This window comes from Rhinoderma darwinii, chromosome 1 (genome assembly GCF_050947455.1).
Source record: "Rhinoderma darwinii isolate aRhiDar2 chromosome 1, aRhiDar2.hap1, whole genome shotgun sequence".
NCBI lineage: Eukaryota > Metazoa > Chordata > Amphibia > Anura > Rhinodermatidae > Rhinoderma > Rhinoderma darwinii.
In genome coordinates, this window is record NC_134687.1 from 387,587,754 (window position 1) to 387,731,932 (window position 144,179).

Below are 144,179 nucleotides of genomic sequence, written 5' to 3' on the forward strand. Positions count from 1 at the left end.
CTCAGTCGGAACGGAGCCCTAACGCAGATGTGAACGAAGCCTTAGGGCTCATTCAGATGAGCGTAAAACTCGTCTGAGCTGCTATTGGCTGCAGACTGCCTCAGTCTGCCAGGCCAGGCGACGCCCGAGCGAGTAACTCTCGATGTCCTGGAGACCGAGTGACCTTGTTAGCTGCACACACTGAGCAGGAGGAAACAAAGTCCAAAATATCCTTGGGCAGAGTGGGTTACAGAAATGACAGGCAATCAGATCTCGGGTCTTACGGGTCCCCGCGTGGCCTGCAAGTCTAGAGGAGTGTCCTCAGCAGAGGATTCTCCCTCGGTCAGGCAGGCGCACAAAAGTCCTCCCTGGAGGAATGTCCCCAACTTGCAGGGGATTGACAGAGACAATGCAAGACGGATCAATAATGTTCTGTGGTATCTCCATGGTGTCCTCTGTCTCGAAAGACCTGGACAAGGCATTGGCCCTCACATTCTTGTCGGCCAGGCGATAATGGAGCTCAAACTGGAACCTGGTAAAGAACAGCGACCACCTGGCCTGATGAGGATTCAGCTGTTGGGCCGTTTGGAGATAGGTGAGGTTCTTGTGGTCTGTAAAAATCAGGATGGGATGAGCTGCGCCCTCTAGTAGATGTCTCCACTCATCCAGGGCCAACTTGATGGCCAGTAACTCCCGATCCCCAATCAAGTAGTTGCGTTCTGTGGAAGAGAAGAGCTTAGGGAAATATCCACATACCATAGACTTGCCCTTGGAACCTCTCTGGAACAGGAGTGCAAAAGCAACGACAGAGGATGTGTCCACCTACAGCGAGAACTGTAGAGAAATGTCGGGATGATAGAAGCTGATGTGAAGGCACTCTTCAGGCTATTGAATGCAGACTCTGCCTCAGGAGTCCACACCTTGGCGATCATGCCCTTCTTAGTGGGGTGAGAGATAGGAGAAGTCAGTGAGGAGAAGTTTGGAATAAACTGTCTGTAAAAATTGGCGAATCCCAGAAAGCGCTGTATGGCCCTCAAGCCTTGAGGGCGTGGCCATTCCAGAATGGACTTTACCTTTTCAGGAGCCATCCTGAGACCTCTACTCGAGACAATGTAGCCGAGGAAGGGCAGAGCATCCTATTCAAACACGCACATCTCCAACTTAGCGTACAGACGATTCTCTCTTAACCGCAGCAAAACTTGACGGACATGTCTCTGATGAGTCACAGGATCTGGAGAAAAAAATCAAGATGTCATCAAGATAGACCACAACACAAAGATAGAGGAGGTCACGTAAAATGTCATTAACATACTCCTGGAAGACCGCGGGAGCATTATACAGGCCGAAAGGCATTACTAGATACTCATAGTGTCCATCACGGGTGTTAAATGCAGTCTTCCATTCGTCACCCTGGCGAATTCGGATTAGGTTGTAAGCCCCACGCAGGTCTAGTTTGGAAAAAATTTTGGCGTTTGGTATACGATAAAATAATTCAGAGATCAGCGGCAACGGATATTTAGTCTTCACCGTGATTTGGTTGAGACCCCGGTAGTCAATACAAGGACGCAGGGAGCCATCCTTTTTCTTGACGAAGAAGAACCCGGCTCCTGCCGGGGAGGAAGCCTTCCGTATGAAGGCCCTCTCCAATTTCTCCTTAACATAGGTGGACATGGACAGAGTCTCTGGCAAGGAGCGAGGATATATCCTACCACGGGGAAGGGATGAACCAGGGATCAGCTCGATAGGACAGTCATACACCCGGTGTGGGGGCAGTGTCTCTGCCTCCCTTTTGCTGAAAACGTCCGAAAATGCAGCATAATGACAAGGCAATCCTGCCAATGATCGAGGAAGGAGAGGCTGGACCGAACAAATCTGCACCAGGCATCGGCTGTGATACTCGTGGCCCCACTGGAGAACCTCTCCAGAGTTCCAGTCCAGGGCTGGGGCATGTAGTCAGAGCCAAGGCAGACCCAGCAGCACAGGGTTAATGGCCTTGGACAGGACATAGAATGGCAGAAGTTCGGAGTGGAGAGCCCCTACTTGGAGCCTCAGCGGCTTGGTCACAGCTATAACTGGGTCTGGCAGAGGTTGTCCATTTACTGATGCAACCATCAACGGTCTCTCCAGAGGGGTAGTAGGTAATTGGAGAAGGTCCACCAGGTCTCTACAAATGAAATTAGCAGCGGATCCAGAGTCCAGATACGCAGAGACCTGATGACTTTTCTCACCGGACACTATGGTAACGGGTATGAACAACTTAGACGGGAGTCCTTCTTTACCCAAGGTTGTCTCTCTTACCAACTCTAGGCTTTGGAACTTTTGGGGACACAGACGCACAAGATGGCCTCCGAGGCCGCAATAAAGACAGATTCCCAAAGTGCGTCTGCATTGTCTCTCCTGGGTAGATAGCTTACATTGGTCCATCCTCACAGACTCCTGAGGAGGATCGGTATCTGAGGACGGCAGGGGTTGCTGCAAGGTAGGGGCCAGACTAGGAAGGCCTTCCTTCCGACGAACCTCTTGGAACCGTTCCCGGAGCCTTCTATCAATCCAGGCAGCCAGGAGGATGAGGTCATCCAGGGTAGACGGCAGGTCTCATTCGTCTTTAATCTTAGGAGACAGTCCAAGCCAGAATGTAGCCACCAGGGCCTCATTACAGTATAATAATAATATAATGTATTACAACCCCTTCAAGGACGCAGTATTTTGTCCTCTAATTGTGGCTACAGTATTATGCCCCCCTGTAGTACCCCTACAGAGTATAATGTCTGCTTAGTGGCCCACACACAGTGCAGTGCCCCCTGTAGATTTTGGCATACAGCCTCCCTTTAGACAGTGCCATAATCCCCCACCTCCTCCTTGTAGACCGTGCCATACAGCCCCCCATCTCCCCCTTGTAGACAGTGCCCCCAAACAAAAACAAAAATTGTACTCACCTAGGCCCGGTTCCCACGATGAACTGAGCTGCTCCACGACGGGATCCTTGCATAGGCCAGCGTGATCCTGTGGCCTAGTACAGAGTTTCCCAACCTCTTTCGGACTCGAGGCACCACTGGAAAAACACAATTTCTTCAGGGCACCCCTACCAATTTTTTTTTGAGAAAGACAGGAAAAGGCTAAAAACAAGCACTACACTCGTAGGGTAGGTTCACACAGCGTTTCTTGTAAGGCAAAAAAAATCTGTCTCAAAATTCCTTCAGGAATTGGCAGCGTTGTTTCACCTTTTTTTTTGGCTTTTTTTCTTAAGCCGTTGAAGTGAATGCAAAAGGCGCAGGCAAAAAATAACCAGATGGGCGACGCAGGTATTTTCTACCTCCTATTAATTTCAATTGGAGCTCAGAGGTGGAAACCACTTGAAGACCATCAGCCCCCCACTCACAGTAAAATGACCATCAGCCCCCCATTCACAGTAAAATGACCATCAGTCCACCACTCACAGATTCCCCCTGTAGACAGTGCCACACTGCCCCTTGTAGATAGTGCCACACAGCCCCTTGTAGGTAGTGCCACACAGCCCTTTGTATGTAGTGCCACACAGCCCCTTGTAGATAGTGCCACACAGCCCCTTGTAGGTAGTGCCATACAGCCCCCTTGTAGGTAGTGCCATACAGCCCCCTTGTAGACAGTGCCACACAGCCCCCTTGTAGATAGTGCCACACAGCCCCCTGTTGAGAGGGCCACACAGCACCCTGTAGGTAGTGCCACACAGCCCCCTGTAGGTAGTGCCACACAGCCCCCTGTATGTAGTGAATTTTACATGGCACCCTGGTTGGTAGTGCCACACACCACCCTGGTAGTAGACTGAAGAAAGTAAGGCAGAACTACCAAATTTGTGAAAAAAATGATTATTTTATTCCACGTGCTTGAGAAAGGCTCACACTGAGCTGAAACGTCGCACACACGTGGAATAAAAGGATAATTTTTTTCACAAATTCTTCTGTCTATATTGAAGGGTCATTGGACTGTGACCCAAGGTGGCGTGCACCCAACTACATTTTTTGTCCAGTGCTGCTGATCTATACTTGCACCCTGGTAGTAAGTGCCACACAGCCCCCTGGTAGGTAGTGCCACTTAGCCTCCTGGTAGGTAGTGCCACACAGCCCCCTTGTAGATAGTGCCACACAGCCCCCTTGTTGGTAGTGCTATACAGCCCACAGCCCCCTTGTAGGTAGTGCCACACAGCCCACAGCCCCCTTGTAGATAGCACCCCCCATTCCTGTAGATAGCGCCACTGTAGCTCCCTGAAAGAGCGGAATCCCTGTGTGGCCAAGGATTCCGCTCCTGGAGCGCTCCGCTTTATGTCTCTGTCCATATATGGGGAATCCCCATTCACAGGGTTGCCGACGCTGTGACCGGGGATTCCACTGCAGGAGGAGCTCCTGTCAGCTATGTCCATTTATGCCATTTTAGTGCACAATATGTTGTTCCCAGTTTGTGCTACTGAAGACAAATACCTCATAAACTGTTAAGTGGGTTCTCCCGGGTATGGTGATGCCATATATTTGGAAGTAAACTGATGTTTGGGAACACTGTAGCGTTCAGAAGGGAGGGAGCGCCATTTGGAGCGCAGATTTTGCTTGGTAGTAGTTCTGTTTGGGGTTTTGCTGGTATTTCAGTTTATAATGTGGGGGCATATGTAAGATGTGTGGAGTACAGCAGGTTATAAGAGGGTATAATAATGCAGTAAATAAATAATAATCCACAGATGTATGCCCAGTGTCGCACTGATAAATGGTGCCCAATCTTATCCGCTTTTGAAACACATTGTGTCATTTTCATTTGTCATGGTGTCATTTTCTGAGAGCCAGAACTTCCCTATGCAAACGCAGCTTCGTCCTATTAGCATTGTAAAAATGTTGTAACCTAAAAAAATCCCAACGTCTCAGTATCTATCTTTCCAACTCTGGCAAAATGAGATCCAAAGGCTTAAGGCCCTGGGGCGTCAAAACCTGGTGGAAGGTCAACGGTGAAGTTCTAGATGAGGAAGACAAGAAATTGTGACTTAGCCCCGGAGGGTAATCAGAATTGTTGGAGATCGACACCAATGGGCCATCCGGAGGTAATACCACACCCAACCCCCCAAACCTTTTAAACGTGAGAACTACTTGTCCTGCCACAAAATGAAGATCTGCATTTTTAGTAGCTGGATAAAAACGCAATCTGAACCATGGGATAGTGACTAGGGGAATCGGCGCCAAAGAGTCCTCCAAAATCACCCATAACTTAGAGGATTTATGATGGAACCAATCCAATATTCTCGCACTCACCTCAGCAAAGTAATAGGATTGACAGTAGGGGAGACCCAAGCCCCCACATCGCTTTCTCCTAACCAGAGTAGCCTTAGCAATCCTGGGGGGTCTAGAACACCAAAAAAACCTGTTCAGAGCCTTACCCAACAACCGAAAAAACTGTCTAGGAAGTGCACACGGAATCGTCTGAAATAAGTACATCAAACGAGGCAAAACATTCATCTTAACTACACTAATGCGTCCCAACCACGAAAAATCCTTATTCTCCCATTTGGCCAAATCAACTCGAAGGGCTTGAAGAAGAGGTAAGAAGTTGATAGAGTAGGAATCCGCAAGATCCACCGGAATCTTTACCCCCAAATATTTCAAAGAACCCTCCTTACATGAGAAGGAATAGTTACTGCGCAACTGTCTAAGGTCCTCCGCCGGCAGAGAGATGTTCATAGCCTCAATGTTAGAGAGATTAATCTTATAATTACTAAAGTAACTATATGTTCGGATGGTTTTCAACAGGGACAGCAAAGATAAATGTGGCTGCGTGATATAGAACAACAAATCATCTGCAAAGGCAGACACTTTAAATTGCAGCTCGACCCACTTGGATGCCACGTATGTCACTATTGTTCCTCACCGCAACCAATAAATGCTCCATAACCACGGCGAACAACAAGGGTGAGAGTGGGCATTCCTGCCTAGTGCCATTCCCTATGCTAAACGGAGCCGACAGAGACCCATTGATCCTAATGAGTGCCTGAGGATGCGTATAAAGAGACAGTATGTGTGTCATCATCAACCGACCCACCCCCATCTGACGCATAGCCGCCTCCAAGAATCCCCAGTCCACCCGATCAAAGGCCTTCTCAGCATCCAATGACTAAAGCATACAAGGGATGCTATTCTGTTTGACATGGTGCATCAATTAGAAGGTCTTGAGCGTATTATCACGTGCATCATGCTTTGGTACAAAACCCACTTGATCAGGATGGACCAGCGACCCCAAGAACACGCCCAGTCTATTTGCTATCAGCTTAGCGTACATTTTAGCATCAGTATTTATGAGAGAGATCGGTGGATAATTAGCACAGTGTTGCGGATCCCTACCCTCCTTCGGAATGACCGTGATATGAGCCTGTAAAAATGAAGACGGGAATTTAGTGTGCTCAGAAATTGAATTAAACGACTTTATCAACGGTGGCACCAGCTCCTCCACTAATGGCTTATAAAAACCCGCCGTATACCCATCAGGCCCAGGGCTCTTTCCGGCTGGTAGGGCCTTAATAACCTGAGACAACTCCTCTTTAGTAAAAGGCGCATCCAACGCCATAGCGTCATCGCTGGACAGGGTAGGAAGGGCAGTATCCTGTATATAGTCGGACAAAGAGAACAAAGGCTCTGGGGGTGCATTACCGGTAGTTGGCGAGGGTAAATTGTATAACGTGGAATAATAAGGGCAAAAGGATGACGCTATGTCGTACATGCGGTTTTTTAATAATTTTTTATTCAATTTTTTGGGCAAGCAAGGTGACCAAAAACCATCAATTCTGATAATGTTTACTATTCTTTTTTTTTTTTACAGTGTTTACTATGGGCTATAAATGACAATTTTACTTTATTCTGCGGGTTGATACGATTACGGCGATACCATATGTATATAGTTATGTTTTGCAGCATTTACGCAATAAAACCACATTTAAAAAAATATATATAATTATTTTTTGTGTCACCATATTCTGAGAGCCATAACTTTTTTATTTTTTAGTCAAAAAAGCTGTGGAAGAGCTTGTTTTTTGCAGGACGGGTTGTAGTTTGTATTTGTACTATTTTGGGGTACATGCGACTTTGTGATAATTTTTTATTTTATGTTTTGGGAGGGGTGGTGACCAAAAAATAGCGATTCTGGCATTGTCTTTTATTTTTATTTTTTTTCGGTGTTCACCGTGCCGGAAAAATAACATTATAGTTTTATAGTTTGTGTCGTTACGAACGCGGTGATACCAAATATGTGAACTTTTCTTAAAATTTGCATTTTTTTTCTATAGTAAAAGTCTTATTATAAGAAACAGGCAGTTTTTTTTTTTTTGTCCCACTAGGGGACTTGAAGGCCTGCACCTCTGATCTTTATTCTAATACATTGCACTACCCACGTAGTGCAATGCATTAGAGCTGTCAGTCATACACTGACAGCAAGCCTACTAGGCTCCGCCTCCAAGTGGGGCCTAGTGGGCTTCCGTATGTGGCAGAGCAGGAGGCCATTGTTAGGCCTCCGGTTGCCATAGCAACCATCGGCACCCCCACGTTGGCGATGCCGATTGGCTACAAATCACGAAGGTGCCGAAATCACTTTTGATCGCAGCATCTAAGGGGTTAATGGCAGGGATCGGAGCTAGCTCTGTTCCCTGATGTTACAGCAGGGCTTCTGACCCTGCGTCATCTTCTTTTCACGACAGGGAGCCTTTTACACCCCGCCTCCAGAGCAGCTATCGGTAACCCTGCGATCGCATTGCGGGGTGCAGATCTACTAGTAATCCCATAGATGCAGCGCTCGCTTTTGAGCGCTGCATCTAAGGGTTTAATCGGCCAGATAGTAGGCTAGTAATATACAACTGACACCCGCTGGTGATGGCGCGGGCTCAGCTTATAAGCCCGCACTATCACCACAACGTACAGTTACGTTGGGCTGCGGAAAGTCATTTCCCACAGCGACGTAACTGTACATCGGATGTCGTTGAAAAGTTAAGTATTGTAAATAATGATTTTATATTTTGCCTTTTTACCATACTGACTTTCATGCACAACCATCCACTCCAAACCAGAGTTTTCAAAAGAATATTCTGTAGTTCCTTTTATGCTCTTCTTTATATAGAACAAAAGGTTAAAAAAAAATGTTTTTATTGCACCCTCCATTTGTACATTAGTGTTTCAGTGAAGTGCTTCTTTAAGGCTTTGTTTACATCTGTGTTCAGGGTTTTCGGGTGACCCGGATCCGTTGTTTGGCATATTATTGAGTAACGTCACATTATTATTCACTTAGCTATTTGTATAACATTTGTATTTTGCAATATCTTCCAATCTGTTTCGTTAAACATTTGGTGGTAGCGGTGGGATATTGCCTAATAAAAATGTTTGCTAGACACCTCTATGTTGACTAAGCATAGAAAAGGGGGAGAGAGTCCCTGGGTGGGTGTCTAGTTTGGGACCCTGCACCACCATAACAGAGGAATGTAATAAGTATATAGATGGACAGCAGCTGGCAAACCCCTGGCAAGCAGTTGACAATTTTATCTCTCAATGTATGTTTCTTCAGAACGAATGGCTGCTGCAGCCGCGGGATGGGTCTGTATGCAGGCACTTCAAAGCCAGCAAGAGGAAATTGACACTCTACGTTTAGAACTACAGGCAGCTGTAGAGCAACGAGTTGTATTACAAACAGCCTCGAGAGATCAAATCAAACATGAGGAATATATGCAAGATAATTTTGAAGCATATGTTGTAAAAAATGTGAACAGGAGGAGGCACAAGAAAAAGCAAAAGCCTGTGTTAGACTCGCATTATTAAGTCAGGACTCTGATTACATCTGAGAAGTGGCTAGATCTGTTGGACTGGAGGGTTCTGACACTGAGCTAGAGATAGAGGAGAAGAATGCACAAGTCAAACCAATTGTCACAGCAAAGACTAGGAGAGAAGTAACACAGTGTACTGGAGACAGGATTGAGGCAGGGCAGGCAGCCGCTATGACTGAGGAAACTCGCGGTTACACAAAGCTCCATTATTCACTTTGTTTAATTGCGCTCATGGTAAATTCCACCAGTTTACCCTGCATGCAATCTTATATTCGAACTTGGGGCTCTAGAGAAAACAATGTTGTCTAAGAATGGAACAGTAGAGAAAAACGCTGAAAAAGAGTAAAAAGGGAATGATACCCACATTAAAAAAATAAATATATGGAACTCTTTCCGTCTCTAGTGCCTTGGGGGCCTTGTCTCCCTCTTCTCTTCCTTTTTTTCTTCTAGTTTTTTGTACATTCGCCTCTTTCTATTTACCTAAGGGTATGTTCACACGTAGTCAACAAAAACGTCTGAAAATCCAGAGCTGTTTTCAAGGGAAAACAGACCCTGCTTTTCAGACGTTTTTTTACCAACTCGCATTTTTCGCGGCGTTTTTCGCGGCGTTTTCGCGGCGTTTTTTACGTCCGTTTTTGGAGCTGTTTTCATTGGAGTCTATGAGAAAACAGCTCCAAAAACGTCCAAAGAAGTGTCCTGCACTTCTTTTGACGAGGCTGTATTTTTACGCGTCGTCGTTTGACAGCTGTCAAACGACGACGCGTAAATAACAGGTCGTCTGCACAGTACGTCGGCAAACCCATTCAAATGAATGGGCAGATGTTTGCCGACGTATTGGAGCCGTATTTTCAGACGTAAAACGAGGCATAATACGCCTCGTATACGTCTGAAATTTGGCCGTGTGAACATACCCTAACTCAGGGCAAGGCTCTGCACTTGCTGGTTTCCTGGAAGCCTTGGAGGATTTTGAAAAAGGAATGTGGATCCTGGGGGGAGATGTTAATGTTGCCCTTAACCCGCTCCTAGACACCTCAACAAGCTCATCTAGTGTCTCTCACTCTAAGCTTCGATATTTGAAATGTACATTACATAAACATTGCCTGGTGGATACTTGGTGCTGGCTATATCTAGCGGTACCCTAAACTAGACATGTACTGTAGATTATTTTTTTTATAACACATCATTCGCTTCACACATTATGCTCCTCTTCAATTACATGAATCGTTTTTTCGGATCATGCTCTCATTACGTTGCCAATTTCTCTTTTACATCTCATTTCCTCTCAGTGGAAATGGAAGTTGAACGCCTCTTTGCTTAGAGACTGGGCGGTTTATGGGATTGTTAGTCAAGCTGCTATGAATTATTTCTCCACAAATGACACTATTGATATAAATCCTTGCACCTTATGGGAGGCGCTTAAATGTGTAATTCGTGGTGTGCTAATCCAACAGGGTTGCAGAATTAAACATGAACGCACTGAAGTGATTACTATTTTAGTCTCCCAAATTCAAAATTTGGAAATATCACATAAATCTTCCTTTGATGAGGAGCTGCAAATTAACCTCCTGCAAAAATGAACGGTTAAGAGGGAGCACAACTCTTCTGACTAGGTGCAGGCGTAATTTTTATGAATTTGGCAATAAATATCTGGCTAGGTCCCTGAGAATAAAACCGGCTTCCACCTACGTGCCAGCCGTTATTACTAATTCGTCCTCTCGGGTCCATCTTCCCAGAGACATCGCAGCAGCCTTTCGGAATTACTATGCCTCTCTATACTGTACACGATAGATAGTACTAATCCTTATATTTCCAAGCCAGACTTTAGAGATCGTGTTAGAGAATACACTGTGAGTTCTGACCTCCCAACTTTAGCTGACTCTGATTTAGAGACCTTGGAGGCTCCAATTAAAGCGGAGGAAATGAATGATGCATTTAAAAACTCGCAATCTGGAAAAGCTTTGGGTCCAGATGGGTTTTCTCTTGAATACTATAAGATAATGCAGGATGTTACTGGATAATTTTTTCTGCGGTTTCTTAATGCTTTCCGCCATTCCAACCCCTCAATATGCGACTCATTGAGGGCTAACATAGTGGTGATTCCTAAAGCTGATAAAGACCCGTTAAAATGCCCCAGTTACCGGCCAGTCTCGTAGCTTAATGTGGACAATGGTTTACTTTCTTTTTTATTTTTTTTATTTTTTATTATTTAAATTTTTTATTAAATTTTTCAACAATACAAAGGATATACATCTGCACAAATAAGCAATACATTACATGCCATATTTTAAGTACTTTACAGACCATAAAAGGGGAGGGGGAACATGAAAGAGGAAATTGAACCGGGTAGTAACCCAAAGGGGGGGGGGGGGAAAGAAGGGAAGTCATTGGTACATCAGTGACCAGCATTACATTTCACTTACAAAAGTATAACTTTAACCCCTTACTTCACACTAAATCCTGTCACACAAAATTACGGAACTTTCTCCATGGTTGCCATATCTTGAGAAATTTATCTCTCGAATGTGAGTTCCAATGAGTCAACTCCTCAAACCTATAGATCTGATCTACCCTCGCAATCCAATGATCTAAGGATGGAACTGTATCTGTTAGCCAGTGTAGGGGTATTAAGAGCCTAGCCGCCACTATCAGTAATTTGAATAGAGCAGATGGGACTACCGGGACTGTGGGATCTGCCCCAGAGAGTAATGCAATTTCCGGTGATACCGGGATTGTTCCCTTACACACTGAGTTACATATTGAGAAAATTTTCCCCCACCATTCTTTCAGCGGGGCACATTCCCACCACACATGATAAAAAGTGCCTCTGTCCCTCTTGCAACGCCAGCACGTATCTGGATGCGTGGAACTATACATGCAGGTCTTATCTGGAGTCCTGTACCAACGGGATAGTATTTTATAACTGTTCTCCTGAATCTTAATGCATCTGGATGCTTTGTGTGGGGCTATCAATATTCGGGATATTTCGGCCTCAGAAAATTTCCTTCCCAGATCTCTTTCCCACAATCCTATATAGTATGGAGGTCTAGTTGCAAGAGGGACAGAAATCCTCCTATAAATCTGAGAAATACTCTTCACCGGCGTGCGTTTCTGGGAACATAATGTTTCAAACCAGTTAACTTCTCTGTGAAACGAGGTGGACCTACAACATGTAAGAGTAACAGACTTTATATATGCAAGAAGTAAAAATTTCCCCTCGTTAATCGATAATTTAGACAGCAGAGCCGAATGGGAAATTAGACATCCCTCATCATCTAATAGCTGAGCCAGTGGCATCTGAGAGCTGCTAACATGTAACGGAGCACTATCCCTTACTGCTTTTGTGGCTGCCCCTATAATATCTCTTACCTCTATCAGAGGAGATGGTAGCTGTATTCCCCCTGAGCTAGCTACAAACCCTTTCCAGACTGAAAGTGTTGCCCGTGTGAAGGGATTCGAGGGCCCGCAAGCCGAAAGCATAGATGGGTCTATAAATACTAGAGTCCTGAGCGGTGACGAGGAGAGTGCGTTTTCCAACGGCACCCACAATTTGTGTCTAGGTGCACGCACCCAATCAAGCACCCTAGCTAAATGAATTGCTCTATAATATTGTTCTGGGTCTGGGAAACCAATACCCCCTTTTCTTTTTTGGCGAGTCAGAATGACTCTCGCGATACGTGCCCTTTTCCCCTTCCAGATAAACTTAGCAAACAGTCTGCTAATACGAGAGAAATATAGCCGAGGAATAGCTACTGGCAATGTTTGCATCAGATAAGTAAGCTTAGGCAGGACATAGGACATAACAATATTCTTTCTACCAAACCAAGATAGATAAGGCAAGTCTAATCGTTGAAACATGTCTGGTAAAGAGGACAGGAGTGGTAAAAAGTTCAAGGAGAACAATTCGTCACAGTTTGCGCATATCTTTATCCCTAGATAAGTTATATGGGGTGACGACCAGTCAAAGTCCGAATTAGCCTTCAGTTTTTCTCTACACTCTGGCGATACCGCAATCCCCATCGCTTTTGATTTACTTGCGTTAATCAAGAAATTGGAAATGTACCCAAAGGAGTCCAATACTTCTTTAACTTTTGGGAGTGCAATAATAGGGTTCGTGACAATCAGTAGCAAGTCGTCTGCGTAAGCTGCTACTTTATGTTCCACCCCCCCTACCCACATGCCCGCTATATCTGACTTTAACCGTATAGACTGCATCAAAGTCTCCATCACCATGACAAACAGCAGGGGGGAAAGAGGACACCCCTGCCGGGTGCCATTGCTAATTCCAAAAGGGGAGGACAAGGCCCCGTTCACAGTAATAACTGCCGAGGGGGATGCATACATTGAAAAAACCGCATTAATGAATGGTGTAGGGAGGTGGAATGCCCTCATAGTCTGTCTCATAAAATTCCAACTAACCCTATCAAAGGCCTTCTCCGCATCCGTGCTGAGAAGGACTGTGGGAACCCTGTTTTTTTGTGCGTGATGTAATAAGTGTAGTACTCTCGTGGAGTTGTCCTTTCCCTCTCTTTGCATTACAAATCCAACCTGATCTGGTGAAATAATGTCTGGGAGGATCAGTTTTAAACGAGATGCTAGCATCTTTGCTATCAGCTTCAGATCTGTATTCAAAAGTGAGATAGGTCTGAAGTTAGCACAGATCGTATGGTCCTTCCCCTCTTTGGGTATGAGGGAGATATATGCCCTTGACATATCTACAGATAGAGGTACTCCTTCGGTGGTAAGATTTGCAATGCAAAGTAAGCGAGGGAGGAGAATCTCTCCGAAGGATCTATAATATTCTATAGATAAACCATCTGGCCCCGGGCACTTTCCTGCTGGGGACTGCTTTACTGCTGTCTCCAGTTCAGCCAAAGTAAATGGTTCTGCTAACACTTCCCCCTGCGTCTCGGAGATGACCGGAAGAGAGAGAGAGTCTAAAAAAGAGGATATGAGCCCAGGTCTCTCTGCCAGACACTCCGAGGGCAGTGATTCCTCCAAATTATAAAGATTATGATAAAAGTCTCTGAACAAAGAAGCTATTTTAGGAGCTGAGTAAGTCAAACTGCCATCAGGTGATTTTAACATATGGACATGGTTGTTAACCTGCCGCTGTTTGACCCTTTTAGATATGAATTTAGAGGCTTTGTTACCATGAGCGTAAAAATTTTGTCGGGACTTCTCAAAATATTTACAATGGTTTACTTTCTAAAGATTTTGAAATTCGTATTGGTATGCGACAGGGATGCCCACTACCCCCACTTATTTTTATTCTTACTTTAGAGCCTTTCCTTCGGAAATTGAGAGCCCATCGACATATCTCAGGTATGTCTCTTCACGGCTCTGAATACAAAATAGCTGCCTATGCAGATGACCTTCCGTTTTTTATTACTAAACCATTTGTCCTTCTCCCAAATTTAATGCATGAATTTAAACTGTATTCAGAACGCTCCAACTTTAAAATCAATGTCTCCAAAATCAGAAGCGATGGATATTACTCTGACCCCTGATTTGACATAATCCCTCAATCAATCTTTTGTCTTTCGGTGGAGTGTTACTTTGCTGATATATTTGGGAGTCAATATTACTTCAAATTCAGCCGACCTTTATCAGTCAAATTTTCGCTTGCTTATACGTACCATACATGAAGATTGTATGAACTGGCCTAAGGAGAACTTCAGCTGGCTAGATCAATGTTTAACCTTTTCGGGACCAGGCTCATTTTGGCCTTTAGGACCAGCCCCATTTTTTCAAATCTGACGTGTCATTTTATGTGGTAATAACTCGAAAATGATTTTGCCTATCCAAGTGATTATGAGATTGTTTTTTCATGACATATTGTACTTTATGTTAGTGGAAAAATTTGGTCAATAAATTCATTGCTTATTTGTAAAAAACACCAAAATTTAAAGAAAACTTGCAAAAATTATGATTTTTTCTAATTTTAAATGTATCTGCTTGTAAAACAGATAGTAATACCACACAAAATAGTTACTATTTCACATATTCCATGTCTACTTTATATTTGCGTCATTTTTTGAACATTATTTTATTTTTCTAGTTCGTTACAAGGCTTAGAACTTTAGCAGCAATTTCTCACATTTTCAAGAAAATTTCAAAAGGCTATTTTTCAAGGACCAGTTCAGTTCTGAAGTGGCTTTGAGGGCCTTATGTACTAGATAGACCCCATAAGTCACCACATTTTAAAAACTGCACCCTCAAAGTATTCAAAACAGCATTTAGAAAGTTTCTTTAACCTTTAGGCGTTTCACAGGAATTAAAGCAATGTAGAGGGGAAATGTACAATTTTTTTTGTTTTTTTGCCGAAATTCATTTGTAATACATTTTTTTCTGTAACACAGAAGGTTTTACCAGAGAAACACAACTCAATACTAATTGCCCAGATTCTTCAGTTCTTAGAAATATCCCACATGTGGCTCTAGTGTAGTAATGGACAGAAACACAGGCCTTAGAAGCAAGGGAGCACCTAGAAGATTTTGGGGCCTCCTTTTTTGGAATATATTTTAGACACCATGTCAGGTTTGAAGTGGTCTTGTGGTGCCAAAACAGTGGAAACTCCACAAAAGTGATACGGTTTTGGAAACTACACACCTCAATGAATTTATCTAGGGGTATAGTTAGCGTTTTGACCCCACAGGCCTTTTGCTATATTTATTGGAGTTTGTCTGTGAAAATGAAAATCTAAATTTTTTCTGAATAAATATTTAAAAAAAAAATAATTTTTACAAGGAATAAAGAATAAAAAGCACCACAAAACTTGTAAAGCTATTTCTCCTGATTATGGCAATACCCCATACATGGTAATAAACTGCTGTTTGGACCCACAGCAGAGCTCATAAGGGAAAGAGCGCCATTTGGATTTTTGGAGCGCAGATTTTGCTGTATTGGCTTTCAGTGCCAGGTTGCGTTTGCAACACCCTGGAGGGACCAAAACAGTGGAAACCCCCCAAATGTGACCCATTTTGCAAACGACATTCCTTAAGGAATCTATCTAGGGGTATAGTGAGCATTTAGACCCCATAAGTATTTTGCAGAATTTATTAGAATTAAGCCGTGAAAATGAATATCAACTTTTTTTTCCACAAAAATTTATAATTTTTTGATTTTCACAAAGGATAAAGGAGAAAAAGCCGCCCAACATTTGTAAAGCAATTTCTCCCAAGTAGGGCAATACCCCACGTGGTCATAAATGGTTTTTCATTAGAAATTAATGAATCCTTTTAGGACTGATCCATTTTTTGCTTTTTCATTTTAGTTTTTCCCTCCCCGCTTTCCAAGAGCCATAACTTTTGCGGTAAAAACGACAACTTAAATGTTTTCTGAGACTTAATACGATTAAGGTGATACCAACTTTGTACAGTTTTTTAAAATATTTTACTACTTTTACAAAGTAAAAACTATTTGTTAAAAAAACCAAAAACTTTTTGTTCATCTCTCCTCCTATGTAACTCTGGTCAATATCCCAATTTGAGTAATCCTCGTTTCTCTCCAGGAGTAGACGATCCAATCTTTCGCCTTTGGGTAACATCGGGTAAATTCAGAGTAATTAATCTACAAATGGACAATCAATGGCCTTTTTCAGATCTTCTAATGGGACTGTCGGGCCCTAACCCATTGCGGCCCTGGAGATCAATGCAATTGAGGCATTTTTTTAATGTCCCTCCCTCCACCGAAGTCTTATACACAAGATAAAACCCCATTTCAGACTATGTGTCTGAGGGCGGTCCTGACTAGGCATACATTGTCTCTGATTTATGCCTTTCTCCAGAATCCTCCCGGACAAATACCTCCATCCTTTATGCTTCAATGGAAAGCGGACCTTAATATATTACTTACTCCTGATCAGAGATTTTTACTCTGACACATAAATCCTCTCTTAGCTCTCGCTTTCAGGAAGCCAGCTATAAATTACTCTCCAGATGGTATAGCGTGCCATCAGACCTCAATCCTTTTAGCTCAACTGCTGACCCAAATTGTTGGAGATGTAAACTGGCACACTGTTCCATACGCTTTGGTCATGTATATTGCGGTTTCCCTTTTGGGGGGAAATAAGAGAGACTATGAGTGGAGTCCGTGGAGTTGGATTAGACCTGAATCCTGCATTGGGACAAGGAAAGTAGTTCTTTCTCACTGCGAAACTCCAGTTATCTCTTTTAAACATCCGCTGCTATATTTTTTTAATCATGGCAGCAAGAATGTGTATTCCATTAATATGGAAGAAAACCGTAGCTCCCTTGCTTTCCCTATTTGTATCCAAAGTTAACAACATTATACAAATAGAAACTTAACTTCCTCTATGAATGACGTATATGATAGTTTTTTATAAGATATGATGCCCTTGGATGGAATTTCAGAAATCGGATGAGTATCGTACCCTTCTGCAAGGCTCTTAAGAAGTTCGGTAGAATCAACGATTTCAGAAGTGGTGGAGGTATATTGAGTTGTAGTGATATTTTTTTCATTACTTTTCCTTCTCTTTTCTCCCCGTATTTATTAATTTTTTTTTCAATTCTGATTGTCTGGATTTGGCCTTTATGGTCATATGTAATTGACAAATAAAATTATAAAATAAATTATTTTTTTTAAATTAAATTAAATAAACACCAATTTGCAAGTGCCCTAAGAGTATATGGTTCTGCACCAAATTGCTCTAAATATACGATCTATATCATAAGGCAGCAATTGCAGACTCTTTGAGGGACTGACTGGCGGTCTTCAGACTCCACGCATAGATGGGTACAAATAGAAGAAACTTTTATTAAACAGAAATCCCTTAGAAGACTTTTGGAATCCAAATATATTAAACTGTTGAAAAGTCGATTTCCCTTATCCTCCATGATAGCTACCTTGTCAGTATGGACTTTGTTTACCTCGGGGGGAAAAAATAAAATAAAATTATAGTTTTCCCTCTTTGCTATATCTCAGTGAGGTCCCCGGAATCATATTCCTGGACTAAACCTCAAACCATGGGAATCTGCTGGAATTGGACACTTGGGACCTTTATATAAAGATGGTACACTGCTCCCCTTTTACCACATTATCTGTAATAAAGTGTTTTACCAATACCTCCAAATGAGATGTTTTTTTTAAGTTCCTGTTCTATATCTTATGGCAGTTCACCCTTTTCTCAAATTCAGAACTTCATACTGCAAAAAAAGGAGTTTGAGAAAGCAATTTAAGCATAGCAATAATATACAAACAAACTGTATGGCGCTATCTACAGAGGGGACTATATGGCGTTCTCTACAGGGGGATGTATGGCGCTATCTACAGAGGGGGCTGTATGGCGTTATCTACAGAGGGGGCTGTATGGCGTTATCTACAGAGGGGGCTGTATGGCGTTATCTACAGAGGAGGCTGTATGGCGTTATCTACAGAGGGGGCTGTATGGCGTTATCTACAGAGGGGGCTGTATAGCGTTATCTACAGAGGGGGCTGTATGGCGTTATCTACAGGGGGGACTGTATGGCGTTATCTACAGAGGGGGCTGTATGGCGTTCTCTACAGAGGGGGCTGTATGGCGTTATCTACAGAGGGGGCTGTATGGCGCTCTCTACAGAGGGGGCTGTATGGCGCTCTCTACAGAGGGGGCTGTATGGCGCTCTCTACAGAGGGGGCTGTATGGCGCTCTCTACAGAGGGGGCTGTATGGCGCTCTCTACAGAGGGGGCTGTATGGCGTTATCTACAGGGGGATGTATGGCGCTATCTACAGAGGGGGCTGTATGGCGTTATCTACGGGGGGGCTGTATGGCGTTATCTACAGGGGGGCTGTAAAAAAAAGGCACTATCTACAAGGGGGGGGTTGTGTGACACCCAGGGGAGAGGGGGCCCCAGTCAAAAGTTTGCTATGGGGCCCAGTCTTTCCTAGTTATGCCCCTGGGCATATTGTCTTTATTGGACCACTTCCACTGGGAAAAGGTTAAGTACGGTATTGTGCTACAGCAGTGGACACATATTCAGTAGTACTGGTCACTTGCCCTACTAAACATGCAGACCAATAGACTACCTTAAAGTTACTACAATACCTGAATGTGTCTTATGGACTACCACAAGAAGTACAATCTGATAATGGCTCTCATTTCACAGTTCAAAGTCCTAAACTGGGCCCAAGAAAATGATATGCACTGGATCTACCACATTCCCCATCACCCTCAAGCAGCAGGCCTTGCTAAAGGAACAGATACGCAAGCTTACAGCCACACACAGAAAGAGAGGGTGGGACAGGGTACTTGTTGATGCAATCTTCCTTTTGAACAATAGGGTAATACAAGAACATACCCCATACCAGAGGATGAGAGGATTGCATGCAGACACTAAAGGCAAAGCTTTGCCTTTACAATATCATGGCTATGGGGTATGTGGACCCACTGGGCCACTACACCAAAACGGAGTAGCAGCTGGCCAAACGAATGTCAATAACAGTCACTAGGACAAAAGTACCTGGATAGCGGATTTGTTCTGGCTTATCGGAAGCTGGCTTGTGCTGGATAATCGGACATGTCTCGGATACGGGACACGGATACAGAAGTCGACACGGACACTGGACGTGACATGGATACCGGACACGGATATTGAAGTCGTCACGGACACCAGACACGGATACTGACGTTTTCACGGGCCCTGGATACAGGAAGAAGCTATGGAACCATTGCAGACTAAAACAGGGCTAGACACAACAATGGTCAGGTACTGAGGAAGTGGGCAGAGTTCCTTTTAAAGTCCATGGTGTGCTGGGATTGGTTTGGAGCAATATTCCTGGTGCGCGAGCTGGCCCTTTAAGACCGGGGACGAGCGCATGCGTGCACACCCTATGGGCACAGGTCGGGGGAGAGAGCAGAACGTGCTGGCGTCCCTGGGGAAGGAGATGCCGATGAGGATCCAGAGTCCTGCGGTCACGGCTGCCAGTAAGTGCCGACGGTCAGCGACCGCGGGCATTAGACACAAGTATTTATTAGAACAAAAATAGTTCTCAAACAGGGGATTCCAGTGTAAATCTCGGAGAATAAGGTATAAGGAATAGTCTTGACAAGTGCTCAGTTAGTATCTTGCTGTCAGTTTGAGGACTCCACAAGAGTAGATAACTTAGGAGAACATTATGTCAGGGTTGATCCCCTTTGCAATGGGATCATTACTGAGGGACAGGAAATTTGTCAGATACTGCCGAAAGGTAGTTGAGATTTGACCATCTTAGAAAAATTCAATAAAGCGAGGATGAGGCCAAATGCTGAGAATTCTAGAAAGAAGTTGAGGCACAGGGAAATTGAAGTCGGAAGGAGAGATTAAACCGGTTTATTTTCCTTCTCACTGGATAAATCCAGTGCTGTAAAGATTTCCATCTATGATGAGTGGTTTGGTCCAGCATGAAATGGGTTGCCATATTTTGAGCCATGGTCCTGGGAGATTGATGTGGCTAATTTTAAGGCTGTCAATTAGGACATGCTAACAACAACACACGTTTGAAGAAAGACTTGGCTCAAAGCCATCTAACCATTCATAAACCCCACTTATTCAAACCAGTAAAAAGTTGCCATCTGCCTACTTTGATGCCAGCTCATATGGCCAAAACCACTTTGGGCCAGCCTGGACTTGACTGAATTTGATGTAGGACAGCTCTATCTATGTGTTGGCAGTGTGAGATCAGTGGCCCAAAGTCTTTTCACCCTTTGTATGCACCAGTTACTTATTTAAATCGGTAATCAGTGTTAGACTGGCCACTTTGATGCCAGCTTTTATGCCCTGAACCACTTTGATCAAGTATGAACTGGACTAAATTTGATGTGGGGCATCCCTATCTGTGTTGGCAGTGTTAGATTAGTGGCCCAAAGTCTTTTAACCTTTTGAAAACACCAGTTACTTATTTGAGTCAGTAAAAAGTGCCTGTCTGGCCACTTTGATGCAAGCATTTTATGGCCAGAACCACTTTGGGCCAGCCTGAATTCAACTTAATTTGATACGGGGCATCAATATCTGTGTGTTGGCAGTGTTAAATTCATGGCAAAAACTTTTATAGTCTTTAAAAATGCCAGTTACATATTCAAATTAGTAAAAAGTGTCCGTCTGCCCAATTTGATGCCAGCTTTTATGCCCAGAACCGCTTTAGGTCAGCCTGAATTCAACTGAATTGCTGTGGGGTATCCCCATCTATGTGTTGGCAGTGTTAAATTAGAGGCGAAAAATATTTTAACCCTTTGAAAACACTCATTACTTATTCAAATCAGTAAAAAATTTTCATCTGGCCATCTTGATGCCAGCATTTATGCCCAGAACAACTTCGGGCCAGCCTTATCTCGACTGAATTTGATGCGGTTCATCTCTATCTGTGTGTTGGTAGTGTTAAATAAGTGGCCCAAAGTATTTTAACACTAAGAAAATACCAGTTACTTATTCAAATCTGTAAATCATGTTCATCTGCGCACTTTGATGCCAGCTTTTATGCCCAGAACAACTTTGGGCTAGCTTGAACTCAACTGAATTTGTGGCAGGGAATCAATCAATATCTGTGTGTCGGCAATGTGAAGTTAGTTGCCCAAAGTAACTTATACCTTTAAATCACACTCTTTGTTGCCTACTTTGATGCCCATTTTTGTGCCAATTATTCCTGTTTTCGGGCTGCTTTCAACTTTATTCTCTTCAGGGCACCCGGGTCATTGTAATTTATCAATAAAATAAGTTCTCCATAGTCAGTGAACCAGTAAAAAATAAAAATACTTTCCACTTGAATAAGAAACTGATAAATAAGAAATAAACCCCAGCCGTGAATAAGGAACTGGATGAATAAAAATACATCTTCCGCCTCGTTCACCATCCTGTTACCCTTTATCTTTCCAAAGGACAGACCAGTGTTTACACAGAACACGCACCTATGACAAAGGCCACGTTCACACAGCAGCAGTTTGGTCAGTGTTTATTATCAGTATTTGGTAGCCAAAACCATAGCATTGTTTTTTTTAAATAAAGTAGCCATGCTTTTATAATCCTGGAAAACCCCTTTAACCCTTCAATGATCAGGCCATTTTTCGTGTTTTTATTTTTGTTTTTCTTTCCTCCGCTTCCAAGAGTCATAACTTTTTTATTTTTCCTTGACATGGCCATATGAGGGCATTTTTTGCAGGACTAGTTGTAATTTTTTTGCCACCATTTAATGTACCGGAAAACTTTTAAAAATTATTTTGGAGAAGTGGAATAATAACAAAATAGCAATATCCCCATCGTTTTTTTATTTAGTTTTAACCTTGTGGTAAAAATGAAATGTTAATTTTATTCTGCGGGTCAACACGATTACGGTGATACCAAATTTGTATAGTTATTTTTATGTTTTACTACTTTTTTTTATTTAAAAAGAAACTTTGTTTAAAATAAATAGTTTTGTGTGAACATATTCTGAGATCCAGAACTTTTTTTAATTTTTCTGTCAATGGAGTGGTTTAAGGGGTTGTTTTTTTTCGGGGCAAGCTGTAGTATTTATTGATGCTACTCTGGGGTACATTTTGATCACTTCTGTATTCCATTTTTGGTGGGAGACAAGGTGACCAAAAAACAGCAATATTCACATTTCAAATTTTTTTTTACGCCGTTTAAAGTGCGGATTAAAATATTGTTATATTGTAACAGTTCAGACTTTCATGAACACAGTGATAAAAATTATGTTTGTTTTTTTTTTACAGATCTTTTGGGAAAAATTGGAAAAGGTTTTTTTTTTTTAACGTTTAATATTTTTTGGGTATAGAAAATATTCGTTCCCCCTAGGAGACTTTAACTAGCCACTACTATTGTCAGCAACATCTAAGTGGTTAAACAGATGGGATAGCAGTTATCTCCAATCCCGGCAGTTAGATCAGCGTATGGAGTGGGCGCAGCTTGTGAGCCCGCTCCATACAACCCCCTCTCCCTATGACGTACATGTATCACGGTTGGTCTTGAAAAGGTTAAATGTGAAATCATGTGCTTCACAATACAGGCTTAGGGTCGTTTTACACAGGCCAATTTTGGCCATAACGAGCGGCAAGCAACGAGGCAGCTCTTTGATCGGCGCTCATTTGCTCCTTTCACAATGAGCTATGTATGGGGACAAGCGCTCTTTACTACGATCGCTCCTCCCCATACATTTCTATCGCGTCGGAAGCACGTCTCCCTGTTTACACAGGATGATTTCCTGCCGATAAAGGTAATATTTCCTGCTGCAGAAGCGATGCGTGTTCTGTGGCTGATAATTGCCCTGTTTACACAGGGCAATGATAGGGAACGATTATTCTGTGAACGCTCGTTGGCCGGATAATTGGCCAGTGTAAAAAGGCGCTTAGGTTTGGCAGATATTTCAAAAGATGGCGACTAGAGATAAGAAAAAAAATCGGTGAAAATTCACCATCAGTATTTTGCTGGTTGTTAAATTTACTACTACGAAGCGTTACTTTACAGTCTATAGTGAAATATTGAAAAGTCTATATACCGTAAGCAGCGGTATATAGATTCAGTGGCTTTCTTTTCTAAACGCAGGATGCTCTAGGTATAGCATGTTTCATTTAAAAAAACGTTGTAGTTTCTAAATGCATGCCTTTCATGTAGTTTACATAGTTTATAAGGCTGGAAAAAGACACAGGGCCTTCAAGTACAACCTATAATCCTACCGTGTTGATTCAGAGCTAGGCAAAACCCCCATGAGGTGAATTCCAATTTTTTCATTAGGGGAAAAATTTCTCCCAGACTCCAAATCAGAATAAATCCCTGGATCAATGTCCCATCTCTAGAATCTAGTACACATAACCTGTAATATTATATTTTTCAAGAAAGGCATCAAGGCCCTTCTTGATTTTGTTCAATGAATCAACCATCACAACATCCTGTGGCAGAGAATTTAATAGTCTCACTGTTCTCACAGTAAAGAATCCCTGTCTGTGATGATGGTGCAACCTTTTTTCCGCTAGACGTGAAGGATGCCCCCTTGTCACGGTTACAGGCCTAGATGTAAAAAGATCATTAGAAAGATCTCTGTATTGTCCGATTATATATTTGTTCATTGGAATTAGATCGTCCCTAAGCCGTCTTTTTTTCTAAACGAAATAGCCCCAAGTTTGATAACCTTACTTTGTATTGCAATGCACCCATTCCCTTAATTACGTTAGTTGCCGTCCTTTGCACCTGCCTTAGTTCAGTTATGTCCTTCTTATACACAGGTGTCCAAAATTGTAAACAATATTCCATGTGTGGCCTAACAAGCGATTTGTATAGAGGCAAAACTATGTTCTATGCCTATTTTGATCCATCCCATGATTTTATTTGCCTTGGCAGCAGCTGTCTGGCACTGGTTCTAAAGTTAAATTTACTGTCCACCTATATCCCCAAGTCTTAATCATTAGCAGTTTAACCCAGTGTTTTACCAGTTTAAAACTTAAGACAAAAGTTTGGTGTGAAGGAGGCCTAAGACTTATGTCCCAAGTGGAGCTTTGCAGGAGGATAAGAAATGCCAGGGTAGTACCACATACCAAAAAATGCTAAATGTTTAGGGTATTTGGTATGGTAAAATTCATCAAAATAAAGGGGTTGTCTCATCAGCCCCCCAGTGTAAGTCTAGGTTGATACTGCATTTTTGTCCTTTGTTTTGTATGTACGCTGGGAAAATCTGATGTATACGTTAAATGGAAGCTGTGATGGATGCATAACAGATGCTGTTGTCCAAATACTGGTGGAAATATTGTAGTCGATCGGCTGGGGTTTATCTCATATATGACGACGTGGCACCATCCCAAATACCGGGACCTGTGCTATTTCACCTCCCTGTTTTTTCTTTGGATGCCCAACAGTTGCATTCGTCACCCATAGACTAATATGGGATTCATTTGATGGATATATTGTCAGCTTCTCAATAGCTTTTTCATGAAGTCACCCATTAAAGCCTAAGGGTGATGGATGCCACTGTTAAGCATCGATTTCACATATCCGTCACCCATAGGCTATAATGTCATCTGTTAAACATACACAAAATGAAGCCAGTCTGAGAGACAGTCTTTCCAGCATTTCTCCACTCCACCCTGGGTTTACCCAGCTATTCCTTCTTCATGGTCCGAGTAAAACAAGTCAAGAAATGGATGTGCCATTCTGGATTTTTTTTTTTTTGCTTAGAAGAAATAATAAATATCATGGTATATCATTATGATTTGGTACAGTATAATTTATAAATATACAGTGGTGAAGGTAGTGTCAGCTAGAGTGCTGATGTTTGGTGAATTAGTTCTGAAAAATGTCTGGTCTGTATAGTGAGACAAGTGCTACTTTTAATATCTACCCCAAACGCTCTAAAATTTAAAGTCTGATGGTTTTCGTGTTACTTCAATGGAGTCAGCAAGACTGGAACTAACACTGGAATGTCGCGTTGAAAGCTCCGACACAGAGATCTGCCGCACTTCTCGGCGGGACAGTTTCACTGGATTGACCACAAGTGCTGGTTTATTAGCCTCTAATTTTGTTAGTTGGGACACAGATTGGCTTTGAAGCTTTAAAGTTTGTGATTCATCAGTATCTTCGGTGTCATCTCCACTAGAAAAGTGCCTTCTGAATTGTCTGCGAGATTCTGACATGTGACCACCAGTTCCTGTATTATCCCCGACAATTCTAAAAGTGTTCTGCTGGAATCCAGAGTTTGTAGGGTCTTTTAACTTTCTATTGGGTTTGCTATTTTCAATCTTTGATGCCCATTTCTTCTCTTTAGATGTAACTGGTCCTAATTCATCCTCGATCTGTGGTGCATCTCCAGAGCCACCATCTAAAGGAAAACACTCAAAACATTACTTTTTTAAATGAGTACTTAACAATTTCTCTTAACTTTATTATGGATTTGCTTTAGTATACATGTACACAGAAAAAGGCAGAATATTTTGAAGTATACACATCTCCTAACTGTCTCCATGCTTACAAACTACATGTCCGCTCGATAGGTTAGCAGGAACTAGGGGACAGATGAAAAGGAGGATGACTGCAGAATCAGAGTCATTCACTGTAAAATTGATAAGGAATGTCGTTCCAATATATTCAATTAGATTCACCGCCTGAAAGAACGATTAAGAAATTGTTTATTAGTTGTATTAGTTAAAAATGTGGCTCAACCAGCCACTAATTCCAGAACCAGGCATAAGCAAGTGATTTGCGACAAGAAAAGCGTTCAGAGTGAATGATGTCTCTCTCACACCCAAAGACCCACTTTCCCTGCTTGTAATATAATATTTCGCTATATCCTTGCCATTAAATTACAATCTATCCAGATCCTACGCGTTTCAGCATCACACCCAAAGTGACACAATGGGATTCTATTGCGGTTTCTTCGCGATTTATATAGCGGGCTATATGTCCTCTCGTTGACCCTGCATATTCCCTTTAATATGACATCGGTAGTGTTACCCCGTACAATATGGGACGAGATTTTCAATGTGGGACTGCTTTGGTATAGGCGCTTAGCTCAGCCTGGAGCCCTTTCCTCACTGCCGTATGTGGTAGGGGGCAGGGACGGGACATGATTTTAGTTGTATCCCGGTCCTTGTTCCCCTGTACCCTATATTTAGTAAACCTCATCTGCGATGTTTAGGGCAATGCCCCTACCTATCTGTGACCCCTGGCTGACTTAGTGACGGGACGTAGGGATACTACATGTGTGATGGCCGGGAGTGAGTCTCTGACTGAGACGGCTCTCGTGACAGTCTACACCTCCCTCTGTCTCCACACGGCCCTGCTTGTCACAGTGCTTTGTGTGACAGTAGGGATACTCGATCACTATCCATATTGCTGTTTGATGTCGAGTGACAGTGCAGGAGCCGCGTCTAGCGTCCTCTAGTTACTATAGACACGTTGGTCGTCCAGGAACCCTCATTGGTTGCTAGGACCGAGGGGCGCCGCCTCCGGCACGTCACAGGGTGTCGTGTGCAATGCGGATTGGCGGTTCGCACCGGTGACGACTTTTGGAGGGCGGGCTCTCAACCTCTTAAGCCTGTAGTTTCTCCGGCGCGTGTACGGCCAGTGCATCAGAGCCGTGCACACGTCTGGAGGCTATAATCGGCACATGAACAGTGCTATCCAGTGTTCAAACATTTTAACAATTTAAGAATCTATATCTAGGAATCCCTGAGCAGGCATCACTTTGGGTGTGATGCTGAAACGCGTAGGATCTGGATAGATTGTAATTTAATGGCAAGGATATAGCGAAATATTATATTACAAGCAGGGAAAGTGTGTCTTTGGGTTTGAGAGAGACATCATTCACTCTGGACGCTTTTCTTGTCGCAAATCACTTGCTTATGCCTGGTTCTGGAATTAGTGGCTGGTTGAGCCACATTTTTAACTAATACAACTAATAAACAATTTCTTAATCGTTCTTTCAGGCGGTGAACAGAATCAGAGTCAATAGCATCCGTGGCATCTATGCCGTTAGAAAGAGGAGACAGTTCCCTCAGTTAGGCCATTGGTTCCCTGCGACACGATCAGGGGGAGCTAATGGTTATCAATACTGCCTGGGGACCTAATTAAGATCCCCAGGTCTCTAATCCTATTAACCCCTTAAAGAAGACAGCCTGTTTTCACCTAACTGACCAGGCCATTTTTTTCAAATCTGACATGTGTCATTTTATGTGGTAATAACTTTGAAATGCTTTTATTTTTTCAAGCGAATCTGAGATTGTTTTCTCGTGACACATTGGACTTTAAGTTAGTGGTAAAATTTGGTCGAAACATTCAGTGTTTGTGAAAAACACAAAAATTCTGAGAAAATGTGCAAAAATTAGCATTTTTCTACATTTAAATGTTTTTGCTTGTAAGACAAATAGTAATACCACACAAAATACTTACTAGTTAACATTTACCATATGTCTACTTTATGTTGGCATCATTTTATGAACATTCTTATTTTTCTAGGACATTACAATGCTTAGAACTTTAGCAGCAATTTCTCACATTTTCACGAATATTTCCAAATTCTATTTTTTTAGGGACCAGTTCAGTTTTTAACTGGCTTTGAGGGCCCTATATTTTACAAAACTCCCCATAAATTACCCCATTTTAAAAACGGCAGCCCTCAAAGTATTCAAAACAGCATGTAGAAAGTTTATTTTAACCCTTTAGGTGCTTCATAGAATTACAGCAAAGTGGAGGTGAGATTTACAAATAAAATTTATTTTGCAGAAAATCGGTTTTAGTCCATTTTTTTCTGTAACACAGATGGTTTTACCAGAGACGCAACTCAATATTTATTGCCCAGATACTGCAGTTTTTAGAAATATGTGGCCCTAAAAACAGACCACTTCATTTATTAACTATCTGGAGTACTGCCTCTATTTTTTTTAGATAGATAGATAGATAATATCTTTATATATCAGAATTGCGATTGGTGTGTGCGTCATACAAATAAACATTATTATTATTTCGATCTACATCTTTCATATCATATATATTGATGTATTGTATAGTTTTAGACTGGATAAAGATCATGCACAAAGATTGCTTTGGAATCAGCTTTGGAAAATTTGCTCTCCAAAAGCCAGTTTGTGCACCATTCATTACAAGCTCCGCCTCCAGCGTGTAAAATGCCCACATATTTGGTATCGCTTAAGTCGTCAGTTGAAGAAAATGTGTTAAGGTGTGATTATCCAGTGACATGCACAAGATGTCAAAAAAGAATTCACATATTTGGAAAAAAAATGGCAGTTTTAATTTTTTCATTAAAGGGGTTTTACCACGACTAGACAGCTGATGACCTATCCACAGGATAGGTCATCAGTATATGATCAGTGCGGGTCCGACACCCGGACCCCGCACTGATCAGCCGCCACATGTTTTGAATGTTATGCAGTAGTTGGAGCCGGAAGCTGATGGCTCCGACAACTGCATAGCGGCCGTTCTGCTCCTATTCACTTGAATAGGAGCAGAGCTGCTGTACTGAAGCTCGGCCGCTATTCCATGACTGGAGCCATCTGCTCCAACTACTGCATGTTGTTCAAAATCTCTGGCGCCCGGAGGCAGCCTGAGCGGCTGATCGGTGCGGGGTCCGGGTGTCGGACCCCCACCGATCACATACTGATGACCTATCCCGTGTATAAGTCATCAGTTGTCCGGTCATGGAAAGCCCCTTTCAAGTCAATGAATCGTCTGGGAAAAAATAGAGGGCTAAAATCCGTTATATGTCATTAAACGAATACCTTGGGGGGCCTAATTTTCTAAGAAGAGTCATTTTGGGGGTGTTGACAGTGTTTTGCTACTTCTGTAATGGTCGTATCTGGTCAGCTAATTTGCCCAGTTTGCGCACCATTCATTGTAAGCTCCGCCTTGCGCCCAGTGGGTAAGAAATGCCCACATATTTGGTATGGTTGCAGTCAGCAGAAGTTGCCAAATATATATTCAGGTGTTTACCCAGGGTCATGCACCAGATGTAAAAAAAAAATAAAAAAATCATCTAAAATTACATAGTCACATTTTGTTTACAAAAATTTTCCTTTTACATTTCTAAGTAAAATATATCACTTTTTTTTTCTTTTATACACAATATGGAAGCCCAACATGTTCAGAGAAAAATAAGACTAAATACATGTCGGTTGGAAGAGCAATAAAATAACAAATTGCTTTTAAATTGGCACATGGCTAAAACTTTAAAATGGTCCTGGTCAGGAAGGGGCGGGGCAGTAAAATAAATGGTTAAACTACAGCTCATCCCACAAAATGAGCACTCATACCGCTCAATCGACGGAAAAATAAAAAAGTTATGGCTCTCAGAATATGAAGACACTAAACAAAATAATTTTTTAACAAATATCTTTTTCTTTGTAAAAGTGGCAAGACGTAAAAAAAATACATACATTTGGTATCGCCGTAATCATATTGACCTGCAGAATAAAGTTAACATGTCATTTTTTACCGCCTGGTGAACACTGTAAAACTGAAACCCAAGAAAAGTACATTATATGGTACATTTAATAGTGCCATTAAAAACTACAACTCATCCCGCAAAAAGCAACACCTCATACGGATACGACAAATGAAAAATGTAAAAGTTCTGGCTTTTGGACTGAATGAAGAAAAAAAACAAAAACCGAAAAAATAAAATAAAAAATGGCTGCGGGACCGAGGGGTTAAAGTATACTTCCACATATGATCATTACTTCTTGTTTACAGCTCCTAAATACTGTGCTTACAAATTTCACAATATATATTTCTATGGTTTAGAGCTTTTAAATCCCATGTTCACTTCACGCAGCTGTATGATCATAATCTTTTTGCCTACCGCCACCACTAGGGGGAGCTTACTACATATAGAATTCTACAGCTTTCAAGTCCATCACCACTAAATGGAGTAATTCTTATTAGAATATTATATTAAGAGATAGCTAAAATGAATTCCAATGAGAGCAACTGTGCTGCTGGAAAGGAGAAGTGTTCATCTTTTAACTCAGATGTCCAGACACACAACTAGAATGTATGTCATGCTTCTGATGATACTTTAGTGTACCATGTTTCTTTGTAGTTACAACATCATATAATAGTGCATGTGTATTTTAATGAACTCTACGCACTTCTAACCAACACTTACTATTAGGAAATGTTACATTGGCCTCCCCAACCAGATCCCTCAGCTTCTTCCTTAATTCTCGGCTAGTGGTTTTGTAAAAATAAAGCTCCTTTTCAAGCTCCTCAATTTTTGCTTCGTGTGCCTTAATGTTTCCTGCAGGGAGTCCTCGGTCATTATCTAGATTGGGAACAGAAATGGTCACAACATATTAACAGCTGAATAGAATATTCTGTTATCACCCATACACATGTAATAGGTATCTGAATGGACAAGTTACCATGTTAAAATATTGTACATTATAGCTGGATGTGTTCTTTTGACAACTAAATAATTCATCCAATGAAATGCATTACTCAAATTAATATTGTTTTTTTTTTTTTTTTTTTTTAAATCAACAAGAAAGTTTATTTAATATTAACCCCTTAATGACCGGGCCTGAAAAGGCCTTGATGACCAGCTAAATATTTGAGTTTTTGCCTCTCTGCCTTTCAGCAGCCATAGCTTTTTTATTTTTTCACTGACCTGGCTGTATGGAGGCCTTGTTTTATGCGAGAGAAGTTGTTTTTCTTTTCCCTGCGCAGTTTGGGGGGTACAAAAAATGTACTCTGTAGGATATGTAATTTATTTTTGCAGTGTTATACAGGAGAAAAGCGATTTTCGGCATTGTTTTTTTTTAAAATCCCGTTTCATGCTAAATAACCTGTTGTTAAAAAAAATCTACACATATTAAGTCTCTACACGATCGTAATAACCTATAGAATTATTTTGTTTTTATGTAAAGTATGGGAAGTAAAATATATTTTGCTAAATAATCACTTTTTTTTTACATTTATTATAATTTGTTTTTGTTACATTATTTTTTAATCCTAGGAGGGATAACTTTTTAACAACTTTATTTTATACTTAAAATGTATTAGCATTTGTCCTTTATGCTATTACATTACACTGTGTCACTATGATACAGGCTGCTGTTAGGGTAATACATAGTGCCCCCTAACAGCAGGCTTACAGAACAGACAGCCCTGGGGTCCTTTCTAGATCCAAGGGTAACTGCAAAGGGTTCCTCCAGTCGCATCACCGCGTTTCCTGTGATGCAATTGCTGAGGGGAGTCCGCTTTCATCATGCCGCGATCAAGGGATTAGACAGCTGGGGTCGGAGTTTTCTCTGATTCCAGTTGTATTCATTAGGCTTCTCCAAGTAGAGAGGAGCTGTTAGTTACAGCTCCTGCTTCGAGAATAAGCGCTCATAAGCCTGTCGCTGTAGACAAAGGACCTGCACCGCCTGCCATTAAAAGCCGGTGGGCGGTCGTTAAGGGGTTTAAATAGAGAACATCTTGCCAAGAGAAACATAGACTAACAAAGCATTGGTACATCGATACATGCATTGTGATAACAGTACAATCCTCGCTATGTGTACAAAGATAACTATTAACAGTCATATAGCAGGACATGTAATAAACTGGCTCTTTACAATTCTGGCAGTGATTATTCTATCCCACTAAACCAGGGATAAGACAATCACTGTATCCACAACATATTAGGGGCAATTTATTAAGACTGGAGTTTCATACACCAGTCTCAATAGAAAGAAAAGTTAGAGTAACATACGACGCATTTATTAAAAGTCTTCTCAACTAAGAGGGGAATGTGTTGCATCTTTCAGATGGGCGTCACAATTGTGGCACAACAACCTTGGCCATGCGCCATCCATTTCCCCATCGGCCATAAAATAAAAATAAAAACACATACTCCCCTTAGCTCTCCCCTCATCATTCCAGCGCAGTTCATACAACGTCCTGTTGCTTTCCGGTGTCAGTTAATTATATGACCCACATCATGCAGAGGGGACCCGGAGGGGGAAAGAGGAATGGTGACGGGAAAATAATTGCGTTTTTTAATTACTTTTTATTTAATATAACTGTCCAAAGGGGGAGGGTCAAGGTACGAGACCCAGCACGAGTCTTTACCTTGCTACACCCCATAGCTGGCGTAGATTTTCACTATAATTTACTGCTTTTTTTGTTGCATAAATTATAATGCATTTGTCAGGCCACTGTGGCCCCACCCCTTTCAAAGGCCACGCCCCTTCCCCACAAAAGTGGCACGGGTGGCGTAAAAAGGCCAAAAGTCATAATTTGCACTGAAAATCGCGACTTTTGCGTATTTTCTATGCCAGAAAACAGATGTAGAAAGCTTGATAAATTACCCTCATTGTCTTCAAAAGCAAAAAAACAAATAAGTTACGTGTAGTGCAAGATATTCAAAAGAGTGCAACGCATTACTGTCTAAGAACTTATAGACATAAGATACCCAGTGAACTAAAGAAGGGGATCCGGTAGAGAATGACTCGGGTATTATAGGGGGACAGTAGAAACTTTAGCGTCATCAAATGAGGGGACAAGATGGTAGCAGGAGAGTGAATCCATCTGTCACAAATCTTATGGAATTTGACTTCTTTTTTTTATATGCTTAAAGATCCATTTCTTTAGAGGTAGAGTATGATTAAGGTATCCAGTCACTAAGCTCAGGGGGTAAATTAAAATAGTAACATGCAACGGTTACAGGAATCACGGTTTCTTTTGATTAACAAAAAAAAGAAGATTACATAAGAGACAAACCAGAAGATTACATAAGACACAAAGGTTCATGCCAGGTTTTATAGTGAAGAAAAGAGGTTTGTTGTGACAACTCATAACCACTTCAAATTTTGTGATTCCATGCTGGCCATACACAGGGTGCCCGACTTCTCCATAAACATGAATGCTCAGATCAGCAAAGCGCGCTTGTTTATTTCAATAGGGAGATAAGATGCTGCCGGCAGAAAGCAATGGCCTATCTCCAGAAAAACAAGAGCATGTTGAAATCCAACAAACTCAAACTTTCTTTTTACGATGGACACTGTTGAGCCCCACCCCCAAAAAAAAACCACATTAGATTGTCAGACCATCCCAACCAGGGAGATTACAAAATCCAAAGATGGCAACCCAAAAGCCTCTTCTGAATACCATACTGTTGACCTCTTTCTTCCCCCGTATCTTCTCCCTCCACTGGATATGCACCTATATCCAGAACGATGGTAACCCAAACCCCATCGCGCCTGGCGTGTAGGCCACTGCATCCAAGCAGAGAATGAATGGCGAGGTGGCTCTGCATGGTCGTGGATCTACGGGAATTACGGAAAAAGTCGGCAGTTTTCAGAACTCCCATAGAAATGGAGAGAGTTGGGCACATGTGCCTCCACCTTTTAATTTATTCTCCGCCTGTATATGGCAGCCAGCTGCCACGTCTCCAGGCGGGACGGGGGTTGGATGACCCCTGATCTGGAGATAAGTGAGGGCCCCAAAGCTGGGACCCACATCTATTAGACATTTATGGCATACTAGTCTATTATGTCTACTAGTTTGGATCTGTAACCCATAATGTCCTACATAGATACAGACTGCCTAACAGTCTTTGTATTTTATTTACTACTGCAGGCAGCCATGCACCTTGTTAAAGAAAGTGCAATGTCAAAATGTATCCACTCACCCTGGTTTAGTAACCACCTTACCTTTAAACTGCTGTAACAAAATCTGCATCTTTTGTTCATGTTCCTTTTGTTGTTGTGTTAACCGTCTGTCATTTTGCAAGGTAAGATGCTCTAAGGCTGACTCCAGCTCTCTTACAACGTTCTCCTGCTCTGAAACCTTCATGCCCAATTCCTCTGCATGTATGTGTAATTTCCGTTCTGTCTCTCGTAGGCTAACCACCTAAAACAGATACACATATTTAAAAAATAAAAAAAATAAAATGATATACACTACTGTTCAAAAGTTTAGGGTCACTTAGAAATGTCCTTATTTTTGAAAGAAAAGCAGTTTTTTTCAATGAAGATAACATTAAATTAATCAGAAATACACTCTATACATTGTTAGTGTGCTAAATGACTATTCTAGCTGCAAACGTCTGGTTTTTAATGCAATATCTACATAGGTGTATAGAGGCCCATTTCCAGCAACCATCACTCCAGTGTTCTAATGGTACATTGTGTTTGCTAACTGTGTTAGAAGGCTAATGGATGATTAGAAAACACTTGAAAACCCTTGTGCAATTATGTTAGCACTGCTGTAAACAGTTTTGCTGTTTAGAGGAGCTATAAAACTGATCCTCCTTTGAGCTAGTTGAGAAACTGGAGCATTACATTTGTGGGTTCGATTAAACTCTGGCTAGAAAAAAAGAGAGCTTTCATGTGAAACTCGACAGTCTATTCTTGTTCTTAGAAATGAAGGCTATTCCATGCGAGAAATTGCCAAGAAACTGAAGATTTCCTACAACGGTGTGTACTACTCCCTTCAGAGGACAGCACAAACAGGCTCTAGCCAGAGTAGAAAGAGAAGTGGGAGGCCCCGCTGCACAACTGAGCAACAAGACAAGTACATTAGAGTCTCTAGTTTGAGAAATAGACGCCTCACAGGTCCTCAACTGGCAGCTTCATTAAATAGTACCCGCAAAACGCCAGTGTCAACGTCTACAGTGAAGAGGCGACTCCGGGATACTGGCCTTCAGGGCAGAGTGGCAAAGAAAAAGCCATATCTGAGACTGGCTAATAAAAGGAAAAGATTAATATGGGCAAAAGCACACATACATTGGACAGAGGAAGATTGGAAAAAAGTGTTATGGACAGACGAATCGAAGTTTGAGGTGTTTGGATCACACAGAAGAACATTTGTGAGACGCAGAACTGAACTGAAAAGATGCTGGAAGAGTGCCTGATGCCATCTGTCAAGCATGGTAGAGGTAATGTGATGGTCTGGGGTTGCTTTGGTGCTGGTAAAGTGGGAGATTTGTACAAGGTAAAAGGGATTTTGAATAAGGAAGGCTATCACTCCATTTTGCAACGCCATGCCATACCCTGTGGACAGCGCTTGATTGGAGCCAATTTCATCCTACAACAGGACAATGACCCAAAGCACACCTCCAAATTATGCAAGAACTATTTAGGGAAGAAGCAGGCAGCTGGTATTCTATCTGTAATGGAGTGGCCAGCGCAGTCACCAGATCTCAACCCCATAGAGCTGTTGGGGGAGCAGCTTAACCGTATGGTACGCAAGAAGTGCCCATCAAGCCAATCCAACTTGTGGGAGGGGCTCCTGGAAGCATGGGGTGAAATTTCTCCCGATTACCTCAGCAAATTAACAGCTAGAATGCCAAAGGTCTGCAATGCTGTAATTGCTGCAAATGGAGCATTCTTTGACGAAAGCAAAGTTTGTAGGAGAAAATTATTATTTCAAATAAAAATCATTATTTCTAACCTTGTCAATGTCTTGACTATATTTTCTAGTCATTTTGCAACTCATTTGATAAATATAAGTGTGAGTTTTCATGGAAAACACAAAATTGTCTGGGTGACCCCAAACTTTTGAATGGTAGTGTAATAGGTTAGTGCATGTTTACAGAATATGCAGATGTTTTGAATTGCAAGCTGTGACAATTGAAGTGGTTGTCCTGTATTGTTTTAGGAGCTACTTACACTGGCCACAGAAAGGAGGTATCCTGTAGGATAGCCATCAGCCTTGGCTCCATCATTAATATGTCATATTCAAACTGGCAAAGTGCGCAAGTTATTTTAATATTATCAGATAAGTGTCTCACAGATCTCAGATGATCTCCAGCAGAAACAAAGGATCGGATAGGTTAAAACCCAGCTTGTCAGATCCTGGTTTCCCCTGATGGCAGACATCAGGGAGCCCATCTACCGGCCCCAAAGACATTACATTGTAAGCTGCTCCTAAATAATATAGCTAGCTTAGGAATTGAGAAAAAAAGACCTGAAGGAATGTTTACATGTGTTCATAGACATATGACAGATTGTATGTAGTAAAACGGACCATTATATTAGGACCATAAGAGCCACTGTCTTAGGGGTGCCAGGGTGATTCCCAGAGATGGATGAAAAAAAAAAAAAGGGAAACCCATGAGAACACCTGTTGCGTGGAAGAGAAGTATTTGCATGTATGTATTACTTTTCTTTTATCGTACTGCTCAAAAATCAATAAAATATATGGTTTACAAAAAAAAAAAAAAAAAAGAGTTTGTCACAAAATAGGTATCAAAACAAAAAAGAATTCAACATAATTTCGGTTCTCAGTAACTTATAGAAAATGTGGCACTGAATGACCATGATAAAAATTCACACCTTGTTAAAGTATTTGATGAGGATAGATCTGGTCTCAGAAGCAGAGAGTGAGCTGAACTTCTCAATGACGTTGGCTTCACTTTGTGTGAGAATCTGAGAGGAGTCCTTTAAGACTTGTTGTCGACTCTGAATGCAGTCATTCTTGTACTCAATAGCAGCCTCCAAAGCTTCTATTCCCTCCTCTAGCTGGAACAAGATGTGCTCTTCCTGAGGAAACAAGTCATTGAGAATCTCACTCGTTTTGGACTCACACCATGAGAAGCAGAACACAAACTTATCACAAGAACAGGCAGGTGCCTACAAATAAATAAACACATAGCAAGATTTTTCCATCCCTACTAATTCTTAAAAGAAATTTGTTCCAAACATTTTTATGTAGTTTAATACTTATCAGGTTTCATATTGTGTATAAAAAAAATGCGTCTCCTGCTAAGCCATGAAATAGGAAGCCAAACTGTGACTTCAAACACTGTCCCAGTATCTCTGTCCAAAATCACTAACAATACCTTAGTGGTCATGACAACCTTGAAGGTTTTTCGTGATCACATAATAAAAAAGCTCATATTAACCTTTTAAAATCACCTGCTGGTCTAGCGCCGGCAGTCCAGTGGCTGCAGCTGTCATGTCAGTATGTACGACACATGACTTGTGCAGCCAGTGACTGGCTGGAGAAGTCATGTGCTATTACGGTACACATGGCCAAACTTAGGGTTGGCATCAGGGTGTCCAGAAATCCCACTCTGAGCAGTTCAGGAGTCAAAATGGAGTTAAATAAGATACATATATACTAGTCCTTCTCAATGAATTAGAATATCATCAAAAAGTTCATTTATTTCAGTAATTCAATTCAAAAAGTGAAACTCATGTATTATATAGATTCATTACACACAGAGTGATCTATTTCCAGCATTTTTTTTTCTTTTAATGTTGATAATTATGGCTAACAGTTAATGAAAACCCAAAATTTAGTCTCTCAGAAAATTAGAATATTATATAAGCCCAATTTCAAAAATGATTTTTAATACCGAAATGCTGGCCTACAGAAAAGTATGTCCAGTATATGCACTCAATACTTGGTCGGGGCTCCTTTTGCATGAATTACTGCATCGATGCGGCGTGGCCTGGAGGCGATCAGCCTGTGGCACTGCTGAGGTGTTCTGGAAACCCAGGTTGCTTTGATAGCGGCCTTCAGCTCGTCTGCATTGTTCAGTCTCTTGTCTCTCATCTTCCACTTGACAATACCCCATAGATTCTCTATGGGGTTTAGGTCAGGCGAGTTTGCTGGCCCATCAAGCACAATGATACTGTGGTGATTAAACCAGGTATTGGTACTCTTGGCAGTGTGGGCAGGTGTGAAGTCCTGCTGGAAAATGAAATCAGCAACTCCATAAAGCTTGTCAGCTTTCAAGGCTGCGGTTATCCCTGTTGCTTGTGCACCATTTCCTACCACACCTTTTCCTTCCTCTCAACTTTCCATCAATATGCTTGAATACAGCACTCTGTGAACAGCCAGCTTCTTTAGCAATGCCCTTTTGTGGCTTACCCTCCATGTGGAGGGTATCAATGACTGTCTTATGGACAACTGTCAAGTCAGCAGTCTTCCCCATGATTGTGTAGCCTACTGAACCAGACTGTTGGACAATTTAAAGGCTTAGGAAACCTTTGCAGGTGTTTTGTGTTCATTCGCTGATTAGAGTGTGACACCATGAGTCTACATAGATCTTCAACTTTTACCCAATATTCTAATTTTCTGAGACTAAATTTTGGGTTTTCATTAACGGTTAGCCATAATCATTGACATTAAAAGAAAAAAAATGCTGGAAATAGATCACTCTGTGTGTAATGAATCTGTACAATATAGGAGTTTCACTTTTTGAATTGAATTACTGAAATAAATTATGTTTTTAATGATATTCTAATTGAGAAGGATTAGTATATTTAGGTTTATTGGGAGCTATGCATAATGGATATCAATATTAACCCCTTATACATTCTAGACCACCAGGCATATTACAGGAATACAATCACTAAAACCCCTAAACCTCCTTCTGTAAAAATGTGTGATGTAGTACATGTAGGAAGATGACAAAGTGAGTATAAAAGGTTGGGTTTTTTTTCGTGGAATTTTGAAATCCCCTATAAAAAAACAAACTGTGTTTGGTCCTGACACATACTGTCAGGGGACTATGGGGGAGGGGGGGGGGGATTTAAAGAATAACTGTCTTTTCATAAAAAATTATAGTGTCATAGCGACATGTCAGAAGTTTTGATCAGAAGGGATTCCATCACAGCCGAAGGGTACTGCGCTCAGCTGAGCAATTCTGCCAGTTAATTTCAGCAATTGGTGGGGGTCTCAGAAACTGAACCCTACAGTTCAAAACTTATAAGACGTGTCAAAAGTTTTATGTAATGACAGTTATTTTTTAAATGGTCAATATGGTCTTTTTTCATTATGTTATAGTACATGCAGCTGGCCTTTTTGTCTTAATTTTTTGGGACTTTTTCAGCTTTCTTTTTTTTAAAAACAAAAAAAAAACTCTTTAGTCTCTACAAAACAAGAGACAGATTAAACCTACCTCTGGTGACAGCACAGTGCCATTTTTTAGTTTTTCATCTAGACTGTCTCTTCTCTGTAGGAGATGGTCCCGCTCCTTCTGCAGAACTTTAACCTCTTCGGACACTTTCTTCTGTTCCTCACTGTTACCGCTGTGCAGTTTCTTACTTTTGTCTGTCAGATCATTCTCTAATGCATTTAGGCGAGTTGACAATTTCAACATGTCACTGTTTAAAGCCTAAGAAAACAGAATATTAATTTCTTAGCGGATATATCTGTAGACCTATAGTGGGTAGGACACTATTGTATAAGTTGTTAAATAGAAGTCCGATTCTGCTGTTCTACCCAGCAGTTATCTAGGAAAATTACAAATATTTACATTCATTATAAAACAGAAATACTCAATTATACTTATACTTTGATAGACTGAGGGTGGGGGATCCGACATTTGTGGCCTATCTGTTCATGTCCAAATCAGCCTTGGTTGTTAAACCCTAGGACAGTGGTCTTCAACTTGTGCCTCCCCAGCGATCGCAAAACTAGAACTCCTAGTAGCATGCCCTGACAATCACAATGTGTCCGGGTATGCTCAGAGCTTTTATTTTACAACAGCTGGAGGGCAACAGGTTGGAGACCACTGCTTTAGGGGCTTATTTACTTTAGCAAATATGTCTCTACTGCTTGATCTGTTGCTTTTGTAGAAACCAGAACAAACTATCTAGCTGATTAACGATACACTACTGTTTTCTTAATTTATTATAATTTCATTGTGTGTATACTCCATTTTCTATTTCTAAATCAGAAGATAAAGAAATGCTACCTGAAGTCTTTTAAGCTTGCAAGGACAGATGTGGGCAGTACAGTCACGAAGAGGTGTGATCATATATTAGGCTTTGTTCACATCTGCGTCAGAGGCTCCATTAGGAGATTTCACAGATTCCATACTTGAAAACATGCGTTATGTGCAATATACACCACACTGAACTATGCCCAGAAAGGTGACAGGGAACCACTTTGTTTACAAGCCACCCTAGTGGAAGAAAAGCAAGATACATAAATATAATCAATGTACCATACCTGACTTGATCGCAATTTTTTCATTTCCAAATGGCTCTTTTCTTTAACCATAGATTCCATCTTAGAAATGCTCTCTTCTCTTTTCTTTAAATCCTCTTCCAGCTCATTCAATGCTTGCCGCTCCTTCAAGACCTTCTCCACCTCCTCATCAAGCCACTTCTTCTGTTCCTCCAATTTCTGAATGAAAGAGATAACAAAATATATTAGATGCCAACAAAAACTTGATTGTGAGGGAACATATTGTTTCAGACATCTACATAGAAGTACAACACAAAGCAGAGGACACTGCAGGGAAAGAGAAGCATTACATTGTACACAATTAAATCAATGGACGTCCTACAGGTGCCAATGGTCCTTTCTGTTTTAGCTAATAGAGCGTGGTCCCGACTAGTGACACCCCTCCCTCTGGCAGCCCCATAGAAGGTGAATAAAGTGGTGGCCGAGCATGAGAAGTACCGCTCCATTCATATAGGGCACTCGGGGATCCCCACAAATCAGACATTTATCACCTGTCCGGTTGATAGGTGATAAATAAGGATTAAGTTATGAACTTAGATGTGATCGATAACAGGTGGATCCTGTGTGTCAGAGACACAGAGGACCCTCTGTTACCGAAGCCGTCAGTTCTGCTGACCTGACGAATTCGGGTTTGAGCGCAAGATACAGCTTCTATTTAATTTTATTTTTTAAATAAAAAACAAACAATGAAAAAGTGGTATTATATCCTCTAATACATTGTTTTAGTTAAAAAAAAAAAAAGTGTTTAGAGGTTTACATAGCCTTTAAGGCAGTTTATGGTGCAGGGAGGTAGCGACAAGTTAGTTGTTAAAAGTTAAATAAACAAAGTTTTTTAGCATAAGTAAAAAGTCGAAAACGTCCATAAATAAGGCCTTTTTTCATATAAAGGATATTACTGTATATTATGCAATGTTATTGATAAAATGTAAAATAAAATAGATCTCTAGTATCACTACAATCATGACTACCCCAATTTTTATATCAAATAAACACCAACAAAAAAACAATGGCAGAATTACTTACCCCACAAAAAATAATAAAAGTTAAATCAATAAATCATATGTACCCAAAATGGGGCCGTTAAAAAATATAACTTTCCCATAAAAAACAGTCCCCCCAGACAGCTAAAAAAATAAAATGGTTAGGTCTCTCAGAATGCAGTTATGCAAAAAAAAAAAAAAAAAAACTGCTGCGCCCTGATAGCCTATAATAGGCAGCATCCTTAAGGGGTAAAGAGTAAAACCACTTAAAAAAGTTGTTTTGGTAATTTTGTGGTTTGTGAAATGAAGGAGTATCTCTTAAAAACATATAACATTGCCAGCAATTCAAAGAATTATGGTGATTGCTGAATGCGAGATACACTATATGGCTAAAATGTGTTCACCTAACTATCACACCTATATGAGATTGTTGGATATCCCATTCCAAAACCATAGGCGTTAACATGGAGTTGGGCCCCCATTTGCGGCTTTAACAGCCTTCACTCTTCTGGGAAGAATTTCCACAATATTTCGAAAAGTGTTTGAGGGAATTTGTGCACATTTAGCCAAAAGAGCATTTGTGAGGCCAGGTTCGGATGTTAGAGGAGAAGGACTGGCTCGGGAATGGAAGTTCCAATTTATCACAAAGTTATTCAATAGTGTTGAGGTCAAGGCTCTGTGCAGGCTACTCAAGTTCCTTCTCACTAAACTCAACAGTCCATACCTTTATGGACCTTGCTTTGTGCTCAGGGGCACAGTTATGCTGCAACAGAAAAGGGCCTTCCGCCAAACTTCGAAGAATAGATATGTATATAAAATGTCTTTCTATGCTGTAGAATTATTACCCTCCACTGAAAATCAGGGGCCGGTAGGTAGCGTTCTCGTGACATCTGCCAAACGCAGATTCCTCTATCAGACTGCCAAATATTGAAACGTGACTCATCACTCCAGAGAACACGTTTCCACTGCTCCAGAATTCAGTGGCAGCGTGCTTTACACCACTCCATCCGATGCTTGGCCTGCACACGTTGATCTTAGGCTTGTATGCCGCTGCTCAATAATGGAAACCTGTTCCATGAATCTCCCGATGCATAATTGGGCTGATGTCACTTACAGACGCAGTTTGGAACTCTATGGTTTCCCTGGGCTTGAGAAATACCCTTCATATAACACGGGTCGAACCGTTGCCTTTACTATGCTGATGCATTGACAATAAACTTCTCTTTTTTGCTGCTACTTCTGGAGATGTGTGCTGCTGTCCATACATTTCGTTTTTTGGCATTTATAACATCGGATTGGGCTCGTCCGATATGACAGCGTGTCACCATCCCTTAAACTCGGGACCTGTGCTGCTTTTTCCCTTCTAATCTTTTAGCTTAATCTGAAAAGTCACCTGAAAAGTTAGGTACTCTATAAGAATAAGAGGGCCTTTCAATTACATTTTGTTAAAAAAAATTAACGACATAAAAAAAAAAACACCAAACGTGTGTTGGAATACACCTGAAGTTGAACTATTGAATAGGATATTACTGGTTTCACACATCATCAACATTTCTTCCATCCTACCACATAGGTCTTGAATTTGCTCCCATTCCTGTATCAATGATAAATGCCAGTCCACTAAATATATAAGCATTATATGGTATGTTAAGGCAGAACTCACTAGCTGAAGCTGGTCTGGAATACTTGAAGTACTCTTCCGCCGTCTAATGGCTGCAATCTCTTCATTTTTTAGTCTCAGCATCTTCTGTTGTTGCTCATTCTTCTGCTGAAGCTCCTGAATGCAAAAAAATAAATAAACAATTGTTTCTAACAGATACTGAATATATACTGTATGAAAGTTAGATATTGTTAAACTTTAAAATGGAAAAGTGCCTAGAATTATGATTTGTCTGTGCAGATGTAACATTTTGGGTATAGCAGTTAATTAGATAAATGGTTACAGGTTAGAAATGATGGACGGGGCTGTGACAACCTCCGTAATTTTTATGAAAATTAAGGTCCTTGTCCTTAAATATAGCACAGCTGTTGCTGACGTATAAGACTTTTTGTAGTAAGGCTGGGTTCACACTTGTGTGTTTTTTTTGCCTTTTAAGCATGCTTCTTTTGTTTTGGTTGACGAACGCCCATTGAGAGACATGGGAGTTTATCTATCAAAACAAACAAAAAATGATTAAAATGCAATAAAAACACACAGTCTGAATAAAAACACACAGTCTGAACTCGGCCTAAGATTTTTTTTACTGTAGAGTAGTCAAAACCCCATCGGAGCAATTTGTGGGAGATTTCAAAATGTTTTTAAAGTTACTACGTGAAGGAACAAAAATAGGGGAGCCGGAGCGGAATTTAGTGCCCCCCTGTAGAGAACGCCACCCCCCTGTATATAGCGCTACCCCCCTGTAGATAGAGCCACTGTAGCTCCCTCTAGGAGTGGAATCCCCGGCCAGGGCGTTGCAGACGCCGGGGATTCCGCTCTAGGAGAAGCCCCTGATGTCACTGTCCATATATGGACAGTGACGTCAAGGGCTACTCCTGGAGCGGAATCCCCTGCCAGAGCGTCCATATATGGACAGTGACGACAGGGGCACCCTCTAGCAGCGGATACCCAGGCTAGAGCGTCGGCAGAGCTCTGGCCGGGCATTCCGCTCGTAGAGAAAGCTACATTGGCGCTATCTACAGGGGGTGAGGGATTCCGCTACTAGAAGGAGCCCGACGTCCCTGTCCATATATGGACTGTGACGTCAGGGGCTCCTCCTGGAGGGGCGGTGGGTGGCACTCTCTGCGGGCGCTATGGCATTATCTACAAATGGCACACTGTGGCATTATCTACAGAGGGCAATGTGGCATTATTCATAGGGGGTGCGTGGCACTATAAACAGAGCTGTGTGGCACTATATACAGAGGGCACTGTGGCATTATCTATAGAGGGCACTGTGGCATTATCTATAGAGGGCACTGTGGCATTATCTACACATGAAATTCATCAATTTTTAAAACGGACAGTGAAAAAAGGGATGCAAACCGGGTCACAATCAGCCGTCAAAAATGGATACACGGAATGGATACAAAATAGATGCAAAACAGCCATCAAAATTGGACTAAAACGGCCGTTTTTAAAAGCCGACACCCAGACCCTGTCGTGTGAATAGAAACAACAGCAATCCCAGTGTGGTGGGTAGGAGATGCAGGGTGGGATTAAGTAGCCGTAAAGGCGCCAAAAACTAGCTACTCCCTGAAGTTAGGGCTAGTGTATGGAATCTTTGAAGGTTTACAGGGCTGCTTCGAAGATCTGAGGTGAGTGGACAGCAGCTGCCTCTTGGGCTCTCCCTCTCGGCGCCGGCCTCGCCACTACACCGAATATGACACGCGTAACATTACAATGTGTGTGTCAGTGTAGCGCCGAAGCCGGAGTAGAGAAGTACACAATATGTACATAATCTATCACAAACAATGCACCACTGATAAAATTGGCACATTTTTAGACCCTAGACTACCTTTTTGGTGGAACATTGTGGTAAAAACTGATGGTAAAAACTGATGACAACTAATGACAACCGATGGCAACTGATGGTTTTGTAGTAAAAATTTTGAAAAAGCCTGATTGTAACTGATACATTTTTGCATCAGTTGTAATCACTTGACAAACCGATGCTGATGCAACCGATATATGTGAACGCACCATTAAAGGGTAACTAAACGTTCAAACTTCTGACATGTCCTAGTGACATGTCAGAAGTTTTGATTGGTGGGGATCCGAGCACTGAGACCCCCACCAATCGCTAGAATGAAGCGGCAGAAGTGCTTGTGTGAGCGCTCAGTTGCTATGTTTCTGTTCGTCTTTTTCCGTTAATCAATGTAGCAGAAAGTCTATGAGCCCGTACTCCGTTTCTGTTTGTCTTTTTCCGGAAAGCCGATGTATCGAAGTGGCTGAGCGCTCACACGCGCAATTCTGCCGATTCGTTTTAGTGATTGGTGGGGGTTTACCTTTGATCGATTTTTTTTTATCAATTAACAAAATGCAAAAGTGAATAAGCAGAAGAGAAATCTAAATCAAAATTTGGCATTTTCACCCTTTGCCTTTAAAACAGCATTAATTCTTCTAGGTACACTTGCACACAGTTTTTGAAAGCCCTCAGCAGGGAAATTCTTCCAAACATCTTGTAGAACTAACCACAGATCTTGTGGATGTGGGCTTCCTCAAATCCTTCTGTCTCTTCATGTAATCCCAGACAGACGATGCTGAGATCAGGGCTCTGTGAAGGCCACAGCATCACTTCCAAGGCTTCTTGTTCTTCTTTACGCTGAAGATAAGTTTTTAATAACATTGGCTGTATGTTTGGGGTCGTTGTCCTGCTGCAGAACAAAAATTGGAGCCAAATCAGACGCCTCCTGATGGTATTGCATGATGGATAAGTATTTGCCTTTATTTCTAAGCATTGAGGACACCATTAATCCTGACCAAATCTCCAACTCCATTTGCTGAAATGCAGACCCAAACTTGCAAGGAACCTCCACCATACTTCATTGTTGCCTGCAGACACTCATTATTGTACCGCTCTCCAGCCCTTCGGCGAACGAACTGCCTTCTGTTATAGCCAAATATTTCAAATTTTGACCCATCAATCCAGGGCATCTACTGACATTTTTCTGCAACTCAGTTCCTATGTTTTCGTGCATAGTTGAGTCGCTTGGCCTTGTTTCCACGTCAAAGGTATGGCTTTTTGGGTGCAATTCCTTCATGAAGACAACTTCTGGCCAGACTTCTCCGAACAGTAGATGGGTGTACCTGGATCCCACTGGTTTCTGTCAGTTCTGAGCTGATGGCACTGCTGGACATCTTCCGATTTCAAAGGGAAGTAAGCATGAGGTGTCTTTGATCTGCTGCAATAAGCTGCCTTCCCCGACCACTGCGTCTACAGTCCTTGACGTTGCCCGTTTCTTTGTGCTTCTTCAACAGCACATCTTGGAACCCCAGTCTGCTTTGAAATCTTTGCCTGGAATAGACTTTGCTGATGCAGTACAACTACCTTGTGTCTTGTTGCTGTGCTCAGTCTTGCCATGGTGGACCTGTGACATAAAACAGTCTTCCACAATTTCACCTTTGTAGCAGAATTTGGCTGTACCTCACCCAGTTTTAAGCCTCCTACACAGATGTTGCTATAAGAGCTAATGACTGTATTTCAACCTACATATAAAATGATGATAATTTTCACCTGTTTGGTATAAATGGTTAATCATACACCTAACAGACTATAATCCTATAAAATCCATGACTTTTTACACGTGTACCTAGAAGAATCGATGCGGTTTTGAAGGCAAAGGGTGGTCACATCAAGTATTGCTTTAGATTTCTCTTCTGTTCATTCACTTTGTATTTAGTTAATTAATAAAAAAAAATATTAACACTTCCATTTTTTAAAGCATTCTTACTTTTCAGCATTTTTCTACAACTGCCTAAAACTTTTACTCAGTACTATATATATATATGTATATACACATACATATACATATAAACACAGTTGAGTCGCATTATTATGACCACCAGCTAATATCCAGAGTAACCGCTGTTTGTAGCACCACGGACAGCAGCTAGACGAGGTGCTGGTAGGTTGTCTCCGGTATCTGGAGACATGCTGACTGCAGTGCATCCCACATTTGCTGGAGGGTGCGTGGGGGAGGATCCATAGAACGAACAAGATGATCGAAGTGGTCACACAGATGCTCAATTGGGTTCAAGTCTGGCGAATTAGGGGGCCTGGGAAGTACTTGGAAGTCTTGGTTGTGCTCTTCCCACCACTATTTCTAGCCACCATTTCTAGCCATGTGACATGTCGCATTGTCTTGCTGGAAGATTCCAACTGCCCCAGGGAAGACCAACAGTATGTATGGGTGGACGTGATCTGCAATGATGGATTCATACCCAAATCGGTTCAGAGTGCCTTCCACATGGATGAGTTGGCCTAGAGAATGCCATGAAAGAATTCCCCAGACCATAACCCTGCCACGTTGTGTTCTTCCAGCAACGGTTGCAGGGCTCCTGTTCTCTGATGTTTCTCACCTGATACTCCAACGTCCATTTGTTCGATGAAGCAGAAATTGTGACTTTTCAGAGAAGGCAACCCTTTGACAATCATGGGTAGTCCAATTCCGATACGCCCATGCAATTTAAAGCCTTTTTCTCCGATGCAACTTTATTAGCATAGGAGAAATGACCATCTGTCTGCTTCGGAGCCCCATACACAGTAGTGTTCGCTGAACTGTTGTTTTAAAGACACATCTGGTAGCCCCCTGGTTGATTTTCACGGTGAGCTGCTCTACTGTAGCGTGTCGTTTGTAGCAGACGTTCACCTCTCAAATCAATGGCATGTGGTGCTCCGCAATTTCCACGTCGGTTATTCCCAATGGTGCCATTTGTTCACTCACGATACACTTTCACCACAGCAGTACGCAAACAGTTCAAACTGTGCTGTTTAAGAAATACTGCTACCCTTGGCCCGAAAGCCAATAATCATCCATTTTTGCAACTCTGATAAATCGCCCCTTTTACCCATGGCAACAATGAGCGATATGAGTCCAGACAGCCTATCACACACCATATATACCCACCAGGCCAGCCCACGACACATCACTTCCTTCATGGGCTACGCATTGCCGACGTCAAAAGTAGGAGGTGGTCATAATAATGTGACTCGACTGTGTGTGTGTGTCTGCCTATATATATATATATATATATATATATATATATACATACACACACACACACACACACACACACACCTCAACATTGAAATTGCAACACCAAGAGGGCCAAGTCGTAAGGTTATGCAGATCGAGAAAGTAGCAGGAGTCGCTAAGATGATAAAATTATCAAATTTTCAAGCACCTAGCCCCAGTCTGTGGCATGTGTGTGGTGGGGGGGGCATAAAAGCCAGATTCGAAAGCAAAAGTTTTTTAGCCACATGAAACCTCAAAAATCGGATCAAGTTGTGTGGGATGATTGTGCGGTGAGTTCTGTTCGTCGACGTGCCAGTTATCACCACTTGTCACAAACTGAGAGGGACAGAATCCTTGAACTACGCTCCTAGGCCTAGATGTCAGCACTGTTCAACGTTGCATGTCCCAGGGGTTAGGAGCACAGCAATGAACGAGAATGACAGCAAGAGGTGTGTGGAGGCGTACCTCTACACGGATGATCATCTGATTGGAAGAATGGCGCGTAGTGATCCATTCTGTACCGCAAGTGAAATTAGACGTCACATCCCAAGCCTAGGGTGGCAACCAGTGTCGACACAAACCATCAGAAGGCGTTTGGGCTACGAGCCAGAAGTCCAGCTGAAGGGGTTTCATTGACCGCACACCACCGCTCTCAAAAGGATATCATGGTAGCATCACACTGCCTCTCCTGGATTGCCTTTTTACCCTAGTGCATCCTGGTGCCATCTCTTCCCCAGGTGAGCGACGTGCACACACATCCGGCAGTGCTCCTTCTTCCACTTTTGGTAGGTACTATCCACTGCATACCAGACATATTCTCCACAAGACCTGCCATTTTGGAGATGCTCTGACCCAGTCGTCTAGCCATCACAACTTCGCCCTTGACAAAGTCGCTCAGATCCGTTCAAGATCTGACTGTTCACTTGCTGTCTAATAGACCCCACTTCTTGACAGGCGCCATTGTAACAATATAAATCAATGTTATTCACTTCACCTGTCAGTGGTTCTAATGTTATGGCTGAATGCACTCACTATATGTAAAATACATTCAGAACACTAGCAGAATATATCCCAGCTCATGGTCTCTGAACCCCCAGTACTATGTCTCTCCAGATACTAGAATTGATAATGCCCACTTATGCCCCTCTAGCCAATCTATTAGCTGGTTAGAGCACTGCTACCATTGACAAATTATGCACTTCCCCTAGTTAGAGTATGCTGCTCCCTATACGCAAAGTCTAGCTCTCACTTTTACGAAACGTATTTCCTAACATAAAGACATATCAGATGTTGTGATTGTCGGGTTCCATCTGTTCAGTCCCCCACCAATCGCTAGCACAGAGGGAAAAAAATTTGCAAGCCTATGGAGGTTTTCAATGCCTGGACTCCACAGATGCAATCTCCTCTATGACATGTCAGAGACTGTAGCTTCACAGTGTGTGGCAACAACCTGACATTAGCTATGTGTGACAGGACCTCTGGAATAAATCGCTCATCGTTATTTACGGATTAGTAGTTAGGGATCATGTAATAATCCATCAAATTATGTTACTCTTGTCCTATATTTTCCTTTTAGGAGACAAAGAAACGGGTTGATTGTGAAATAAAGGGAGATGTTTCCAACCTCATTAGTTGTTTATAGGTGTGAAAATAGCCCCCTGAACTGAAGACATCAGTGGCTACAGCAGCTTGAGTTCCCTGGACGATTTAGGTCTCTATATCGCTACTTCAGGCCAATGTATTTGTTTTTGTGAAGTAGAAAACCACTTCTACAGTTATTCAGATCGTCGGTCCAGGCCTGATGATATCGCTCATACGTAGATATGAAAGTCAGACTTTTTACTTACTTTGATCTGTTGTTGGTCCTTTTGCACAGCTAACTCCAGTTTCTTCTTTATATCACTTTCTTCTTTTAGCTTTTTCTGAAGCTGCGTCTGTTGTTGTCGCATATTTTGTATGTTTTGTTCAAGATCAGATGCGCATTTCTCATTCTGAGCAGATATGTTTGCAAGCTTCTTTGTATCCTGTTGCTTTTTCTGTAACACCTGGTTACAAACAAATCAAAAACACGGGAAGATATTTACTAAGCAAAATGCACCAGACTTCTATTGCAAATTGTGACAAAATTAAAGCGGAGTTCTGATTGGTTGCTACGGGCAACAAAGACAGTTTTACTGTGAACAATTTTAATAAAATAAGCCTTGTGGGGGGAATTTATTAAGACCATCGTTTCATACACTTGTCTTAATAGAGATCAACCTGGAGTAAGATGTGACAAATTTATTAAGACGCCTCTTAATAAATTTGTTGCATCTTTGGCTGTCTGTGCATCACTGAGTAAAATCTACGCCAGACAGGACAATTTTGAAGTGTCTATAAAAAAAAAGTACTAGAATGCGCCAAATTTATTTAAGATATGCACCATTTTATTGTGCAGAATATTGTTCCTAATTTTTTTTTAAACAAATTTTGGATAAATCGAAGTAAATTTTGTATGTACACTGTTGGGCTATGCAGATTAGGAGGTACTGAAAATTCCAAGGAATTCGGACTTTGAGATATATCTTGCTTAGGGAAATAATGAGAACATGGTTGCTGTTCAAATTGTCTGATTCCACCCGTGATATAATGCAACAAAAGGTCATTATAAGTAGTATATTCGAGAATATACCACATATAGGTAGCGGCGTGATTATTCTGAAACCTATTGGTAGAAGTGCGACATAAAGCTGCGCTGCAAAGAAAACAATGAACATAGAACTGCTTCTATAGGAGCATGCAAGTGTTATATATATATATATATTTCTTTTTTTATTTAAACTTTTTACCTTCTCTGCCATCGTTTTCTCTCACATAAACAGCACAAAAATGTTAGCGATAGTGCATTGTGCAGTTGAAACAAATCCGGCAGCTTGTCTGCAGGATTTTAAAAAGTCCCATTTATACTGCATAAAAGTGCTCTACAGACAGACACACTGCAAATATCAATATATTACTATTATACCATTTCCATGATACCACATTCTTATGATTTATTTTAATTACACCGCACCTGCATTTTTAATTTTGCAGTCTCCATTTTCTTACGGAAATTTTTCTGTAATTTGGCTTTCTGTGCCTGGTCCCTCAGCTCTTTGTTTTCCAGCTCTTGTAACTGTTTCTGAGCTTCAGCCTGTTCAATTTTAGCCTGTTCTGCTTCCTGTTCCAGCTGTGTGATCTTTAGAGAATACTGCTTGTTCACAGACTGAGCGTCATTGCCTACAATTCAAAGTGTTCTAGTTAATCGGTGTTATATCTGATAACAGTAAGAACGGGACAGAACACCACTATTTATTAATCATATGTAGTAAAAAATAAAAAAATAAAAAAAGAGTAGGGACAACCCTTTGTAGGAAGGGGTCCCCAAAGTTGCATTATGGTTCATGACATAAGAATCCATGCTTTTATCAAAAGTGTTTCCTGAGCCTTAGGCCAAAGCTACACGGCAACATTGGTTTGCGACACAGGTCATACGGCCAAAGTTTGCAGTGTTATTGCATTGTAACACAGGCTGCATTACAGTAATGAAAGTAAATGTAGTCGCTTTACCACCCGCAGGTGGTCACGACCATGGCATGACAATTGCAAAAAAATCATCAAGAAGCAGCTACATTCAGTCTCATTACTGCTATTCAGCCAACACAACCCTGCCATAACACAGCGATCTGTGTCGTGGCCAAAGTCACGGTGTAGCCCTAGTCTTAAATTAAATGTCCAGCCTTATATCGGTCACCAGATTTCACTATACAAACTGCATATATTATTAAAGGGGTTTTCCCCATAATCAATATTTATCACCTATCCACAGGATAGGTGATCAATATCTGATCAGTGGGGGTCCAACCGCTGGGACCCCCACCAATCACGATAACAGGTTTACTTTGCAGTAGAGAGCGCTCAGCAGCCCCATAGAAATAAATGGAGCGGAGGTTGAGCATGCACGCTACTGCTCCATTCCTATGGGGTTCCCAAGAACGGCAAGGTAAGCCTGTTTTCGAGATCGATGGGGGTCCCAGCGGTCGGACCCCCACCGATCAAATATTTATCACCTATCCTGTGGATAGGTGATAAATGATAATTATGGGAAAATACTCTTTAAATAGATCTTAGACCTGAAAAGACTGATGTACTTACTTTTAAAATCCATGTAAGAATGATTGTATAATCCTTTCTCAAAGTTTTCCTGCCTAATATTAAAATGAGAATTTAGAAGTCGAAAAAAAACATATAATGCTCATTTTAATATCAGGCAGGAAACTTGGCCCCTTTCACTTTTGCGTATTTTGGTCAGTACTTATAAGCAAAATCCTGGAATGACACAAACAGGGGAACGTATAATGGAAAGATTTGCAACTCTTCTATGTTTTGGATCCACTCCTGAGTTCGACTAACAAATACCGAAGCAAAATACTGACCAAAATACGCAAATAGGCCTTTCAATCATACATGGAATTTTAAAGTAGGTACATCAGCTTCATCAGGTCCAAGAGATCTATTTAATAATGTACGCAGTTTATGTTGTAAAATCTGGCAACAGATCCTCTTTAAAAACGTTTTTTTCTAAATAGGTCTATAATTTAGTGCTGGTTAAATTCTTTTAGTGTTCGGAGCTCTGTTTTTCCGATGCAAAGCTCCAAATCCCCTGCATAGTTAAAATTGTGGTTGCATTACTAGGGGAAAATTGCTGCAGACGGTTTTATTATCCAGCTCAATGTTTACACTGTATGCAGCAAGCTCCCACTAGTAGTGGTTGTAGCCATCCAGAATTTATCATCATATAACTTTATGGGGGGAATTTATTAAGACTAGCATTTGATACGCCATTCTTAATATAAAGAAAGTTGAAGTAAAATGTGCCTTATTTATCAAGCACGCCTCTTAAATTAGTTGCATCTCTGGTCGTCCACGAGCCAGAAAGTTTAATCTACGAAAGTCATAAGCGAATGTAGATTTGGGCCATAAGGTAATTTCTGGAATTTTATTGTTTTGAAACACATAAATGGTTGTTTTACAACCTGTCGTAGTGTACGGACATCTTTCCCAGTATGTAAAATAATTGTACTGGTGTAAAAAACCATCTGATGCGTATACATTTTTTTATAGTTGGTTTATGTTAAGGGTACGGTTCCCCATAGCGGCATTCGCATACAGCCGAAACCCTGCTCACTTGTGGCGGCCAACGGTAATATCCGTCAAAATAGTGCGGTCAGAGGCCACTGCAAGTGAGCGGGGTTTCGCCCGAATGTGGATGCCGCTACGTCGGACAGTACCCTAATCATCAAAAAGGGTAGTGCTTCAAGCAAGTCTTACGACGTTAAGTATTTTGACTGTCCGAGAGGGCTCACAGACAAGCCAAAATGCCTGACTTAGGCTGGATTCACACGAGCATGTTACGTTCGTAAAGGATGGAACGTATTTCGGCCGCAAGTCCCGGACCGAACACACTGCAGGGAGCCGGGCTCCTAGCATCATAGTTATGTACGACGCTAGGAGTCCCTGCCTCGCTGCAGGACAACTGTCCCGTACCGTAATCATGTTTTCAGTACGGGACAGTAGTTCCACAGAGAGGCAGGGACTCCTAGCGTCATACATAACTATGATGCTAGGAGCCCGGCTCCCTGCAGTGTGTTCAGTCCGGGACTTGCGGCCGAAATACGTTCCGTCCTTTACGGACATAACATGCTCGTGTGAATCTAGCCTTAGAGGCAGTGTACACCATTTGAATAATGTGAATTCCTCTTTTGGCATCCCACCGTTTACATTGGGATATCTTTTAGTAGGTGAAAATGTACCCACTAGATCAGGGGTCAGGAACCTTTTTGGCTAAGAGAGCCGTAAACGCCACATATTTTGAAATATAATTCCGCGAGAGCCGTACAATATGTTTAAAGGGCCATTGACAGATCAATCGCTCCAATGTTCACTTAGTACAGCAAGGAATGCTCCTCCCTGCTGTATAAAGCCACAACTGGACTGAAACAATGGTAATTAGCAGTAAAAAAATTAAATAAATAACTTACATTGTGAGCTTGCGATGCATGACATCAGTCCAGCAGTCTGGCTTCTTCTTTTTCCTGCGCATGACTGGAAGCTGGCATTCTTCCCACCTGATGTTGAGAGAATGCCAGCTTTGAGGCATTCGCAGAAGAAAGAAGCTGGAATGTTGGACATGTCACACAACGCATTGTCAGTTATGTCAATTATCTATTTTATTATTTTACAGCGAATTATTGTTTAGGTCCAGCGGTGGCTTAGTGCAGCAGAGAGGAACACTCCTTTGTGTACTAAGTGACCGCTGGAGCAATTGTATCTGTCAGTGGCCCTTTTAAAAGTGTTGGTCTTACAGAAAATGAACAAAAAAGAGAGGCTCAGACCCATAGGGAACTAAAGCATTTACTACTTAAAGTGGTACATACAAGCAGGCACACCCAGCGTAATAAATAATTGAACTTTATTAAATAGTCTCACTGTACATAAAGTGCACACATTGACTTGTATTTAATTTTAAAGAACAACAAATCTCCGAACTCTTTTTTTTATAACATAATAACGTTTTAATGCTGTTGCTAACCAACGACGAATAGAATACTTCCTACCGTTAACGTCCAAGGGAGACACAAGGGAGGAGGCAGATGCCGCTTCACTAGGGGACGCAGGTGCGTGCTTGCAGACGGCGCGGCTATGCAGGGAGTTATGGGAAATGTAGTCCATGCTCCCTGCCGCTCACCACTGCCGCCAATGCTTATCAGGCCATCAAAGAACTACCAATATCAGCGTGCACCGCGGCCTGATGGAGCGCGGTGCACGGGCTGATGGAGCGCGGTGCATGCATCCTTCCCATAGACAGGTAGGAGCAGTGGCGGATTAAGAAGACCATGGGCCCTGGGCTGTTACCCAAACTTGGGCCCCCCTTCTCCACCACCACCCTGCCGCGCCGTAACTATTGCTAACACTACCTAAACACTAGTACACAAAGTACACACAGTACGCACATTATGCACAAAGTACGCACATTATGCACAAAGTACGCACATTATGCACAAAGTACACACAGTACACAAAGTAGGCACATTATGCACAAAGTACGCACATTATGCACAAAGTACACAAAGTAGGCACATTATGCACAAAGTACGCACAGTACACAAAGTACCACATTATGCACAAAGTACGCAAATTATGCACAAAGTACGCACATTATGCACAAAGTACGCACATTGTGCATAATGTGCGTACTTTGTGCATAATGTGCATAATGTGCGTACTTTGTGCATAATGTGCGTACTTTGTGCATAATTTGCGTACTTTGTGCATAATGTGGTACTTTGTGTACTGTGCATACTTTGTGCATAATGTGCGTACTTTGTGTACTTTGTGCATAATGTGGTACTTTGTGTACTGTGCGTACTTTGTGCATAATGTGCGTACTTTGTACTGTGCGTACTTTGTGCATAATGTGCGTACTTTGTGCGTACTTTGTGCATAATGTGCGTACTTTGTGCGTACTTTGTGCATAATGTGCGTACTTTGTGCATAATGTGCGTACTTTGTGCATAATGTGGTACTTTGTGTACTGTGCATACTTTGTGCATAATGTGCGTACTTTGTGTACTTTGTGCATAATGTGCGTACTTTGTGCATAATGTGCCTACTTTGTGCATAATGTGCGTACTTTGTGTACTTTGTGCATAATGTGCGTACTTTGTGCATAATGTGCATACTTTGTGTACTTTGTGCATAATGTGCGTACTTTGTGCATAATGTCCTTACTTTGTGCATAATGTGCGTACTTTGTGCATAATATGGTACTTTGTGTACTGTGCGTACTTTGTGCATAATGTGCCTACTTTGTGTACTTTGTGCATAATGTGGTACTTTGTGTACTTTGTGCATAATGTGCGTACTTTGTGCATAATGTGCCTACTTTGTGTACTTTGTGCATAATGTGCGTACTTTGTGCATAATGTGCATAAAGTACACAAAGTAGGCACATTATGCACAAAGTACGCACATTATGCACAAAGTACACAAAGTACCACATTATGCACAAAGTACACAAAGTAGGCACATTATGCACAAAGTACGCACAGTACACAAAGTACCATATTATGCACAAAGTACGCACATTATGCACAAAGTAAGGACATTATGCACAAAGTACGCACATTATGCACAAAGTACACAAAGTATGCACATTATGCACAAAGTACGCACATTATGCACAAAGTACACAAAGTACGCACATTATGCACAAAGTAGGCACATTATGCACAAAGTACGCACATTATGCACAAAGTACACAAAGTACGCACATTATGCACAAAGTATGCACAGTACACAAAGTACCACATTATGCACAAAGTACGCACATTATGCACAAAGTACGCACATTATGCACAAAGTACGCACAAAGTACGCACATTATGCACAAAGTACGCACAAAGTACGCACATTATGCACAAAGTACGCACAGTACAAAGTACGCACATTATGCACAAAGTACGCACAGTACACAAAGTACACACATTATGCACAAAGTACACAAAGTAGGCACATTATACACAAAGTATGCATAGTACACAAAGTACACACGAGTATGCACATTATACACGAGTATGCACATTATACACAAAGTACACCTTGTAAACACATGAATATGGACATTAAACATACATGAATATGGACATTAAACATACATGAATATGGACATTAAACATACATGAATATGGACATTAAACATACATGAATATGGACATTAAACATACATGAATATGGATATTAAACATACATGAATATGGACATTAAACATACATGAATATGGACATTAAACACACATGAATATGGATATTAAACACACATGCACTTACCTTTTATGTCTTCACTGCAGCTCTTCTCCTGCTCACAGCACAGAGCCCGCCGACAGTCTCCCCTCCCCCATGTCCCGACAGCTAGCAGCAGAGATGTTTAGAGCAGGGAAGGGGGGCTGGAGGGGGAGCTTCTAAAGCAGCACAGACCACGGCTGCTAAGTAGAAGCGAAGTTCCCCTCGCCTGACAGGTGCGGTCCTGGCACCGGGGCTCCCTCCGAGCCATAGGTTCCCGACCCCTGCACTAGATTCTTAGAAGCTCTCTATTTATGAACAAGAACCAAAAAAATAAAAAAAAACAAGAAAGGGGGTCAGGCCCCTGCAATGGGCAAGTTAACTAAAATGTACCTACTAGATTTGATGCTTAAATCTTTACAGCAACTCCTTGCAACATTCTGATATACCCATATGACAAAGCCTTTACGCTGGCCATACATAGTGGATAAAAGTTGTCCGAACTCAGCGAATCTGACAGGATGGGGGGGGGGGCCTGGTGGAAGTTATTGGAGGAAAGAGGAATCAAGCATGTTGGACTTTACAAGCCATAGATGTCTGGCAGCAGCCTACTCCACTTACTGGAATAAACATATTGGGTAGTTGGGAGAGAGAGCAGTTAGCTGAATGAGCATGTGTATGGCTGGCTTTACAACATAGTTGTTTTTGTGATCTTTCCCTTATGTGCGGTCATTTATGCTCCCTATTACATTTGAACAGAAAACAAGTGCTTGACATAAGAATTAAAATGCCACTTCGTTAAAAATGATCATAAACCAATGAACGTCATCTTGTCTTTGATCTGTGAGCATTCAGGCGACCATCTGGAAGGAAGAGTCACTTCTTCATTTATCTATAAGAGGCATCTTCAATGATTATAAACGGAAGCGCTTAAAAGGTTCTAGCAAAGAATCGCGTCACTTGAAAATGCCAAGTACTTCCGCCCAAATAAGTATAAAGCTTAAACTATTTTTCTGCAAGGACAAGCCTTAGAGGGATTCAGCTATACAGAATAAACCTTTTCACGACACCCAACATATTACATTACAACAAATATATATGCAAGGAGTAGATTTTTCTATAACCTTAGGACTCCAGAGTATGTTTACAACCATATTAATAATATTTAGGTCAATGTGTGTATAAAAACAATGGCGGATTTCCTGTTTTTTTCTATTTTCATATTCACCCCCCCCCCCACAAACAAAGTATAAAAATTAGTCAGTATATTAAATATGTACCCCAAAAGGGTCCCTATAAAACCGAAAACCCATCCCGCAAAAAACAAACCCTCATATGGCTACGTCAACAAAAATATAAAAAAAAAAAAATAATGATGACTCTCTGAATGTGGAGGCACAATTTTTATTGTGCAAAAGTACTAATAAGCACAGAGATGTATAGTAAAGTTAATTTGTTATTTTTACTAAGTGAATAATACAACTTGTCCTGCAAAAAAACAAGCCCTTATACAGCTAAATCGATGGAAAAATAAAACGTTATGACTCTTGGAATGTGATGCTGAAAAAAACAACCCAAAAAAAGGCTGGGTTCTTAAGGCCCAAAATAAGCTGGTCTTTTAAGGGTTACAGCGTCTCTGTAAGGCAACTTATGTTTCCCTATTTGACGGCAGCATAGGATAAAGGGGGAGATGCGGAGCTTAGAGATATATCGTTTTCGATGATTTGATACTTTCATGTAAAACCCTGTATACATGCTGCTTCCCCCACCCAAACAGAGCGATTGACAGCTTTTCTTGCTTGTGTGTGTATACAGGGACACTCTGTGTCCACCATTTTTTCTAGATATAAGCATGCTTGACAAGGACCATGACACTTACCTGTCTTTGCTAGCTCATTTATAAGCTCTTCTTTCATTTTGATATTTATGGTTAACTCCCTCAACTTCTGTTTTGCCTCCGCAAGACGAAGTGCTGTGTTTTTTAGTTTCTTTAGATTAAGACTTTGGCTTTCTCGAACCGATTCCATGGCGGTTTCTGGAACATAAGCAGCAGTAAGTGGCGTGAATGTTACACAGAAATATTTTGGGTTATTTATGAGATATAAAATCAATATGACATTACCAGACATATCCTCTTGGTTGGTGGAAGATGCTTTTATGTCCTTATTAAATGCTCCAGCTTCCGGTACATGCCTACGTGTCCATGTCCGATTGATGGTACGTCTACAAGTAAGTCAACAACCATATTACTCAACTTCATTTATCCAAACACAAACATTTTATTTGTAACCCATTTTGTGACGGTTTTCTCTTGTGAGTGATTAATGTGGATGTAGATTGATGTGATTTTATGGAACACTCCAGGCAAGAGAACCACTGATGCATTGTGTTATGCCTAGTGCAGGGCATTAGAGGGAGGTGTATGACACAGGTATTCTCTCTTTGAATCCATCTGACATCCACCCCTTAAGACCCTGCACTAGAAATAAAGTGTATGAGATTTGTCTGGAGAGTTCCTTTAAGAGTTGACTATGTGGAGTGTTTAGTACACAGAAACAGGGACACTGAAAAACCCCAAAAACAAATGCAATGAACTTATTATATGATTACACGCAGGTTTCTTCTTCACTAAAAGTAGGAAACAAAGCTTCTAGGGGTCAATAGGCTTATAAAAGTCTGTGAAAAAAGCATTGGAAGATGGAGGCAGGTGAACAACCCCTAGACACTGGATATTAAACCACTGAATCCCTATAGATTGGACTAACATATTGGAAAAATCCCATTATATGGCTCTTATATAGCGTGACATGAGTTTAGTTGATTAAAATGCGAGACTGACATCCTCCCCTCTGCGAGATGTACAGCGTCATACAATAGAGAAAGCTTCTAATAGTGATACTTTTAAATTGCAGCCCTGTCCTTTTAAGCAATTCCCATACATAATGCTTTATTATTTATTGGACCGCCAAACTGTACACACCACGGAAAGTTCAAACAAGCAAATTTTCTTCATCTTCAAAGCTAAACATGTCACATAATTTCCGGCTATGCACACTATTGGGGCAATGATTTTATTGCGGTGTTATGGGCTAAAAAACACTTTCAAAATTGGTTATTAAACATTTTGCTCCATTCGGCTTGTGGAGCCTATATGTATTCTAGTACATAGCAGCCTTCAGAAAGATAAAACTTTGATCTAGTCATAAATCAGCTTAGAAGATCGTTCAGGAGAGGGGAGACCAGGCCTGGAGAATGAGCCGTCAGAAAAAAACAGTCTGATGGATTTGATGGCATTTTGACGGCTGCTCTGTACTAGAAAATATATAGGCTGCAGAAACCAAATGGAGCAAAACTTATTTAGAACAACTAATTGTAATAGTGTTTTTTAGCCTATAATACAGGCAATAAAAAAATGGCCTAAAAGGTGTCCATAATAAGAATATTGAGTCAGTACATCACCTAAATGGAGACTTTGGAGGATTATTCTGACTGTTCTTATCTTGTTTCTCTAATTCCTCATCACTGTGGTCCGAAAACTTTTCATGTGAAACTTCATCTTGTTGTTCGATTAAATCTAAAAGCATCTGGCTACGAGTTCGAAAGCCAGCCACCACTCTTTCCAAGGAATATGAAGGAGGACTTGTACGCACCTAGGTTGGAAGAAAATGTAGCAGTTACTCTCAGTACTGTTTAATTGTTAGGCTATGTTCACATGGCATATGTTGGAGGCAGAAAAATACGAGGCTGATGTCAAGAGAAAACAGCCTCTGAATCCAGGCTTATCTGGAGCTGATTTTGAAAGAGTTTTTGGCGTTTGCAAGCGTATTTCGAGGCGTTTTTTAGTAGTGGGATTGGAAAATCAGTTCAGAAAACGCCTCCAGAACGGACATGCCACTTCTTTTTACGAGGCGTATTTTTATGCAGCTTATTTTAATTCAGGGGCGTAAAAATAAGCCATGGCGTATTTCACATTGAATTCAATGAGAGCTGTTACCAGGTGTATTGCAAGTGTATTTCGAGGCGTATTATGAGGCGTTTTATACTCCAAAATATGCCTGCAGTTTGCCTGTGGGAACATAGACTTACCATATAGGATTACATTATTATATGCATAGAACACAAAAATTAATCATGGTCTACAAATGTCACATTAAATAAAACATAAGTGAAATTCTAAAATTTGTTGAACGCTATATCGAGCAAATGTTTCCAATCTCGATCAGCGGGAATTTGGTAGTTTGCCGTTGATTGAATGTTTTATGATGGCATAAAAATTATCTTTTGTCAGTATTACATCCCCTCGTGTAAATAGGCATCTGCCAGTCGTTCGCAGAGGAAACAGGAGGAAAGGGGGAAGATAAGGGATCTAAAAAAATTACGAAAAATCATCCGATTATTGTGGGATATAAAAGCAAGTAATTTAAACGTTAACAACTCTGGGGCGTGGCTTAGCGGCGCATGTGAGTGGAGGCATAAACCGGAGCTCCCGCTGCCGATATCCTGCAGAATCATCCTAAGACTCACTTCTCCTACCGGAGACATACCTGAGGAGAGAGGGGAAACTGTGGTGATCAGGGAGACGTAATTCTGGACGCATCGGAGGTTGTGATGACCCGGTCCAGGAGATCCAAGACGGCAGAGGACTGTGAGCTGGGGGCGCAAGACGGCGCTGACATGTGCTCCTACGCAGTGAGCAGGGATGTGAGAGGGGCGGCGGCATCGCGGCTGGAACGCTTTGCCAGAAGAACCCCTGTTAAAAGTGATAAGAGGGAAAGGATGGCGGATGGAGGGAAGGAGCAGGCTGGCCGTTCCGGATCCAGATTTGAACCGCTGCGAGCGCAAATGGAGGCAGAGGAGGAAGAGAATGGGGAGACTGTTGCAGATGACTCAGGAGGAGGATTGGATCGAGGCGTACAGACCCTGGACAAACCGGGCCCAACGCTGGCAGATGTTTTTTCGGCGGTAAGCCGGAGCAATAGCACGCTAGCTAAACTTACCTGCCAGGTGGGGGGAATTAAGGAAGATTTGTCCATAATAAGGCATGATCTTCAGAAAGTGTCGGAACGTACGAAAGCGGTGGAGGGTCGAGTCAGCGAATTAGAAGACAGTATACTGCCTATGAGAAGAGAGGTGAATGCTGTGGCGGTGGATGTTACGTATCTTTTATAAAAAAACGATGACCTGGAGAACCGCTTGCGTCGAAACAACGTCAGGATGGTGGGCATCCCTGAAAAAGTTGAGGGGTCCAATCCAGATGCCTTCTTCGAAAAATGGCTATTGGAGGTTTTTGGCAAGGAATCGCTAACCCCATTGTTTGCGGTGGAAAGAGCCCATAGAGTGCCCACACGACCGGGCCCACCTGGAAGGCCACCGAGACCGGTGCTAGTGAAATTGCTTCATTATGACAGAGATCTGATTCTTCGGCAGGCCCGAGAAAGGCAAGATATAAGAGTGAACGGGGTGAAAGTGTCGTTCTATCCGGATTTCTCTGCGGAGATACAGAAACGGAGGATGCAATTCCTGGACATTAAAAGACGACTGAGGAATCTTCGAGTTCAGTACTCCATGTTGTATCCGGCTAAGCTCCGAGTGGCGGCATTAGGATCCGTACAGTTCTTCGAAAATCCGAAAGATGCGTTACGATGGCTGGATAGTCACGAGGCTCGCCTACGACATGATCCGGAGGAAGCGGTGGCGTGATCAACAAGTGGATGGATGAAGTTGGGACTCTGCTATGGTGGGAGGAAGATGACTCGCGCAAGAATATAAGTCATTATTTTCTGCATTTATATGATGGTTTTTGTTAAGATGATGTCTATATCTCATCATTGGCGGGAGGAGAGGAAAGATGCTGACAGTTTAAAGGCAGAATTGAATATAGGAGTCATAAAAATGCTACTTGTTTATTGAGGAAAAGGTGGCGGGAGGTTCTTGGTTTTTGAGGTTAAATTGTGGAAGCAGATGGATTTCTACAATGTGAAAGGGAAGCTGTATGGTCATAGTGGTGAAGTTTTCTTCACCAGCCCGGACCCTCTGAGGAGGGTATGTTTATGGAAAGTTGAGTGGGAGGGGGTGGTGGGAGGGGGGATGTTTGGGAGGGAAAGGGAGTTTGAAACGCAGTACGCTCTGATTGTCATTGGGAGTAACGGAAATAGCCACTGTCAAATGCAAAAAAGATTCAGATGGGGGGTAGGGTAAATCTTCTGTCCTGGAATGTGAGAGGTATGGGAGAGGTAACAAAAAGGCGAGCTATCTTTGAATACCTGAAAGGACAGTCTGCTGGAGTGATGGGTTTGCAGGAAACTCATCTTACTACTGACACGGTGCAACAAGCGCATAGGGTTTGGATCCGACATAGTTTCCATTCCTTTCATTCTACATACTCAAGGGGGGTTAGCCTCCTGGTTCATAGGGATGTGCCTTTTAGCTGTATAGATTCCTTTAAAGATAGGGCAGGTAGATATGTCGGGGTGCACTGTAAATTGTTTAACTGGGAATGTATTATTGTGGTGTTATATGTGCCTCCCCCGTACTCTGTGGGTCCGATGAGAGAGGTGCTGGAGAAACTGGCTGGGTGGCCTATGATACCGACTATATTGATGGGAGATTTCAACAACATAATGAACAAAGGGTGGGATAAATTTCCAAAAGGGGGAGGGGGGGGGGATACTGGCCTGACGAGATTCGGACAGTAAATGATGGAGGCTGGGTTTACAGATATTTGGCGGGCAAAATGGCCCTCTGCTACGCAATATTCGTGTGTATCATCTACATATGGATCATTATCACGAATAGACCTAATGTTTAATAATGGAATGGGGATGGAATGTGTGGAAGGGGTGGAATACTTACCACGATCACTGTCTGATCACTCTCCAATGTTACTTAAGCTCCGAACAAGCTCAGAGATGGGGGGTTTGAGAATGCACTGGAGGTTGAACCCATTCTGGATACGGTTGGTGGGAGAGGAGATAATAAATACGAGTCTGCGAGAATACTTTGAGTTTAATAAAGGTACGGTCCCTACGGATATTTTATGGGATGCTATGAAGGCGACTATAAGGGGAGTGTATATACGGGAGATCTCGCTCATTAAAACTAAGTCGCGACAAATGGGTCAACATTTGACAGATAGGGTCACAGTAACAGAGGAGAGGCACGTTACTAATAACACTGCGGAAACACTAGCCCAATGGAAGGTTGCTCAGAAATTGCTTAGGGAACATCAGCTGGAGCAAGCGGCTAATATAAGACTATTTTTACAACAAAAATACTATGAGGAGGGTGAAATGGCGGGCAGACTGTTAGCAAATATGGCACGGCCGATGCGGGAAAGTGCGTTCATTCATGAGCTGCAGACAGTGCAAGGGACTCTGGTTGGAGAAACAGGGGATATATTAGAGGTGCTAACATCATTTTACATGGAACTGTATCGCACTAAGGTGGACTACTCGGAGAATCTGCTGTCAGAATATCTGGCAGAAATTACATGGGTTACCCTGGGGGAGGAGGAGAGAGAGAGATTGGAGGAGCCAATTACGCTAGAGGAAATACTGGAAGCGTTAAGTTCTATGGCAAACGAAAAGGCTCCAGGGATAGATGGTATACCAACTGAATTGTATAAAACATATGGGGAGACGGTTCTGCCGGAGTTACTGGAAGTGTTCCAGGATAGTTTCACCAGGGGGCGTTTGCCGCAGACAATGTACGAAGCCGTTATAGTCGTAATCCCCAAGGAAGGGAAAGACCGGAAACAACCTGACTCATACAGACCGATATCCCTATTAACCACGGACATAAAATTTTTAGCAAAAGTACTGGCTAATAGGCTGTCGCGAGTAGTGACTAAAATTGTGGGGACAGACCAGTCGGGATTCATGTCATCGCGCTGTACAGCAGTTAATCTACGTAGACTTTTCCTGAATTTGCAGACAGATGCTCCAGATGCACGGTGTAGAGCAGTGCTGTCTTTGGATACCGCCAAGGCGTTTGATAGTGTGGAATGGGGGTATCTGTGGGCTGTCTTGGAACGGATCGGCTTTGGAAAGAAATTTATAAAATGGGTACAATTATTATATAAGGAGCCGGTAGCTAGGATAAGAGCAAATGGAAGGATGTCAGATTCCTTCAGACTGGAGAGGGGGACGCGACAGGGATGCCCGCTTTCGCCACTGCTATTTGCGTTGGCAATTGAACCCCTAGCCAATATGGTAAGACAGCATCCAGGGATAGAAGGGTTTCGTTGTGGGGAGCTGGAGGAACGCATAGCACTATATGCGGACGATATCTTGATGTTCTTGGGGGAAATAAATTACTCACTGCTAGCGATAATGAATGTATTGGAGCGCTTTGGTAGATTCTCAGGACTAAAAATTTATTGGAATAAGTCGGTGTTGTTGCCACTCCAGCCAGTGGATACGCCGTTGGTGATTGGAGGAATTGAGGTACCGTGCGTACATAAATTTAAGTACCTGGGAATCATGACATCGGCAAGGGTGCAGGACTTTATTGAATTGAATGTGATACCATTGTTGAGCAAACTCACGGATAAGACCAAAATATGGCTCGGGCTACCACTGTCAGCATTGGGTCGAGCAAATCTCATCAAAATGATTCTGATGCCCCAGGTTCTTTATGTGGTGCACAATGCCCCAGTGTGGTTGCCTAAATACTGGTTCAGGAGAATCCATAACTTGTTTAGGGACTTGGTGTGGAAAAGGGGAATCCCCAGGATAAAAACTGGACAAGCTACAACTACCAGTGGAACAGGGAGGGTTAGCTATTCCGAATGCATGGATATATTATCTAGCGGCCCAATTACAACACTTTAAGGGCTGGAAGAATAGAGAGGAGTGGGATTCTAGTGGGAAACTGGTGTATTATCTGGGTCAGAGAACGGATGTATTAGAGGCCATGGAATCTCATAAATTAAGGAGGGAGGCAAGAGGGAAGCCGACTTTACTATTGATACATAGAGTTTGGTGGGAAAGTAAGAAATTATTGGGGGTTACAGGATGCTCCAATTATATGCCTTTATGGGGCAATCCATACCTATGGGAATTTAATATGCTGGAAGGATTTCAGGATTGGGAACAAGCAGGGATTAGATATGTATACCAGCTGTATGAAGGAGGTGTTTTTAAGCCCTTTGCTCAAATACAGGAGGTGTTTGGACTCCCACATCGGCTGTTCTACCAATATCTTCAATTAAGGCATGCGGCGCAGGCTCAAGAGAGACTGGTGGATTTGAGCTGTTCCACCATGGGAGGGATGGAGCAGGTACTAGGGGCAAAAGACACTAAAGGGATTATCTCGGTGCTATATAATACGCTACTCTCTAGTTTTCTGGGAGACCCGTTGGTGGAGATCAGACGTAAATGGGAAGAGGATGTAGGGCCTATAGGGGATGACGATTGGGAGGAGGTACTGGGATCATCTAAAAAACTCTCTATTAGTGTAACGCACAGGAGGTCACAGCTTTTTCTATTACACAGGGTGTATAGGACGCCTAAGGCGCTATGGCAAATGCGCATTAGATCAACTAAGGAATGTCCCAGGTGCATGTTTGATGGGGCGGACATAAAACATATGTTTTGGAGCTGCCCGCTGCTAGAAGGATATTGGAAGGAAGTTAAAAGTATGGTGTCTAACATATATGGGAGAGATTTCCCAATAGAACCTAAAATATTGTTATATTCGCTTCTCTTGGACACAGCCGGGTCTTTGATGCTGGGAGAGCATGGTGTGTTGTTGTTTGGCATAGCAAGCAGGGTAGCCCGCTCTATGAATTATCAAGGCGTCACAAATAGGCTTCTACCTGGCTATACACGTTGTGCCTCATGACGTACACACTATCCCTCCATGTTTCACTCACTTGCACCCCATTATCCATTTATTTCTATTGAGGCACTTCATTTATTACTGCCCCCTATATTTCACTTATAGTATTACACTTGCACACACACTATTCATTCATTATTTCTTAGTACACTTCCCATGCACCACACACCACTCCCCTCAAGACTAGTGGGAGTGGCTATTATTATTTAAAGCACCTGCTCGCCCTTTCATCAGCATTTCTGGCCTGGCTGTGTCCATTTGTAAGTATGGCCTTTGTCGGTGTTTTTGTATATGTCCCTGTGTTTTTATCGGTTCTGTTTGGGCTGCATTGGGGAGGAAGGAGGGGATGGAGTGGAGCTACTGTCTATTAAAAAGATTTTGTATCATGCTAGGAAACTAAATCGCAAAATATTGGCTGCAGGCGGATCCCCCGGAGGTAGTAGAACTGGTTGGATATGTTAACCACACGGTATCACTGGAACATCGGATATATCTGAAAAGAGGGACAATTCAGAAATACGAGAAACAATGGGGTAAATGGGTACACGCCTATGGCACTGCGGATCACTAGATGAGATTCGGAGGGGGGATGACACACATACATGTTTAAGGTCTGGTGGAATATCGGTTTACTATGGAGGTGACATGGAGGAGGAGTGGTTGAAAAATTAGGAAAGAGAAGGGGTACTGCAAGGGAGGGGGGTAGTTCAGTTGGGGGGAAAAATAGGTGACGGGGTAACCAAAGATGTTGTATACATGCCATAAAGCACTTGAAGAAATTTTTCACTACTTAAGTGATGTTATGTTATTTCTATTTGTTTTCTGTAAAGTACTGTAAGAAATGTAAAGGCTGTATAACAGATGTTGTATTATCAATAAAAACTTGTTTGATTAAAAAAAAAACGTTAACAACTCGCTAGATCGATAGTTTTTACAAATTTATCTTCACATGTAAAAGAACCATTAGCTCCAGAATTCTCCATGTCGTGCAATACTAGCTGGTTCCCGACCGCTGGCTGTGTTTTTACGGATAGCGGTCAGGGTCCTTAAAACCCGCGCCATAGACTATTTACGGCGCGGGTTTTAACTTGCTGCCCAAGCGATCGGGCAGCTGAATGTCGGGTCTCCGGCTGTCAGTGACTGCCGGGGACCCTGAGAAGAAGATATGAGCAGCTTTCGCTGCTTCTGTCTTCTCCGATGTCTTTTTACACAGTGCTCAATGAACCCTGTATATAGGAATAGAGGCAGCAGCAGCGGCGCTGTCTGTATTCCTCCCGGTGTTCATGTGACTGGTCACATGATCGCCGGGTGCCGTTACCGACAGACTGCTGGTGGGTCTTACTAGACCCAGCACAGCCCTATTAGTGACAATAGTCACTATGAGAGGGATGATTTCCCCTGTAACTGGGGCTGCTGTGCAGCTCTAGTTACAATGGAAAAACATGGTGTAAAAGAAAGAAAATAAATATATAAAGTTCCCCAAAGGTCTTTTCTGACCTTTGAGGGGCAGACCATAGTAATTAAAAAAATAAAAGTAAAGTGCAAAAACAGTGTATAATAAATACATAAAATACCCACCCCCAAAAAAAAAACGTTCCGCCCCTGCCAATCATTGTCATAACGCTAGCCCTGAGACAATTACCCTAATATAGACAGGTAATATATTAAAATTTACGGTAGACAATCACAAATAAAAGGTCTATTTTAGGGTAAAACTAGGTTATTACCAAAAAAAAATAGCTGAAATGTTAAAAAGCTTATTTTTTTAATTATTATTTTCAAACTTTAAGCCTAAAAATTCTAAAATAGCAAAAAGGATGTGTATGAAAATGATAAAAAAAAAACACGAACAAACCTGAATTGTCTACGAAAAAAAAAATAAAAAAAATCACGTCGCTAGCCCAACAAATAAAAAAGTTATAGCCATTTAACTAACGCGTGCTAAAAATGGCTAAACGGTGTCTGGTCCTGAAGGCTCAAAATGGCCCGATCCTGAACTGGCTAGTTCTCGTTTATAGGTTACCCCCATATAATATCATAATATATTATGCAAACTCTGGATGCAAGATAAAACATGATTTAGTCTGGACGGAAGATATGCAACTAAGCTTTGGATTCTGAAAAGCCCCCCCCAACAAAAAGACGGAGCCACTTTTAGTTCGTTATATAATGTAAACCAACTGTTGTGCTCTACCGGTATCCACGGCAAACAAGGGAATTTAGATGCCCCGGAAGAAGCGGATGCAGGTGAAACTCGAGTTGACTGCCTAGACTGTTTGGTTGGGTTTACACGGAGGTTTTGCAGGAGGAAAATCTGCCTCAAAATTCCGTTTGGAATTTTGAGGCAGATTTTCCTTGCCTGCAAGCGGATTTTCACTGCGTTTTTTGCCCGCTGCCATTAAGCGCTGATCAATGGGAGGTCAGAAGCGTAAACACCCGAAGATAGGGCATGTCCCTTCTTTTTCCTGGGAGCCGGTTTTTCCGCTCGTGGGAAAAAAATGCCTCCGCATCCCATTGAAATTAATGGGAGGCATTTTCTGACGCGGTTTCCGCGTCAAAAAATGTAGTGTGAACCCAGCCTTTGGATACCACATGGAACGTTTGACATACTGATTTTAAATCCATGTTTGGGAGTATGAATAAACCCTGTCAGAGTTCCTAACACTGGTTGTAAACGTTATTGCATACTTTGTTTTTGCTGAATAGTGAGAGCTTTGAAGAAAGATACTTTTGGACTTAAAGTGCAAGCCCTTTTTACTGCCTACGGGGACGGCCATTTATTCCCAATTGGGAAACTACACACCTTAAGGAATCTATCTAGTGTTATAGTGAGCATTTAAACAGGTCTTTTCCCGAATTTATCGGAATTAGGCCGTAAAAATTAATGTCAACATTTTTTCCACTAAATGCCATTTATTCCCAGTTCCCAACGGAGTGAACCCGCTCCAAACGATGCGGGTGTCGGCTGTATGTTACAGCCGACACTTCACAGTAACGAAGTGCCGTGGTCAATAGTGACCGCGGCATTTAAATCATTAGAAAGAGGGGGGCGACCCCCTCTAGCAGCTCATCGCGCTCCCCGCAATGCAATCGCGGGGTGGCGATGGTTGCTATGGCTGCCTGGGGGCCTAATGAAGGCCCCCAGGTCCACCATTTTTGTGCTCCTACTAAGCCCTGCCTCTGGCAGGGCTTAATAGACGCCGGTCAGGAAGACGATATACTGGAATACATTGGTATTGCAGTATATCGTGCAAGTGATCCAATGATCGCTGGTTGAAGTCCCCTAGGGGGACTAAGAAAAAAAGTAAAAAATTAGTAAAATAAAGTTCAACAAACCCCGTTCCCATAGAGAATAGTAAAAAAATTAATAAACATACCAAAGTACAAAGGAATAGCAAGCACATGATTGAACATTCATGTATCTAATCTTTACCTTCCTTGGTTCTGACTGGTTAGTGGAAGACCGTATCTGCAGTTGGTGACTCAATGGAACACTGTGAGGTCTCATTAATTCCTGCTCCTTTACTGGACCTTGTGGCGACTGCTCATGTAACAATTTTTCAACCCTGTGCTTCAGCTGATCAACAAGGATTTGTTGTTCCACAAGTTTTTCTGTCTAAATGAAAACAGGTCAATTAATATTATTTTTAGATTGCTGCATTGAAGAGTTTAAAGAAGCACTCCAGCTTTTTTCCACGCCTCCATTTGAAAATGTGACGAAGTGCAAGGCAGTCCAGTGTATTGACTTACCTGATGCTTTATTTCATGAGTAGCTGCTCCGTTCCAGGCCACCGTTTGGTCACACGATTTCCACACTGACCACCCAAATCCTACAGGGTCTACTGAAGATCAGTCTCTCAATGCAAGTCTCTGAGAATCACATCGAGGCTCTCAAAGGCTTGCATTGAGAGTGACTTCCAGTCCCTATAGCAGACGCTGTAGGATTTGGGTGGTCAGAATGGAGTTCACGTGACCCAATGGTGGCCTGGAACGGAGCAGCTACCCGTAAAATAAAGCACCGGGTAAGACAATACACCACGCTAATTACCACTACATCACATTTTCAAACAGGTGGGGGAGGAAAAAAAAGGCGAAGTGCTTCTTTAAGGTGAATTTGAGGTAAAGAGTATAGAAATGAAAGAAAAACGGTCAGCAGGTCCATGCTGCACTAACTACGGGCAGCATGATATAGCGTGAGGTTCCCGATTACATATAATAAATGCATTGCATTACATCCAATCAAAACGCAGCTTTTATTTCTTGTAGTTCCCTTGAAAAATAAAAACTTTGCTGGGATTGGTTGCTTTGGGCAACAAAGACAGTATATTTTCTGTTAGACAGTTTTTATGAATCTCTCCGTATGTTTTCTCTGAAACACCACAGTGCTTCAGAGTAAAACATAGTTCAGTGTAATAAGTGCAACGGTCGCGATTTCATGTTGGCCGTGGTTATGGCAACATTAATCTGCTGACAGGTTCCCTTTAAATATTGTTTGATCTCCATAATTGGTTGCGATGTTCGTGAGGTATTTTTGAGAAAAGATGTGTAGGTATGACAAACAGAAGTTGTAAGGACCAGTCGCACTCCGTGCACGTTCTGTTGAAGTTGTTATCATCAGGTAGAAGATTTAGAGTGAATAGGGCACGTACAGTAGGTTATTCGTCTTTCAAATATGTTCTAAATATATTTAGGTCATTGTTTGTATGATCTGCTGTATGTGCGCTTATCCCATAATGTTTTACATTTTTCAATGGGTGGATTTCTGGTCACAGAATTGTAATTACTTCACAATAAAGAACTCTTCTATTTGATATGACTGGAAATAAAACAATTTCGGAACTGAAATAATGTTACTGAGAGTAAATGGGCAAGAAAGTGCACTTTCTGTACCTGTAGATATTTGCTGTGCTCGGCCTCCTCTAAAGACTTCTGGTAATTTTCATTTTCTTGTAGCAAAGACTGAATGTTCTCTTGTAACTCCATTAGTTCCATCTCCTTCCTGGCAAATACCTCTTCATCTGCTGCAAGAGCATCCTTAAATAAACAGTGCTTAAACAGTAAGGCCCCGTGCACACGTCTGTAGTTTTTATAAAATACTGACATTCATTTCTATCGGACCGTGCTCCAATACTTTTTACTGTGAGCGTGGTCCGCAAATGTGGATGACACTCCGCGGCCTGTCCGTGCAGTATTTACTGACCGTAAATACTGCATGGACGTGTGCATGGGGCTCTAGACCTCATGCACATGACCGTAAGGGTTTTTACTGTCCGCAAATACGGATCAGACAACTACGGATACACATCCGTATCCGTTCTCAATTGCGGAAGCGCCCATAGACTACTATGGGCGAGTTCATGCCGCAATTGCGGACAAGAATAGGACATGTTCTATATTTTGCAGATTACTTCTGCGGCACGGACACACATCCTTAAATATACGAAAAGCTGTTCGTGTCCAATAGACGAATGGGTCTGCAATTTCATCCGTAATTACGGATGAAATCTATGGTCATGTGCATGGGGCCTAAGCCGGACATGCTTAACCCTTATATTATTCATACATTACAAGGAATATTATTATAAATACGTTACATGTAGAGTAAGCATACAAATCTAACTTTACACAAACACATTTATCCTGTTCACATGGTGCAGCCTAAGTTATGAAAAATGCTCTTCTTCGTCAATGATGAACAAATATGAGTTGCTCGATTATAGCAAGAAGAATGTCCACAATACAGAATGCCATAGTGCTGCTTAATCTTCAAAAACACATATGTGAACCATGTGTGGTGTTTACGCTGGCCATAGACACAACTGTTATCATTTATAAGCTGTTAAAGAGGTATTCCAGCGTACAGCTTTTTCACCTACTCACTGGATAAATGGGCGATCGGGGAACCCCACCGATCGCTAGAAAGGGTAACTCCAGTCCCAAAACTGCGCTCGGCTGTTTCCATCAGCCCCATAGACTTTAAATGGAGCGACACCACGTGTACCCAGCCTCTGATCCATTCAAAACACCTTCTAGCTGCCATCTTGCAGCTAAGGAAACCAGAGTCCTGCATTCTGACAATCGATGGGGGTCCAAGCGGTCGGACTCCTACTGATATAGCGTTTATTCCCTATCCAGGTGATAGGTGAAAAATGCTGTAGGCTGGAATACCCCTTTATTGATAATTGTTGTGTCTATTGTACTTAAAAAAGATTGGTTCAGACTCATAAAAATCTGCTTCATTGGTCATAACACTAATCATACCTTTCTCAATGTTTTTCTTGGTTGTCACTAGTATCTCAGTATCTGCTACAATCGTAGTATTTAGTATTAGGTATTGCGCAGTTTTTGCCTCTAATGTACAGGATGCCCGGGGTCTCCGGAGTACACCACCTTGCGCATGGACATCATCTTCCGGCCAGGTCACCTCTCTGCCACAACATAGAGGTGTATGGATGGAAGTAGCAGCCCTGGAGCCATTAAACACATGTGCCGAATACAACAAATGGTGGATGGAATGGGGCAGAAACTAATGAACAATGATCAGGACGTGGGAAGGAATACACTGGGGTGGAGGGGGAAATAAATGAATAATGGATCGTGGTGGAACCCGGGAGCATAATACACTGCCGATGCTGCAATGAGGATTGTACATAGTAGCATCGGGAGCAGGCATTTTCAGGCCAGTGGGTTGAAGACATCATATCGCCGCAGGCCTGAACGGTCTATCAAGATACTAGGTCCCGCCCACCAAACAGAGGAGCGATCCAAGAAGTGGAAGGTAGCGGCGGTCATGACACCGAGGTAAAACACAAAGATGGGAATACCTCTTTAACTATTATCCAAGAAAAATAAACATGAAGAAAGGCAAATGCATGATATTTCACACAGTACTATTTACAATGGGAATTTCTTTTATATCATAAGTAATATATTTTTGTGTATACCCCCTTCCTAACAAGTGTTCTAATTTGAAATAAAAAAATAAGACTGCTCATATTGTGGATAAATCTTTAGGTCTATGGCCAACTATAGCATTTTTAACAAACAATTCACAGGAATTTTTGCAGGGTTTTAGCAAATCTAATTCTATAAATAGAAAAGAACTGGAACTATGAAGCAATTACTTGGAAACCTCCCGTATGGATAATAATTTAACTTTTTTCACGACTCTGAAGTAGGTACAATCTTCTCCAGTGCTCCGCTATTAAAATTGAATACATAATTCCACATTTAACAGAACTCCGTATAAAGCTTAAAACACATGGCTGTAGCTAAACAGATAAATTAAAAAGTACAATAAATTACATTTAAAGAGAAACTAGGAATAGTTTATGCCAATCTGATCCAAAAGATTGCTTCATTTTCTTTCAGAATTTTGATTTCTAAACAAAAACGATGTAGAATCATATTTTTCTTCTCAATCATACATTTTCTCATAGCTCTCATGACTAACATTATTACCTATATAAATAGGGCTTCAGCAAATTTACCAGTTTTCTTACTTTTGTAGTATACAACAAGGTTAGGGTGAGCAGAGCTAAAAGGAATCAAAAAAGCCCCGAATCAAGCAATTTGGACAAACTACATTTTTACAAAATATGTCCATACCCATACCTCAGTACAAATAAGATTTACTAGGAAATCCGGAAAAGCTAAATGACAACCCCTTCGGGAATGTATTGGTTGTCACCTTTCACGGAAATAGATCAAACCAAGAAATAGCCGAGTAGTTTTTGACAATCTGAAAGAGGAGATAAAATAGCGATTCTATACTTCTACAGAAAATGCACTTTAGCAAACTAAACAAGATGCAGAACTATGGGTCTAAAACAGTTATCCCCAACCACCGGGTCGCGGACCAATAGCAATATCTGGTATTCGCCCCGGTGGCCACAGGGAATTTCGGGTGAAAACCGCACCAAACTGTGGTGCAGTTTTTCGCCCAGAATGTCCGCTATGGAAAACTGCTTAGCATTTAGCCAGCCGGTCTCCTGGCATGATGTCTCATCCCAGGAGATCGCTGAGGTGGCAGTCACATGCGATGAAACGTAATCATAAGAGGCCATCCTGGAGGAAGAACATGGACTTCTGGGTAAGTTTTTCTTGTTTGTTTTTTCTGAGTTGTGTTTTTGCAGCGGAATCACTGCGATTCCGCTGTAATAAACACAACAACTGCTACCTGTTGTGGGTTTTACACCCCATTGAATTCAATGGGGAAAACTTCAACAAATAAGCAGTGTTTACTCAAATACAATTGACATGCCACTTTGCTGCTACTGTATTTTGCTGTGGATTTTCTGCAACGAATTCCGTTGTGGAAAATCTGCGGTATTTACGCAATGTGTGAGCGGACCCTAACCCCCCAACCGCAACCTCTGCCCAAAGACACCCTCTCCCCCGTCCTGGGAAAATGTTCTTGCATGAAACTGGTCCTTGGTGCAAATAAATATGCCCTTGCTGAGTTACCTGTTCAATACACCATCCAAACACAAACTACGTGTCTGTACACATGCTCTACTGCTGGTCCAGGTCAACATCAGAACTTCACTGGGGGAAGACCTTGCATTTGCCCAGGTCGAGAAACCGAGAAATCAGGTAAAGGGAAATAATTCACATAAGGATCTAAGTCCATCTACAACTTACTAACTGTATTATGTAGACAAAGAAAAAGGGAACAGTGGCCCAACCATCGGTCTGTTCATTGCCTGTATGGTCATATTCTTAGCGGACTTATGACATGAAACATAGATATGCACCGGTAATATTTAGTTACTATAAAGAGAATATCTACTCAGATCGGTGATCCAATACCTGACATTTCTTCAGTTCCCTTTTGAGCTGTAGTATAGTGATGTGATGTGGCTCCTCTCGGACTTCACTGTCATTTCCTGAGATAGTAGTCTTATCACTTCTTAATTCTTCTGCCGTAGCTAGCCAACTCTGAAGTCTATTCTTTTGGGGTTTTGTAAGGCCGGACATATCCTTAAGTTCATATAACAGCTCCAAAGCTTCTTCTGTACAATGTCGATGGTTAAAGCATTCCAGCTGATACTGTGCAAGCTGCTCTTCTACAGCCCGGATTTTGTTCTCTTGGCTCCAGTCTTGAGATACCTGGCTTATCCGACTTACCCTACTGCTCTGCTGGTTTCGCAAAGCTTCCCGGAGTGCCTTAATTTCCAGCTCCATTTCATCAATTCTATCCCAGTCCGGGTTATAATTTACAATTGGTTTGTTTTTGATATTCCTGGCCCGGTTGGAGTACTTAAGAGAATTTAAAGATTCATCAAAGTCAGAAGTAGAAGGACTAATGCATGAAATCATGACTGTTTTGGCATTTCCACCTAAGGAGTCTTTAAGAATGCGAGTAATCTTAGAATCCCTGTATGGAACATGGGCATTTTTTCTCTTTGGATCAGCAAGTGCGCTTATTACATTTCCCAAAGCAAGCAAACCGCTGTTAATTTGAATGGACTCTTTAAATCTTTCTCCAGTGTTCCCAGTCTTGGTTACTCTTTCTGAGCCTGCTAAGTCTACAAAGTGAAATTTTGAAAAGATCATCTGGACCGACTTGTTGGATACATTTTCTGTAGAGCCATTATTGGTGTCCCTTTGTTGGCATATACTCATGGTAAAGATTGCATGGGAGCGGCTGGAGCGCTCATTCATTTGAGTTGTGCTAGTGTGGCGGACTGCACTGCCAGCTTCTAAAAGACTCATGACCTCATCTGCACTTTCCACGTGGCATTCCTTGGCACCAACAATAACTGGAGAGACCAGGATAAAATAGTCACATCAGTTATAAAGAAATCAATCACATAAAAAAAATCATTATAAATAACTTTAAAGGATTTTCAGCCAGGAAATATTTGACCATTTAAATGAAACCTTACACATTTTAGACATAAATTTGAAGATTGTGTAGTTGTAGGATTTACATCAAGCTGTATACTATCTAAACAGATCTGTAGCAAATATTTTACAGTAAGAAACAATTTTAAAAGGGTATTTAGGTTTAAGCAAATAAAGTTTATTTATTGTATGATAACAATGTTTGCTCACCATTTTTAACATCTCGTAGGCCTTGAATGGGAACCTTCATTATTGGAAGGTTAACCCCTTACCGCCACAGCTAATTTTGGGCTTTCTGACAGCCCATTTTTCAAATCTGACATGTGTCACTTTATGTGGTTAGAACTTTTTAATGCTTTTACTTATCGAAGCGATTCTCAGACTGTTTTTTTGTGACACATTTACCAACAAAGTACAATTTTGCTGGATACATTCAATATTTGTGAAAAACACCAAAATAAAAAATAATTTTTCAACATTTTAATTCCTCTGCTTGTAAGACAGATAATTATGTCACACAAAATAGTTAATTTTTAACATTCACCATATGTTTCCATAATTTTTTTTTTTCAACGTCCTGGTTATTTAATGACTTTAGAAGGCTTATAAGTTTAGCAGCAATTTTTGCACATTTTCAAGATGATTTCCAAAACATTTTTTTGGGGACTAATTCAGTACTGAAGTGGCTTTGAGGGGCCTTTATATTAGAAATCCATATATATTACCTTATTTTAAACACTGCAACCCTCAAAGTATTCAAAACAGCATTTGGTAAATTTGTTAAGCCTTTAGGCGTTTCACAGAAATTAAAGTGGAGGTGAAATGTTAAAGGCCTTACACCTTTGACATCGTTCGTTTGTTTTTTTTTAAATAAAATTGTGCATCAGTGTGATTGGTGCAACTTCCCAAATACATTTTATTAAAAATGACTTTAATTTTTACTTTTTGAGATACAGCTGCTTTGTATTCTGTATACAGAGAAGCTGTATCTAGCGCTGAGACCTGAATCCGTCAGGTCCGCGGGACTGACGGGTTCAGTGACAGAGCGTCCTGCGTGTTTCTGACACACAGGATCCATCTGTTATCGATCACATCTAAGTTATGAACTTAGATGTGATCGGTAACAGCTCAATCCTGCGTGTCTCGCTGACACTAAACACGTGGACTAAACCCGTGGACCTGGCGGATTCAGGTCTCAGCGCAAGATACAGCTGTTCTGTACACAGAATACAAAACAGCTGTATCTCAAAAACGAAAGAATATTTTTAATAAAATGTATTTAGGAAGTTGCACCAATAACACTGATACACATTTTTATTTAAAACAAAAACCGCAAAAAAACAAACACGATGTCAAAGATATACATTGCCTTTAAAAATGTTACTTTTTTGCAGATATTCAATTTTAATCCACTTGTTTTTGTAACACAGCAGGTGTTAACAGAGAAATGCAACTCAATATTTATTATGATAATTCTGATGTTTTTAAAAATTTCCCATATGTGGACCTAGTGTGCTAATTGACTGAAACACAGGCCTTTAGAAATTAGGGAGGACCTTGTGGATTTTAGGGCATTTTTTTTGTTAGGTTGTTTTCCAGGCACCACTATAGGTTTGCCGAGGCTTTGAGGTGCCGAAACACAAGAAACACCCCGATAAATACACCATTTTGGAAACTACACCCCTCAAGGAATTTTTGTAGGTGTTTACGGAGCATTTAGACCCCACAGGTGTTTCATAAACTTTATTCAAATTTGGTCCGTTAAAATGAAAGATTAAATTTTTTCCAAAAAGGTATAATTTTAGCTCAAAATATTCAATTTCCACAGTGAACTCGGGAGAAAAACACCCCATAATCTGTTACACAATATCTCTGAGTAGGGAAATACTCCTTATATGGTCAGAAACTGTTGTTTGGGCACACGGCAGGGCTCAGAAGGGAAGGAGTGCCATTTGGATTTTGGAGAACAGATTTTGCTGGATTAGTTTCTGGGAGCCAAAGATCACACTTGCAGAGCCCCTGAGGTACCAGTGCAGTGGAAACCCCCTAAAAGTGACCCCATTTTGGAAACTACTTCACTCAAGGCATTTATCTAACGCATTTTGAACCCACAGCTGTTTCCAAGAAAATAGTGCGCATTGGATGTTGCAGAGAGAACGAAATTTTCCATAGATATGCCATGTCAGTTCCTAATATGTTGTGCCCAGTTTGTGGCACTGTGAAAGGACAGCTCTCTAATTATTATGCTGTGTTTCCCGGTTTTAGAAACACGCTACATGTGCCCCTAATATTTTGCCTGGACATACACCGGGGTTTAGAGAGTACCATGTGCATTTGAGGCCTAATTTGGTGTTTTACAAAGTATTGGTTCACAATTACAGAGGCTCTGATGTGAAATAATTAAAGAAACTCCAAGGAATAATTTTGGAAACTACACCCCTCAAGGCATTTATCAAAGGGTGTAGTGAGCATTTTGACAGGTGTTTTACCAAAAATTAAGGTGCAGTGGATGGTGCAAAGTGAAAATTGAAGTTTTTCCACAGATGCCATTTTAGTGCCTAATATGTTGTGCCCAGCTTGTGCCACTGGAGACACACACCCCAAAAATTGGTAAACAGGTTCTCCCGGATATGGCAATGCTATATATGTGGACGTAAAAACGGCTGTTTGGACACACTACAAGGCTCAGAATGGAAGGAGCGCCATTTAGAACGACGATTTTGCATGGTAGTATTTTGGGGGGGGGGCTTTACTGGTATTTCAATTTATAATGTGGGGGCATGTTTAAGTTGTGCAGAGTACATTAGGGCATAATAGGGTGGTATAATAATGAGGTAAGTAATAAAATTATTAATCCATAAATGTGTGTTTCGCTTTGAACCAATCTTTTATGCACAGGCCAGCTTTTTTTTGGGCAGGCGTAGCACTGATAGATGGTGACCTCTCTTATCCCCTTTTGGTACACACTCTGCACCTTTGTAGTTTGGGGAACTTTGCTGGGAAAGTGTTGCCCTGCTATAATATGGGCACCCTCACTTCCAGCAGATGTCCTCCCCTTCCTGATAACCACCTCTTGAAACAGAATAAATGATCCACTCTGTTGTGCACATCGTGATGTTTTTTCACCCCTCCTTACGAGAGCCAAAACTTTTTTATTTTTTCATCGACGTAGCCCTATGAATACTATTTTTTTGCGGGAAAAGCTGTAGTTTTTTTTGTTGGTACCATTTTGAAGTACACGTGACCTTTTTGATCACTTTTTATTCCAAGGTGATGGAAAAACAGCAATACCTGCATCGTTTTTTTTACTTATTTTGAATACGACCTTTGCGTACAATTACAGCAATACCAAATTTTTTATCGTTTTTTTTTTTTTACCTTTACACAATAATTTGTCATATTCTGAGGGCCATAACTTTTTTTATTTTGCCAGCGATGGAATTTTGTAAGTACTCGTTTTTTGCGGGTCGATGCGATTACGGCATAACAAGTATATCAAATATACATAGTTTTTTTTATGTTTTACAACTTTTTCACAATAAAATTACTCCTTTATAAAAAGCATTTGTTTTTTGTGTCACCATATTCTAAGAGACATCATTTTTTTTTATGTTTGGTTTTTACGAAGTTGTATGAGGGATTGTTTTTATTGTACCATTTTGGGGCACATGCGACTTTTTCATCACTTTTTATTCAATTTTTTTGGGAGGCAAGGTGTCTATTGTTTTTTTTTACTAAGTTCCTCGCACAGGATAGATATTATAGGATGTAATATTATAGCTCAGGTCGTTACCAAAGTGGCGTTACCATATTAGTATGTAGTTAATTTTTTGCCAATGATAAAGGACTTAATGAGGGGCAAAAGGCGATTTTTTTTATTTTACTACTTGAAACTGCGCTTTTATTTTTCTAAATCATTTTAAACATTTTTATTTAGGTATTTTTTTTAATTTATTTTTTTAACTGGTTCCCGACCGCTGGCTGTGTTTTTACGGCCAGCAGTCAGGGTCCTTAAAACCCGCGCCATAGACTTTTTACGGCTCGGGTTTTAACTTGCTGCCCGAGCGATCGGGCAGCTGAATGTCGGGTCTCCGGTTGTCAGTCACTGCTGGGGACCCTGAGGAGAGGATAGGAGCAGCTTTCGCTGCTTCTGTCTTCTCTGATGACTTGTACACAGCGCTCAATGAACGCTGTGTATAGGAAGAGGCAGCGGCCGCACCGCTGTCTCTATTCCTCCCGGTGATCATGTGACTTGTCACATGATCGTCGGGTGCTGTTACTGACAGACTGCTGCTGGGTCTTACTAGACCCAGCACAGCCCTATTAGTGACAATAGTCACTATGAGAGGGCTGATTTCCCCTGTAACTGGGGCTGCTGTGCAGCTCCAGTTACAGTGGAAAAAGATGGTGTAAAAGAAAGAAAAAAAAAAATATAAAGTTCCCCAAAGGTCTTTTTTGACCTTTGAGGGACAGACCATAGTATTAAAAAAAAAAAATAGTAAAGTAAAGTGCAAAAAAAATAATTAATAATAAATACACATAAAATACCTACCCCAAAAAAAAAACGTTCCCCCCCGCCAATCAGAAAACACTCATTCATCGGCTGATTGTATAGTTTATACAGCCTAAAATATTATCGTTGTCGGCAGCACATCTCCCTGCGTTGCCAACATGATAGAAATGTATGGGGATGAGCAATCGGAGTAACGAGCGTCCCCATACATTACTGTTAATGTGAAAGGAGTAAACGAGCGCCGATGATCGGAGCTCATTTACACAGCCCACTTCGAGCAGTGTAATAGGACCTTAAGAATTGGGAATATGAAATTCCCAGCAGTCCTGTAACAAAATGCTTGCGACGCTAAATGCAGCAAGGGTGAAAATTACATAGAATGCCGTTTCCTGATATGTTCTTCAAACTGGATCCAAGGTGGGGCTGCACTTTAACAAGAATAGATCCTCATTCTGATTATTTGTATCTTCAAAATTATTTTCTGAATAGCAAACAATTATTGGATCATTTCTTTATGTCTAGGGTGGCTTAGATCTGCTTTTCTTAACCCCTTAAAAACCGAGCCTATTTTGGCCTAGAAGACAGAACAATTTCTTGATTTTTCCTCTTTGCACTCATAACTTTTTTTTATTTGCTGTAGTTGTATGAGACATGTTTTTTGGTGGTACGAGTTGTACTTTATGTAGGTGCCATTTTTTTGGTAACTTTACATTATCGTTTAATTTATATTAAATTACTATTTTGGCAAAAATGCAGAAAAAAAGCGCAATTCCACAGTTGTTTTTTTACAGCATACACCGATCATAAATTATGCTATAAATTTGTTGTGCAGGATGTTACGGTCGTGTCGATACCAAATGTATGTGTAATATTTTATGTTTTGGAACTTATTCTAAGCTTCTTTATTGTAAATAATGTGCATTTATTTAATTTTTTTTAATTTTTACATTTCCTAAGTATGCCACAACAACAGGAAATATTGTTAGACAGCCCTGGGGTCCTTTAACCCCTTAGCGACCAGCCTATTTTAGGCCTTAAGCGGGTTTTACTATCAGGAACATTTATGACATAGCCACAGGCTATGCCATAAATGTCAGATAGGTGCGAGTCCCTGAGGTGGGACCAGCATCTATCCCTAGAAAGGGGCCCCCTAAACCCCGTTCTACTGCTCTGTGCTCCGGGTGACGCATGTGCTTTCCAACCATGAAGAAGAAAACAAGAGTAGCTCGTAAGTCCCATAATAGTGAATGGCAGTTACGGAAACAGCGCAGCACGTGAGCTACGCTGTTTCCGTAAATATCATACAGTTCTATGTGACTTACGGAAACTCAGCTACGCTGTTTTCTTCTTCATGGTTGGAAATTACATGCATCAGCCGGAGCACAAAGCGGTAGAACGAGCTTTAGAGGGCCCCGTTCTAGTGCTAGGTGCGGTGCAGAGGTGGGACCCACATCTATCTGATATTTATGGCGTATCCTGTGGTTATGGCGTATCCTATGTCATAAATGTCCGGCATAGTAAAACCCCAAGCTATTTTTTACGTTGTCGCATTCCGTCGACATAGCTGTTTAAGGACTCTTTTGCAGAACAACTTGTATTCTTTGATAGCACCATTTTGGGGTGCATATAATATATTAATTTTAATAAACTTTTTTGGGGGGGGGGGGGAATTGTAAAAAACGGCAATTTCGCCACCCTTTTTTGCGTCCTAAATTTACACCGTTTACCGTGTGGTATAAATAACATAACATTATTCAGAGGGTCGTTACGACTGCAGCGATACCAAATTTATATAGTTTTCTTATGTTTTACTACTTTTACACAGTAAAAACACTTTTTTTTCAAAATTATTTGTTTTTGTGTCTCCATATTTTAAAGAGGCTCTGTCACCAGATTTTGCAACCCCTATCTGCTATTGCAGCAGATCGGCGCTGCAATGTAGATTACAGTAACGTTTTTATTTTTTTTTAAACGAGCATTTTTGGCCAAGTTATGACCGTTTTTATATTTATGTAAATGAGGCTTTCTAAAGTCCAAGTGGGCGTGTTTAAAGTAAAAGTACAACTGGGCGTGTATTGTGTGTGTACATCGGGGTGTTTACTTCTTTTACTAGCTGGGCGTTGTGTATAGAAGTATCATCCACTTCTCTTCAGAACGCCCAGCTTCTGGCAGTGCAGACACAGCGTGTTCTCGAGAGATCACGCTGTGACGTCACTTCCCCAGGTCCTGCATCGTGTCAGACGAGCGAGGACACATCAGCACCAGAGGCTACAGTTGATTCTGCAGCAGCATCAGCGTTTGCAGGTAAGTAGCTACATCGACTTACCTGCAAACGCCGATGCTGCTGCAGAATCAACTGTAGCCTCTGGTGCCGATGTGTCCTCGCTCGTCCGACACGATGCAGGACCTGGGGCAGGAAGTGAGTGACGACACAGCGTGATCTCTCGAGAACACGCTGTGTGTCTGCACTGCCAGAAGCTGGGCGTTCTGAAGCGAAGTGGATGATACTTCTATACACAACGCCCAGCTAGTAAAAGAAGTAAAAACGCCCCGATGTACGCACATAATACACGCCCAGTTGTACTTTTGCAAGCCTCATTTACATAAATATAAAAACGGTCATAACTTGGCCAAAAATGCTCGTTTTTAAAAAATAAAAACGTTACTGTAATCTACATTGCAGCGCCTATCTGCTGCAATAGGAGATAGGGGTTGCAAAATCTGGTGATAGAGCCTCTTTAAGAGCCATAACTTGTGACTTTTTAATCAAATTTTTTTGACGGCAGGATGAACAAAAAACAGCATTTCTGGCACGGTTTTTATTTTAGTTTTGGGGTCATTATGGACGCAGCGATACCAAATATGTGTAATTTTTTTCTTTTATAAAGTATTTTGTAAGAGGAAAAAGTGGGGTTTTACATTTTTTTACTTGAGATTTTTATGTATTTATTATTAATTTTATTAAGCCCTTAATGGCACAGCCAATTTGAGTTCTTTCATTTTCCTTTTTTCCTCCCTGCCTTCCAAAAGCCATAACTTTTTTATTTCTTCGTCGACATAGCCGTATGAGGGCTTGTTTTTTGTGTGACAAGTTGTAGTTTTTCATGGCACGATTCATTGTACTGCATAACGTACTGGGAAGCTGAAAAAAATAATATTTGTGGGGTGAAATGGGAAAAAAAACAGCGATTACACTATTTTTTGGGAGGTTTTGTTTAATATATTCACCTTATTCTACAGGTTCATAAGATTACGGCGATACCAAATTTATGTTTTGTTTATGTTATACCACTTTTAGAAAAATAAAAAAAGAAATGTTTTGCGTCGCCACATTCTTAGAGCCATAACTTTTTTATTTTTCTATCCATTTAGTGGGGGCTTAAATTTTGCTGGGCGACCTGTAGTTTTCACCGATACCATTTTGGGGTACATGAGAGCTAAGGTGATCAAAAAACAGCAATTTGCATGATATATATATATATATATATATATATATATATATTTATTTATGGTGTTCACTGAGCGGGTTAAACAACGCTATATTGTGATTAACATTGCTTTAGGGAAAAATGGGAAAAGGTTTTTTTTTTGAACTTTTAACTCTTTTTTACAATTTTTTTTATTAGTCCCGCTAGGGGACTTGAACCAGCGATCGTTGGATCGATTGCATGATAAACTGAAATACGAATGCCAGAGGCACGGCTTCAAAGGAGTACAAAGATAGCAGACCTGGTGGCCTTTATTAGGCCCCCAGGCTGCCATGACAACCATCGGCACCCCCCCGAGCACGTTGGAGGGGGGCGACCCCCTGATTCTAACACTTTAAAGAGGCTCTGTCACCACATTATAAGTGCCCTATCTTGTACATGATATGATCGGCGCTGTAATGTAGATTACAGCAGTGTTTTTTATTTAGAAAAACGATAATTTTTGACGGAGTTATGACCTATATTAGCTTTATGCTAATGCATTTCTTAATGAAGAACTGGGCGTGTTTTACTTTTTGGCCAAGTGGGCGTTGTACAGAGGAGTGTATGACGCTGACCAATCAGTGACCAATCAGCGTCATACACTTCTCTCCATTCATTTACACAGCAGATAGTGATATAGCTATATCGCTATGTGCAGCCACATAAACACACTGTAACGTTACTGCAGTGTCCTGACAATGAATATACATTACCTCCAGCCAGGACGTCATGTCTATTCAGAATCCTGACCACTTCTGTAGCGTCTCTGTGATATTTACACCAAGGCAAGCGTAATCTCGCGAGATTACGATGTAACCTGTCATTTTAAACGAGATTACGCTTGCCTTGCCGGTCACTTACACCCACATTAACGTTACTGAAGTGTCTTGAGAGTTAATTTTGAGAAGGTATTTTCCGGTGACTAAATCAAAAGGGGGTCCCCTCCTCACTCTTTCCCTTTCAATGCCACAATTAGCTTTGATTGCGGCATTCATGGGGTTGAGATCAGAGGTCTCTCTGATCTCCACCGTTAGAGTGCGCTGCGGCTGTGTATCCTGCCGCTTATGACGAACACACACATCTTGCGCCAGAAAGCAGTTAATAACACTATGGTTGACTATAATATAACTTCATTTATTTCTAATCCACAATATAGTGAACTCATAACCCAGTGTCTGCACCTGTATTTCCCTTTTCATCTTCACGGATGTGTATATCTTTAACATTTGTTTCCAGTTCCAGGAGGTCCCTCAGATCTTCCTTGTACACTTCTATGTACGATACTTTGACAGCGAAGTCGATGTTGTGATTTTCAGAGATGGTTTGGAAAAGTTCCTGTATGGCACGCGGTATAATACCCTTTTCTTCATCAGCAACAGAAGCTATAAATAAAAGCAACGTTCTTGTTACTTTGTGAAGGTCAGCGACACATTAAATGTGCACTAATATTAGACATTTTATACACTTTCATTTTCAAGGCTAGAAGAACATCAACAATGCAATGTATAACAAAAAACCATCATGATAATGACACCGTTTTCTGTGTAACAGCATAAAAAGATTCTTCCATCCTCTGTCTGAATAATGGATATCAATTATGAAGGGACATCAACCCCTTCCCGCCGCCACTATTTTTAGTTCTTTAGTTTTTTTCTCAGCGCCTTCCAAAAGCCATAACTTTTTTATTTTTCCATCGATAAAGTCGTAGGAGGGCATTTTTTTTTTTGCAGGACGAGTTGTCGTTTTTAATGACACTATTAAATGTACTGAGAAATTATTTTAGAGGGTAGAATGGAAAAAAAAAAAAAGGAAAACAGCAATTCCTCCATTTTTTTGTGGGGGTTTTGATTTTACGCAACTCACTCTGTGATAAAAATAAGATGTTAACTTTATTCTGTGGGTCAATACGATTCCAACAATATCAAAATTATATTGTTTTTTTTTTATTACTTTTACAAAATAAAAAAACGTATTAATGATAAAAATTAGTTTTGTGCTGCCATATTTGGAGATCCATCTTTTTTTTAAAAAAAATTGTAATTGATGGAGTTGTTTGAGGTCTTGTTTTTTGTGAGGTGAATAATGCTTTTATTGATACCATTATGGGGTACACACAACTTTTCAATCACTTTTTATTCCTTTTTGGGGTAGGTGAGGTAACCCAAAAACTGTTTCATAATTTTTTTTTTACATTACTTTAGGGAAAAAGTTTTGAATTTTTAATATTTTTTTACCCTATTTTGCTAAAAACATTTAGTAATAATTTATTTTTTTTTTTAGTCCCGCTATGGGATTTAAACGTGCAATTGTTAGATTGCTGGTACAATAAACCAATACTTGTGTATTGCAGTGTATTGTGCTTTCAGCGTCTTCCCATTAAGCCTCATTAGGCTCCCAGGCTGCCATGACAACCATAAGAACCCCACGATCGTGCCGTCGGGGAATAGGCTCACTGAGCCCACCCTCTGTCTCCCAACTCAAGGCCCTTTCACACTGGGCAATTATCGGGCAGAAAAGTGTTCGTATAACGCTCATTGCCGATAATTGCCCTGTGTAAACAGGACAGCGATCAGCAGATGAACGAGCAAACGCTCGTTCATCTGCTGGTCGTATCGTTTTAAAAAACTAAAAGATTATCGTTATCAGCACATCTCTCTGTGTAAACAGGGAGACGCGTTGCCGACATGATAATAATGGATGGGGACGAGCGATCAGAGTAACGACCACTAGTCCCCATCCATAGCTCCGTGTGACTGAAGCAAACGAGCGCTGATCAACGATGTCTTGTTGATCGGCGCTCGCTGCACCGGCCTATTGTCGGCCGGTGTAAAAGGACCTTTAGATGCCGCGGTTGCTATTAAATGTGGCATCTAAGCAGTTAAATGGGTTATCTCCGATCCTGTTGGTTAGTGCGAGGAGGGATTAATCATTCCAAGATCTATCTTATCTTCATTTGCTGTACAGTTAACTATGATCTATTGTCCACTGTTATCAGTTATCGAATGATGGGCAGATGCTGACTGAAGTGTTCTTCAACGGGATTACTGACAAAGTCCAGATAAAATGTCTGCCCCACTTATCACTACTTTATCTCACTTATCTTTCCTTCTGAGAACCTCTAGATACCTTTAAAAACATATGTGTAAGGTTTTCGTTCACATCTGCACTACCGTAGGTTTCCGTTTCCATCACCATTGATTTCAATGGTGACGGATCCGGTGCCAATGGTTTCCGTTTGTCTCAGATGTGCAAGGGTTGCGTCGTTTTGACGGAATCCATACCGTAGTCAACTACGATATGGATTCTGTCAAAACGACGGAACCCTTGCACAACTGAGACAAACGGAAACCATTGGCACCGGATCCGTCACCATTGAAATCAATGGTGATGGAAACGGAAACCTATGGTTTCCGTTTGTGTCTGTCAGGGCTCCGTTCCGACAGAACGTCAGGACAGAGCCCTAGCGCAGATGTGAACGAAGCCTTATGTAGGTTAGGTTCACACCACATTTTTGCTATAAAAAAGGTATATAATTATATTTTTTCAGGAAAAAAATAAAAATATCTGAATACAGTTTTCTGCCTGGACAGAGAAGTAAATGGTAGAACAAGACTGTGGCAGATGGTTCTATTATCATGTATCTTCACAACATTCAGTAAAAGAGAAAAGCTGAAACCAAGACATCACTACAATAAAGAAACAAAGGAGCCTGACACTAAAACTTATGGCCTCAATGACGCCACAGGACACACACCAGCCTGCAGATGCTGGCCCAGGGAGAGGCAATATGCCAAAGGATCCCAAAGTGAAATACAAACCCTGGCATCACTTTTCACTGAGGATATAAAAATAAAATATTTTACTTAAAATGAATTTTGTTAGGGTAAAAAATAAAATGTTTTTATTTTCAGCAATAAGCTGGTAATAAGGAAGCACCAGATTTACCAATATACTTTGTGTACTAATGATGCCCCTGTGGTTATATGCAAACCTAATCATGTGACTGCGTCGTCTCTGGGCGCTCGCTCTATAAGTGCATGAAAATGCGCACTGAACACGAGCACATGCATAATGTGGTTATAAAAGACCCGGCGCTTAGATGGTATTAGTCCGGGTTCACACAGGTACATTCTGTAACGTTGACAGGCAGCAGCTATTGTATGAAGTTAAGTTTCTACCGCAAAAGACGCAATTTTTTTGAAAAAACCCCAAAAAACTATAATTTGGGTTTCTTCCTCCAGGGGGTCTCCTGGGATGATGTTTCATGCTATGTGACCGCTGCAGCCAATCACAGACTGTAGCGGCAGTCACATGGGATGAAACGTCATCCCAAGCGGCCGGCCTAAATAACGTCAGAGGGCCAGCATCCCATGTGACCGCCATTGCAGCCAATCACGGGCTACAGCAGTCTTCTGGGATGAAACGTCATCCCAGGAGGCCGGTCTGCTAGCAGGCCTGTTGATGTAGCAGTTTTCCACAGCGGACATTCCGGCTGAAAAACCGCACAACAGTTTGGTGCGTTTTTCTCCCGGAATTCCCTGTGGCGCACAGGGCGGATTCGCTGTGTGCTTTTACGCAGCATATCTGCCACATCTGAACCTGGCCTAAGGCTACAAGCACATGTTGTGAAATTTGGTGCAGAAAATCTACATCAAAACTGCAGGTAAAGGCTATGTTCACACGGAGTATTTTGGGGGAGGAATATCTGCCTCAAAATTCAGTTTGGAACTTTGAGGCAGATATTCCTCTCCCTGCACGCCGATTTTCGCGGCAATTATCGCGCCGTTTTTCGCCCGCGGCCATTGAGCGCCGCGGGCATAAAACAGCGAGAAATACGCTTTCTCCTGCCTCCCATTGAAGTCAATGGGAGGTCGGAGGCGGAAGCGCCCGAAGATAGGGCATGTCGCTTCTTTTTCCCGCGAGGCAGTTTTACTGCCGACGCCTCCCATTGAAATCAATGGGAGGCGTTCTCGGGCCGCTTCTGCCGAGTTTTGCGACGCGGTTTCCGCGTCAAAAAACTCGGCAAAATACCCCGTGTGAACATAGCCTAAAGCAGGTAATTCCGCAGGTAAAATCTGCACCTAATAGTGTGTTTTTAGGTGCAGTTTTTAAATTTTGATGTGGAAATAGGTGCGGTTTTATGCTACAGATTTCGATGCATTTGTTTTTAAAACTAGTCAGATACAATTCGCAAGCGGAAATGCAAGATAAATTGACATGCTGCAGATTTTAAACGCACCGCAGGTCAACTTACGTGCAGAAAAAATCCGTAACGTGTAGATGAGATTTCCTGGGCTCTCATTTACTTTGCTGGTACTGTATTACACTGCGGATTTGTTGCACGAAAATGTGCATTTTGTCCTAAATGAAAGGGAATTCTTATTCCTTGCTGTTTTATGTGAAACATATGACTGGTGCATACAATTGTCACACAAATGGCTGGCATTGTCACCTTAGAGGGGATATACATTTTGAACAACATACAAAGTAGGGATGCCCGATGCATCGAAACTTCGATACGGTTTCGATACCGTGCATCCCCAAACGGTTCGATACCGTTATTTCATGTATTTCGGCCGCACAGCTAAGTATAGTAACACATGAATGTTGTGAGAGCGGGGCTGCGGCCGTGTAATACAGCTATTGCCCCGCTCCGGAGTCCTGACATATGCGCGCGGTCAGCATGAGGTGATGCGGCCAGTGCTGCACTAATGAGCGCAGGCACTAAAGACAGAACATGGCGGGCGCACTGCAAAACACTCCCACGTTCTGTCTTCAGTGCCTGCGCTCATTAGTGCAGTGCCAGCCGTGCTGACCGCGTGCACTTGTCAGGACTCAGGAGCGGGGCAATGGCTGTATTACACAGCCACAGTCCCGCTCTATAAAGGCGGAGATGAGAGAAACCTCTTATCTCCGCCGTTATTCTCCTGAATGCTGCGATCAAAGCTGACCGCCACCGCAGCATTGAGGGGAAAATGAGAAGGGGGATGCCCCTTGGATCGCATGACAGGAATACCCGTGACGCGATTGAGGGACATATCATATATGGGCAGACAGCCCAGGGTCAGGAGCGGGGCAATGGCTGTATTACACAGCCACAGTCCCGCTCTATAAGACTGAGTTCACACGTCGCGGATTTGACGCAGATTTTACACTTTGCACTGCAAAAGAGTGAGATCTGCGTCAAAACCGCAACAAAATCTGCGACAAATCCGCAACATGTGAACTCAGCCTTACGGCGGAGAGGAGAGAAACATCTTATCTCTGCCGTTATTCCCCTGAATGCTGCGATCAAAGCTGACCACCACCACCACAGCATTCAGGAGAAAATGAGAAGGGGGGATGCCCCTTGGTTCGCATCACAGGAATCCCTGTGACGCGATTGAGGGACATACCATATATGGGCAGACAGCCCAGGGTCCATTGAAGGACCCCAGGGCTGTCTTACCATATTTCCTGTTGTTAGGGCATACTTAGGTATGTCCTAACAACTGCCTGTGTACTATCAGTACACAGGCTAATGTACTGGTATATAGATATATGCCAGTACATTACTATCAGTATATAGATATATGCCAGTACATTAAAGTTTAAAAATAAAGTAAAAACAAAGTAATATTAAATGTAAAAAAATACACACACATTTTTTACAATAAACATTAAAATAAGTCTCAATATATAAAACACACACATTCAGTATTGGCGCGGCCGTAATAACCTGCACAACAATTTTTTTGCATCATTTATGATGTGTACGCTGTAAAAAAATAGAATAAAAACTACTTTCTATCACTTATTGTGAGGTGCGATGATGAATTTAACCTTCACGTGCCTCACATTAATAGTAATTAACCCCATCATGTACCTCACACATTAACCCATTATGACTGAGAAACATGATGGGGTTAATTACTATTAATGTGAGGCACATTCAAAATTCATCACACCAGAAAATGGAAGAACTTTTTTTTTTATTATTACTGTTGGCAAAGTATCGTTTTGGTATCGAAATCGCAATACTACACACAGTATCGGTATCGAAGTCCAAATTCTGGTATCGTGACATCCCTAATACAAAGTATTCAGAGATTATGACTAACCGGACCATACATAAATTGTGCGACATCGATTACATTTTAATGCACAGCTATATGCACAACCTGTGCCTGAATCTAAACGCTTTCTAACTAATCTAAGCAACAAATGTGATCTTTTCACATACCAACGTGGCCTCCACCAATTGTATACGTCTTGCCAGATCCAGTCTGTCCATAGGCAAAAACAGTGGTGTTGTACCCTTCAATTAAAGACACTAAAAGTGGCTTAATGCAGGCGCTGTAGACGTCATCCTGGGTGGAGCTTTTCCCAAAGACATGGTCAAAAGTGAAGACTCTGTCCTTTCCAATGATGATCTGTTGTGTGTTCGGGACGGGTCTCACACATACTTGATGGTTATGAAGAATCTCTTTGGATAACAGAGGACGGATCCTCACTGCCACTTTCACCGAGATTTCATCCATTGTGTGGTTTACAACAAAACCGTTTTCAACTGGGCCAAATTCTTCCTCTACAACTTATGACATTGTCTGAAATAAAAAAAGCAACAAACTGTGATTATCTTTATATTATACGACGGTCTTTATACTATGTAACAACATCAAGGCTGAATGGCTGGAAAATAACGAAGACCTTCACAAGCAACAATCGATGAAATCTTTACATACAAGTTCTTTTCAATCTGCGCGGCTGTCAAGCTCGAATGACCCTCATAAAAAGTTTTCCCTAAAATATTTAGAATTACTATGATTATTAGTGTAGTAGCGAAAAAAGTCACGTTGTTCACAGATGAACTAATAACTGGGCGAATCGACCAGACAGAAAGGAGTCAGACTAAGGGTATGTTCACACGAGGGCGTCCGTAACGGCTGAAATTACGGGGATGTTTCAGCCTGAAAACATCCCCGTAAATCGGACGTAATTGGCGCTGCTATTCATTGGAGTCAATGAATAACGGCTCCAATTACGGCCAAAGAAGTGACAGGTCACTTCTTTGACGCGGGCGTCTATTTACGCGCCGTCATTTGACAGCGGCGCGTAAATTACGCCTCGTGTGAACAGACACTGCTTTCAATGGGCAGATGTTTGTCAGCGCTATTGAGGCGCTATTTTCGGACGTAATTCGGGGCAAAAACGCCCGAATTACGTCCGTAAATAGGCCGTGTGAACATACCCTTATAGTTGGTGAATCTATGGTAAGAAGTTGATCAGTTCCACCTACTGGAAATCTAGGCCATTAATTTATTAGTAAAATTATTAAACTTGCTAAAAATTGTCCTCAGTTAATAGTCTTGACTACTACATTTCTAGCATTTAAAAATTGGCCAAATTTCCATTAAAGGGGTTGTCCTATCATAGACAACCACTTTCAAAAAGGGTCCGGCTTCCGGCACTTACGGCAAACCGCCGCCTTTGTAAATGTAATTTAACAGGGACCACTCAGACGAAGGCTAGTGCTTCACGACGTTGCCCATGAAAATGTGGCATTAGCCTATTCCCTATGGGGAAGAAAAATCGCAAGCGTCTTGTGAATTTTTTCCTACCGGGAAGTCGTGGAGCAAGTCACATTCTGGCGGCATTGTGGAGCCCTAGCCTAAGGGGGTATTGAGACATTTGACATCTTGGCTCCAGAAACAAAGATGAAAGATTACCCAGTGGCACGGACTTACTAATGTTGTGTGCATTACAGACCACAATCGGAGATCCCTGCAGTAAATTAAAATTATTATCATATATTATGTCTTACTTAAAACAAGAAAATTATTTGACTGAGTGAAATTAGATCCAGGAAACAATAAATAACGACACCAGACAACCTTTTATCACCAGCCGAGTCAACGGTGATCCACGCAGCAATACAAAATGGGCCTAGAATTATTCATTATAGCAATTAACTAATACACCAAGAGGAGTTCAAACCATGTAAAACAAGACGAACAGAACTGAAAAGAAACACAACTGTTATAAGAACGGCCTCAGAATAAAACCAGGAACACAGCAAAATTGTCACATAAAAACAATACCTCTAAAATACTTCTAAAAAAAAAGTAGTCACGTTTTTGGCCACGACCATCGGTACCTAGTACCCAGCAAGGAGCCCACGCTGCATGTGCATGGGTTGGACTGCCACCCTGCCCTTTAAAGTGATGGTTCACCCATAGGCATATTGTGAGATGACATCATTGGGGGTCTGTTTTCAGGAATCCTGATCTATCACCAGAACAAATGGGTCAGGGGGGTTTGGGGGGGATGCGGAATTTCCCCTTATCTTCAATGGGGCTGTGATGCACAGGTTATTTATTTAGTGATTGATTGTGGTCCCAGGGCACAGACCCTCCCCCCCCCCTCCCACGACAATGACATCTGCTGACATGTCACTCTTTCGTTATAAGTTTATCTTGTTTACATATGGAGAATGTTTTGTGAAAGTGTGTGCTATGGATGTTTTTCTGGTGTGTGCTATGTATGTTTTTCTGGTGTGTGCTATATATCTGAAGGGTAAACACCCTTTTAGGGTCAAGTTCACACATTTTGTATATGTACAGACCGGTATTCCAAGCTGATGAGTATACAGGCTGATGAGATATAATAGGAATGATTGTCCTGCTACTATTCACAACACTGCATTATGCACACAGCCCTAGTAAACAATATGTAGATCTTAATCCAATCACTCAAGCCATACGTGCTTGTCTACAATGCAGATACGGACGCTGCTATAAGATACTTACCGCACCCGCTGTAATACATTCGCCGGTCAGTGTTCGGGAACGATTGGTATCAGTGCTGTTTTCCTCCCGCCGTGAAGTGATCTCCTGTTCTGTTTTCACTCGTTGCCTTGGTAACAAAGAAGAACGTTACGAACCGCCCGCTTCCCAGTCTGTCTACGGGTGCCTAAAATAGTCAAAAGTAAAAGGCGAAGTCGCGGTTTACAGCGCTCCTAGCGGACAATTCTGGGACATACGGCTGATTGGTAATCAACAATGAGCTGCATGTTACGTACAGGGCAAACATGTTTTTAAAATAAAGTGCTGTGGAGTATGTAAAGAATGTAGTGTGTATTAATCCTAATAATAATGATTATTAGTTAAAAAAAAAAAAATGCAGATGAGACACACTGGCATATCTGCCATAGAGGGCAATAGGGATTAGTGTATATAGTGCCCACGTTTAAATGCCGCACACTCATACGTTTTCCCATCTTGGACATATTCGGCGTTCCAACTTGATATGCCATGAATGGCTCATTGGTTGGGGTCGACCCCTAAACCTGAGCACAGCCAAGGAAAACAGGGAGACAGGGCACCGCTGTGCTTGGGGTCAGTGGGGGTCCCACACCCTATAGACACACAATTATAGCATCTCATATCTAGAGTTGCCACCTTTTCCCCCCTACAAATACTGGCTAGGTTTAGAGTGTATTTACACACGCCTGTTTGCAGCACTTTTTTTTTTTTGGACTGAAATTTCCTGAAAATCCACAGCATAAAATGAAGAGAAAAAAAACTGCACATGTAATTGCACCCTAACCGACATAAAGTATGGTTCAGCACTTCCTGAAGCAATATGAGGACTTTATAAATCCACCCACCATTCACTGCGTGTGACCATTACTAAGATACATATTAGTTTTGTTCAACCTGCTTTTGTTTTTATGTTTGTGACATTTAGTGACATGTATTTGCAGCTCAGGTAACGATCTAAAAAGCGTTGTCCAGGCAAGGACAAATGATGACCTATCCACGGAATAAGTCATCAGTATATGATCATTGCGGGTCCGACACCCGGACCCCGCACCAATCAGCTGCCACGGCTGCCTCCGGGAACGAGATGTTATGCAGGGTATGCAGTATTGGGAGCTGGAAGCAAATAGGTCCATACACTGCATAGCGGCTGTGCTGCAGAACAACAGCTCTGCTCCTATTCAGTTGAATAGGAGCAGAGCTACAGTACTGCAGCTCGGACGCTATTCTTTGACCGGAGCCACCTGCTTCCGGCTCTGAATACTGCATACCCTGCATAACATCCGGTACCCGGAGGCAGCCGTAGCAGCTGATCATGCGGGATCTGGGTGTTGGACCCAGACTCACAGGTGACGTCTTCTCTGATTAGACTCGTTCACTTTCCCCTTTTTTCTCCATCCGGCCCAGACCACTTTGACGACTTATTCCAGCCACGACTAGTCTCTGCAGAATTTGACACACCGACATGTTGGTTTCTCGCTTTTCCAGCATCCCCCCCACCTTCTAAACAAACTCGTAATCCACAGTGCCCCAGATGGTAATAATGATCTCTTAGTGCTTGACACAATAAAAGTGCCCCATCAGTAACCATGCCCCCTTTGTGCCCCCACAGTAATGCCCCCTTTGTGCCTCCTGTAGATAGCGCCACACACAGTCCCCTGTAGATGGTGCCACACAGCCCACTGCAGATAGCGCCACACAGCCCCCTGTAGATAGCGCGACAGTCCTCCCTCTTGTATATAGTGCCACACAGCCCTCCCCTTAGTAGATAGCGCCACACACAGACCCCTGTAGATAGCACCACACACAGACCCCTGTAGATAGTGCCACACATCCCTCCCTCTTGTAAATAGTGCCATACAGCCTCCCTAGTAGATACTGCCACACAGCCCCCTTGTATATAGTGCCACACAAATCCCTCCTGTGTATAGTGCCAGACAGCCCCCCTTGTGTTTAGTGCCACACAGCCACCCTTGTATATAGTGCCACACAGCCCCCCTTGTATATAATTTCACACAGCCCCCTCCCTTATATATAGTGCTACACAGACCCTTTTTATTAGAGTGCCACACAGCCCCCTTGTATACAGTGCCACACAGTTCTCCCCTTGTGTATAGTGCCACACAGCTCCCCCCTTGTGTATATGGCCACACAACCACCCTTGTATATAGTGCCACACAGCCACCCTTGTATATAATTTCACACAGCCCCCTCCCTTGTATATAGTGCCACACAGACCCTTTTTAGTAGAGTGCCACACAGCCCCCTTGTATACAGTGCCACACAGCTCTCCCCTTGTGTATAGTGCCACACAGCTCTCCCTTGTGTTTAGTGACACACAGCTCCCCCTTGTGTTTAGTGACCCACAGCTCCCCCCTTGTGTATAGTGCCACACAGCCCCCCTTGTGTATAGTGCCACACAGCCCCCCTTGTGTTTAGTGCCACACAGCCACCCTTGTATATAGTGCCACACAGCCACCCTTGTATATAGTGCCACACAGCCCCTCCCCTTAGTAGAGTGCCACACAGCTCCCATTTGTGTATAGTGCCACACAGTCCCTCTTGTTTATAGTGCTACACAGCCGCCTCCCTTGTATATAGTGCCACACAGCCCATCCTACCTTGTATATGGTGCCACAGAGCCCCCCTTCCTTGTAAATAGTGCCACACAGCCCTCAATGTATAAATTTCCACACAGCCCCCCACACCTTGTAAAAACTGCCACACAGTCCCCTTAGTAGATAGCACCACACACAGACCCCTGTAGATAGCACCACACACAGACCCTAGTAGATACTGCCACACAGCCCCCTTGTATATAGTGCCACACAAATCCCTCGTGTATAGTGCCACACAACTCCCCCTTGTGTATAGTGTCACACATCCCCCTTGTGTTTAGTGCCACACAGCCCCCCTTGTATATAGTGCCACACAGCCCCCATTGTATATAATTCCACATAGCACCCTCCCTTGAATATAGTGCCACACAGCCCCTTTTTAGTAGAGTGCCACACAGCCCCCTTGTATACAGTGCCACACAGCTCTCCCCTTGCGTATAGTGCCACACAGCTCCCCCTTGTGTATAGGTCCACACAGCCCCCTTGTGTATAGTGCCACACAGCCCCACCTTGTGTTTAGTGCCACACAGCCACCCTTGTATATAGTGCCACACAGCCCCCTGTATATAGTTACACATAGCCCACTCCCTTGTATATAGTGCCACACAGCCCCCCCTTAGTAGAGTGCCACACAGCCCCCTTGTATATAGTGCCACACAGCTCCTGTTTGTGTATAGTGCCACACAGCTCCCCCTTGTGCATAGTGCCACACAGCCCCCCTTGTTTATAGTGCCACACAGCCCCTCCCTTGTATACAGTGCTACACAGCCCACCCTACCTTGTATATGGTGCCACAGAGCCCCACTTCCGTGTATATAGTGCCACACAGCCCTCCATGTATAAAGTGTCACACAGCCCCCCCTTAGTAGAGTGCCACACAGCCCCTTTGTATATAGTGCCACACAGCTCCCCCTTGTGTATAGTGCCACACAGCCCCCTTGTGTATAGTGGCACACAGCCACCCTTGTATATAGTGTCACACAGACCCCTTGTATATAGTGCCACACAGCCCCCTCCCTTGTATACAGTGCCACACAGCCCACCCTACCTTGTATATAGTGCCACACAGCCCCCTCAGTTGTATATAGTGCCACATAGCCCCCCATGTATAAAGTGCCACACAACCCTCCCTCCCTTGTATAGTGCCACACAGCCCACCCTACCTTGTATATAGTGCCACACAGCCCCCCTCCCTTGTATATAGTGCCACACCGCCCCCATGTATAAAGTGCCACACAGCCTTCCCTTCTATATAGTGCCACACAGCCCCCCTTGTATAAAGTGCCACACAGCCTTCCCTTGTATATAGTGCTACACAGTGCTCCCCCACTTGTATATAGTGCTACACAGCGCTCCCCCACTTGTATGTAGTGCTACAAAGTGCTCCCCCACATTTATACAGTGCCACACAGCCTTCCGTCCCCCCTTGTATATAGTGCCACACAGCGCTGCCTCCCTTGTATATAGTTCTACACAGTGCTCCCCCACTTGTATATAGTGCTACACAGCCTCCCTTGTATTTAGTGCTACACAGCGCTCCTACTCGTATATAGTGCTACACAGCGCTCCCCCTTGCATATAGTGTTACACAGCACTCCCCCCTTGTATATAGTGCTACACGGCAATCTCCCCCTTGTATATAGTGCCACAAAGCGCTTCCCCCTTGTATATAGTGCCACACAGCCCCCTCCCTTGTATACAGTGCCACACAGCCCACCCTACCTTGTATATAGTGCCACACAGCCCCCCTCAGTTGTATATAGTGCCACATAGCCCCCCATGTATAAAGTGCCACACAACCCTCCCTCCCTTGTAGTGCCACACAGCCCACCCTACCTTGTATATAGTGCCACACAGCCCCCTCCCTTGTATATAGTGCCACATAGCCCCCATGTATAAAGTGCCACACAGCCTTCCCTTCTATATAGTGCCACACAGCCCCCCTTGTATAAAGTGCCACACAGCCTTCCCTTGTATATAGTGCTACACAGCGCTCCCCCACTTGTATATAGTGCTACACAGCACTCCCCCACTTGTATGTAGTGCTACACAGTGCTGCCCCCCTTGTATATAGTTCTACACAGTGCTCCCCCACTTGTATATAGTGCTACACAGCCTCCCTTATATTTAGTGCTACACAGCGCTCCTACTCATATATAGTGCTACACAGCGCTCCCCCTTGCATATAGGGCTACACAGCACTCCCCCCCTTGTATATAGTGCTACACAGCAATCTCCCCCTTGTATATAGTGCCACAAAGCGCTTCCCCCATGTATAAAGTGCCACACAGCGCTCCCCCCACTTGTATATAGTGCTACACAGCCCTTCCCCTCCTGTATATAGTGCTACACAGGGGCCCCCCAAAAGAAAAAATTGTACTTACCACAGGCTCCAGTCAGGACGCATGCCTCATGACCTCATCACGCTGGCCTGCGCAGGGAGCCTTCCCAGCGCCTTATAGGCTGCAGGCTTAATGTGGCCTGCAGTCTATAGTCTAAAGTATTCATTTATATCTGCATCCTGAGGACGCAGATACAAGTGAATATCGCTGTGCTAGTGATGCCACCGGGCATGAGGGGGCCCGTGCAGTTCAAGTCACCATGGGCCCCCTGGGAGCTTTGGGCCCCGGGCGGCCGCCCGAATTGCCCTAATGATTATCCGCCACTGGGCGGGAGAGTATAACTGGAGGGACACTTTAACTCTCAACCTACATGTGTATCTGTGGACTGGGAATCAGAAACATAAGGCTGGGTTCACACGACCTATTTTCACGCGTAAACGAGGCGTATTATGCCTCGATTTACGCCTGAAAATAGGGCTACAATACGTCTGCAAACATCTGCCCATTCATTTGAATGGGTTTGACGATGTATTGTGCGGACGACCTGTAATTTACGCGTCGTCGTTTGTCAGCTGTCAAACGACGACGCGTAAATTGACTGCCTCGGCAAAGAAGTGCAGGGCACTTCTTTGCAACGTAATTTGAGCCGTTCTTCATTGAACTCAATGAAGAGCAGCTCAAGATTTACGAGCGTCACAGACGCCTCGCATAATACGAGGAGGAGGAATTACGGCTGAAACGAGGCAGCTATTTTCTCCTGAAAACAGTCTGTCATTTCAGCCGTAAAAGCCTCTCATCGTGTGCACATACCCTAATAATGAAATGCCCGTAGACACCTCCCTCTCCCTTCATGCTTTGACTTTTCACATGTGACTATGTTTGTTTCACTGTGATTGGTGGTAGCTCATTTATGTGGTATATTCTTTCTACGGCAAGGTGCTATGACTAAGAACGCAGTCAGCGAAAATGCGTAAGCTTACTGGTCCTCGCTTTTGTGTGTTGGGTGGATTTTTAATGTTTCTATAATAAAGTTCTAATATTGCTTCATGAAGTATTTTTTGTCTGTTGCTGCGGAAGATACCCAAGCCGAGGTCCCGTGCACTGGATCATCAAAGACGATGGACACCGGTTGAGCTGGAATATTTTATTATATTACATGTAATTGCACCCTAACACAGGTAAAAAGGGGGTGTGGCTTTGATGGCTCTTGGTTCTTCGTGGGGTGCGGAGGCGCATGTTCAACTACTGAATTTGTCTCTGACTCTCTGCTGCCTGGCCTGTTACAATCTCCCATCAGCGCCAATCCTACATTTGATCTAGTCCTCCTGCTGAAGTTCCTATGGCTGGGCTGCCTGACAAAGGAGGAGTATCCAATCCAAATAGGATGTCATCTAACTGCAAATGCACGTCATGCAAAATTGTCGGCACTAGCTATTACTGATAAAAAAAATTTATTGACACCGGCCTCCCAGTGTTATCGCCTCGGCTGTTGATTTACCAGCATGGTTGCAACCCTGCCCTACCACTTAGAGCCTTTTAGAAACGCATGACATCATTGCGCCGCCAGTGTCATTGAAAGACGCTGATTGGCAGGGTGCCTTGCGCTGCACCATTCAACGATGCAAGCGATGTCAATGACATCATCGCGTCAGTTGCGTCATTGAAAGGCGCTGAATAGCAGGGCACAGTACGTGCCCTGTCATTCAGTGCTTATGCGGCACTTATGCATAACATAGTCCTATTGCGTCATTCAGCCCCTATTGCGTAGTTCAGAAGAGAGCAGGCCTGCATTGCAAGAGGACGCCATGGAAACGGGATCAGGTGAGAATGTAAAGTTTGTTTTTTCTCATAAGTTATCTACAGTGGGACACTATATAAAGGGCGGCTATATGGGATACTATATACATGGGGGGCTATATGTGGGGCACTATCTACATGTGGACTATTTGTGGGGCACTATCTACAGGGGGCTATATGTGGGGCACTATCTACAGGGGCTATCTACAGCGGGATCTATGGGGGACACTATATACAGGGGGATCTATGTAGGGCACTATCTACAGGGGCACTATCTACTTGGGGCTCTATGGGGGGCAGTATCTAGAGGAGGCACTATAGGGGGCACTACATATGTCTACACTGTCTACAGGGGGCTTTATGTGGGGCACTGTCTACAGGGGGATCTAAGTGGGCACTGTCTACACTACAGGGGGCTCTATAAGGGGTACTGTCTACAAGGGGCTCTGTAAGGGGGGCTCTATGGGGGCACTATCTACAGGGGGCTCTATGGGGGCACTATCTACACTCTGTGTGTGTGTGTGTGTGTGTGTGTGTGTGTGTGTGTGTGTGTGTCACAGTGTATGGTGCTATTATAGTCAAGGAAACCGTGTATGGTGCGATTAGAATTAGAGGTGTAGTGTATGGCGCTATTATATTTAGGGGTGTACTGTGTGGCACCATGTGAATTTGATCTTCGTTTATAAGTGCAGAAATGCTGAAAAGTCAGAAGCTGAAAAAAAGGGCTGTGGCCGGGAGAAGTCATCATAGAGGTTTTGACCGGATGGAGAAGAAAAGAGAAAGAGAACAACTAGAATCTGAGAAGACGTCACCTGTGAGTCACTTAAGGTAACTGTTTATTCTGCCTCTAATCAGTACTATAGTCAATATATCATCTGCAGTGGTATGATTTTTTTTTTGTGAAACAGCAACTTCCAGCATATCCTTACCATTGTTCGGGCCATGCTGGGAGCTGTAGTTTTACGCCAGAGGCACAAAAACCTGATTTCCAACTACTGAATAGTACCAAAAAGTAAACTAAAATTTAACTTTTATTAGCACAAATAAGACATTTCTAAAAAAGACACAGAACACACAGGGTTGAAATTAGCTGATGTGGACTAGCAATATGTAGCAAGTACAGAAATGTTACTAGGATATTTAGAGTAGATACATATAGTATACGACAGCTGAACAAGCACCAAATGACTGTTAGAAATTGACCTATAATTGCTAGATAGACACGGCGATTAAAAGCGAGAAAGCCCCCCCGACATGTTTCGCTACAAATGTAGCGTCCTCTGGGGTATAATGGGGCTAGTAGCGGCGCGCTCAAAATTCACTTCCTTTAAACCCTCTGACCATGAGAGATGTGGGTGCGTCCACATGTAAGGCCAATAGAAATGTCTCAAAAAGGACAAGCCTCTGCCAGATGAGATTGGCATACGGCCTGTCCAATCAAAGGGAATAAAGAGACTCACCAATCACAAAGCTCGGGGTGCGCATGCGCACCACGGAGAAGCGTTTAATCCTTCAGCTGGTCCGATACCAGTCACCGAAAAGGATAGAAATGTTCATGTCAAAGTACTTATAAGGCCTGATTTACACGAGCGTGTGCGTTTTGCGCGCGCAAAAAACGCTGCGTTTTGCGCGCGCAAAAGGCACTTGGCAGCTCCGTGTGTCATCCGTGTATGATGCGCGGCTGCGTGATTTTCGCGCAGCCGCCATCATAGAGATGAGGCTAGTCGACGCCCGTCACTGTCCAAGGTGCTGAAAGAGTTAACTGATCGGCAGTAACTCTTTCAGCACCCTCGACAGTGAATGCCGAACACAATATACACCAACCTGTGAATAAAAAAAGACTTTCATACTTACCAAGAACTTCCTGCTTCCCCCAGTCCGGGCTCCCGGCCGTTGCCTTGGTGACGCGTCCCTCTCTTGTCATCCGGCCCCACCTCCCAGGATGACGCCGCAGTCCATGAGACCGCTGCAGCCTGTGATTGGCTGCAGCCTGTGCTTGGCCTGTGATTGGCTGCAGCTGTCACTTGGACTTAACTGTCATCCCGGGAGGTCGGACCGGAGTTATCGGTAAGTCAGAACGTCTTTTTTTTTTTACAGGTTCATGGATTTTCGGAGCGGAAGTCACTGTCCATGGTGCTGAACCAGTTTAACGCTTTCAGCACCGTGGACAGTGACTGTCTCCTGACGTCGCGTACCCGAACATTTTTTACCGGTTTCGGTCAAAACGAGTTTGGCCGAACCCGGTGAAGTTCGGTGCGCTCATCTCGAATTTGACACTCCGTTTGGATGTTTGTAAACAGAAAAGCACGTGGTGCTTTTCTGTTTACATTCAGGAGTTTGACAGCTCTTGCGCGAATCACGCAGTTCGCACGGAAGTGCTTCCGTGCGGCATGCGTGGTTTTCACGCACCCATTGACTTCAATGGGTGCGTGAGTGCGCGAAAAACGCACGATTATAGAACATGTCGTGAGTTTTTTTCTGCGCACACGCGCTGAGCGCAATTCACGCATCGTCTAAACTGCCCCATTGACTAATATAGGTGCGTACGACATGCGTGCAAAGCACGCGCGTCGCACGCGCGTATATTACGTTCGTGTAAATGACGCCTAAATCGGAGATGGATATAACAGGTAAGTTAACGACCTGGATTAGAAAGAAAATACTTGAAGAAGATTGCCTCTATGGGAACAAGATAAATCAAATACACAAGTTGACAAAATATGTATATGAAAAAGTGCTTGGAACGAATGATAATACTTAAAAGATCGAAAAGATCTATATATACGAGCTATATGGCCCAAGTTTAAGAATTAACCCTTGATTGAAATGAGACAGTTCATGTCACATAGGTGCAAAACTATTAGTAATAGGACCAATCAGGTATAGAATTTACTGGCTAGCGGTTAGAAATAAAATTAGATGATCATTTAAAGAGATAAAGGAAAGAAAGTATAATAAAACCAACGTGTTAAGTCAAAAAAGGAAATAATAAATAACCTAATAAAAGGTGGAATGTAGTAAAGTATATAGATACCAATAAAGTACCTATAACCCGACAAAGTAATTAATATTGATAAGTAGAAGTGCATGTCGATCAATGGTAGACTTATAAGTAATAGTCTACCATATTTATTAAAGTATAGAAAATAATCCCTTGAGGCTAAAAAGGTATTAATATGAAACTGGTAAGTATTATTTGTAATCTAAAGGAAAGCCACAAAAGTGAAACCCTCATTAAGCCCATTAAAGGGAATGTGTCGCAAATGAAACCTTTTTTTTAAGTGTCGTTACTTATTTCTATTATATTTGTTAAGTTTTTTCCAGTAGTTTTTTTTTTCTTCCACATGGTGGAAAGTATTAAAAATGAAATAATAATTTGACATGTTTTCCTATGGTGGCCACCAGAGGGAGCACTTCCCAGAATAACAGCAAGGTGAATAAGGCAAAGCAACCTGACACACAGCTGCCGTAAATGTGGGAGGGAATCTCACCACCCCCCCCCATATACAATCCAGGAAAAGGTGTCTTCAAATTGCTAAGCAGTGTCCGGCTGCCATTTTGGGTGTGATTGTACAAATGGTAGCTGGCAGAGGCTATAGGACACACCAAAAGGCGAAGGGTATGTTCACATGCTTACTACACAAAGGGAAAACAGCTCCTGATTTTCAGCCATTTTTTAATCATAGTCGCGTTTTTGGCTGCGTTTTTTACGGCAGTTTTTGGAGCTGTTTTTCTATAGAGTCAATGAAAAACGGCTCCAAAAACATTTCAAGACGTGATATGCACTTCTTTTTGGCGGGCGTCTTTTTATGTGCCGTTTTTGTAAAACGGCCGCGTAAAAAACACCCCGTCGGAATAGAACACCGTATTTCCCATTGAACCCAATGGGCAGATGTTTGTAGGCATTCTGCTTCCGATTTTTCAGCCGTTTTTCGGGACGTTTAACGGCTGAAAACACTGCGTGTGAACATACACTTAGAATGTTGGCCAGCAGGGGGAGCACTTCCCAGAATTACAGCAAGGTGAATAAGGCAAAGCAACCTGACTCACAGCGTCTGTAAATGTGGGAGGGAACCTCACCCCCCTCTCACAAGCCAGGTAAAGGTGTCTTCAAATTGCTAAGCAGTGTCCGGCAGCCATATTGGGTGTGATTCTGCAGCTGGAAGAAAATATAGGACACACCAAAAGGCTAAGTGTATGTTCACACGCTTACTAAACAAAGGGAAAAACAGCTCCTGATTTTCAGCCATTTTTTAATCAAACTCGCGTTTTTTAACGGCCGTTTTTGGAGCTGTCTTTCTATAAAGTCAATGAAAAACGGCTCCAAAAACGTCCCAAGAAGTGATGTGCACTTCATTTTGGTCGGGCGTCTTTTTACGTGCCGTTTTTGGAAAACTACCACGTAAAAAACGTCCTGTCGGAACAGAACGCCGTATTTCCCATTGAAACCAATGGGCAGATGCTTGTAGGCGTTCTGCTTCCGATTTTTCAGCTGAAAACATTGTGTGTGAACATACCCCTAGGGTATGTGAGCACGCTAACTGCATTTACGTCTGAAATGACGGAGCTGTTTTCAGGAGAAAACAGCTCCGTCATTTCAGACGTAATTGCTCGTACTCCCGTTTTGAACGGTAAATCTCTCTAGTTGTGCTGAGACTGTTTGGGGATGTGACTAATGAACCTCTCAGTCTCAGCACAACTAGAGAGATTTATCATTCAGTGGTCTGGGAAAGCTGGGTGACCACCATTACCCCTCCTAGTGGAGTGTGTTTGGGGATGTGACTAATGAACCTCTCACACTCCAGTAGGAGTAATGGTGGTCACCCAGCTTTCCCAGACCCCTAAACGATAAATCTCTCTAATTGTGCTGAGACTGAGAGGTTCATTAGTCACATCTCCAAACAGTCTCAGCACAACTAGAGAGATTTACCGTTCAGGGGTCTGGGAAAGCTGGGTGACCACCATTACCCCTCCTACTGGAGTGTGAGAGGTTCATTATTCACATCCCCAAACAGTCTCAGCACAACTAGAGATTTATCGTTCAGGGCTTTCCCAGTACAGTTTCATCATGTGTGTTTCATACAAGAAGGGGGCCGTTGAGGGGGGCCCGTCGGGGGTCACGAGAGCGGGGGTCTGTGAGATAGAGAGTGGGACATGCAGAGACACACATCTTACCTGCAGTGCAGCTATGCTTCAAGATGGCGCCTGCTCTCTCCCTGCAAACAGCTGCTCTGCTCTGTGTGACTCTGACCTGAGTCTGCGCAGTACAGAGCCAGAGCAAAGTCAATGGAACGGCTCCCGTTCATTGACTCCTATGCCCTGTAGCTGCCGTATTCCATCTCTGTATGTGTCGTTAATCGACACATACAGAGATGAAAAACAAAATGGCAGCCCCCATAGTGAAGTAAAAGTTAGAAAAAAGAAAAAATTAAAACACAAACACACACATAAATAAAAGATTTTATAATAAAACACTAAATGCAAATTGATATCAACATTTTTTTTTCGTGACACTCGTCCTTTAAAGAGGCTCTGTCACCAGATTTTGCAACCCCTATCTCCTATTGCAGCAGATCGGCGCTGCAATGTAGATAAGAGTAACGTTTTTTGTTTTTTTTTAAACGAGCATTTTTGGCCAAGTTATGACCATTTATATATTTATGCAAATGAGGCTTTCTAAAGTACAACTGGGCGTGTTTAAAGTTAAACTACAACTGGGCGTGTATTGTGTATGTACATCGGGGCATTTTTACTTGTTTTACTAGCTGGGCGTTGTGAATAGAAGTGTATGATGCTGACGAATCAGCATCATCCACTTCTCTTTGTTACCACCCAGCTTCTGGCAGTGCACAGACACACAGCGTGTTCTCGAGAGATCACGCTGTGACGTCACTTCCTGCCCCAGGTCCTGCATCGTGTCGGACGAGCGAGGACACATCGGCACCAGAGGCTACAGTTGATTCTGCAGCAGCATCAGCGTTTGCAGGTAAGTAGCTACCGACTTACCTGCAAACGCCGATGCTGCTGCAGAATCAAATGTAGCCTCTGGTGCCAATGTGTCCTCGCTCGTCCGACACGATGCAGGACCTGGGGCAGGAAGTGACGTCACAGCGTGATCTCTCGAGAACACGCTGTGTGTCTGTGCACTGCCAGAAGCTGGGTGGTAACGAAGAGAAGTGGATGATGCTGATTCGTCAGCATCATACACTTCTATTCACAACGCCCAGCTAGTAAAACAAGTAAAAACGCCCAGATGTACATACACAATACACGCCCAGTTGTACTTCAACTTTAAACATGCCCAGTTGTACTTTAGAAAGCCTCATTTGCATAAATATAAAAATGGTCATAACTTGGCCAAAAATGCTCGTTTAAAAAAACAACAAAAAAACGTTACTCTTATCTACATTGCAGCGCCGATCTGCTGCAATAGGAGATAGGGGTTGCAAAATCTGGTGACAGAGCCTCTTTAAGGCTCAAGGAGTCTAGTCTGTGGATCCATCTAGCTTCTTCCTGCAGCAATTTTCTGTCCAAATCTCCAGCCCTGGGGCCCAATTTGAGTTGGGTAATCCCCCATAATTTGGGGGTGCTGGTGTTACCGTTATGAATGGACCTAATGTGCTGAGATAAAGGAGTATCTTCCTTGGTGTTAATGGTACTGATATGTTTGGAAATCCTCCTCCTCAATTGTTGCACAGTTTTGCCCACATATAATTTAGGGCAGGGGCATCTCGCAGCATACACAATTCCACTGATCTGGCAGTTGATAAATTGTCTGATGGTAAAAGATTTACCATCATAAGGATTACAGAAAGTTTTCATAGTAGGCATATAGGGACAAAAGGAACACCTACCACGTGGATGAGAACCATATATAGGAGGTAGCAGCCAGGTGTTACGAGGATTAGAAGGCTTCGAGTAGTGGCTGTGTACCAAGAAATGATGGAGATTACGACCTTTCCGGTACGTGACATTAGGCATAGTGGAGATGACATCACTAAGATCTGGATCTGCTTGTAAAATAGGCCAATGTTTATGTAGAATATTATAAATTTTTGAGGAACAAGCATCAAAATTTCCTATATATCTGACCAAAGATGAGCGCTCTTTATTCTTAATAGTTTTGCCGTAGAGTAAATCTTCTCTCGAAGTCGCTCGAGCTCTAGCATAGGCCCTATGCAACGTTTTTTTAGGGTAACCCCGTGCTAGAAATTTATGATACAGCATGTCACATTCAAGTTGAAAAGTCTGTTCATCTGAACAGTTTCTTCTGGCTCTAAGGTATTGGCCAATCGGAATGCCTTTCTTCAAATCTGGTGGATGGTAGCTCCCCAAGTGCAAAAAGCGGTTTGTAGCAGTTGTCTTGCGAAATATGTTAGTGTGGACACTGCCACCAGGATCCAAGGAGATTTTTAAAGGGAATGTGTCGCGAATTAAACCTTTTTTTTTTAAGTAAGTTACTTATTTCTATTATATTATTTAAGTTTTTTGCAGTATTTTTTTTTTTCTTCCACATGGTGGAAAGTATTAAAAATTAAATAATAATTTGACATGTTTTCCTATGGTGGCCACCAGAGGGAGCACTTCCCAGAATAACAGCAAGGTGAATAAGGCAAAGCAACCTGACTTACAGCTGCCGTAAATGTGGGAGGGAATCTCACACCCCTCCCCCCCATGTACAAGCCAGGAAAAGGTGTCTTCAAATTGCTAAGCAGTGTCCGGCTGCCATTTTGGGTGTGATTGTACAAATGGTAGCTGGCAGAAGCTATAGGACACACCAAAAGGCTAAGGGTATGTTCACATGCTTACTACACAAAGGGAAAACAGCTCCTGATTTTCAGCCATTTTTTAATTATAGTCGCGTTTTTGGCTGCGTTTTTTACGGCAGTTTTTGGAGCTGTTTTTCTATAGAGTCAATGAAAAACGGCTCCAAAAACATTTCAAGACGTGATATGCACTTCTTTTTGGCGGGCGTCTTTTTATGTGCCGTTTTTGTAAAACTGCCGCGTAAAAAACACCCCGTCGGAACAGAACACCGTATTTCCCATTGAACTCAATGGGCAGATGTTTGTAGGCATTCTGCTTCCGATTTTTCAGCCGTTTTTCGGGACGTTTAACGGCTTAAAACACTGCATGTAAACATACACTTAGAATGATGAAAGTGAAGTGAATGACTTTTCAGTTGACAGGTTCACATGGCGTGTATTTGACAAGTTTTTTTGCGCATTTTATGTGACAAAAACCGCATAAAAAAATGCTTGATTACGCTTGATTTTGCATGTTTGGGGGGATTTGTGTGTGTGTGTGGGCGGGGGGGGGGGGGGGGGTGCTCGCCGCTGATTCTTCAAAACAGGTATGAAGGATCAGCGGCGCCCGTGCATACTCCGCTGCACAAAAATTGTACACAGTTCTGCTGTGCACACTACACACACAGCGCTGCTGCGTGAGCTCACACACACACACACACACACACACACACAGCTCTGCTACACACACACACACTCAGCACTGCTACATACAGAAACACACTCAGCTCTGCTGCACACACACACACACACACTTTTTTTTTTTAAATCGTGACAATGTCCCTTTAAAGAGGCTCTGTCACCAGATTTTGCAACCCCTATCTGCTATTGCAGCAGATAGGCGCTGCAATGTAGATTACAGTAACGTTTTTATTTTTAAAAAACGAGCATTTTTGGCCAAGTTATGACCATTTTTGTATTTATGCAAATGAGGCTTGCAAAAGTACAACTGGGCGTGTTGAAAAGTAAAAGTCCAAGTGGGCGTGTATTATGTGCGTACATCGGGGCGTTTTTACTACTTTTACTAGCTGGGCTTTCTGACGAGAAGTATCATCCACTTCTCTTCAGAACGCCCAGCTTCTGGCAGTGCAGACACAGCCGTGTTCTCGAGAGATCACGCTGTGACGTCACTCACAGGTCCTGCATCGTGTCAGACGAGCCGGCACCAGAGGCTACAGATGATTCTGCTGCAGCATCGGCGTTTGCAGGTAAATCGATGTAGCTACTTACCTGCAAACGCTGATGCTGCTACAGAATCAACTGTAGCCTCTGGTGCCGATGTGGCCGACACGATGCAGGACCTGTGAGTGACGTCACAGATCTGCACTGCCAGAAGCTGGGCGTTCTGAAGAGAAGTGGATGATACTTCTCATCAGAACGCCCAGCTAGTAAAAGTAGTAAACACGCCCCGATGTACGCACATAATACACGCCCACTTGGACTTTTGCAAGCCTCATTTGCATAAATACAAAAATGGCCATAACTTGGCCAAAAATGCTCGTTTTTTAAAAATAAAAACGTTACTGTAATCTACATTGCAGCGCTGATCTGCTGCAATAGCAGATAGGGGTTGCAAAATCTGGTGACAGAGCCTCTTTAAGTCAAGAAAATGTATTTCTTTATAGTGTATTTCATAAGTGAATTTCATCCCAATATTATTGTTTTTGAGGATAGCCATAAAATCTGAGAAAAGAATCTTGTCACCATCCCAAAAAAACAGAATATCGTCAATATACCTCCCCCAAAATAAAGTGTGACTAGTGAAAAAAAGCAAATCATCATTAAAAACCAAAGTGTCTTCCCACCACCCTAAAAATAAATTGGCATAAGTGGGTGCACAAACTGTTAAACAATTAGTACATAACAATTAGTACAAGTAAGAAAATATTATAAATTAGATTCTAATTTATAACATTTCCATGTGCTGGCCACTAGAGGGAGCAGTTCCCAAAACTGCAGCATGGTCACTGTGGTAAACCAACCTCATTCATTTCTGCTGCAAATTTCGGGTGGACACACTCTCCTCTAGTGTCCTCACACAATCCCCCCTCCCTTCTTCTGGCTAGTGCCAGGCAGGGGAGGGGTTTGAATGTCTTCAAACCGCCTACACAGTGTGCTGCCATTTTCTGAGCGACTGCACAGAGGTAGGAGGTTCCACAGCGAGCAGCGAGGAGACCACTAACATAAATTACCTGCTCCTGCCGCCGCCTCCGCTCGTCTAACAAGTTCTTGCCTCCTACGCTCCTCTTCCTTGCGCCTTCGCTTAGTTGAATATATGGCCAGAAGCCGCGGCCGTAAGTCGTCATCTTACTGTCCGGCAGCGGCTTCCGTTCCACATGAAAATGGCCCGGATTTCGCTCTACGAACGAGCGTCGTTCTGGTCTGTGTGGGAAATGCGCATGCGCAGTTCACACACAGACGGCGCACTCTCCTGAGAATGGAACGGCTCCCGTTCGCTTTCTCTATGGGATTGTATGTGCCGTATAGCATCTTAGTATGTGTCGTTAATCGACACATACAGAGATGAAAAAAAATGGCAGCCCCCATAGAGAAGTAAAAGTATGAATACATTAAAAAGTTGAAAGTGACAACATAAATAAATACAATTTTTGTTTACATTATATAAAAAGCAATATAATTACAAAAAAAAAATCATGACACCTTCCCTTTAAGTTGCTTGTAGAATTTACCATCAAAAAGAAAATAATTGTGAGTAAGTAAGAATTCCAGAAGTGATAAAGTAAATAAATTATGTGCCTGGAACTGAATACCCTTTGTGTTGAAAAAAAATACTGTATAGCATTAAGAACTAAATCGTGCTTAATGTTAGTGTATAGAGATTCAACGTCAATACTCGCTATCATGGTGGTCGATGAGACATTAATTTCCTGGATCCTGGATAGAGTGTCCTTGGTGTCACGCAAAAAAGAGGGCAAAGCAGTAACAAAAGATGAAAGAATTTAATTCCCAGAGACGATAGGTCTACCGGGTACAGGGCGAATGCCCTTATGTATTTTTGGCAGTGCATAGAAGGTTGACAAAGTCGAGCTGGGATTCAACATTCGTTTAAATTCATCAGAGGAGATGAGATCCTGTGATTTGGCTTCGATTAGTATACAGCGTAAGTCAGAGAGAAAACGGTCAGTCGGGTTCCTGTCTAAAACAGTATAGGTGGAGGTGTCATCCAATAACTTATGGACCATAGAAACATATTCAACTCGGTCCATGATAACAATATTGCCCCCTTTATCCGATGGCTTAAGTATAATTTCTTCGTTTTTACAAAGTTCATCGAGAGCCACTTGCTCGAGTTTTCTGAGATTACTACGGATATGGACTCTATCAGGTTTAAGCTTTCGTAATTCCGCACTAACCATTTTGACAAAAATGTTGATATGTGCATACTGTGAAAATGATGGTGTCATTCGTGACTTCGGTCGTAAGGATGAAAATGGGCTGGTGGCCGTATCGGCTCTAAATATATTTTCGTTTGATAGATTTTCAAGGTCACGAAGGGTTCTTAGTTCAGTATGATAGAGAGATTCAGAATCAGATGCATTACTCTTAAATTGTTTATGTAGAGCAAGTTTCCTTGCAAAAAAGATTTATGTCCTAGGTCCAGGTGAACTCATCAAAAATAGGAGTCGGGGTATAGGACAGACCCTTCCGTAAAAGTGTTTCTTGATATGGGTTCAGCTGGAAAGAGGACAAATTACAAATCTGCAATTCATCAGAGATGCAATTCAAAATGTTGGATTCTGTCATAGTTATTTTATCTGATTCCATGACACATTGGGTGGTCCTAAAAAAGGAAAAGTATTGCTGGGGCCTGTGGGTACAGAGCCAATGCTTGCTGAACCTGTCATATTCCTCCCACCTGTAGTAGTGTTCTCTCCCAAAGTAGATGGGGTTGTTGATGTATTTGTTGATGAAATGGTTGGTAAAGTGGTTGCTAAAGATAGAGAGGGAGCAGAGGCTGAGGTAGATATAATAGAGGTGGTATGCAAAGCAGTATAATCCGGGCATGTTGAGTTGTTTTTTTCAGGCAATGTTGAAATTCTCTTAGGCCGGATTTACACGAGCGTAATATACGCGCGTGCGACGCACGTGCTTTTCACGCGTGTCGTACGCACCTATATTACTCTATGGGGCAGTGCAGACGATGTGTGATTTTTGCGCAGCGTGAGTGCGTTGCGTAAAACTCACGACATGTTCTATAATCGTGCGTTTTTCGCGCATCACGCACCCATTGAAGTCAATGGGTGCGTGAAAACAACGCATGACACACGGACGCTCCTGCGTTGCATGCGCGAATATCACGCAAGAGATGTTATGTACATGCAAAAGAGTCTATAAAGCTGGCCCAAGCAAATCCAAACCAGGAAGTATCTGCGTTTGCACTGCGAGGGGGCAAGCCTAGTCAGTGCCTGGAGACTGTATCAAGTTTGCTTGCTGTGTCTCAAATAATCTTCTGCCATGCCGCGCGGGATGGACGTAGAGCGCCTCATCCTTTTTGTCCAGGAACATCCTGCAATCTGGGACACGCGATCAGAGGAGTACCACAACAGGACGGTGAAGGAGGACGCCTGGGAGGTGGTCGCCCAGAGCCTTTTTGAGCAGGAGTGGGAGAGTGGCCGAACACGGGACCGCAGTCGGTTGGGTGAGTACCACGCATCTTCTGTCAATGCCTGTCATCCCTATAGAAGACCTGGGGCCCTGTATGTGTATTCCGCGCATTAGCACGAGGAACTTTGGTGGAGCAGGCGCATCACCGTGTCCCACGTCATTGGCACTGCAGGGCCCTTTATTTAGAAGTGAGAGGTGATAGTTCTGATGGCGTGTTATGTGTTTGTTAAATCCAACAGTCCAAGATATAAAAACACGGTGGCGGAGCTGCCGTGACCAATTTCGCCGAGAGATGGGTGAAAGGGGACGCAGCGGGGATGGCACATCTCGGAAGCGACCCTATATCTATACAAAGCAGCTGATGTTCTTGAAGGACATCATGGAGATGCGCACGTAAGTGTTTATGCCTTTGCATGTGTCTAATGTGTGTTTGCCCATGTCCTGTTTGCCAACGTGTTGGTGTGGGCATTGTTCAATATTCTAATCTTACGTTTTTTTCTCCTTCTAGAACCACCGACAATTTGGAGGACACAGCAGAGGAGACTGACGTCGGCGAGTCTCAGCAAGAACCTCCTGCTCCCAATGTCCTGCCGCCCAGCCCAGAGCCGACACCCCAAGAGCTCGCACCTGGCCAGTCTGCAGGGGCCATCGCCTCTCCAGCAGAGGAGCGCCCCGTGCGTGCCCGCACTCGCCGTGCCCGTGCTCCACAGGCGTCCACAGCTGCCCAGGTAGATACTCGTGTCCTGGAGTATCTTAGGCGAGCCGCAGAAGAGGACGGGAATGACGCGTTTGGCCAAAGCATAGTTCCCCTCCTACGGCTGGTGCCCATGGACCGTATGGGCCGTCTGCAGGCGTCGATAGTAACATTGATCGATGCTTGCAGACCGCCCCACAATCCTAACATCTGCTTCACGGCCATCGAACAATGGCGTAGTTCAGCCATGCCGGCCACCACGCCCCAGGTGCCTGGGCCATTCCACCCTGTCCCCCAGATGGCACGGCCGCATCCGTACATGCGCCCTATGGTTCCCCTCTTCCCTGGGCCAACATTCCACCCCCAACATCAGCACCACTATGCTGGCGAGGAACAACCTACCCAGCTCCAGGTCCAGCATAGTGGTGCTGAAATGCAGGCCTATGCCTCCCCGGGCCAACAATACCAACACCTATGAGTGTGTTGGTGGCAAGTTTTTAGGACGCCACAGTTGTGTGTGGTGCAGGCCTGCCAACGTTTCTTTCGTTATCCTTTGTTGGATGTGTATTATTATACACCATGTTGGTGTTTTTCTTTTGATTCAAAACGTTTGTGTAGTGGCCAAACACAGCATTAAAAAAATTCATGGTTAATCGTTGAATTTCGTGTTGTTATTCATTGATACCACACAACACACGGTTTGGCACACATTTCCTTTGCCTACACTCTCACACACTTCTGGCCTTTTGGTCCAATGCATACACACGTGATATGAGGTTTTAGTTTATCTCTCGGGGTTTGACATGGATTGCAAGCGGTGACAACGTTTAGGTGCTGGCATGGGCCCCGAAGCACACTGAGTACACTTGCAATTGGACTTTCCGAACTTTAGGCCGCACAACATGATATCTCCGGAAAGTAAGTTGGCAACTGTCGAAAGTCCTGCTCAAACCCCGACAGATGTAAGCTCGCAACCCGCGTCAAGGGTCCTCATGTTTTGCGAGTCCCTAACCCAACACCAACCCCAAAAAAAACCACAAAATAACTGGTCACATGTGACGTGTGTAGTGAAGCCGCCAAACAACAGAGAACCCTTCAAAGGTCATCACCCCCCCACGGTGCGGTTCCAGATGGGCACTCAAAATATGCTGCCAAAGTATCCCGCACTCGAAGGCCGGAAGAGAGAGATCGGCCGAGAGGAATCACCGGGCCAATGTGACTGGTGCCTGCATGTGTTAGGATATATTCTGCATCAAAGGTAGCATCATTAATGCGGCAGAAGTTATGCAGAACGACACACGCTTGTATAACACGTGTGACATTCTGCATGGACAATTGCATTGTCGTCAGAAAGACACGCCACCTGTTCGACATAATGCCAAAGGCACATTCCACACATCGGCGAGCTCGGCCAAGGCGGAGAATGAACATGTGCCGACGGTCATCCAAGCCCCTTCTTGCAAAAGGACGCATGACTTGCCTTGTGAGTGCAAACTCCTCATCCGCCACGATGACATACGGGATTGGGGGGCCGCTGGAGCCCGGGAGGATGGAAGGTTCCGGCACCGCCAGCCGATTATTCAGGAGTCGCTTCCCCATTCTTGATGAACGGAATATGCGTGCATCTGCCGAGCTTCCATACGAGCCAATGTCAACAATAGTGAAACAATAATTAGTGTCCGCCAAGGCTAACAGTACCATTGAAAAATACTGCTTGTAGTTATAGTATTGAGAGCCACTGCGTGGGGGCTTTCTCACACGAATGTGTTTGCCGTCTAGGGCACCAATGCAATTTGGGAATTCACTTGCTCTAAGAAATCCCTCTGAAATACTTAGCCACTGTTTTGTCGTGGGCTGAGGCATGACCGTGCTCTTTAACCTCTGCCACAACACGACACAGGTGGATGGGACAATGAACGAAATGGTGGTCACTCCCAAAAGAAATTCAAAATGTAACGAATGATAACTATTGCCTGTGGCCAGAAATCTAGAAAACAACGAGAAAGAAAAAGAAAGCCACAACACATGTTAGGGGGGGCTGGTGAATCAGACAGCGTGATGGACTAAGTAATAGCAGCTGCACACATACCTCAAGGTCACAAGCAGACGTTCCTCAGGCGAAATGCAGCGTCTCATGTTGGTATTCTTGTAGGTGAGACCAGAGCGAGTTTGCTCAAGCAGAAGGTCAAATGTGGCCACAGACATGCGGCAGAAGGCTCGAAATTTTTCTGGATGCCGGCGTAAGTCCTCATACAGGGTATGGAAATGGCCTTTTATCGTACGTTGTGCCACAAGTGGATGAACCCAAATGCGACATCTTACAGGCGTCTGGTGCTGCAGCATGTGTCGGCGCTCTCCAAACCGACGTGAGATCATCCAGACAAGAAGCACACGTGCCAGCGATGGAGAAGGCATAATTCTGGCGTGTCAAGGCGATTCAAACGTGAAGGGAGAAACACACACTGTGGTTTCTGCAGAGGCGGAAATAAGGTTCTAAACAGCCTTCTCCCAGCAAGCAGGGGTTGGGCCAGCTGGCACACGCTCGTGTAAATCAGGCCTTAGATGGATTATATCTTTTATTATTGATTTTACATTTTGCTCCCAGTCTATTCTCTTCAAATGGTGCCCTGGATTCTTCTGTACCGGAAATATCGGACTCCGAAAAGTCCGTAGATGCAGTTTCGCGATTTGGAATTTTAGTCGATAAAAAGCGCGTGTACGGTAAGTGTATGCTTGTCCGGTATCGAAATCTCTACGGTCTCGTATATATTTCCTGTGCTTCCTATCCTTAATGTCTCTGCAAGTTCTCAATATTTTTTTGTAATTTAACCCCTTAACGACCGTCCACCGTCTTTTGACGTCGGGCGGTGCATGTACTCAGTCTACAACGACGCCTTTTGGCGTCGCTGTAGTAGAGTGGGTTTAACGGCAGCCTGGTCAAGTCTGCACTAAAAACCGGCTGTATGTAACAGGTCCGGTTCTTAGTGCAGCCATCAGGACCTGCCGATTTCGTCGTAACAGCATGTGACCGCTGTGACAGCCAATCACAGCGGTCACACGCTGTTACTGTGTACAGAGCCGCTGGGAGTGTCTAAATGACAGCTCCTGCTCTAAGAACGAGCTGTTGCTAGCAGCTCTGTTCTTAGAGCAGTGATCAGGAGCCAATAGTATTGGTTCCTGATCTTTTTTGTGTTCACTATGATATCCAATCATAGTGATCACTACTGTAAAATAAAAGTAAAACATGTATCTGTTTCTCCTCACTCTGTTCTAGCTGTGGAGAGAAACAGATACAAGTGTGTCAGTGTCCCCTACACAAAATCACTTGTTCCTCACATAGTTTAAAAAAAAAAAAACATTTTTTCAGTATTTTATAGTATATAGTATATACATATATATATATAAATATATTTACTGTATATACTAAGAATCGTACTATAAACTACTTTCTTTTTAGGGTATGCTGTTAGATGGCGTGTACGCTGTTAGACGGCGTAGGGTTCTGTTCTGGGCTTGGGTTTACAGTTTGTGTTAGGCGTAGGGTTTAGGTTTAGGTTTAGGTTTGAAAAAAAAAAAAAACTTTAAAAAAAAATAAATAAAAAAGTTTAATTCCTTTAGTGTGATTAGTTGATACAAAAATTGAAACCGCTAGTTACGTTTATTATTTGCGGTTTAGACTGTATAATCATTATGGCTGCCAAAAGATACAGCGTTGAGGAAGCCTATCAGATGCTATGCTCCGATACGGATTCTGCATCTGAAGTTGAGCTTTTTCTTGAAAGCGACAACGAAAGTGTCGCTTCAAGGGATTCTTCGGATATGAGACCCAGCACCAGTGATATGGGAGACGGCGCAGTTGCCACAACTTCCGTTCAAAGTGCAGCCCCTGAAATTGCACAACCCCACCAAACCAATTTAGTGTGGGAACCCACAAGTCTATTTTCTCCCACCATAAATGACTTTATTGCTACTCCTGGCATAAGTCCCAATGTCAGTAATTTTTCACCACTAAATTATTTTAATATTTTTATTACGGACCAAGTTTTGGAACATTTTGTGCAGGAAACAAATTTGTATGCCAGGCAGTACATTGCCAATAAGCCTTCATCACCTAATGCCAGGTTGTGGAATCCCACAAATGCAACGGAAATAAAAAAAATTCTGGGCCTCACCCTTAACATGGGAATTATAAAAAAACCCTCTATTAGGTCATATTGGGCATCAAGCCCTATACATGCCACCCCCATTTTTTCTGGCATTATGTCACGCAGCAGGTATGAAATACTTATGCGATTTCTCCACTTTAGTGACAACCTACAGGCACCCCCTTCCAGCGACAGAAGCCGTGACCGGCTGTATAATTTAAGGCCTTTGCTAAATTTTCTTAATTCCTCCTTTTTAGGAGCATATACCCCTGAACAAAATTTAGCAGTGGATGAATCGCTAATGAATTTCAAAGGGCGTCTCTCATTCCGCCAATTCATACCCTCAAAAAGTGCAAAATACGGGGTAAAGATCTACAAATTATGTGAAAGCACTACTGGCTACACATGTGCGTTTAAGATCTACGAGGGTAAAAACAGTGAATTTAATCCACCAGGGTGCCCTCCAAATATTGGTACCACTGGTAAGATTGTGTGGGATTTAATTGGCCCTTTCCTACACAAGGGGTATCATGTATACACGGACAGTTTTTATACCAGTGTGCCATTGTTTAGCGCCCTTCATTGTGCCAACACCGGAGCCTGTGGCACAATACGCAGGAATCGCAAAGGTTTCCCACGTCAACTTGTGGATAAAAAACTACCAAAGGGGGAGTCATGCACTTTTCAAATTGAGAAGATGCTGGCTTTAAAATTTCGTGACCGCAAGGACGTCTACATGATCAGCACTATCCATACAAGTGCAACAGCAACTGTTAGAGAACGTGGGGCCTCTGCAGATAGAGAAAAGCCTGTGTGTGTCATCGGCTATAACAAATTCATGGGTGGGGTAGATTTGTGCGACCAGATGTTACAACCTTATCTGGTTAAAAGGAAAACCAGAACGTGGTATAAGAAAGTGGCAATATACCTCATCCAGGTTGCAATGCACAATGCATTTGTCCTGTACAAAAAATCAGCGGGCAGGGCGACATTCTTTGAATTTCAGGAGAAAGTGATTGAAGATCTCCTATTTCAATCTGCAGACCAGAGAGTAGTCCATGAGTAAGAGGATGTACGCCGACTTGTTGAAAAACATTTTTTACACCCCATCCCTTCAACACCTAACCAAAAATACCCCAAAAAACGGTGTCGGGTCTGCAGCAAACGAGGACAGAGAAGTGAGTCACGATATTATTGTTCCGCTTGTCCTTCCAACCCTGGTCTATGCATAAGTCCCTGTTTTGAAATCTATCATACCGTCGCACATTACTAATTTTCTTTTGTGAGCTATAAAAGTTAAAATGCAGGATTTATTTAGGATTTTATTTTTCTGTACACCTCTTTTCTTTTTTTTTTAGGGAAGCAGCATCGCTTTATATTTAGGAGATGCCAAAATTTAGGGTTCTTTTAGAGATTTTGGGATATAACCCAGTTATATAAAGTGGAATAAGGCCCTGAAATTCATTCAAGATAAAATTGTGCCCTGAAAGCTTTTTATTTCCTTTTCTGTTATGACTATGTCCTGCCATAAATAGCTGTTACTGACTGGGGATACGGCATCATTTTTTCTTTTTATTCTGAGGATTTCTAATAAGCGAGCTGTTCCTTATCAATACACTATGGGCTTTATTACAGTTTTGTTCGGGTTTTTGGTGGACCTCTTACACCCGACAATACTTCTAGAAATAGCGACATTAATTTGGGGAGTAGTGGTCCTTTACTGTATCTATACATACGGTGTGGGACACTGCCCCTTTATATATTCTACAGGTGATTGGTTGTTTTGTGCACATGGCGGTTCCTACCTTGCTGGGCAGGGGCTTGTTATGGTTTACCGCGTCACTTAGCACATTCGTCCCTTATATAGGGATTGATAGAGCTAAAGAGACGTTGTATGACCAGTCACTTTGAATAATAAAGTCATTACAGCCCTACAAATTTTCTTTCATCCTGTGAACATGCTCTAGTTTTCCACATAGCTGGATACATTCTTCCTCCTTTTTTTTGGGATAAATTGCCTTTTTCCGCCAACAGTTTAATAAATTTTCCCACTCTAACTTACTATATATCAGAGCGGGTTGATATACATAATGTCTATGGACTGACATGATTTCAGGACAGCTGCTTTCTTAGCACGACATAGTCATAGGGTGTAGAAACTGTTAGGGACATATATTTCTCAATCTAGAAAAGTAGAATCCTCCCATTTTCAAGCAAAATGTGTGTCCTGAAAGCCTCCGGGTGCTCCCTTCCTTTTGGGGCCTGCCGTGTGTCCAGGAAACGCATTAGGGCCACAATGGGGATATTTTTGAACACAGGAGAAACAGGGTGATACATTTTCTGGTGCATTTCCTTATTCTCATGTCCTCTGTACAAGAAATCTGACCTTAAAATGACACATTTGTTAAAAAAAGTGAAATAAAATTTTCTTTCCACCTGCTTTGCATTACTTCCTGCGAAAACTGTGGGGTCAAAATACTTAGTACACACCTAGATGAATACCTTCGTTTTCAAAATGGGGTCATTTATTGGGAGTTTCTATCTTTTTGGCAGCTCAGTGCCTCTATAAATGTGTAATGGGACCTGAAACATTTTCAAGCAAAACGTGTGTCCTGAAAGTCTTCGGGTGCTCCCTCCCTTTCGGGCCCTGCCGTGTGTCCAGGCAACGCATTAGGGTCACAATGGGGGCATTTTTGAAAACAGGAGAAACAGGGTGATAGATTTTGGGGTGTGTTTCTTCATTCTCATGGTCACTTTACAAAGAAATCGGTCTTCAAAGTGATACTTTTATATAAAAAGTGTTGTTTTTTTTTATTTCACCTGCTATGCATTAAATTTAGCAAAAAACTGTGGGGTCAAAATACTCACTACACCCCTAGATAAATACCTTAAGGGGTGTAGTTTTCTAAATGGGGTCGTTTATGGGGAGTTTCTTTCGTTCTGGTAGTTCAAAACCTCTCCAAATGTACAGTGGGGCCTAAAACATTTTCAAGCAAAATATGAGACCTGAATGCCTCCGGTTGCTCCCTTCCTTTCGGGCCCTGCCATGTGTCCAGGCAACGCATTAGGGTCACAATGGGGGCATTTTTGAAAACAGGAGAAACAGGGTGATAGATTTTGGGGTGTGATTCTTCATTCTCATGGTCGCTTTACAAAGAAATAGGTCTTCAAAGTGATACTTTTATATAAAAAGTTTTTTTTTTTTTATTTCACCTGCTATGCATTAAATTTAGCAAAAAACTGTGGGGTCAAAATACTTACAACACCCCTTAATAAATACCTTAAGGGGTGTAGTTTTCAAAATGGTGTCACTTGTGGGGGTTTCTACCATTCTGACACCTATGAGCCTCTGAAAACCTGGCTTGGTGCAGGAAAACCAAATGTACTTCAAAATGTATAAAATTATTACTAAACTTGTAAGTCTTCTAAATTGCTCAAAAAAAAATTTTTTTTTTTCAAAAGTGCTGCCAAAATAGAGTAAAGCGATGGAAATATATATTTAATAAAAAAATTGTACAGTATGTATGTACATATGTCACATATTGCAGTTATAAATAGGGAAAAATGATAATTTTTACAAAATTTCTTCCATTTTTCTATTTTTTAATTAATTTCCGCAAATCGTATCAGTCTACTTTTACCACTAAAATAAAGTACAACATGTGACGAAAAAACAATGTCAGAATTACTTTGATATTCAAAACTTTCGCAGAGTTATTCTCTGATAAAGTCAGACATACCAGATTTAACAAATCTGGCTTGGTCATTAAGGTCTTTTCAGGCCCGGTCATTAAGGGGTTAATTTCACAATTAGTGAATTCAGGTACAAATTTGAATGCCTGAATATCACTGATTTCCTTTTCCAATTGTAGAGTAGTTTTAGCAAAATCTCTCTTTTCGAATTCCAAGAGGTACTGTAACATATGTAAGGAGTTATCAGTGAGTAGTTGTTCCCAGCCCTTAATAAAGGTGGTATCACTACGATACGAGTGAGGAATAATATTGATGTGTAGTCCCCTGTATACAATTTTTTGTTGAATATAAGTCTCTAGACTAGCTATCTCCCAGCATGATCCTACATACTGTTTACATGTTTTCTGTAAATCCCTAAAAGTCGTTTGAACATCGAATTGATGAAGTGGTATGTTCTCTGTGGAGAAAACAAAAGCTGCCTCGGAGGATAAATCGTCAGGATTTAATTATTTTTTTTTAGACAAAAAACTTGCCATAGCCCAAAGGGGTAAAGGTTATAGGTAATAACATTTCACTGTGGAAGGGTGAGGGTCAGAGACATAGGGGTAATCAACCCAATAGGAAGACAATAGAACAACAAATGACCACAGTAGTTGGCGGGTATATGGAGCAATTCAAAATACTAATATGCCAGAGGATTTATCTGGTGATGTGTCCCTGACGATCAAGCCGATAAGGGGGGAGCCTTGATGAAATTAGCAGTCAGGTTAATGACACCAATGTTTATCAAAAAGGTGTCTGGTGACCCGAAATTTAGGATGAAATGTAAATTTGCATATGTTCTTCAAAATGCGTTGGCGGTGGGAACTATAGATAAAGAATTATTTGAGTTTCTTGTTGTGACATATCCTGTCACTCCCGTGATTTATTGTCTCCCTAAGATACGCAAATGTCTACATAAACCACCGGGACAACCTATTGCATCAGGGAGGGACTCCATTTTTAATCCCATAGCAGTGTTTCTTGACAAAACACTTAGGGGTTATGCCACATCCGCTACATCTTATATTCAAGATACCACAGATTCTTTAGTGAAGCTATCACATACATTCTTGACCGGTGACATCATTTTGGCATCGTTTGACGTCTGTAGTTTCTACACCTCCATCAACCATGATAGGGGACTTAATGTAGTGAGGGAAGCCTTGGGTGGGTCTGTGTATTCTGAAGTTGGCACACAATTTTTGATGGACTTAATGGAATTGGTACTTACAGAGAATTATTTTCTGTTTGCCAATTCCTTTTACATTCAAAAGAGGGGGACCCGCCATGGGCTCCAATGTGGCTCCCACATACGCCAACATGTTCATGGCGGCCCTCGAGGAACGCCATGTCTATGTGTCCCACCACTTTAGTCATGTACTGAGGTGGCGGCGATACATAGACGATGTGTTCGTTATCTGGACTGGCACTATGCTACAGCTTGAGGACTTCTTCGGGTTTCTGGACTCCATTGTAATGTCCATGGCTGCGGGCCGTCAGCTCCAATCCCTCCCTGACAGCCGCATCCACGAGTCGGCAAGCGATGGCCCCAGCCTCTTCCTCAGGAGACGCCAGCACTCGCTTCCACTCACCTCAGCCGGATCCCGTAGGGTGCACGCGCATGCTTGTGCCTGCTCTTAAAAGGGCAGCGTGCGTACCAGACTTTTGATGATCTTTGAACCCGTGAGTACCCTGGACTATAAGAGGGGTCCAGCCCCCTGCTTCTATGCCTGAGAGTTGTTGATGTTTCCTAAGTTTGTCTATGTGATGGCCTCCTAGTGTGTTCCTGTACCTGTTCCTGTTCCAGTTCCGTGCATTCCATACTATCCTGGTCGAACACTCTGCTGTGCCAAAGTCGTGTCATGCTGTATCCACATCTGACCTGCTTCACCTCGCCTGACGTCCACCTGCTGCCTAGTCCCAGCTGAGCCTGCCTTGCTGCTGTCCGAGCTGCCACAGATACCTATACGAACTATAGACATTGACCTGCGCCCTGTTGGCCTGCTGCCTTACTGCCAAGGCGGTACGGTCCAGTGGGTCCACAGACCCTTCGCGACATCCATTGATGAAGATATCCAGTTTACGATGGAGTCCTCAATTACACATTTACACTTTTTGGATACCCTTATATAAAGTGTGGGTGACAAATTAGTTACTGATCTATACCACAAGACCACTGATCGCAACAGTCTGTTGCGATTTGACAGTCAACATCCCCGTCGGATGGTGGAGTCCTTACCCCTTAGCCAAATGTTAAGAGTCAAACGTATTGTAACAGAACCTCAACATCTTACACCACGTTTAGATGACATGAGCGATAAATTCGCTCAGCGTAGATATCCACTAGCCCTCCTACAGAAACAGAGAAGCAGGGTGGAAATGATCGCAAGGGAACAGTTATTGACATCACGCAATTAAATAGCTCCAAATAGAGTAGCGTTTGTCTCTACTTATAGTGACACCAGTTATAAGATCTCCAATATTATACGCCAGGAGTGGCATATCCTCAGGAACTTGTCAGTTGCTGTTCCTGAATTTGGTAGTTTCCTATGATGGCCTATAGGTGTCAAAAGTACTTAAGGGACCAACTTGTACATGCCGATGTGGGGTCCTTACAAACAAATCGGCAGATAACCCTGGCCCCCAAAAAATTGGAGTGTTTTCCATGCTTGAATTGCATCAATTGCAACATCATGGAAAAGGGAAACACATCTGTACATCCGTTAAACGGTAAGATCTTCCACATCAAACATTTTTTGACCTGTGCGTCATCTTATGTTATATATGTACTACAGTGTCCCTGTAAACTGATATATGTGGGGGAAACCACACAGGATTGCCGTGCACGTCTAAATAAACACAGATCCAGTATTAGAACGAAGAAACTTGACCTCCCTGTTCCAGCACATTTTGTTTCAGCAGGACATGTGCTCAGTGATCTGAAATTCTGGATCATTGACCACGTGCCCATGCATCATAGGGGTGGTGATAGAGTCTCTAGACTGAAACATAGGGAACTTAAGTGGATCTACAGGTTGGATTCCCTACATCCAAAAGGGCTTAATGTTGACTTTAAGGTTGGGGCGGTTATCAATTGATGGATACATGGATTGTAATTTTCAGTTCCCTTGATGTGCCTTGTGTGCTCTTCAAATGTTGTCGATTGTTGTATATAAATCTGAAACACACTTAACCCCTATCCGCACCAGGACGTAACTGTCCGTCGTTGCAGGAGGTTACTTCCCGCACGAGGACGTACAGTTACTGAGTTAATCCCGGTGCACACTGTCGGCGACAGTGTGCACCGGGAACCGGGAGGTCAGCTGTCGCCGACAGCTGACACTCCCCTCTTGCCGGCCAGCGGTTCTTTGCCGCTGATTTCGGCGCATTAACCCCTTAAATTCGGTGATCGGGTGCAATCGCCGAATTTTAGGGGTTTCTAACATATCGGCAGACCCCCGTCCGAAATCGCGGGGTCTGCCGATAGTTAGTATGGCAAACGGAAGCCAAACAATGGCTTCCGGGTCTGCCATGGATGGAAGCCCATCAGGACCAACCTTCGGCTGGTCCTGATAGGCTTCCTGTCAGAGTGACAGAAAGTCACTGTGTCGTTCCCGATGCACACTGTCGGCGACAGTGTGCATCGGGAACTTGGAGATCAGCTGTCCCCGACAGCTGACACTCTCCAGTGTTGCCGATCAGCGGCTCATCGCCGCTGATTTCGGCAATTAACCCGTTACATGCGGGGCTCGATTGCGATCTCCGCATGTAGCGGGTTTGTAGCGCATCAGCAGCCCCCATGCAATCGTGGGGGCTTCTGATGCTTGTGATGGCACCCGGGGGCCAGACAACGGCCCCCAGGTCTGCCATGTTTGTCAGCCTATGAGGATCAACCTCTGCTGATCCTCGTAGACCAACTGTCAGAGTGACTGTGACGTCACACTGACAGTTGGAATACATTACACTACCTAGGTAGTGTAATGTATTCTAGCAGCGATCAGAGCTGCAGGTCAAAAAAAGAAAGTGTAAAAAGTAAAAGAAAAGTTAATAAACAAAAATATAAAGTGTAAAAAGTAAAAAAAAAAGTTAATAAACAAAAATATAAAGTGTAAAAAGTTAATAAAAATGTGTTATAAAAGTGTAAAAATAAAAGGTTTTGTTTTCCTATAATAAGTCATTTATTCTAGGGAAAAAATGAAAACGTTAAAAAAAAGTACACATATTTGGTATCGCCGCGTTCGTAACGACCCAATCTATGAAACTATAATGTTAATTTTTCCGCACGGTGAACGCCGCAAACAAAATAAACGGAAAACTGTCAGCATCGCTATTTTTTGGTCACCACCCCTCCCAAGATATAGAATAAAAAGTGATCAAAAAGTCGCATTTACCCCAAAATGGTACCAATAAAAACTACAACCCGTCCCGCAAAAAACAAGACCTCCCACAGCTTTTTTGACGAAAAAATAAAAACATTACGGCTCAGAATAGCGTGTCCCAGAAAATAAATTATTTTATAGAAACTTAATTTTATTGTGCAAACGCTGCAAAACTTTAAAAAAACGATACACATATGGTATCGGCGTAATCGTACCGACCGGCAGAATAAATTAAAACGTAATTTATTGCGCACGGTGAACGCTGTAATAAATAAAGAATTTAAAGCGCCAAAATCGCTGTTTTTTGGTCACCTTAGCTCTAAAAAAGATCCTGAGGGGCCAAAATGCTCACTATACCCCTAGAAAAATTCCTTGAGGGGTGTAGATTCCAAAATGGGGTCACTTTTGGGGGGTTTCCACTGTTTTGGTCCCTCCGGGGCGTTGCAAACCCGACATGGCACTGAAAACCAATCCAGCAAAATCTGCGCTCCAAAATCCAAAAGGCGCTCCCTCCCTCCTGAGCCTCGCTGTATGTCCAAACATCAGTTTACAACCACATATGGGGTATTGCCGTAATCGGGAGAAATTGCTTTACAAATTTTGGGGTGCTTTTTCTCCTTTATTCCTTGTAAAAATGAAAAAATTCTATGTTTCCACAGAAAAATAGGTGATTTTCATCTTCACAGACTAATTCCACTAAATTCTGCAAAAAAACTGTGGGGTCAATATGCTAACTATACCCCTAGAAAAATGCCTTGAGGGGTGTAGTTTCCAAAATGGGGTCACTTTGGGGGGGTTTCGACTGTTTAGGTACCACAAGACCTCCTCAAACCTGACATGGTGCCTAAAATATATTCCTAAAAAAAGGAGGCCCCAAAATCCACTAGCTGCTCCTTTGCTTCTGAGGCATGTGTTTCAGTCCATTAGGACACTAGGGCCACATGTGGGATATTTCTAAAAACTGCAGAATCTGGGCAATAAATTTTGAATTGCGTTTCCCTGGTAAAACCTTCTGTGTTACAGATTTTTTTTTATTACAAATGAATTTCGGCAAAAAAAATGAAATTTGTAAATTTCACCTCTACTTTGCCTTAATTCCTGTGAAACGCCTAAAGGGTTAAAATATTTTCTGAATGTGGACTTTCTAATATATAAGGCCCTCAAAGCCACTTCAGAACTGAACTGGTCCCTGAAAAAATAGCCTTTTGAAATTTTATTGAAAATATAAGAAATTGCTGCTAAAGTTCTAAGCCTCGTAACGTCCTAGAAAAATAAAAGTACGTTAAAAAAAAATGATGCAAACATAAAGTAGACATATGGGGGATGTTAACTAGTAACTATTTTGTGTGGTATTACTTACTATCTGTTTCACAAGCAAATACATTTACATTTAGAAAAATGCTAATTTTTGCAAATTTTTGCAAAATTGTGAAGTTTTTCACAAATAAATATTTAATTTATCGACCAAATTTTTTCACTAACATAAAGTACAATATGTCACGAGAAAACAATCTCAGAATCGCTTGGATAGGTAAAAGCAATCCGGAGTTATTACCACATAAAGTGACACATGTCAGATTTGAAAAAATCATCTGTGTCCACAAGGCCAAAACAGGCTGTGTCCTAAAGGGGTTAACACGACGACATGTTTACTGCAATATATAAGAGTTTTTAATATATTCATATATTGTTCATTTTTGTCATTTGCAGATTCCTTCAGCGGATTGGACTGTCTCCTCTGTCTTCCGGAGTCCTCTTATAACTGTTCTAATAGTCTACATCTATGGCATTCTTCACTAAATACATTATGTTAGGTATTGACATCTTGCATTCTGGTTATGGGGGCAGCACATTATGAGATATTGGTTAATATTACCACGGGTCAACATTATACAGTGGTTTGGGGACATTATCATCTATATTGTGATTATTTGCAGTTATAAATATATAGGGACATCATAATAAAAAGGTTATGTTTACCTTTTATGTACAATTAACCCCCTAGCGCACCAGGACGCACCGGTACGTCCTGCATTGAAGTGCTTTAAGGCACAGGGACGTACCGGCGCGTCCTTGCTAAAAACTGTCACTCTGTCAAAGGACAAGGTGATAGAACTGTGCCGTCAACTGTTTATGACAGTTGACTGGCACAGTAAGACGGCAGGGGACCATTCACAGCGGTCTCCTGCCGGCGATCGCTGTGATTGGTCAGTCAAAGCAGACTGACCAATCACAGCTCCATGACGTAGCCAGCGCTACCACCGCCGGGAATCAGCTGTCCGACGCCCCTCTGCAACGGCCAGGACCGGAGCTAGGCTCCGATCCGGCCGATTAACCCCTTCGATGCATCGATCAACGTGATCGATACATCGAAGTGTCTTGTAGGCTGTCGGCAACCACGATGGTTGCCACGGGCGCAGGTGTCAGCTGTTTGTCACAGCTGACATCGTGCCCTAACGGCCAGGACCGGAGCAAGGCTCCGATCCGGCCGATTAACCCCTTAGATCGTACCCTATGGTTGCTAATGACAACCATCGGCACCCGCGAGTGTTCCGATGGATGCTATGGCAACCATAGCCTAATAATCGCTTCCTAGTACGGAAGCCTATTAGGCCGGGAGGCGAAGCCTAATAGGCTTGCTGTCAGTGAATAGCTGACAGCTCTAATACACTGCACTATGTAGGTAGTGCAGTGTATTAGAATAGCGATCAGGGCTTCATGCCTTCAAGTTCCCTAGTGGGACAAAAAAAAAATGTTAAAACAAGTTAATACAAATGTTGTAAAAAAGTTAAAAAAATAAGTTTCATGTTAAAAAACACTATAACAGCCTTTTTTCCTATAATAAGTCTTTTATTATAGGAAAACCAAAAAACATAAAAAAAAGTACACATATGTGGTATCCCCGCGTCCGTAACGACCCAAACTATAAAAATATCACGCTATTTTACCCGTACGGTGAACACCGTAAAAAAAATTAATAAAAAACTATTCCAGAATCGCTGTTTGTTAGTCACTACCCCTCGCAAAACAGAATAAAAAAAGGGATCTAAAAGTTGCATGTACCCCAAAATTATACCATTAAAAAACGCAGCCCGTCCCGCAAAAAACAAGCTCTCCAATTGCTTTTTTGACGGAAAAATAAAAAAGTTATGGCTCTCAGAATACGGTGACACCAAAAATAAATTATTTGAAACAAAAGTGATTTTATCGTGCAGACGCTGCAAAAAATAAGAAAAACTATATACATCTGGTATCACCGTAATCGTACCGACCCGCAGAATAACGTAAAATTGTCATTCATAGCGCATGGCGAACGCCGTAAAAAAATGAATAATACAAAATATCAGAATTGCTTGTTTTTGGTCACCTTGCTTGCCAAAAAAATGAAATACAAAGTGATCAAAAAATGACATGTACCCCAAAATGGTACCAATGAAATCTACAGATTGTCCCGCAACAAATAAGCCCTCACACAGCTCCGGTGGAGAAAAAATAAAGACGTTTTGGCTCTCAGAATATGGCGATGCAAAATGTGCAAAGTGTCCAAAAGCGGATAAGATCGGGCGCCATTTATCAGTGTGACACTGGCCACATATCTGTGGATAATTATTTATTTACCCCATTATTATACTCTCTTATTATACCCCTGATATTCTCCGCACAGGTTACATAAGCCCCCACATCATAACTGAAATACCAGCAAAACCCCAAACAAAACAACTAGCGAGAAAAATCCACGCTCCAAAAGCCAAATGGTGCGCCCTGCAGCGTGCCCAAGCAGCAGTGTACGTCCACATATATGGCATCGCCATAACCGGGAGAACCCGCTTAACAGTTTGAGGTATTTGTCTTCAGTGGCACGAACTGGGCACAAAATATTGTGCACTAAAATACCCCATGCTGTGCTCAAAAGAGTTTGTTTTACAAATATTGGGGTGTTTTTTCTCCTTTATCTGTTGTTGTAAAAATTAAAAAATCTGAGCTAAAACTACATTTTATTAGAAAAAATTTAGATTTTCAATTTCACGGCATAATTCCCATAAATTCAGCAAAAACCGTGTAGGGTCAAAATGCACACTATACCCCTAGAAAAATTCCTTGAGGGGTGTAGTTTCCAAAATGGGGTCACTTTTGGGGAGTTTCCACTGTTATGGTCCCTCCAGGGCTTTGCAAACACGACATGGCACCGAAAACCAATGCAGCAAAATCTGCGCTCAAAAATCCAAATGGCCCTCGTTCCCTTCTGAGCCCTGTCGTGGGTCCAAACAGCAGTTTATTACCACATATGGGGTATTGCCGTAATCGGGAGACATTGCTTTACAAATGTTGGGGTGCTTTTTCTCCTTTATTCCTTGTAAAATCTAAAACATCGTATGTTTTTTCAGAAAAAAAGTAGATTTTCATTTTCACAGACCAGTTCCAATAAATTTAGCAAAAAACCTGTGGGCTAAAAATGCTAACTATACCTCTTGAAAAATTCCTTGAGTGGTGTAGTTTCCAAAATGGGGTCACTTTTGGGGGGTTTCCACTGTTTTGGCACACAAGACCTCTTCAAACCTGACATGGTGCCTAAAATATATTCTAATAAAATAGAGGCCCCAAAATCCACTAGGTGCTCCTTTGCTTCTGAGGCCGGTGCTTCAGTCCGTTATCACACTAGGGCCACATGTGGGATATTTCTAAAAATTGCAGAATCTGGGCAATAAATATTGAGTTGCATTTCTCTGGTAAAACCTTCTGTGTTACAGAAAAAACTGTATTACAAATGAATTTCGTAAAAAAAAATAGAAATTTGTAAATTTCACCTCTACTTTGCTTTATTTCCTGTGAAACGCCTAAAGGGTTAAAATAATTTCTGAATGTGGTTTTGAATACTTTGAGGGGTGCAGTTTTAAAATGGGGTGTTTTATAGGGGGTTTCTAATATATAAGGCGCTCAAAGCCACTTCAGAACTGAACTGGTCCCTGAAAAAATAGCCTTTTGAAATTTTCTTGAAAATGCGAGAAATTGCAGCTAAAGTTCTAAGCCTTGTGAGGTCATAGAAAAATAAAAGCACGTTCAAAAAACAATGCAAACATAAAGTAGACATATGGGAAATGTTAACTAGTAAATATTTTGTGTGGTATTATGATCTGTTTTACAAGCAGATACATTACAATTTAGAAAAATGCAGATTTTTGCAAATTTTCTCTAAATATTGGTGTTTTTTACAAATAAATATTGAATTTAACGACGAAATTTTTTCAGTATCATAAAGTACAACATGTCACGAGAAAACAATCTCAGAATCGCTTGGATAGGCAAAAGCATTCTGGAGTTATTACCACATAAAGTGACACATGTCAGATTTGCAAAAATAGGCTGTGTCCTTAAGGCCAAAACAGGCTCAGTCCTTAAGGGGTTAATGTTGCACTTCTTTGGATGTTTACACATCAAAGTATGTGCGTTAATCCTGTCCTCATTATGGGATGATGACTATATTCACATACATTGATCCCTATCCGATAGTCTCCTGCAATAACATCAAAATCTTTTAGGTTATCCCCTTCTTGACAAAATTCCCCTATCTATGTTGATCCGTTGATAATTTAGCTTCATTTTGCCCCTTAAGCTAATTCAAGATCTTTCTCCTTTAAGATCGATCTTTTTCCATGTTCCAAGATGGCCGCCGCATTGTGCGTTATGCACTGCGCATGCGCGGAACAAATAGAGTGTATTTTGCCAAGATGGCCGCCACGCGGTATGTGATTCACTGCACATGAGCGGGAATTACAGTAAGCGATCTCGCGATGTATTGCATTTTGTGATTCTAGTCCTCTTACACATGTGTGACATGCACAGTTTGCACACACGAACGCCGGAATCCATGAGTAGTTTGTCCATCCGGTCTCTGCAGATGATAATTTGCAATTATTTTATTATACACAACTGGGTGAGTTATTATGTCATTAAACACTTTTGAGATTAGGACTGCTTATTTCTGTACCAGTCCCTTAACTATCATTATGTATGTATACATTATCACCTTTATGCCTCATTTACACAAGCGTGTGCGTTTTGCGCACGCAAAAAACGTGGCGTTTTGCGTGCGCAAAAGGCACTTAAAAGCTGCGTGTGTCATCAGTGTATGATGCGCGGCTGCGAGATTTTCTCGCAGCAGCCATCATTATGACACTCCGTTTGGATGTTTGTTAACAGAAAAGCACGTGGTGCTTTTCTGTTTACATTCAGAGTTTGACAGCTGTTGCGCGAATCACGCAGTTTGCACGGAAGTGCTTCCGTGCGACCTGCGTGGTTTTCACGCACCCATTGACTTCAATAGGTGCGTGATGCGCGAACAGCGCACAAAGAAAGGACATGTCGTGAGTTTTACGCAACGCACTCGCGCTGCGCAAAACTCACGCACTGTCTGCACTGCCCCATAGCCTAATATAGGTGCGTACGACACGTGTGAAAAGCACGCGCGTCGCATGCGCGTATATTACGCTCGTGTAAATGATGCCTTAGTCAGTGTTTTTACATTGTATCTTTTATAATATGCAGTTAGATTTATACTGTCTTTTGTCTTAATCACCGTTTCATGAATATTGGGCTTTGTGAGCCTTTATATACCTATGACCTGATGTGTGTTTTATGCTTGAGAAAGGTCCTGTTGGACTGAAACATCGCATGGGTGAATAAATTGCTGATATTTTTTGGAAGTGCTGCCTCTGTCCATTTCTTATATGCTTATTATGCCATTATTAACCCCTTAATGACCGCCGATACGTCTTTTTACGGCGGTCATTAGTGGGCTTTATTCTAGAGCGCCGCCAAACTACGTCGCTGCTGTAGAATAAAGTAAACAGAGCAGGGAGCCGTGAAATCTCCCTGCTCTCAGCTGCCAGAAGCAGCTGAGGGCTGGGGGCGTCCCTGCTCTGCCGGGTGAGATCGATATTAGTATCGATCTCACCTGTTTAACCCTTCAGATGCGGTGCACAATAGCGAGCACCGCATCTGAATGGTTTTGGAGAGAGGGAGGGAGCTCCCTCTCATCTCACTGACACCCGGCGATAAAATCGCCGAGTGTCTGTGTCTTCTATGGCAGCCGGGGGTCTAATAAAGACCCCCAGGTCTGCCTGCAGCGAATGCCTGCTAGATCATGCCGCAGGCATGACCTAGCAGATGCCTGTCCGTTTTAAACGGACAGGCAGTAATACACTGCAATACAAAAGTATTGCAGTGTATTATAATAGCGATCGGAGGATAGTGAAGTCCCCTAGTGGGACTAGTAAAAAAGTAAAAAAAGTTTAATAAAGTTAATTTAAAAAAAAAGTGAAAAAAAAAAAAATGAAAAACCCAGCTTTTCCCCTTACAAAATGCTTTACTATTAAAAAAAACTACAATAAAGCAAAAAAGTTACACATATTTGGTATCGCCGCGTCCGTAACGACCCCGACTATAAAGCTGTTACATTATTTAACCCGCACTGTGAACGCCGTAAAAAATAAAATAAAAAACAATGGAAAAATTGCTGTTTTCTGTTAATCCTGACTTTAAAAAAATGTGATAGAAAGTGATCAAAAAGTCGCATCTACTCTCAAATGGTACCAATAAAAACTGCAAGTCGTCCCGCAAAAAACAAGACCTTATACAGCTATGCCGACGCAAAAATAAAAAAGTTACAGCTCTTCGAATGTGACAATGGAAAAATCTAAAAAATGGCTTGGACATTAGGGCCCAGAATGCCAGCAGGGGGAAGGGGTTAAACAGCATGGCTCCTTCCTGGTTGCAGCCAGGGAGCAGATCCTTGCAGTGTGCAAGGTATGGAAGCGTGCCTTCTCTCTCTCTTAATTGGCACTGGGGGTCTTTATTATACATATACCTGTACATATGTTGATTGTTTGTTATTTCCTCTCATCAGAAAATGGAAGAGCTTTTTTTTTTTTATTAATGTTGGCAAAGTATGGTTTTGGTATCGAGTGTCGCAATACTACACAAAGTATCGGTATTGAAGTCTAAATTCTGGTATCGTGCCAACCCTACCATGTACAGAGATGTGATACTAAGAGGGGCTTATGAAAAACATAACTTACAATATAATGCTATAAAAATCTACCTCTTTTAGGACTATTCGCAAGTAACAAGAAAAAAGCGCAAAACATTCACAAAAGTTAAGAAGAGGTTTAAGTCTGTACATATACAATTTTCCATGCTCTTTCTGGCCAAGTTGAGAGTAACTTATGAGGGGCAGTCACAATTTTTTAGGATCCTAGTGCAGCAGTGGAATGGCTAGATGAAAAAGGGTTTCATCAATAGATTATAATAATGTTAATACATTGTTTTTTGATTGTAGTTAATAAACCTGGGGGAGGAGTGGTGCAAGGTGAAGAAGCCTGTTAGATTGACTGGTGCGCTACACTGAGGGAGGGGTATGGGAGGGGCCTGGGGAGAGAGGGCTTTATAAGGCTAGAGGGGAGAGATCCTTTTATTTTTCTTTGCTACGGTCGCTGAATGAGAATCCTGTCATGGAATATAAGAGGAGCAGGAGATCGTTTTTAACAGTTTTTCATTTATTTCAAAATGATCTTCCAGCTATTATATGCCTTCAGGAGACACATCTGACCCGCACTCAGGGCCGCACCGTCTGTGAGGCGAAACGAGCCACCCCCTTCTGCACTAATTGTACCTGTGTCTATAGGACGCAGCTACAATTACATGCATAAGCGCTGAATGGCAGGGCAAGTTTTGTGCCCGACCATTCAGCACCTTACAATGACGCTGTTTAGCAGGGCAAAATGATTTGCCCTGACAATCAGCTCCTTTCATGCCGCTAGCGGCGCAATGAAGTTGTTGAAAGGAGCTGATTGACGGGGCAAGTCATTCTACCCTGCCAATCAGCACCTTTCAACTATGCCGGTGGCACGAGTCATCGCGCTGCTTGCATCGTTCAGCCCAGGTCTGCATTGCCACCGGATGGTGCGGGAACAGGATCATGTGAGTATGTGAGTGTTATGTCCACGGCCGCGGACTGTCGTTCTGACTTACCCCTCGACGGCCGCGGACTTGTGAGTGCTGGCCGGTGTCTCCCTCCTTGGAGACGCCAGCACTCACTTCCTGTCCGATCTTCTGTGTCCCGTAAGGTGCGTGCGTACGCTCGCGCCGGGCCTTAAAGCGTTTACCCATGTTAGTCTTAGCAAATAGTTCCTTAGGGTTATCATGTTTCCATTGTTCCTGTTCCCTGCTACCTGTATCCTGAGTCCCGTGTTGTGTTTGTTCCTGAACCTTAGAGAGTTGGAGTCGTGTTTTGTCATCTGTCATGTCTACTATCATCTGCCACGCGTGGCGTCATCTGCCTTCAAGTGTATCTGTGCCTAAGCCTGGGCTACTGTCTGGACTATCTAAGGTACTCTTGTACTAGGACTGTTTGGCCAGCTGCTACTCCACTGCGGCTTAGTGGGTCTACATACCCACAGATCGTGACAGTGAGTATGTAAAGTTTTTTTTTTACTAATAAAACTTTGAGTGGCATTATCTACAGGGAGGGGCTCTATCTACAGGGGGGTCTATATGTGGGGATGTGGAGCACTATTTACAGGGGGAGCTATATGTAGAGCACTTATCTACAGGGGTGGGCTATATGCTATATGTGGGATACTATATACAGGGGGAGCTATATGTGAGGCATTATCTACAGTGTGCACGGTGTGTGTGTGTGTGTGTTTGTGTGTGTGTGTGTGTGTGTGTGTGTGTGTGTCACTGTGTATGGTACTTTTATAATCAGGGACACAGTGTATGGCGCTATTGTAATTAGAGGTGCAGTGTATGGCACTATTATATTTGGGGGCTTTGAGAATTTTATCTTGGTTTATAGATGCAGAAATGTTTTAAAAGTAAGAATCTCTTCAAGACATCTGAACGGCAAATTGCAGAAATGGGCTGTGGACCGGAGAAGTCGTCATAAGGTCTGGATCAGATGGAGAAGAAAAGAGAAAAAGAACTAGAATCTGAGAAGTCACCGGTGAGTCACTTAATGTAAATTTTTATTCAGCCTCTAATCAGTACTGTAGTCACTGTATGATCTGCAGCGAGATGATGGGAGATATGATTTTTTTTTTGTGAAACAGCAACTCCCAGCATATCCTTACCATGTTCGGGCCATACTGGGAGCTGTAGTTTTACGCGTTGTACTAAATTAAGCTGTATTTGTGCTTGTGCTGCATTTATGTACTGAACTTGGTTCTGGTGTTGTATTTATGTACTGTGCTTTGTTCTGGTGATGTATTTACATACAGAGCTTTGTTCTGGTGTTGTATATATGTACTGAGCTTGGTTCTGGAGCTGTACATATGTACTGAGCTTGGTTCTGATGTTGTATATATGGTCTGAGCTTTGTTCTGGTGCTGTATATATGTACTGAGCTTGGTTCTTGTCATGGTCACAGGGTATGTGGACCCACTAGGCTGCTCTGCTGTAGCGGAGACGCAGCTGGCCTAGTCACAGTCTATGCAAGAGTCTATAGCAGATCGTAACACACGGGTACCTGAACTAGTCCAGACAGTGGCTGTGGCTTCAGCGCGGATGGAGGTAGGTGCAGCAGTTTGCGCCAGACGTGACGGACAGTACAAGACGTGGCAGAAGAACACATCACGGGATACAGGAACAGGTAACAGGGCACGGGTAACAACTGGAACGGGAAAACACTATGGGACCATTTGAAAGACAGACTTGGGATATACTAACAACTCTCAAGCAAGAATAAGAAAGGCAGGGGCCTTCTTATAGTCCAGGAAATCATGTGAGTTGATGATGATTGTTTTCATGTGTTCGCTGGCCCTTTAAGAGCAGGCACGAGCATGCGCACGCATCCTACGGGACACAGCGGACCGGAGCGGAAGTGAGCGCTGGCGTCTTCTAGGCGGGAGATGCCGGCCAGCACTCACAAGTCCATGGCTGTGGGCGTCGAGAGGTGAGTAAACCAGACGGTTCGCGGCCATGGACGCTACAGCATCCCCCCTCTTACGCCCCCTCTTCTTGGGGCCAGAGCGAGAGAGGAATTTCTTAATGAGAGCAGGGGCACTGAGGTTCTCTTCCGGCTCCCAGGACCTCTCCTCAGGACCAAACCTTCTCCAGTCCACCAAATAGAAAGTCCTTCCTATTAACCTTTTGCAGTCCAGGATCTCCCTCACCTCGAACACATCAGAAGAGCTGGGAGCAACTGTGGAACTGGAAGTCTTGCTGTAGCAGTTCAGGACCACTGCTTTCAGGAGGGACACATGGAAGGAGTTGGGAATTTTGAGGGTAGGAGGCAGCCGCAGCTTATAGGAAACTGGGTTTATCTGTTGCAGAATCCCGAAAGGACCGAGGAACCTGGGAGCAAACTTGTATGAAGGCACCTTCAAACGAATGTTCAGAGAGGACAGCCAGACTTTGGCACCTGGAAGATACTGAGGCGGCTCTCTTCTTTTTGTATCCGCTTTTCGCTTCATGCGATCGACTGCCAGCAAAAGAGAGGACCGGGTCTATTGCCAGATTTGCAGCAGGTCCCCAAATGCAGAGTGAGCAGTGGGTACCTGAGATGTAGTCGATCAGGAAGAGGGACTCTAGGATGTTGACTGTACACAATGTAAAACGGAGTGGAAGTGGTGGACTCACTTGTGTGGTTGTTGTACGAGAACTCGGCCCATGGAAGAAGCTGCACCCAGTTATCATGCTGTAAAGAGATGAAGTGGCGGAGATAATTCTCCATGATCTGGTTGAACCTCTCGACTTGCCCATTGGACTGGGGGTGATAGGCAGAGGAAAAGTCCAATCTCACATCCAGGAGTTTACAGAGGGCTCTCCAGAACTTTGAGGTAAATTGAACCCCCCGGTCGGACACAATGTGAAGGGGCAAGCCATGCAAGAGGAAGATGTGCTGAATGAAGAGACTCGCCAGTTGGGGAGCAGAAGGTAGGCCGGTCAGCAGGATAAAATGTGCCATCTTCGAGAACCGGTCCACCACCACCCAGACTGTGTTGCATCCGGCTGAGGGAGGAAGGTCTGTGACAAAGTCCATCGCAATGTGCTGCCAGGGGGCATTGGGTACAGGCAGAGGTTGAAGCAGCGCATGACGTCACAGCGCTATGCGCCGCGCACAGCATCGAGACGACAGAACTCCCGCCGCGGCCGAAGAGGAAGGTAAGGTTAGCGCTGACTGGCGGGGTCCGACTCCCGGGACCCGCCAATCAGCTGTTTTGAAGGGGCCGCAGCACTCGTACGAGAGCTGCTCCCCTTCATTCCGGTCACTTCATTCCGGTCACACTGTGAATCCGTGTTGGCGATTCACAGTGTGGGCGAGTAGTGAAATGAAGGGGAAGCAGCTCTCGTACGAGTGCTGCGGCCCCTTCAAAACAGCTGATTGGCGGGTCCCGGGCGACACATCAGCTATTGATGGCCTATCCTGTGGATAGGCCATCAATGTTTAGGGACTGCACAACCCCTAAGCCTACGATGTATCAGGCTTAGGGGGCCCATGAGACAGGATCACAGATTGTGTGATCCTGTCTGCTGGGCCCTGTATCTAAGCCAATCACATGGTAGGCTTAGATACATGGCCCATGCGTGATCCTGTCTGCTGGGCCCTGTATCTAAGCCTACCACACTGTAGGTTTAGATACAGGGCCCCAGCACACAGTAATCTTATACTGTATAAGATTACTGTCTGCGGGACCCTGTATCTAAGCCTACCTTGTGGTAGGCTTAGATACAGGGTCCCACAGACAGTATCACACATGGGCCCTGTATCTAAGCCTTAGGGTATGTGCACACACACTAATTACGTCCATAATTGACGGATGTATTTCGGCCGCAAGTACCGGACCAAACACAGTGCAGGGAGCCGGGCTCCTAGCATCATAGTATGTACGATGCTAGGAGTCCCTGCCTCGCTGCAGGACAACTGTCCCATACTGTAAACATGTTTTCAGTACGGGACAGTTGTCCGGCAGCGAGGCAGGGACTCCTAGCGTCGTACATAATTACGACGCTAGGAGCCCGGCTCCCTGCACTGTGTTCGGTCCGGTACTTGCGGCCGAAATACGTCCGTCAATTACGGACGTAATTAGTGTGTGTGCACATACCCTAACACGTGTTACTAATCATTTTTTGTGTGTTTTCTTACAGGTTCGGTTGTTGGACTACGTCGGATTCCAGGACTACTTCGATGACGGCTTTTTTTTTATTAATAAAATGGTTAATGAGGGTTGTGTGTTTTTTTTTTTATTTCAATAAAATATTTTTTCTATGTCCTTGTGTTTTTTTTTAAACTATATTACTACCGCCTTAGTAATGGCCGCCGGCTGATTGACAGCATCCATTGCTAAGGCGGGGCTTAGTGTTAGCCGGTGCAGAGGCTAACACTAACCCCCATTATTACCCCGGTACCCACCGCCACCAGGGGTGCTGGGAAGAGCCGGGTACAATCCAGTACTTGACCATCTGTAGTGATGGTCGGCCACTGGGGTGGCCGCAGGCTGGTATTATCAGGAGGGGAAAGGCCAAAAACAGTGGCCCTTCCTACCCTGGTGATGCTAGGCTGCTGCTTTATTGTACCTGGCTGGTTATGAAAAATGGGGGGGGCCCCACGTCATTTCAAAAAAATAATTGGAAAGAACGATGTCGGGTCCCCCCCAATTTTCATAACCAGCCAGATACAACACAGCAGCAGCAGGCAGCATTACCAGGGTGGTAGGTGCCACTGTTTTTGGCCTTCCCCAGCCTAATACTACCAGCCTGCGGCCAACCCGGTGCCTGCCCGTCACTACAGATGGTCGGGTACTGGTTCGTACCCGGCTCTTCCCAGCACCCCTGGTGGCGGTGGGTACCGGGGTAATAATGGGGGTTAGTGTTGGCCTCTGCACCTGCTAACATTAAGCCCCGCCTTAGTAATGGAGGTTGTCAATCAGACAGCGGCCATTACTAAGGCGGTGATAATAAAGTTTAAAAAGATACAAGCACATAGAAAAAATATTTTATTGAAATAAAAAAACAACCCTCATTAACCATTTTATTGAGAATAAAAAAAACGCCGTCATTGAAGTCCTCGAATCCGAAGTCCAACAACCGAACCTGTAAAAAAACACAAACACACAAAAATAATCAGTAACACATAAAGAAGCAAAATTATTATTCTTACCTATCCTGGGTCCAGCGCTGGAGACGCAATGTCAGCGAGCTGGGCCCTGTATCTAATCCAATCATGTGTGATACTGTCTGCTGGGCCCTGTATCTAATCCTATCATGTGTGATACAGTCTGCTGAGCTGTGTATCTAATCCAATCATGTGTGATACTGTCTGCTGGGCCCTGTATCTAATAGTATCTTGTGTGATACTGTCTGCTGGGCCCTATATCTAATCCGATCATGTGTGATATTGTCTGCTGAGCCACTGTATCTAATCCTATCATGTGTGATACTGCCTTCTGAGCCACTGTATCTAATCTTATCATGTGTGGTACTGTCTGCTGAGCCACTGTATCTAATCCTATCATGTGTGGTACTGTCTGCTGAGCCACTGTATCTAATCCTATCATGTGTGATACTGTCTGCTGGGCCACTGTATCTAATCCTATCATGTGTGATACTGCCTTCTGAGCCACTGTATCTAATCCTATCATGTGTGATACTGTCTGCTCAGCCACTGTATCTAATCCTATCCATAGTTTATAGGGTCGTAGGGCTATAGATATGCTATGCTGCCTCATATACACACTTTTTTTGGGGGCGGACACATATGTATTGGGGCTATTTCCCGGACATTTTAAGCCCTGAGGGTATGTTCACACTGCAGCGTCCGTTACGGCTGAAATTACGGTGCTGTTTTCAGGAGAAAACAGCACCGTAATTTCAGCCATAAAGGCATGTGCAGGCGTCTTTCGCTGTGTCCATTACGGACGTAATTGGAGCTGTTTTTCCATGGAGTCCATGGAAAACTGCTCCATTTACGTCTGAAGAAGTGACAGGCACTTTTTTGACGCGGGCGTCTTTTTTACGCGCCGCTGACCGTCGGCACAGAACATCGTAAGACCCATTCAAATGAATGGGCAGATGTTTGCCGACGCTTTTGAGCCGCATTTTCGGACGTAATTCAATGCTAAAACGCCCGAATTACGTCCGTAAATAGTGTGTGTGTGAACCCAGCCTTAGTGACGCCCCCGGCTGCTAGTGCTGCATTGTTGGGTCACTTAGGAGACACAGCGATGCAGCTGAAAGCTGCGGACCGTCGGCCATGAGAAGTTTGCGGGGGGGGGGGGCCCAGTAAGAATTTTTAGCATCGGGGCCCATGAGCCTCTAGCTACGCCCCTGCACACACACACACACACACACACACACACACACACACACCGTGCTCCCTGTAGATAGTGCCCCCATATAGCCCACCCCTGTATAGTGTCCCACATATAGCTCCCCCTATAGTGCTCCACGTATAGCCCACCCCTGTATATAGCCCCCTGTAGACATAGCCCACCCCTGTATATAGTGCTCTACAGATAGCCCACCCCTGTATATAGCTCCCCTGTAGACATAGCCCACCCCTGTATATAGTGCTCCACATATAGCCCACCCCAGTATATAGCCCCCCCTGCAGATAGAGCCCCACCATAGAAAAAGACCCCCCTTGTAGATAAAGCCCCCCCCATGTAGGTAAAGCCCCCCCTGTAGATAAAGCCAACTCGTAGATAATGCCACACACTTTTTTATTATGATAAAATAACAAACTATTCAAACTCACCTTAATCCCGTTCCCAAGCCGTCCGGCAGCAATGGAGACCTGCTCTCTTCTGCGCAGGCCTCCTGGGGTTGAAAGCTTCCCTGTCAATCAGCGCCTTTCAACGACGCAAGCGGCGCAAAGTATCGCGCCGCCTCACTCGTAGAAAGGCGCTGAATGGCCGGCAGTGGTGGATTAAGTAGAACATAGGCCCTGGGCTGTTCCACAAACTTGGGCCCCTCTTCCCCACCGCTGCGTCTATAGTGAACACCACCTTTTTGTGTGAGCATTGACATATGGTTGTTAGGATTCCCCTTGTCAAAGGGATGTGTCCCTATATACTGACAGTCTCCCACCATCGCTGACAGTATCACACTGTGTAGGGACACATCCTCCGGAAAATGGGATTGGTAACATGTATTTGTCTATTAGCTCTGGGTGCACAGAAATATGTAGAATACAAGAATTACCTGCAACAGACATGTCAGGAGAGGAGATCCCCTATAGATCCAGTGACGTCTTCTCTAAAGGGAGCCGTTTTCTTTTCTTCTCCATCTGACGCAGACCGTTATGGCGACTTCTCCTGATTAGACATCTTTGCCCATCACTTCTGCAGCCATTTCCAGCCCCTATAGAAACACACAAATTTAGACACCAAGGCCCAGGACCATACATTAAAGAGGTTGTCCGGGCACGGACCATTTTTTATACTGATGACCTATCGATGTGACCGGACAACCCCTCTTACTTAGACTAATAAATTTGGACCACAGACTAGATTATGGAATACATACAGATCCAGACCTTCTAAACTATTGCAGTCCCCAGACCAGACCCCCTAAACAAATACAGACCCCATCACAAGCACCCTGAATAAATACAAACCTCAGACCGGACCCCTAAATACAGACACCAGACCTGACCCCCTACACGAATAATGACCCCAGACCTGACTCCCTTAATACAGACCTCAGACCAGACCCCCTAAACGAATACAGACCCCTAAATAAAGACCCCAAAACTAATACAGTCCCCTAAATACAGACCCCATAAACTAATACAGACCCCAGACCACACCCCCAAATACAGACCCCCTAAATACAGACACCAGACCTCAAACTAATACAGACCCTCTAAATACAGACCCCAGACCAGACCCCCTATTCTAAAAGAGACCCCTAACCTAATACAGACCCTAGAACAGGCCCCCTAAATAGACCCTGTAAACTAATACAGACCCCAGATCAGACCCCCTAAATACAGACCCCTAAACTAATACAGACCCTAGAACAGGCCCCCTAAATAGACCCTATAAACGAATACAGACCCCAGACCTCAAATAAAAACAGAACCCCTAAATACCGACCCCCAGACCTCAAACTAAAACAGACCCCCTAAATACCGACCCCAGACCACTTGAACTAACACAAACCCCTAAATATACAGACCCTAAACCCCTTAAACTGATACAGACCCCAGACCAGACTCCCTAAATACAGACCCCTTAAACTAATAAACACCAAACCTCCTAAATACAGTCCCCAATCCAGGCCCCCTAAATGCAGACCCCCTAAATACAGACCCATTAAACAAATCTATCCCCTTATACTTAAAGTGAAGGAAATAAGTATTTGATCCCTTGCTGATTTTGTAAGTTTGCCCACTGTCAAAGACATGAACAGTCTAGAATTTTTAGGCTAGGTTAATTTTACCAGTGAGAGATAGATTATATTTAAAAAAAAAAAAAAAAAAGAAAATCACATTGTCAAAATTAGATATATTTATTTGCATTGTGCACAGAGAAATAAGTATTTGACCCCTTTGGCAAACAAGACTTAATACTTGGTGGAAAAACCCTTACTGGTAAGCACAGCAGTCAGACGTTTTTTGTAGTTGATGATGAGGTTTGCACACGTTAGATGGAATTTTGGCCCACTCCTCTTTGCAGATCATCTGTAAATCATTAAGATTTCGAGGCTGTCGCTTGGCAACTCAGGTCTTCAGCTCCCTCAATAAGTTTTCAATGGGATTAAGGTCTGGAGACTGGCTAGGCCACTCCATGACCTTAATGTGCTTCTTTTTGAGCCACTCCTTTGTTGCCTTGGCTGTATGTTTCGGGTC

General features: G+C 42.8%; 1 protein-coding gene across 1 annotated transcript; it reads right to left on the reverse strand.

Moving 5' to 3' along the window:
• Nucleotides 1-24,951: 24,951 nt before the first annotated feature.
• On the reverse strand, nt 24,952-94,303 carry KIF27 (kinesin family member 27). Its single transcript, XM_075828592.1, has 18 exons — nt 94,179-94,303; nt 91,613-91,976; nt 85,572-85,772; nt 75,370-76,322; nt 71,449-71,592; nt 69,992-70,174; nt 60,178-60,368; nt 58,841-58,941; nt 58,598-58,753; nt 50,913-51,118; nt 49,708-49,905; nt 42,810-42,923; nt 40,149-40,325; nt 39,094-39,309; nt 36,518-36,724; nt 33,893-34,091; nt 30,364-30,519; nt 24,952-25,563 (listed from the first exon to the last, which is right to left on the reverse strand). The coding sequence occupies exons 2-18, from the start codon at nt 91,908-91,910 to the stop codon at nt 25,097-25,099; spliced, it is 4,167 nt and encodes a 1,388-aa protein (XP_075684707.1). The 5' UTR covers nt 91,911-91,976; nt 94,179-94,303; the 3' UTR covers nt 24,952-25,096.
• Nucleotides 94,304-144,179: the final 49,876 nt, after the last annotated feature.

What these genes read in the sequence shown, in the direction of transcription:
- KIF27 (XM_075828592.1), bottom strand. Translation starts at nt 91,910, where the DNA reads ATGGATGAAATCTCGGTGAAAGTGGCAGTGAGGATCCGTCCTCTGTTA. An exon ending in GGGAACTGAAGAAATGTCAG is followed by an intron (nt 71,593 to 75,369) that starts GTATTGGATCAC and finishes TGTTTATTTAAG; the next exon opens with GATGCTCTTGCAGCAGATGA. An exon ending in TTCCAGACCAGCTTCAGCTA is followed by an intron (nt 40,326 to 42,809) that starts GTGAGTTCTGCC and finishes TCTTTCATTCAG; the next exon opens with AAATTGGAGGAACAGAAGAA.